Source organism: Diplotaxodon limnothrissa, linkage group LG10 (genome assembly GCF_057381915.1).
Source record: "Diplotaxodon limnothrissa isolate DT_005_m linkage group LG10, D_limnothrissa_male_GT1.1, whole genome shotgun sequence".
NCBI lineage: Eukaryota > Metazoa > Chordata > Actinopteri > Cichliformes > Cichlidae > Diplotaxodon > Diplotaxodon limnothrissa.
This window is the reverse complement of record NC_140605.1, coordinates 26,880,903-26,985,409: the sequence shown is the minus strand read 5'-3', so window position 1 is coordinate 26,985,409 and position 104,507 is coordinate 26,880,903. Positions and strand designations below refer to the sequence as shown.

The 104,507-nt window shown below is 40.5% G+C and overlaps 5 protein-coding genes and 2 non-coding genes across 8 annotated transcripts; 3 read left to right on the top strand and 4 right to left on the bottom strand.

The window, feature by feature from the left end:
* Window positions 1–7,772: 7,772 nt before the first annotated feature.
* Window positions 7,773–21,491, bottom strand: pgk1 (phosphoglycerate kinase 1). Its single transcript, XM_085364678.1, has 11 exons — window positions 21,321–21,491; window positions 17,010–17,060; window positions 16,513–16,668; window positions 16,132–16,276; window positions 13,356–13,459; window positions 13,082–13,201; window positions 11,321–11,435; window positions 9,642–9,821; window positions 9,383–9,560; window positions 8,588–8,686; window positions 7,773–8,487 (listed from the first exon to the last, which is right to left on the bottom strand). The coding sequence occupies exons 1-11, from the start codon at window positions 21,383–21,385 to the stop codon at window positions 8,447–8,449; spliced, it is 1,254 nt and encodes a 417-aa protein (XP_085220804.1). The 5' UTR covers window positions 21,386–21,491; the 3' UTR covers window positions 7,773–8,446.
* Window positions 21,492–23,485: 1,994 nt separating this feature from the next.
* cox7b (cytochrome c oxidase subunit 7B) lies at window positions 23,486–25,445 on the bottom strand. The gene is made up of 3 exons (XM_085364023.1): window positions 25,346–25,445; window positions 24,308–24,423; window positions 23,486–23,794 (listed from the first exon to the last, which is right to left on the bottom strand). Exons 1-3 carry the CDS (start codon window positions 25,380–25,382, stop codon window positions 23,717–23,719), a joined length of 231 nt encoding a protein of 76 aa, XP_085220149.1. The 5' UTR covers window positions 25,383–25,445; the 3' UTR covers window positions 23,486–23,716.
* Window positions 25,446–25,953: 508 nt separating this feature from the next.
* On the top strand, window positions 25,954–26,064 carry trnal-caa (transfer RNA leucine (anticodon CAA)). Its single transcript has 2 exons — window positions 25,954–25,991; window positions 26,019–26,064. It is a non-coding gene; the product is annotated as a tRNA-Leu (tRNA).
* A 1,543-nt stretch (window positions 26,065–27,607) lies between these two features.
* Window positions 27,608–32,464, bottom strand: pgrmc1 (progesterone receptor membrane component 1). Its single transcript, XM_085364022.1, has 3 exons — window positions 32,098–32,464; window positions 30,225–30,380; window positions 27,608–29,519 (listed from the first exon to the last, which is right to left on the bottom strand). The coding sequence occupies exons 1-3, from the start codon at window positions 32,390–32,392 to the stop codon at window positions 29,425–29,427; spliced, it is 546 nt and encodes a 181-aa protein (XP_085220148.1). The 5' UTR covers window positions 32,393–32,464; the 3' UTR covers window positions 27,608–29,424.
* A 1,235-nt stretch (window positions 32,465–33,699) lies between these two features.
* rab24 (RAB24, member RAS oncogene family) lies at window positions 33,700–48,670 on the top strand. 2 transcript variants are annotated; one of them, XM_085364677.1, is made up of 9 exons: window positions 33,700–34,110; window positions 34,821–35,020; window positions 36,562–36,630; window positions 37,780–37,858; window positions 40,946–41,013; window positions 41,713–41,812; window positions 42,640–42,690; window positions 45,557–45,616; window positions 46,770–48,670. In XM_085364677.1, exons 2-9 carry the CDS (start codon window positions 34,904–34,906, stop codon window positions 46,835–46,837), a joined length of 612 nt encoding a protein of 203 aa, XP_085220803.1. In that variant the 5' UTR covers window positions 33,700–34,110; window positions 34,821–34,903; the 3' UTR covers window positions 46,838–48,670. The 2 variants fall into 2 exon arrangements, with proteins under 2 accessions (XP_085220803.1, XP_085220802.1); XM_085364676.1 differs by having other exon boundaries at window positions 46,767–48,670.
* Window positions 48,671–50,914: 2,244 nt separating this feature from the next.
* nsd1b (nuclear receptor binding SET domain protein 1b) lies at window positions 50,915–83,364 on the bottom strand. The gene is made up of 24 exons (XM_085364675.1): window positions 83,256–83,364; window positions 81,376–82,280; window positions 76,621–76,765; window positions 74,217–74,389; window positions 71,023–74,029; window positions 68,612–68,724; window positions 68,231–68,486; window positions 64,647–64,747; window positions 60,552–60,594; window positions 59,422–59,666; window positions 59,202–59,339; window positions 58,735–58,858; window positions 57,770–57,970; window positions 57,506–57,685; window positions 55,915–56,071; window positions 55,621–55,826; window positions 55,423–55,535; window positions 55,132–55,278; window positions 54,570–54,692; window positions 54,361–54,477; window positions 52,368–52,509; window positions 52,161–52,267; window positions 51,877–52,078; window positions 50,915–51,691 (listed from the first exon to the last, which is right to left on the bottom strand). Exons 2-24 carry the CDS (start codon window positions 82,261–82,263, stop codon window positions 51,003–51,005), a joined length of 7,617 nt encoding a protein of 2,538 aa, XP_085220801.1. The 5' UTR covers window positions 82,264–82,280; window positions 83,256–83,364; the 3' UTR covers window positions 50,915–51,002.
* Window positions 83,365–99,692: 16,328 nt separating this feature from the next.
* On the top strand, window positions 99,693–99,766 carry trnav-uac (transfer RNA valine (anticodon UAC)). The gene has a single exon. It is a non-coding gene; the product is annotated as a tRNA-Val (tRNA).
* Window positions 99,767–104,507: the final 4,741 nt, after the last annotated feature.

Below are 104,507 nucleotides of genomic sequence, written 5' to 3'. Positions count from 1 at the left end.
TTCTTGTTATCCCACAAAATAAGATGAAGTCCAGGTCCCAGCTACATCAACTACAGCGTTTCACTGCCTTTCTTTATCACTGCAGCCCCTTCATGAGTTCATGGCAGAGTTTTAGTAGCTACATCATCCTATCTGTATGCACATTTGTAGAGGCTTTGGCTACATGCTACTAATGTTACACACTTTCAAGAGACCAGCTACATCAACATTAAGGAGCTGCAGCAGTCTTTAGTGGAAAAATATAAACTAAATCTATTTTTTTAATATCCCAAAATGACTATGACCTTAGGTGTATGTTGTTTGTCTTATTATGTGGCAATAGACACATAATAAGACAAGCCAATCATATTACCCATTTTACATTAGCTTGTTTAAATGCTAACATACTGACACTAACGCAAGTTTGTTACACTCAGTTAACAACACTCACACAAAAATAATACTACAACCATCTTAACTAACTCATTGACTAACTAATTTGAAAACAGTTAATGTTAGCTAATTTATGTTTCTCTTTAATGTTAGCCGATATGTCAGCACACACACACACACACACACACACACACACACACACACACACACACACACACACACACACACACACACACAAAACAAAACAAAACAAAACAAAAATATTAGTAATTAGTAATATAATATAATTTATATATATTATATTAATATAATTTGCTTTGCTGTGAAGCAAAGCAAATGATTCACATCATTTTCAAACTCCTCAAATCTTTTATTGAGTGTATATATTCACTCAGGGATTTGATTAGGACTGAGATCTAGCTGTGGAGGCTCTTTGAGTATAGTGAACTCATTGTCGTGTTCAAGAAACCAGGTTTATGATGATTTGAGCTTTGAGAAATGGTGCATTTTCCTGCTGTAAGCAGCCACTAGACGACGGGTAAACTGTGCTCATAAAGGGATGGACATGATCAGCAAGAATACTCAGGTAGGCTGTTGCGTTTACATGATGCTTAGTTTATACTAGGGGGCCAAGAGAATATCCCCCACACCATTATACCACCAGAAGCCTAAACGTAGGATAGATCCATGCTTTTATGTTGTTTATGCCAAATTCTGACCCTAACATCCAAATGTCACGGCAGATATCGAGAATCATCAGACCGAAAAAAAATCATCACACCATCTTCTGTAGTCCAATTTTGGTGATGCGTGCAAATAGTAGCTTCAGTTTCCTGTTCTTAGCTGACAGGAGTAGCACTTGATGAGGCCTGTTGCTGCTGCAGCCCATCCTCTTTGAATTCGAAAGAAAAAGAAGCACACTGATTCACAGGAGGTCTTCGCGTCTCCTAATATTAGTAAACATCGGTTTTGTGTAACACTTACCATGATTGCTTAAAACCTACGGAGCCCCTCTGATGACATGGTCCAAAAAATAAATAAGTAGTCCACAATTGTTCAGGGACTCTAGGTCACTCAGATCCCTGACAATTTTAGGCTGGGAATGAGCTACAAATGCATTTTGAAAAGCCTGGCACTGCAAGGAACCATTATTCCAGAGAGACATTTAAACAGGATATTGAGAGCCCAGTTGCTTTGCAGACGTAAATACGACCCGGACGCTGGGATAGATTTTATTGTCAACCAACTGCAAGGGCCTGGGAAGGATCACAGTCAAGTGTTTCGTTCCCACAAATTAGCATTTCGTGGGCACGTTACACCTATTTCGTGCCCACGAAGTAGTATTTTGTGGCCACAATTTATTTATTTTTTTGGACCATGTCATCAGAGGGGCTCCGTAAAAACCAGTCATTGTAGTGTCTCACATTAGGCCAATAATAGTAGACCTGTGCTACATTTGTCCAGCTAGGCAACACATATTTCTGCATAAGAGATACATGAGACACCCTTTAAATAAGCAAATTTCATGTTTAAAACATGGAAATGCAGCCAAAATGGACCATACAATGGCCTCAGTGAACACATCAGCACATAAGTAGAGATGAGGAAACTCAATCACATTAGATATTAATATTACTATGAGTAAATTATATATATTATATATTCTGTTACATGGTTTAAAGAATACAATGTGATAATCACACATGAGAACGCTGTTTCCAGTTATACAAATTTATTTTATTTCACTATTAAAGAAACCAATTATGTGAATAAAAGCTCACCACAAGAACATCTCCCAACCCAGTCTTACAAAGTTGCAGTTACAATAAAAAACTGTTGGTGAGCTAAAAAACAATCCTGGTGCTGATGCTTGTCATTGAACGTTTTGGACAGAGCTCTTGATTGAAATGCCTACCGTTGTGTGTAGGCATTTCGGTCCAGATGTTATGGAGTTCAGTTCAGCTAAGATGTATTTCTAAAGCACCGGATCGCAAAAATAGCCGCTTCTCGGCTGTTTATATTGTAAGGTAAAGACCATACAATATAAGAGAGAAAACCCCCCAACAATCAGATGATCCCCTGTGAGCAAACCCTTGATGACAGTGTCTGTGAAGGTTATCAGTCATCAAGGCCATAGTAGTCTAAGGAGCTTGGAAAGAAAAGCGCCTGGACTTCTTTAAGTTAAAGAAGTCCAGGCGCTTTTCTCCAAGCTCCTTAGACTTGGTGACGGTGGGAAAGAAAAACTCCCTTTTAACAGGAAGAAACTTTCGGCAGAACCAGGCTCAGTGAGGGGCGGCCATCTGCCTCGACCGGTTGGGGGGGGGGCACAGCTGTTATAACCCCTGACGCAGCATAGCTTCTAATTCTGAAAGATACGTAGATACCTTAAACCTGCACTCTATGCAGGACACCAAGCGATGACACGACTTGCAGTACTATAGGAGTCTATGCAGAAACAGTTTTCTCTCTTGAATCTCTGTAATTTTTTTGCTACTGAGTGTCTGGGTGCAGTCACTCATTTTGGGCCAATTAAATCAAATGAACTTCCATTGTCTAAGTTATAGCCCTATTGAACTTGCGTTAACCAGCTTTAATAGGGAGGGCCAAAGTCGTAGTTGTGCTAAATTTCCTCGAATTCTCCTCGGAGATTTTCGAGTAGCTTCCTTTGTTCTTGAAAGTTCTTTTCCATTTGTCTCATCGCTTCCCGTCCATTCCACATCTTTTTGGTAAGGTCACTAACCGTATTTTCTAAGGCCTTATTTTGTTGTTTGAGTATGTCAACTTGGACATCGTAGTTGTTTATCAGATTGTTATGTGCTTCCTGTGAAACTTTGGGAGTCTGAGCTTGGGTTTGCAACGCCATGTCTTCTGTTTTCAAGGCTTCCTGTAAATCATACAGATTTTTCTTGACCTCTTCAAGCTCTCTTTTCATTTCCTCAAATTCATGGCACAACAACTCCTTTTCTCTGTTGGTCACGTTAAAATCATGTTGGGAGTCTTTCTCAGTGGCTTTGGAGATCCGTGATTCTCCTTTCACACCCTCATCGTGTGGTTTCAGTTCTTTTTGAGAATCACCACTCCTTTTGGAAAGCTCCTGGAGGTCCTGTTCAAGAAGTTCGTTATGCCGCCTCAATATGTCAATTTCATGTGCAAAGCATTGGCGTTCCAGGGTCTGTCTGAGCTGTTCACTGTCCGTTGTTTTGTTTTCCTCATTCATGATCCTTTTTCTTTCTTCACTCTCTTGTAACTCTTTAAAGGCTGTGTTTGCCTGATGGAGCTCAGTTTTAACAGCCTGTATTTCCTGTTGCATGTCATCTTTTTCCTTTTCAAAGTCCCTTTTCAGCTCACACATGCGTTTTACCGTCACATCATTTTCCTCTCTTAAAGACTGGTTGTCCTTTTCCATGTCTCCCACTTTTATAACCAAGCCTGTCTTGCTGCTTTGCAACTCTCTGATTTCTGCCTCCATTTCCTGCATCACCTCTTTCTGTTGCTGGATCTCTTTGGTTTTGGAGCTGTTTAAATCCTTTAGAATTTGGTTCCAATATTCCAGCTCTTGAATTTTGAAGTGAATTGTTTCATTCTCTAGTTGCAGGTCTCTTTTCCTCTTGTTTTTAGAGAACCCACTTCGTTTGAAGAGAACTTCAATGTTTTTTTGGAGAATCTTGTTCTCATTTATGAGCTCTCTTTTTTGCTCCTTAAGGTCGGCGTTCTCGACTTTAAGGTCACGTATGGTAGAGTTTTGTTGTTTGAGAGTTTTATTCTCATTTTTCAGCTCTTTGATTTGCTGTTGAAGTTTTTCGTTCTCGGCTCTCATGTTGCATGCAACAGGATTTGACAGACTCATATTTCAAATTGAAGTTGATGCTAAATCTCTGTACCAACTAAAAGATTTTTTAAAAATACGGTCAACTGTGTCAGAAACGGAAGTTTCGAGTAGTTTAAGTGTTTTCCTGCCTAGTGAATTCTTCCACTATCTTTGAAAGACTGACAAGAGTGAGAACCTCTCCCCTATTTATAGGTTTTCGTGTGCTGATGTCATAAAGAAGACCAGAGATCAAAGGGATTCTGCCACTAAAAGTTATTCCACGCAATAATTTGCATTCATAACAGTTTCAAACGAAAGCTCAGCAACACTGACGTCAAGTAACATCAACCAGATGACGTGAGCAGGGCATTTTGGGGAACCCAGAGTGTTTCCAGCTGATTAAATACCATAAAAGACGTAATTATTTTAACGCCATATAAGTAGTAGCACTTATATGGCGTTGGACGTCTTTATTTGCATACTCACCCAGTATAACCACAAGACCAAAATACTGCCATATATAACATGTCTAACTTTTCTGGCTGATAACATCACAGGAGCACTAACAGAAAATGGCCCACTGAGGATGCTTATAGGTTCCAGAGTCCTGTGAACGTCTAATTGGCTGCCTCACTATATTACTTCACACAGCTTTCAACCAACAGTAAATGTGGTGCCATATTACTGACTACCTGGGGCATTTGCTTTATACAGTAACAGCCAACATGTTACAGCAGCTGCTTGGAAATCTCAAGCACTCAGATATATGATTTAAATGCAACAGAGGAACAAAGAGCACGGTGAAAAAGTCTTGTGCTACCTTTCATTTCTTTATATTTTGTCAGGAAAATGGGAAATAAGTGTCACAACTGATGAAGACCATCAGAAAGCCTGGAAAACTATTGCTTAAGACCACTTTCAAAAATAAGAAATGTGGCTCCTTGGAAAAAAATATATATAAGCGTGGCTTAAGACTTTTCCACAGTACGGTGACTGTGAAAACATTCATTTAAAGGCCTGCTTTCAGCTGTGCTTAAGCAGAGCTGCCCAGGTTTTAGTTGACCTCACAGCCCAGTTTGTCAGTGGTGCTAGTTTCAGTCATTATGCAAATGTGTCAATGGTCTGGACGTGTTTTCATCATTAACCACTTATGCACATGTTTTACAGATGAGGCAGATTACGTAAATCAAGATGTTGAAAGAAGCATCGGTGAGAAGATGTGACCATCCTGGACAGCTCTGCAAGTTATCTGGTGGAAAACTGAAGCTGAAAACTGCTACTTTAAAAAAAGATTCTCATGTCTGTCTGACTGATGTGCAAATAACATGCACAGATGCTTTTGGACACTGAAAGTGAAAACCAAGTCTGCCACCTGGTGGTGAAATAAATCAATTTAAATATAGTGTAAACAAATTTGTGTTTTGCTTTTTTTAAAATCTTTGATAAAAACCTTTTTCTTAAAAAAAAAAGGTTTCCATTTTTTAATCCAGTCTGTATACGTAAAAAAAAATGAGTGATAAAAATGATAAAAAAAAAACATGATCATAGGCTATTATTTGCTTTTTCTGCTCATATTCTAGAATTTTTTCAAATTTATGACACTGATCCCTGTGAAAAAAGTATAATGTATTACAGAGGAAGTAGACTTTATTAAATTATATACATGCAATAATTTATAGTTGTGGTCAGAAGTTTACATACTCTCATCATGGGCATGAAGGTCATGGTATTTTGGGGCTTTCAATGATTTCTCTGAACTGATCTTTTTCCAGGGTGGAATGATTGTACAACATCTTTAATGACTTTAGAAAACTGGGTGCACAAGTTTGAATCTATTTTGGATTTTCTCTAATCCGGCTCAAGTATATACATACACTTCCACTAATCTTTGGTTAAATACCCATTGGTAAGCTTCTGGAATACATTTCCTGGATATTTGATTACTCTTCTTGGCAGTATTGGTAGAGTTCATTTAAACTGATTGGTTTCCTGGCACAGGCACGGACCTGACGTTTAAGCACAGTCCACAAATTTCCAATAGGGCTGAAGTCGGGGCTTTGGGAAGGCCATCCCAGAAGCTTTGTTAGCCTGCTCTATCCTATTCTGAAATCAGTTCTCATGTGTGTTTGGGATCATTGTCCTGCTGGAACACAAGTTTGAGTTTTTTTTAAATATTTGAGTATATGTATATATTTCAGTTTGTATGTATACTTCTGACTCTGTGTGGAATAAAGAAAATCCAAAAGATTAACATGTATGCTGTACAATCTGGAAAAAGATCAAAGACATTCCCATGACATTTATGCCCATTTATGATCATTGTGTGTAAACTTCTCACCAAAACTATATGTGCAACAAAAACACAAAGGATTGATTCCAAGTATGTCTCTCTCTGTAGTAATTAACTTATTTTATTGTTAATAAAATAAAGTTATTTGATTAACTTATTTTTGGTTTTATTTTTGTTTTGCAAGTTCGCAACAGTGTTTCAGTTTTACTTTGTTTTTTTTAAACATTTTGGTTCCATTTAATGACATTTTTCAAACCTATTTTTAGTCATTATAATAACCGTGGTGTTCAAGTACATTATGTTTACACAGTGATTCTATGCGGTAAATAATAAAGCCAGAGAGGTTTTTCTTCTTAACAAAGCCAGAGTCATGTAAATCATTTCATCTTTAATGGATTGTTTTGACATGTTGGTGAAAGTCTTCATTAATAACTTCCGAGTCAACGGCTTCTTAGTCCTCGGTGGGTTCAGGCTCTGTGTCAGATTAGCTGATTATAAAGTCATAAATTCAGGCTCATGCATCATCTCACACAGTTATTCTTAAATTTGAAAACAAAAATAAGAAGCCTCTAAAGTGGCTCTTTGATTAAATAAAAGAAAACATGACTATGGGTCAAACACAATAGTACAGGATTGTGGCTCTCAAACCTCCAGCCCAACCACATGGGAGCATCACCTGTTCACTGTGATGCACAACATCCAATCAAAATTACATCATAAAGAGACATTTGTTGTCAATCCTGGTACGACTTGTTTGATCCAGAATTTGAGCCCCTATTACTCTCATGATAGTTTGTATGCCGACTCAAGTCTACTATTTATGGTTAATAAGGGTAACCTTTAAAAGTCATGAGCTACTCATAATATAGGTAGACCAGCAGAAGACCACAAAAATGTGTCTCACCATCAGGATTTGAACCCTGACACTGAAGTCAGGCATGCCACCGAGATTTGGAGACATTATGAAGGATCAACACTAAATACAGAGACTCTTTGCATACATTTTATCAATAGAAGTCCATGCAAGTTTGAATGCTTATATTTGAGCTTTACTAGATAATGGAAACATGGAAAACAAAACAATAATAGCTCTGCTAACTTATTCAGTTTTAAAAGTTCACAAAATAATTATTTTAATTTTTCACCCCGTTTTTTTTTTTACCTTTGTTCACCAAAAAGTTAAATAACTTTGTTTCCTTTCCTGGTAGTGCAGATAACCCAGAATAAGCTTTATCGCGTCATCAGTTTCACCAGTAAATGGCTGCATTTCTATGACAGTAACACCTTCAAAGGAGGAGTCGTTCACAGCAGAGTTTTTAACACAGAGACAGTTTTATTAGCCTGAACAGATCAGCCGAGACATCTGTCTGAAGCCGCTCGAAACCAGCAACCACCACAGAGGACAGACGACCAGAGCAAACATTAGTGCCAACAGACAAAATGTAACACACCAAGTTACCATTTCTCTCATACATTTTAATATATATACTTTGCATGTATATACACTCAGGGTGGTGCAGTGACGTTCCCAGGGAGGCAAAAGTGACGCAGCAAAACATTTACACACACGAGCCACTGAGGAAGTTTACAGTGAAGCAGAAGTTGCTGTTTGAACCCAGATTCAGTCATTGCAGAGGCCGTTTGTGTTTCAGCAGAAAGAAACGACTTCCACCTCGATGAGGTTGATCTTTTTTGTCCTAACCGTTAAGTAAAGGCTCCTACTTTCAGCAGAGTGGCTTTGAGAAGCATGTCGAAGTAAGGCAGGGCGCTCTACTCAGTAATGACAGCAGGTGTGAGGTAACGTTTTCCTCCTCTGAGTCACAACTTCAAAAACAAAGACTGAACATGAAACGGCTGCAGGGTAAAGATGGGATTTGTCTTATTTCACTTCTGGGGATGTTCTGGGAGTAAACAGGAGTCTGGCTGTGTAGCTAACCACCTCTCGTACACACACTCGCTCTCCAGTTGATGAAGGTTTAAGCGTTACTCAGGGCGTCCACACCTGGCAGGACTTTACCTGAGGACACAAAGAGCAGATGCTCAGTCAGGCTCAACATGTTAAAAACAGTGTTTTCTATTCTGTGAGTGAACATGGGGCAGCTTCTCCCATCACACACCCTCCAGCAGCTCCAGGCTGGCTCCGCCTCCCGTGCTGACATGGCTAACTTTGTCTTCTGTGTTCCACTTGGCGCAGCAAGTAGCGGTGTCACCCCCACCTGAACAAACACACGTGAACGATTTAAAGGTACAAAAACACCATTAAATTATACTTTTACTTGCTCTTTGTGCACATTCCACACATTTATGTTTTGTTTTTTTTTTGTTCACCCAATCAAACAGCCTCATCATTTAATCTCGCTGTAAACCCCCTCATAACATTTACGATCACTGAATGTTATTAAGAAGGTGACATGGCTGCAGTAAAACCATCATAAATGACTCATTTTTGGACTAACTGCACATGTGGTGCTACTGTTTGTACAGCAAACAAACCAGATGTAAGAACACACCTCATTATGAAAGATCTGCTTTTATCTGACAGTTTAAAAGGTGCAGAGAGACAGGAAACAAAGCTTTTCTCCTCAGCTTTGCATACTCAAACATTTTGTTTATTACGATTTGTCAGTAGTAAAAGAACAAGATCTTAAAAAAAAAAAAAAATAAATAAAAAATATGGAACTGAACCTGAATGATTAAAAAAAAAGAAAAAAAAAAGTCCGAACTGTAAAGCTGCACTATAAGTAAACGTAATGTTCTTGAATGCAGCACGAGTCCCTGTGTGTCTCCAGTAAACACTTGTGTCCCATAAACCAGACTACAAATAAATCACAGTAAAATCTCCTTGTGATGAGCGAGGGATGAAACTGAGTGAAACTAAGGAACACGCTCCCCATTCGTCTCCTCTTTCTTACCGATGATTGTGATGCAGCCAGATTTGGTCACCTCGACCACTTTGTCCATCAGGTTCTTCGTCCCTTTAGCGAAGTTGTCCCACTCGAACACACCGACCGGACCGTTCCACACGATCTGCTTGGCCCTGCCGACCGCCTCTGCGTAGGCCTTAGAGCTCTCGGGTCCACAGTCCAGACCCTGCAGAGGAGGAAAGAATGCTTAACCTTTCTTCATAGTCCATTAAGTAGTTTTAATTTAAAATAACTTGTCCTTTCTCACCATCCAGCCGGCGGGGATGCCAGCAGCAACTGTTGCAGTACCGGTGGCGGCATGTTCGTCGAACTTGTCAGCAGTGACGAAGTCGACGGGCAGCGTGATCTTGACTTTGTTCTTCTCAGCTTTGGCCATCAGGTCTTTGACGATGCCGGCGCCCTCCTCGTCATACAGGGAGGTACCGATCTGACAGGAGCAGGAGGACGGGAGAAAAGATTTGTGACTTACATGAAACCAGCAAAGACACAATTAAAAACAAGTAAATCTGAGGAACTATATACGAAGAGTATTCAGAATGGGGACACATTGAACACTTTTGAACATCCTAAGTTTTGCATCTAAAACTTTATATTCAGCTATACATTTTAAGATTTACCGTAAACTTCCATGACTATTACTTTAAAAAATAAATTAATATACAGCCCTCTGAAATCTGATGTTTCTTTATGATACAGACAGGACTGCAAGAAGAAAAAACATTTACTCAAATCTGCAGACATTTATCACTGCATGATTCATATTTTGGGTTTTCTTCTATACGAGTCTCAAAGAGGTTTTGTGTTCAAGTCCTACTTAATGTTTGGAAGTTGCACCGAAGCTACCCCACGAGATGAAAACTGTCGAGTTAAGCTGATGCTGAAACTTATTTTACTTCACACCCTTCATGTGTTGAGCAAGTTTGTGTCATTTCTAGTGGAGACGCTCAGTGCCATTTAAAGGGAAGTGACAACAGCTTTCTGATATCTTGCAGCCTCAGATGGATCAAGATCATTTAGGAATGTACACAACACAACATTTACCGCTCAAACAGGAACAGTAGGAGGATGCCCGTTTCACAGGGCAGATTTGCCCATTGTGGTGCAAAATAACCTCACCTTTTTGTAGTTTCCAAGTATACTAAATCTAAAAAGTTATGCAATGTCACAAATGACTGGGATAAGAATTTTATAGCTGCACCTGTAACTGTTTGCATTGAGGCACAAATCACAATAAGTAACGGCCTGTCATTTTTAAGAGCTCCAGCTTCTTTCACCTCACACCCACTCTGTCTTCATACCTCTGCTCTTGCCTCATAGTTCAACTGTGAGCTTAGTGAGATTAGGAATCTTTTTGCCCAGGCAGGCAGCAACTTATCACTATTATTGGGTTTGTGGTAGCTATTCATTTCATAAACTGGGCAAATAAAACCAGGAGGAGGAAACTGAATAAAATCTGCTTGTCAAGAAGTCAAATTTAGGTCACAATCGTGACTTTCGGTCTCTGCAGTGATGCAAACAAAACTGTTTCACAAGACCGTTTCGTCACTACAAAAGTCCAAGTGTGAGCTCCATTAGAAGGAGAAATTTTATTTTATTAATCTACCTGAGGCTGAACACTGAGGTTAAAACATGAATACTCATGGAAAACTAAGAAACATATCCACTCAAGACTCAAAAAGCATCACTGTTTTAACTTAATAGTGTGTTGTATGCGATGTTTTTTTAACCGAGTCGTCTTTTTTGGGAAGTTCATCCAGCACAAGGGGAGCAAGTGTAAATGCAAACTATGTACAGCTAAACAATGTGCTGAAGCTCAAAGCTTTCTGAGGCACAGAGCAGGCGACCTCCATCAGGTGAAGTCATTTGAGCCACCATTTTTAACGGTTTGATTTTCGAATTGCTTTGGCGACGCATCCTCCTCCTCACCTCCATGTTGTTGAGGACTTTGAGGAAGGTGAAAGCCATGCCACCCCCGATGATCATCTCATCAACCTTATCCAACATGTTGTTGATCAGCTGGATCTTATCTTTCACCTTTGCTCTAAAACAGAGAAAACACGTCAGGACAGACAAACAGTGACAATCCTGAAATTCACTCATCTGTACATACAGGAGCTAAAAACTGGTTTATTTTATTAGTTAAGATGTCATAGCCAAATTTTATCCTTAGATTTTCTCTCTTTATCAAAACTGCACAGTCTTTCGCCGCAGGGCATCTGGTGAACCCACTGCCTCCTAATGCAAAGTTCTGTGAGTCAATAATTCAATTAAGTCTTTGATTATATAAGATTAGGCATTTCAAGCAAAAATATTCACTGGCTCTCTGTGAGGGCCTCCTCCTCTTCCTTTATGCTTTAAGGGTTTCATGTAGGCTTCGTGACAGCTGCTGTAGTCTTTGGCTTTGAATGAAACTCTTCTTTGTAAAGTAGCATCTAGTTACACTGAGACAAACTTTAGTAATTCAAAGTCTTTTAGCAGTGCATTATTTCTCCATTATTGTTAAATATTGGCTCATGGAGCTGCTTAGATATTATATTGTATTGCATCCCACCACACAGAACAGTGCAGGAAAACCATTAATGACAAGAAATGGTTGAATAATCTGGTTTTTTGTTGTTGTTTTTTTTATTCCAATATTCGAACACAACCTTCTGTCATTATACCAAACCCTTATCAATAGATCTGCACTGTTATTACATTTCAACTGTAGTTATTAAAAAGAATTATGTCAGTGAAATCAGAAAGCGAAGCTGCTAATCGATTTATCTGCACCTCTGTACCATTAACCTCACCGCTGATGACTTTGAGCTGCAGAAAAGTCTGCAGTCTCCTATTGCAGGTGTAATGTTGTAAGTCAGGGGTTTAACAACAGCAGTCGACGCAGATCATTTACACACTAATGGTCAGCATCCTCACAGAGGAGCTGATTGGCTGCAGCAGTCGACGCCGACTGCCAGCAATTGTTGCACAATGTACTCTGGCATGTTGCCACATCTGGCTGGCAGCAGACCAAGCAAGTTAAGGGTTATGAAACCACGGCAGGACAGAGGTACAAAGCTACAGGAAACAGTGCCACAGTCTCACTAAAACTGTTGATCAAGTCATTATTCCTGAGAAGCAGCTCTTATTCTCACTGTATAGAAGCAATTTCTATACAATTAAATAGAAATACATTCTAATGGTTACCTTATACAAGACTTTGACACGATTAGCAACTGTTAGAAAATAAAGTTGTTTATTTTGGAAGTCCTCACTTAATGATGGAAACTGTAGTTTTACTTCTGTGCACAGAAGGTTAGTGGGCAGTTTTCTTTCTGAGCATAATTTGCAGACACATGATAAAAGGTTTAAAACATACATAAAATTTTGCTTGTTGACCACCAAATATTTGTGACCATAAATCAGGGGTTAGAGTATAAATCAAAATCAACTTAAATCTTAATCCTGGATCTGCCTGCTCACTGAGCCTTGAATAAAGCAGTGCACAGTGACACCACAGACAATATAATGAGCTTTTCCTCTATTCCTGGCTGGACACCCTGTGACCCTTCCTAAAGAACTGAGCAGAAGAAAATAATGTCTAAAGTGGACACAAATCAGAACTAGTGACCATGCTCTGCGTAGTTTTTTTTTATATTGTCCAGCCAACATTTTCAAACTTCATCTGTTAAAAAGAGATGTTCTCACCCTCCGAGGATAGCCAGGAAGGGCCTCTGAGGTTTTTCCAGAGCCATGGCGAAGTAGTCGAGCTCCTTCTTCATGAGGAAACCAGCTGCCTTCTGAGGCAGATTCACTCCCACCATGGAGCTAACAGCGACAAGGATGAAGAAGTTACAAACTACTGAATTATACCATTTAATTAAACTAATCGAATTGAAACTTCTCAAAGACCATCTGCTTTGAGACCACAGATTTCACCTAGTGATCATCACTGTATCCACCTGACCTGCGTGGCGCTCACCTGTGGGCTCTGTGAGCCGTCCCAAAGGCATCGTTGACGTAAACGTCTCCCAGTTTGGACAGAGACGCTCTGAAGAAATCAATCTGCTCCTGGGTTGCCTTCGTCTGGAAAGACAAGAGAAGACAAACACCATTTGTTAAGGCTGCAAAGTGCAAAAGCAAGAGTTCATTTTACTTCAACAAGACTGTTGGCCTAAATTCAGGGACTCGTTTAAGTCCTGTGAACTGATGCTGCATGTCTCATCATCCTGATCTCAAAGCAGTTTTTCCTTGTTTCAGCTCCAATCCAGTTCCACTGTCCACATACAAATAAAAGCTAATCTACCTGCCACCAATGAGCAGAGGGCAACACCTACATACCCAAATATCTTCAAGCTCAACTCCGTTTTGTGTCCAGGTATAATCGGACTGCTGTCAATATGAACTCAGTTTATCCATCAGGATTCAGTCAGTACATTGTGGGTCAGGTTTCTGATGCACTTTAACAGGGAAAGGTCACAACTGTGAGACTGTAGGCAGAGTAAAGGTCAAGAGAGCTCTTTAGGGGTCGACCAAATGCCAGGGAGCCCAGGTCACTTCTTTCCAAGGGACAGGTTTCAGGCTTTAAACTTTTACCCCCCTCCAAAGAGTATGAGCTTCAGAAACCAACAGAAGTTAGCAATTTTTGTAAAATAATTGAATAGCTGCAGATTAGTTTTCCATTACTTGACCAGACTAACTACTTGCTTCAGGCCAAAAAATAAACTGGGTAAAACTAAATATGGATCTTCCCCCATAGTTCGACACAGTGATGCTTTTAATAGCCAGACCTCCAAGCTGAAATAACCCTGATGAACTTCTGTGAAAGTTCATCAGTGAAATGTCACAGCTACAGAAAACACTTTACAGTTTCACAGGCCGAGTCCTCCTCCTGGCGACAAACCGATCCTTGTGTAAAAAGCAGTGGAGCGCCCATTTAAGTGAGAAAGTGAGACCATTTCATGTTTTTATAATGAGCTAAAAATAAAGAGACCGTGGTGTATACACTACAGCGGTACAGTAGAAACCAACCAGCATACCAATGAGGCCTCACAGGACAGGAAAAGCCCACAGACCTTCAAGATAAATGTCAACAGGTCAAAAGTGGTGCTCGGCCACGGCTCAGACCGATGCTCATTTCAGACAGCGTCTGTCTGCGAGTTTGAATATGCTACATTATTTATGCCTCAGCATAAAGGAGGAGATTAGGGAGTGCGACCAGGCATTCTCTAACCAGACTATTTATCCCAGAGATGGGAAATTGCTCCTACAGCAGCCTTACTAAACCACACCATAAATGGCTTATGAGTAGACGAATATGAATCTCAATAAAAACACAAATGACCAAATTTATCTTAAATAGGTAAATGAAAGCCTATTATTGTGTGTGTTGCATCATTAGGGCTTTTTAGAAAAGCTGGTTTTAGAAAAGTTTAGTCACATTTTCACAGTTAGTTTATTCTACGAACATAGTGCGGTTAACAGTGTGCTACAAAACAGTCTCTGCACCAGCACTGTGATGTCAGATGGTGATGCAGCAATTTCAGGAGAAGCTGCAGCTGGAGTGACTGAGTCTTCCTCCATGTGACCGAGCATAAAGAAAATCTGCTGAACCGACAAGGTGTTGGCCATTTTTCTGCTTCACTTTGCATCTTTTTAGGTCTTATTGAAAGTGTGTAAAATATAGAACACTTTTTTTAAACTATAAAAAGACACCTTTGTCTGAGGCCTGGGTCATATTTTCAAATACAATTTTGCCTTCCAGTGATTCATCCATCCATTCGCTTCCGCTTATCCTTTTCAGGGTCGCGGGGGGCGCTGGAGCCTATCCCAGCTGTCATAGGACGAAAGGCGGGGTACACCCTGGACAGGTCGCTAGTCTGTCGCAGGGCTAACACACAGGGACAGACAACCATTCACACTCACATTCCTTCGAACATTCACACCTAGTGACGATTTGGATTATCCAATTAACCTATCCCCACAAGCTGCATGTCTTTGGACGGTGGGAGGAAGCCGGAGTACCCGGAGGGAACCCACGCAAACACGGGGAGAACATGCAAACTCCACACAGAAAGACCCCGGCCTGATGGTGGAATTGAACTCAGGACCTTCTTGCTGTGAGGCAACAGTGCTAACCACCGTGCTGCCCGATTCCAGTGATTATGTTGACAAAATGATTGGGCCACATTCCCTTTCGCACTGACGCTCTCATTCTCCGTGTCTTTTGTGCTCGAAAATTCAACTGCAGCATGTTCGTGGATAGAGCCTGGTCTGTCCTCCGTGTACGGCTTGGTTGCCAAATAACAACTTGCTCAGTTACATTTGTGATGCAGCAAATTGCCATGTGATGCAAATAGAGAAAAACCAATTTGGCCAAACTACATTATTTCAATCTCTGAAAAATTCACTTCAGTGTGTTGTGAGAGGTTAATGTTCAACTTCTTTTAGATGGAGGCAAAAAGAAAAAAGTAGAGGACTGGAAGTAAAGAGACAAACTGTAGGACTACATGCAAGTTCTGAAAATAACAGGAACTTGATTGCAGCTGTAAGTTATCGTGCTCTTCTTCACACCGATGGCAGTTCAGAGACTAAATATTCAATTTTCTAATATGACTGTAGTCTTAGATGACAGACCAATATTCTGTCTTTAGGAAAACTGACACACACACAAAAAAACAAAACAAAAACTGAAGCCCAAACCACACATAACGCTGCCGAGTCTAACCACTGTTAACACTCAAACCTCAGAAGCTCACCTTGTTCCCAGAGGGGTCCTTCCCTTTGCCCTCCTCGGCAACGTGGAAGCGGAGGTTCTCCAGCAGGATGACGGATCCAGAGGTGGGGTCAGCACAGGCAGCTTCCACCTTAGGGCCCACACAGTCCTTCAGGAAGGTGACGTCCCTACAGTCACAGAATTAGTGAGTGTGATTATGATTGGTTCTTAGAGCAAATCTTCTCTTCTTTAGTGTATAGATAGACAGATATATACATTTTAAACGAAACAAATCTGCCTTTGCTAGAAGCAACCAAAAATAGCGTTAATATCTTTCTTACTAATACCAGAATATTTCAACCATAACAAGGACACCACCTCTGCCCTTGTTAACAAACACCACTTATTCAGGCCATCATCTCACCTCCCTAGGAGGGTCTTGAGCTCTGCGGCGACGGGCTCCAGGGAGTATTTCTCAGGCATGGCGTTTCCGTCAGGACGGCCCAGGTGACTCATCAGCACCACAGACTTGGCTCCATGATCCAGGCAGTGCTGGATGCTGGGGACGGCTGCCTTGATCCTGAAGGCACCACACAAGTGAACAGGAGTGTTTAGAAAAAAAGAATCAAGTCACACTTACTCAAACTTAATATTAATGTTCTTGCTTTTAGGAATGTTACATTCTTCCCTTTTCTGTTAAAAGACTACAGTTACGTTTGTCAAAAATCAAGGCCAGTGAGATCTTGACATCGATGTATGGAGTTTTAACAGAATTAAAGCATGCTAGGAAACTACATATTTTTTCAGTTTTCATTTCCGAGGAAGGCTCTCAGCAAATCTAAATCTGCTACTCCTCTTCTAGAAATCCCAGCTGCTTAACACATAACAGACTGAAAAGATTCAGAATAAGATAGACGCTACCTCTGGTTGTTTGTGATCGCCTTGTCCTTCATTGGAACGTTGAAGTCGACTCTGAAAGAGAAGAAACATTTCACATCAGAAAATAAAACCAGGATGCTACAAAGTGCTACAAAATTTTAGGGAATTTGGCAAGACTTTAAGACAGGGGTGTGGAACTCTAGGCCTCAAGGGCCAGTGTTCTGCAGGTTTTAAATATCACCCTGGGTCAATACACCTGAATCAAATGATTACTTCAAGACATATTGAGTGGGTAATTTAGTCATTTCAATCAGCTGGGTTGGATCAAGGACACATCTAAAACCTGCAGGACACCGGCCCTAGAGGCCTGGCGTTCCCCCACCCCTGCTTTAAGACTATACCCCTTACCCATTTGTTAGAAACCAGATGTAACTGGCAGCTGAGACAGGAGGTCTTGATTTAAATCTTGCACCATTTTTAGCTCAGTGTTTGGTCCCTTCTCCTTCCTCTATTGACTCCTGGAGTCAGCTATACACAGCTCGAGTCCCCTGATGCCAAGCAGTCAATACCATTAGCTGAGAAGCTTTCCTCTAAAATGACTTTTAGCACGCTTTATTTTTATTTCCTATGTAGAGAGGAACATACGTTTTAACCTTCAAGGTTTTAACCTTGAATCCCCCCAAAAATCATCAGGACAGTAATAAAAATTTTTTTACTCATGCATGAAATTGGTCGACTTTGTTTTGTTTTTAAAGGTGGGGAAAAAAAAAAAAAGCCCATTTTGAGCCAGGAACTGAAACCGTTTTCCTTTTCATAGATGCACACTGGCAGCTTAGAGTACACGCCGTGTCCCTCGTACTCCAGCCGGTTACATAACTGCCTCTCCTTTCCCTCCCTCTGGGGAACTGATGCTCTGAGATGTGATCAGCCTGCACGCACTCTGTACCTGCCGTCATTGTTACAGCAATCCACTGTCTTAGTCTGAAAGCCATCAGTCAGCAATTCAGAGGCTCAACAGTAGGGCTGAACGATATATCGCATTTGCGATAATATCGCGACATGATCAAGTGCAATTTTCTAACCGCAAAGGCTGCGATTATACTGCGATTATATTATACAATTCATGGGCTGCATCCTCCTGAGGCCGCATTTGTAGACCGATTACGTCACAGCGACGCGCCGAAGGCTGTCCAAATTACTACCATATCCCAGAATTCATAGCGCGGCCCAGCCAAACTCCAGTTTCCAGCAATGGCGGCCGCTACTAAGTTTTAAAATTACTCATACTAATCTTTCTGGGTCACAAAATAAACTTTTAACATATTTTCAGGCGAGAAAGTAGTTGTGTAAACATCAAATATCTGCTCGGTTTATCAAGATATCCCATATTTGCAAAAGTGCTTCGACGTTTTCAGAGGCGTCTGCTACCCACCAGCTCGACAGCTAGCCGGGAGCTCGAGGGTTACTGATGCGGCCGAGAACGGCACAACTCCCGGCACATCATTTTCAGATCACCGCGGAGTTTCGCTGCTCGGGTTAAACGTAATATATAAGTCACTTAGAAAACCTAAAAATGTTATTGTTGGGCTTTTTTCAGTGTTTTGTTTGTTCGTGAGTAAATCGGTTTGGCTGAGATTAAAGTTATTAGATTAGATAAAATAAAACTTTATTAATCCCCCGGGTGGGTTCCTCCTTGGTTTTCACACAGCTGACTAAACGTCAAACAGAAAACTTATTAAACAGAAGTATGAGACAGTCGAGAATTTACACCAGTGTCTGGTTATATTTTAGATAGCAAGAAGCAGACGGCCGAGTTTATTAAACTCCACCGAGACAGCGGTGACGCTAATCAGAACTAGCCTTCTGATTAGCTAATCAGAAGGCTAGACCGTCCAATTTCACGCCTTTAAACTTTAAAGGCGTGTTTGTGTGTGTGTTTATACAATTGCTATTATGTTTGCACTTTATGTGTAATGTTACTGACTGCAGAGATCAGTAAGATGTGTGTATTTTTTATTTATTAGTTTTATTTATTTAATATTATTTTTTAATTGAATGACTGTCTAGTAGTTCACAGATGTCGAAAAACTGAGTGTGGTAAAGCCACTGATTTTTTTTATGTATATTTCTGCAATCTGCACATTGTACTGACTTTCATTTTAATGTTTACACCAGGGTTCCTTGTCAGCACTTTATGCTCAGATGTTTGTAAGCTAAAAATAAACTATTGTGTATGTTCAAATATACTGTTGTGATTGAAGAAGTTAAATAAAAATGTCAGTCATCAATTCATGCATCACCTCATGTCATCATAACAGAGGTCTGTCTTCCAGGAAAGAACAGTTTAAAATTAATGTAATATAGTATTGGCCATACTATATGATGTATTGCTTGTCTTTGTTTAATAATACAGAAGACAAATACCTTAAAAAATAATCGCATATCGCATCGCAATATTGGGGCAAAAAAAATCGCAATTAGATTATTTTCCATAATCGTTCAGCCCTACTCAACAGTAGGATCTTGTTCACAGGTGCCACTCATCCAAAAGCTGTGATAGTTTTCCGCTCTACTTCTGTAAATTTCTGCATTCCCCCCCTGTTGCTCTTGAATGCAGATCTTTATACAGTTTATAGCACAGTGGACTCTAAAGCTCTTTTAGCTGCTTTACAACTAGAAATAAGCTCAATGAAGGAGTTAACAGCAGCTCAGCAGCTGATTTTCATGGGAATTTTCAGTCACTTAAGACTTGGATTGCAGTAGACTTGAAGTCTACTGCAATCCATCAAGTAAAACTTTAAACCTTTTTTTTTAATGCTGTAAAGTTTGGTACATTAACATGTGAGGGTATTTCTCACTTTTGTACAGAGCCCCAAAAAGCACTAGTGTGTTTGACTCTCCATTTTTGCCTTCATCTTTCTGTTCGCTGGAATTTTGCAACCCTAAAACTGACATGTTTCATGCTGCTGCAGCAGGAGCCTACATGACAGAGGAAGCCAGCTGCAAGTCTCTGCTGAACACATTTCAATTCTGTCAGCCACTTCAGGTCTCTATAGCAACATAGAGCCCTTTCCCCTTTTCAATAAAGAGCCCCTCCCCCTTTTAAATTCAGGGCCAGCCTTGTTCAGTAAGGAAACACCGATTCACTGCCTCCATCTGAATCTGGGGGAAAAAAACCCACCACCACGTGTCATGCCACGACAGGCCCTGGGTGTGATCTGACGTAACCCATTGTCTAACTGTCTTAGACCGGCACAACATTCGCTCACATAACTCAACATGTGGTGAATTTTGACCTTTTAACACTCAGCAATACGGGTGAACCTTGTTCTAAGCCACCTGGTGTTGCATCACCAAACTGAGCGAACCAGCATGGCCCTCTGACATTTTCACACATGGTGTCAGTTTCAAAAGTGCCTTCAAGATCACTGGAGGGGGCTGCAGAAATATAAAGTGAATGACTGCCAAATTAGACTAATATAAATTTGACTTCAGTTGTGTCCAGTTAGGATGCAGGGCATCTTTTCTGCTAGAGAGATTTCACTGGAAGATGGGAATAATAATAAAATAAAACAAACAAATTGGACTGAATTGCCAGTGACCTAATCATTACCTGTTAAAGTGGATCAGTCGGCTGATTAATAAAGTCAGAGTCTTGTTTGATTCAGTTTTCAAGCAATTAAAGTGTTTCTTTGGCTCAACCTTCATATCCCAGCTCAAAAATCACTCAACTTTTTTGGGTTGTTTTGGGCCTCCTAAACTACTGAGAATGGATGTCAAAATGTGAATCTGGATATTTGCGATAGCTATTTTTTGCCGATTATCATTAACTATGAAATTAATAATCCCTTTCATAGATAACGCCAACAATTGCTAGTTTTCCCTCTATATATGAAATAGTTCCTGGTGCTGTCTGAATCATCACCTTTAAAATCTCCTTTGAGGCCTAAGCTGAAATCTGAAGACTTCAATAACATTCATCATCAATTTTCAGGTTTTTAAACTGACAAACTCATTATTATTAGAGGGATGCTGGTGTATTTTACAGGACTGACTCGGATGCCAGTGGTTCCATCCATCCATGCAGCATCTCCGCACAGGCACGTAACATGAAAGGAAAACGTGACAACCGACGAGTTCACTTCCTGTCGTCTGCCCGTCGGACTAAACCGACTCAGACACCATTTAGCCATCACTTTAATGCCCTCACATCACTGTGTGTGAGCACCAAACAGTCTGCCACCGCAGGAAGAACAAACACGACATTTTGGAGAAGCTCATCAATAATCTCATTTCCGATTAGCCGCTACGGTGCCAGCAGAAGCTAACTGCCAGGCGATAATTAACGCTCACCTCATAACGACCCGCTTCCCCTTGACGTCCACCTTGTCCAGGGTGAGTTTGTTAGACAGAGACATTTTGCTGAGTTTAGCTGCTTCTTTCGTGCACCTTCCTTTGCTGGATCTCCTCCGCCTCCTTCGGCTGTTGGTTAGCTACCGAATGACAGCGGTGACCTTAACGCAGCGGAGGAACACCACCGGGCAGGGCAAATCGCACACCCGCCGCTGCTGATTGGCTAATGCATTAGGAGAGCTTCCACGCTGATTGGATCGGTTTGCTGTTTATCTTCTGATGCTTCCTGATTACTGCATCAGCTGAACTTAGTGGATGTCATTCAACCCCCCCTCCCCTCCTGCATACTTTAGAAGATATAGCAAAGGCCAGGGACGGATCTACAGTCATGGCATTGGGTGGCATGTGCCGCCATATAATAGTCTTTTGTCACCCCAGTCAGTCAGTCATCTGCAAAACTAGGGTGGCACTAAGGGGGACAAGAAATTATTTTAGGGTTCCACATGCCACCCTATGCCACCCCTGTAGATCGGCCCCTGCCTATATGCTCTTTTTAAATTTTATTGATAGCCACTAAAACCATAATTATGATTAAAATAAACTATATATACTGATGCTTTTTTTCCTGAATACTGTCATCACGTTTAGTGCAGGAAAAAAATGGTAAAAACGTCATTTTCAAATGACAGCACAAAAAAAGGAAAAAAATGCTACCACGAAAAATGTACTGTGTCGACCAATAAAAAAATGATATGGCAGCACATGAGGTTTGTGTGACTAATGCGAGAGAGAGAGCGAGTTTTGAAATGTGAGAGATTTGTGAAGTTTAGCATTTTGTGGTGTAGTTAGTGTGTAGCATTGTCTAGTATAGTCAGTGTGTAGTGTAGTCATTGTTTGGTTTTGTGTGTTAAAAAAATTAGGGTACTATTGAATGTCAAAGTAGGCAATGCTGTCTCTAAGTGGAAAAAAGGAGGAGCAATACACCTCCCATTGTTAGACCTGCAGGTTTTAGGCCTGTGGTGTTCTCATGTAATGTAACAAACCTCATGTTACAATTTTATTTTTTCTATTAAAAAAAGAGTGTGATGCTTGAGTTAGATTTGTGTGTTAGACTATATTTAAATGAAATGTGTATACTTTGATGTATTTTAACCATATATAATACATATTACAGAAAGTAACAGCTGCATATGTGTAAAAAAAAAAACTAAGGACATTTCTCTAGATCTACCCCTGGCAAAAGCATCAAGGATATTATTTTTGCAAAAATAAGCACATGAAGGAAAAATATAATTAGGTTAATAATAAGGAAAGTAATATCTGTAAGGTAAAAACTGTCAATACCGATTAATACTTTTGAATAAATGAATGAAATTCATAATACATTTTAAAAACATACCAGTAACTAAAACTTAAGAAATCTTTTAACAGATTATTTAGATTCAGGGATAGCTTCTTTCCCAGAGCTATCACCGTAGTAAATAAGCACAAAAACAATTGAACCTATTCCATACCGTCACTGTCATTATATTATGCTGCTATTCATACTGTCATTATATTAATGCTGCTATCCTGTATATATTGTACATACTATTGTTTGAGTACTTACGATTGTTTTTTTTGTACTTTTTATATTTTACATTTATATTTATTATTGAAACTTGCACCAAGGGAGTGGCACTCCAATTTCGTTGTACTCTGTACAATGACAATAAAGGCTATTCTATTCTATTATTGTATACACATCCTTGGATGAATATATTTGATGTACTGAGTACATTAGTTAGAAAATGTGTCACCACTTTGCAAAGGTCCCAAAAGAGATAGCATCATGCTCTGGGGCTGGTACAGTGGTACTGGTACATTGAACACAAATGGATGGAATAATGAAGGATGACCTCCAAATTCTTCAACTTCATCTCAAGTCAACTACATGGGTTGGTACCAGTGAGTGTACTAAAAATCTGACTACATTGGTATTCAAAGCTTTCCAGGTTATTTTTGTTTTTCAGGCCTGTATTTCTCATGTAACAGTATTTCTCATGATCACACAAACCTTGTAATTTTAGATTACCATATTGCTCCCTTCAAATGTCTTAAGCCTCTGTTAAAAAGCCTAATAAAAACACACGGCAGGTAGTAAAATCTGTATTATTTAAATGTTTTAATGCCCTTCAGCAACTCACTTTTCCTCAGTTCAAAACAGTTCTGTCTGATATCAAGCCAACTAATAACTTTATTCAAACAGATGGAGTCAGTAGAATCACACTTAATTTATTTGGACAAAGAAACATGTTGGAATAAACAAGAGCATTTGCTGTCTGAACACGCAGATATTTTATTCATCTGTACAAACAGAAGGGTTGGATGGAAGGTAGCTCTGTCATGGCACCTCTTCACTCCTCTCTCCACGGTTTGGGCTGGATCTTCCCGACAGGTGACAGATTCCAGGTGATGCCAGTCGAAGTTAGCACCTGAAGCAAGAGAAGTCAAATTTATTTTTTCAGAATTGCCCGGTGAAAATGAGAAAACAGACAAGTTTGGAAATATGAAACCAATTTTTAAAAAACTGAAAAATTTGCATATCAGTGGAAAATGCGAATGTGAAGTATCAAACTTTGTTTTTAATTACTTTTTACTTTTGCCATTTAATAAAAACACCAATACAGAAAACATGGTTATTCTGTAGAATTTCATTTTGAAACAAACGTCTCAATACAGTAGGGAGTCTATATTCAGTCCCCAAAACCTTGGCAATTGCTTTATTTAAATCATTTATTCTGTTTTAAACTGAATTAAACCAAAGTATAGTTTTAACAAATGTGATCTCAGTATCGACCAAACTAACCGCAATGTTTTTTGTTATCTTTAAAAATAGATTATTCCTCCTCCCCCCACACCAAACATCCAACCACACTGACTATATTATCAATGTTAAGGTCTGTTCAGGTCATGCTCATAACTGAATGTGATGCGATCAAACTTACGTATCCCCACACGGCTGTGCAGAAGATGGCTCCACTGACCAACACACCGGCACCGTACTTTGAGTGGAAATTCTGGGGGAGGTTGGATCCATGCCTCACCTGCCGCATGGCCTGGCCTACATGACAAGAAGAAACAGTCCTCATGTTAATGACTGAGCTGTCAGAATGAAAAGAGATGATATACAGAAACTACTGAAAACAATCAATGAAAAAAAAAAGGGAACAAAATCAATCAGTAACAGAAACTAATGATAAAAACAAAACAAATCTAAACAAACATCTTTTTGTTTAATTTTTTTTACTTCATCTTATTATTGATGTATATGTAGAGGTATTCATGGAGCGCTTCTATTTTCTATCTAAACTATGTGTTTTTGTGTATTTTTACAGTTGTCCCCTTTCATAACATACACAGTAACTCATTTTTAAAGTGGGGTTTAAAGAAACCAATACATGCTTAAAATAAGCACGTACATTCTGCTCTCCTGTAATAAATAGTATTTGTGAGTACAATTCGCTGTATTAAATGTTAAGCTCAATACTTCCACAATCAATTTCGCTTTCTGCTAGCCTCTTTTAGAAGGGCAAGTCAAGAGATTTACTAATCTTATTTGCCCTTGCAGTATCGCACTCTCACATCAGACGGGTACATTCGCGTACTTTCAAAAATGAATGCATACTAGGATAAATACTCGATAAAGAAATGAGCATTGCAAGTGTGTTAGCCTGTCACGTCTTCGAGTTACGCAGGTCAGAGGGTCGGACAACGACATGTTTATTGAATAAGGAGCACTTTAAAACGACTACCTAATAATGACTCTCACTTACGGGATATAACTCTGGTTATTAAATTAATCGGGAAAACAGCTTTTTAAGATTTCCTCCTTCAGTGGTGCTAAGGTTAGCCTGTCTGCATGCTGACTGCGGTCACCGGCCCATCAAACTGTCATTCTCCAGGTCAACTAGTATTAAACAGCACACCGATCTAAAAACGCAACCATTTAGGGCGAGTTTATATGAAAATAACTGCTTTCTTACCGCTAATGTTCACTGCAGCTTTACCAAACCGGTACATGTTGCCTAGCCTGATGTCTTCAGATACCCTTGAAGCACGGAAGTGTAATATGGCCGCCGCACGTAGACAAAGCGGAAGTTATGCTGCGTTCATGTTCAATAGTAAAATAGTCCCCGCCAATGTACTTGAGTAAGTCATTCAACCTTCCATAAAAAGGCTCTGGTCTCCGCTAGCAAACGAGCTGTTCTCGTGACGATGTTTTTCAATTTTCACATCAACCTACTATATTAAAACCTGTGGAATTAATGCTGATGCTTAGTTATGTCAAATTAAACGGATATCCGCTAAAGATAATATAAATGACTTCATATTTATCCCACTCTTCTCTATTCCCTGAACGCAGCATCATCACGAGTCTTAAAACGAGCATGCGCAGATAAAGTCTTAACATTAAAAGTGAATACAGAAGATAAATACGCACTTTAAGCTGAGATAAAGTTGTAAAATACGCTCACATAACTGGCAGTTGCTTTTGTTAAGAAATATAACGACATATATTACAATCGAATCAAATCATAGGCTACACAGTGTTAGGGTTAAGACCCCTACTAACAACATCGTTGAGCACCGTGTCAGGATGGCCGAGTGGTCTAAGGCGCCAGACTCAAGGATAATCTCCTTCCGCAGAGACGGGACTTCTGGTCTCCGAATGGAGGCGTGGGTTCGAATCCCACTTCTGACACATAACTTTTTTGGTTAAAATCGATGATACAAAATGATTAGGGTAGGCTGAGTAGGTTATTAGTTAATTTCTACAAATTAGTTTAGAACTAATTAACAAGTTTACCAGCTCAAACATTTATGCTAATGTTCTGAGCTTTCTGCACAAGTACTCACTCTGCATTTTGTAGGAATCGTGTGTTTGTCAGGCACAATCCAGGACTTTTTAAAATCAGAGTGCTTTTCAGATGTAAATGAAGTGTAGAAAACTGTTGCAGAAAACACTGATCCACGTAGATTTTCCTGTACAACTATTACAGAGAATGGTCCAGAAACAGAGAAACTACCCAGTGAGTTCTCAGGGTGAAAATATCTTGTTGATGTAAGAGGTCAGATGAGAATAGCCAGGCTCCTATGAGCTGATAGGAAGGTAACAGAAACTCAAATTCAAATTCAAAGTGTTTATTGTCAGTACAGAAGAAATAGCATTCTCTGTGCAATGACACTCTTCCTTTGCTGTCCATTCACAAATGCCAAGTTAGGTAAGGGGTAAAAGAACAAAAATACAATTAAATAAAATTAAATAAATAAAAAGATAAAATACGGATAAAAAAATAATAAAAAAGATAAATAATTACAAATAAGTAAGCAAAGAAAAGTGTGGTATGCAGATGTTGATGTCACTCTGTATATTTTATTTTATTTATTGTTTACTCTATTTAATTTGTAAAATATGTGTACACACACACACACACACACACACACACACACACATAGAAAAATATTTAGTATACACATCCAGAAATGCATATACTATTATATATTGTACATATATTTATTAGTTTCAGATGTAGCCATTCTTGTATTTTGCTTGTTTACATTATTGTATTTTGCACAACTCTGTTGCTTGTGAAGCTCGCACACAAGAATTTCACTCACATGTGCTGTACCAATGTACCTGCACATGTGATGTGACAATAAAGGTGATTTGATTTGATTTGATTAGATGGATGTACAAAGGAGCTTAATGTGCAAAGCAACCTGATGTGCAAAATTGCAGTTGAGGTAGGTCAGCTGTTCAGGAGTCTGATAGCAGTGGGGAAAAAGGAGTTGTTGAGTCGGGATGTTCTAGATTTCACACTTCTGAACCTTCATCTCGAGGGCAGTCCATAGCAGTAGTGCTGCTGTTCTTCCTCATGTCCACTATTATCTCCTTTGTCTTATCAGTGTTGAAGGCAAGGTTGTTGTCCTCACACCATGACACGACTCGTTATAACCGCGGTATGCAGAAGAGCATCTCTGAGCACACAACACACTGAAACTTAAACCAGATGGGCTACATCAGGAAAAGACCACACTGGGTGCCACTCCTGTCAGAAGAGCTTGCGTGGATTCGGCAAATAGGAGACTGGAAAAACATCACATGGTCTAATGGGTCTTAATTTGTGCTGAGCCATTCAGATGGTAGGGTCGGAATTGGGCATAAACATAAAGGCATGTAAACATGTTCAATAAAAATCTAAATATAGATATAGAAAGACACAAGACAGTCAAGTCTTCATATTGTAGTTTTTTTATTTAAATCAAAACATCATTTCAGGATTATAACAGTATGACTGTATGATGAATAATATATATACGCATACCAGGAATGTCAACATATTGGATGTTTTGTTTGTTTTAAATGGAAGTTACATAGAAGAAAACATTTTTCTACAGTCAGAAACAACTCCTGAGTTACAAATGAACTCACGTCTGAAGGCTTGAAAACGCTTCAAAGTTTAGCTGTTACGTCCATGACAGCTGATCTGAGGGTTGGTTTTGGTCTCTCTGTCATCATGGATTTAGTGTTAAAATCAAGGTAAACAGAATAAATGGGGGGAAATAATTTCCAAATGTTTGTTCGTTTAAAGGAGCACCACGGTGACCGCACTTACCATTACGCATTTTTTCTAATTCATTTACTGACAAGGTTTTTACATGTCTACTGCTTTTACAGGTCAAAAAGCAAATTGAGAATGAAAAGAGCAGCAAATCCTTTGTCTGGGATGTTGAATCCAGATGCTAAAATGCTTAACTGCTGTTCTGTGGTAAGATCGCAGGAGACAGCAGAGGGAGAGAGAAGATGGCCTTTCCATGCAGAGGAAACACATCAACCTGCACTGTCACAGTAGTATTATAAAGCTACTTTCAGCTGTTCCCTCCTGAAAGATACCCTTAAAGAACCCCAAAGGGATCTGTGTCTCTTCTTGGAGTCAAACCAGGGATCTTTCACTTGTTAATAGTGACTATGGAGACATTGATATAAGATCAATCAAATATGTTAAAGGTTCCCACCAAATCCCCTCAAAATCAGCTCATTTTTGGGACAGATTTAGTGTATTTAATTATGCCATGCAAAATTTGACCTTTATACTTGGAATATTTTTTTCCAGCTACAGGAACTGTTAGGAGTAAGCCGAAGGGTAGGGATAACAGACCTATGGTACATCATCATCCTCTTACAGTTTGAACATGCATGCAGGTACAAATCTTCAGAGATCATCAGTACAACAGGCCTGATGTGAAAGTTAGATGTAGTTTGTAAGGAAAATGTACTTACTCTTATAATTAAAGTGACAATGGACGAGTTTTAGATTTAACTTATCATGTTAGGAACTGCACAATGTAGCGGCTACAGAACAATGACACCAGCAGTGTTTAGACTACCTCCTTTAAGGCCTTGATTTAATGACGCAAGTCTGTGTCAAGGGCAGTGTATTATTATTTCCTGTGATTTATGTCATCTTACAGCAATGGATTTTCTTATCACACAGGCCCAAAGACTCAAATGTACAACTAACCCCTATGAGCCAAAGGTTCAGACTTTACACTGCTCAGTTTCAGACAGTTTTTTCTACTTTTGGGTCTCTGTGAGGTCACAGAGAGGGGATGTCAGCAATATGGTTATCTCAGGCACAGAACTCTGCCTGGTGTTTCTGATGGGCAGCCAATCATAACCAAAAATCGCTTCCTGAGACCCTACAGCGAAACCTGGCAACCATCAAGATGAGCTGATCACCTTTTTCAGCACCACATAACTACCAGGAGCTCAACAAAACGCTGGGATTGGTTGGTGGATCAGTGTTTGAGAGATTACAGTAACAGCTCTAAACAATTAAAGAACTCTACATTAGAAAGCTGCATTTCTAACCGTTAATGCCTTCAGACGAGATTAATAAAGATAAACTGAATTCAGTCATTGTATACAAGCCGAGATTGGTCCAAAAGTAGTGGTAGATGGTCAGAAGGTGGAGGAGTTTTCCAGCGACCCTATTAGGGTTATCAAATTACCAATATACATTAAGGCATCTTGTTCCCCCTTGTGGTCACGGTTCATGTTTTAGTTCGCCTTCTTGTTTTTTCCTTCCTCGTCATCGGTGTACTCCGTCGGCTCCTCTCCTGGCTTCAGAAGCTTGCCGATGTAGTCGTACTTCACTGAAACGTAGAACAAAAATCTAATTTAAAAAAAGAAAAAGAAAAAAGACCCGAAGGGAAAACAGCCAAGGTCTGCACGTTGCGATCTGCAGCTGTCTCACTTTATTAATGTGACCTCACACCAAGGCCACCTGCGTGAGGTGGCCATGAAACTCATCCAGAGCCGCCTCAAGTTACTCTTTTTCTCATTTTCTTATGAAAATCAAACATTTTATCACTGCAATTTTGTTTAAGCTCATACAAGCAGTGACATTCTCTGATCGCTCTCTCTCTGTGCTTCTGGGCTGTTTCAGGAAAAAGCCCTGAACACATAAATGGCAGAGATGGCCAAAATCTCTTCCTTTTTCACCTGCATGGTTCCAACAGGTTTTTGCAAATTTGCACTATGAGCATGATGGGAAACAATCTTAAAGCAATCCAGTTGTAATCTGATATCCTTTTAATCTGATAACAGGCTACTGACAGTGAGGAAAATAAATATTTGTGGCTAAAGGGTAAAGGGAGATAATGGATTAAGAGCTGGCAAATCAAACTGCCCGACATACTTGTTGACTGAAACCCTGGTTGATCTAAGTACAGGCTTTATTTTACTATAAATGCTTAGTAAATTATAAAATACACAAGAATTGTAAAACATTTTTAAATTTTTTTCTGTGGCATTTTTGGACCCTAATAACCTGACAGTGTGCTTTATCTTCCACTCACTGGTGAACTGAGACTCCCAATCAGAAAGGCTCTCCTTTTGCATGGAGTTCAGGTCCGACAGGTCATCGTGTTCATCTTTCAGGCCCTCCTTATCCAGGCAGAAGGTTGCCAGACCTCTGGATGCATCTCTGCCTGCAAACACTCCGTACGGTCCATCTGCAAGGTGAGGAAGACATACGATCAGATGATCGTGCATGGGAAAATATCTTGAATATTTGTCTTTAAACCACAGAGCGCGCTGAGGAAAAATCTGACGTTAAAGAAAGGTTATTTCAAATACAGATAATGATACATTTTCCCCAAAACCCCCCCAAAGATGTGGTTCATATCATTGAGGGTGTTTAAAACTCCTAACGAATGCTGTCTTATCCCAGAGTATACTGAACTAGGTGAGTGACCACCTGCCTCAGTTTGGATTTATTTAAAAGATATAACAAAAAGATCAGCATATAGAGTTAATCAGCCTTATTTGCCCCCCCAACAGCAAACAACAGCCAGTCCTAAGGTTTTCCTCGAGAGCTGCCAAAGCTTTTTCAACTTGAGGGCAAATTTTAATATAAGTGATCCAAACTCCTGAAATGAGACAAACCGTGGAATTTAGGCTACAGGGCAGGGTGTGGAATGCACTAAGAAAATCTGCGTGACAGATGACTATCATGTTGTCCAGAGGTTACACGCAACAGAGGTTACATTCTTAGATAAGACAAAACCCGAGAGTGCTCACTCTGTGCCCGTTTCCACAGAAGTGAAAAGTCACAGAGAAAATTGACTGTGTCCAGGAAATCATATCATCCACATCCAGATACTTCCCTAACTAATTTACTTACCTAATTTTTAAATTTTGTGTTTTCACGGCCTCAGACTTTTCTTTAGATTTTTGGCCATTTGCTAAACATATTTTTGGCTTTTATTAATTAAATGGAACTTAAAAAAAACTTGTTAAAGATGACAGTCCTGGTGGTTTTCACTCTTTCATTTCATCCTCTTAGAAAGTGGTTTTCAGAAATGGGAATGTGCAGCTTAAGTGATTTTGTTTGGTTTAAACGTATTGTTGTCCATTTTCTGTAAAGCTATCATCAGAAACAACTGCTATATCTGTGTCCAAAGCGTTGTGTATTGCATTGATGAGACATCAAGTGAAACTGAACCAGGGCTGGGTTGTACTTTTGTGTAATAACAGTTTGTACCATAAGATGGTGCAGTGAGTTTTAGATCAATTCTGCTTAGTCACTACAAAAAAAACATAGTCAAATTAATTCAAAGTAGTCCAAATGTAAAGCTATAAAAAAGAACAATCTAGATAACAGCTATTAAGACATTAACTACATGTTAACAGCACATTCAGACCAATCAGAGAGTCTATCTACTTTGTGTCAAGCTCTGAAGGCACCAATATTTTGACTCCTATATTATGTCCTCCATCCGCACAGTACATACTGTTGTGCTTTTACTATATTACCTGGATGCCCCGGGGCTCATATAAAACCCTGAATGGTCCCTACTGCAGTTTTAAACCCCTAATAGACTGGACTCTTCTATGGACAGAAGAAGCATCGGGTATGTTTTAAACATTGCAGGGATCAAGCCCTTTTTCTAAGGAGAACTCAACGTCTTCATAGACGATCTCTGGCTCCAAGGCCACCGCAGCCCCTCTGTTATGAAACGGGATCTCAGTTAAACAACTAAAGGGGGTGTGGCGCCAGCTCCAAGACACAGAAGTCAACTAAAAGTTGTGCCAAGCAGCAACAGTTTGTTTTTTTTTTGCATTTAGCGATAGTAACTAAACTAAAACCCACGCTAAACTAACTGCCGTTGGTTTTGTTCGTGGCACGAGGACACCACAGTTAGTAACCACTGCACGCGCGAACGTTACCTGGTCCGTAGAACTTCTTCCCTCTGGTCACGTCAAACACTTTTCCGTTGATGGCCATGAGGATCCGCGGGTTCTGCAGCCCATCGTAGGGCTTCAGCTCCGCAAGCGTAAAATCTCTCTTCTTCATTTTGGGCAGTGGTTTGTCCTCCTCGCTGAGCTCCGGTGGTTTGTCCCCGCGGAAGATTTTGTACAAAAGGAAAAAGCAGAGACTGAGCAGGGTCAGATTCAGCGGAGAAGTGAAGATCTCCTGAAAAATTCCACCAGAAGTTAACTCGCTAGTCTCTGCTTCGGCCATGTTGTCGTCTCTTTCCCCTGAACAGTGTGTGCTGGGTGGGATTGGTGGAGCCTGACCTCACACTACTCAACGGCTTAGGGCCGAGCCAGCGCTTGTGATCCCTGGACCAATCACAGTTCTCTCTCACCCTTACAGTCCGCTGTTTGGACCAATCAACGTCTTCTAAGTGCCTCCATAGATATCGTACTTTGTCCATGTAACAATCATCTGTGGAGGCCAAAAAAAGTCTAAAAAGCGCCAAAAACAACAAGGAAGTTACGGTGCGACATGAAACCACCACTAAAAGAAGATATAAAAGACTACAAACAGTTATGTAATATAACAAACAAATTAAACAAAACAACACATAAAATAAATACAGAGATGCAAATTTATACAAATGCTTCTTAATTCCTTTGTGTTCATTTTGGATGTTTTTGACTGCATCTTGTCTTTTTTGTGTATGTGGTCTTTGTTTTCTTCATTTGGTCCCCGAATTAAATTAATGTCCTTGGTCCTGTGGTGGATATCGTCAATAATTATATTGATAACTTTACACAAAAAACTAACAATAATTCTGTTTTAGAAATGATTAATATGATAAGTCTTTAATTAGTTCCAAAACAGAATAAATACATAATAAATAAGTAAATAAAGATATATTTCTAAAAAAAAAGAAAAAAAAAGAGTAAATGTAAACAAAAACAGGCTTAAAATGTTTAGAAGGTCCCAGCACAACTACATAATGGCTACATATTCCTATTAAAAGAGATAAAAATGACCACCACAACAAAGTTATGTTATTATAAGTCAAACACAAACAAATGAAACAAAGCAACACACATAAAACAAACACAGAGACGCAAAATGACAGAAAAGCGCTTCTTTGGACTCGGTGTGAAAGTGTTTTTGGTTGTTTTATGTCTTTTTGTGACTCTCTGTTACTTTTGAATAAAAATGTTTTTATAAAATAAAGTTTAAAAAAGTGGATCATTTTCTTGTGCCTGGTGGTCTCATTCAATAATTAATGCTTGAGATAAATATATCCATGAATTAATTGTATAATATGCTAAATCAATACATATTATTATTATGTGTGCAACTTGTAATCTTGTATTCTTCTAGATTTAAGTCTCTTTTTTTTAACTTCTGGGTGATTTTCTGATGAGATTAAGGTGCACACAGGCAGACTGAATTAAATAATAACAGTAAAAAGCTGTGGTTGTGGTAGGGTCATTTGTGGCTTTCAACATCCGTCGATTGTGTCATAGAACTCGGTCCACTTCCTCTTGGAAACCGCCTCTCTCCGGTATTTGGTTCCCACCCACCCAAACAAAGCTCAGCTGGCGATTTTTTTCCTCACAGAGACGATACTTAGCTTCGTGTCTGCCCCAGCGGCAGTAACCTGAACCTGTTTTCAGAGGACTGGATTCCTGATAACCAGAAACCATGACCAGTTGGCTCCCGTGTGTCCCGGTAACACGCTCAGCTGACTGAAGGCTTGTTTATAATTTCACTCATTGCGCAACAATAATAACGTTAACCGAGCTAACCGCCAGCGCTACCAGTACTAACACCACCCGGCTCTGCGAGGCTGGGAGCAGAGATGAAGAGCGAGCCGACGGCTGCTGTGTCCACTTTAAAGCGGATTTGATAGACGGGGCTCAGCCTTGGTTTTGGTTCCTGCTGGGAGGAGATCTGATGCTACGAGAGATTTGTTGAGTCAAGCTAGCTACCCGGTGAGTTTTGATGTTTTTATATGTAGCCTAGCCCAACTCGGGAGCCCTGAAACCCTGTAAAGATAATGCTCGGCCGTGTTTGAGCAAGTAAGCTAGCTGGATCATTTCTAGCTTCATGCAAGGTAGTAAAACCACATCTTTGCTTTTTTTTTTATTAAGAGAAAATAAAAGAAAGAGACTTTAGTAAAACTCTAATTAAAGCTAACTCTATATCTCAGGAATAGAAACACACCTAGTAAGACTTTCCTTTTAAATTCAGGTTATCTTAAAATAATATAGTAAAGTACATAGTGTATAAATATTTAATCTACGTTATGATAATTAGTGGTTATTTTCAATGACAAGTGCAGCAGTTATGCAGTAGTAGCTATAAATTTAAAGGAAATAATTCGTGTTTTATGTTGTTAGTCAGATTAAACTAGAAATTAAGGCTACAATTGTACCTTTTTCTTTACCACTTTTATGTAGGTTTTTGAGGGTTGGGTCTTACTGCTGCAGTTTTGTTTCACTTTCATCTTTGAAAAAATAAGAAAAGAAATGCATCCAGAGATTCAAATCGTAAAAAAATGATTGTGAGATTCCCTGTGAAGTAACTATGGTGTTAACAGACTCTTACAGAACGGGTGAGGATTTAAGTTGGTAATTTCTCATTGTTTCCAGTGCATGATTTATAAAGTTCAGTCTCTAACTCGTGTATTTTCTCTTTTCAGCTGCCTTATAAATCAACTCCCCTCTGCTCTCCCTTGTTTGCTGTGCCGTGGTCTCTTCTCTGGCTTTTCCAGACGCCGTCGTTATGACCGCAATGCGTGTGGACGTCAAAGTGGTGATGCTAGGAAAAGAGAGCGTGGGGAAGACTAGTCTGGTGGAGAGATATGTTCACCATCGCTTCTTGGTGGGCCCGTACCAGAATGTGAGTGTCAGCTGCTCCACTTCAATTTTCCATGTTGGTCTGCTGCCTCCATGAAGGGCTTCAGTTTTAACTTTAGCCCAAGGGAGGCTGTGGTAACAGAAGATCAAGTCTGTGATTGTTTCAATGCGTCAAAGCTCTGACAGGAAGTAGGGTTGCAGTAATGTTTTAGTACATTTCTGCAAGCTAATGCTGCATTTTCCATAAATAATAACAGTATAGTAAACATTCTATATATACCACCTTTGCAAAGGGCTTTGACAAACAGACAAACACAGACCAATCAATGGCAGATCTAAACATTAAAGTTGGACAAAAAATGTAAACTTATACATGTATAAGAAAAGAATAAAGGGAGCCTAGAAGGCAAAAGTATAAGGTAAGACATCAAGTAAAAGAGAGTTCTAAGAGGTGGTTACCCACTCTGCAAGCCTAATCTCCTCAGGTAGGTAATTCCAAAGTAGGCACCTTCAGATGTAGGTCTGGAACAACCAGGAGGCCCCACCTAAGGATTTAAGGCTCACTCATTTCTGCAGCTGTAGGCCTATGAGGCAGACATCCTCAATTCTATCTTGTAAAGGAAGCTGCTCTGTTGATGACTTTCTCCATGTGAGAGTGTGAAAGTATTGGTTTTATCCTCACAGTGTTGACCTCCCTCGTTCTCACTTAATAGTTTATTTATTCTCGATTCCTCGAGCTTAGGTGTGGGCAATGCAACAGGCTTTTAACAAAGTGAGCCATCTTCACCTATGAGCCTTATTTTAAAGTGATTCCAATTAAATATGACTGCATCATAAATTGTTTTCTTAGACCCAACAGGATTAATGGCACTTGTTTTATATCTTGGACCACTTCTAATTGCACCATGTGACAATACTGTGAGGTGCAGAAAGTTTGATGATCCAATTAATCATCTCAAATAATCAAGTATTTTTCCCACCATGGTTCGTTTATTCCAGCTAGGTGTCACACCCGTTTTATACAAGTCATTAGCCTCTTTAAAGCCGCAGGAGTTAACCCAAAATGCTTTCTGGTTTAGGCAAACCTGTTAGCCTTCCAAGTCTCCAAAAACACAAACACTAAAATAGAAGACGTAAGTAAACACACATCATGTTTAAAATCTACAAATGGAAACAAAAAACAATTAACGTCAAAATGATAAAAATAGCTTTTAATGGTATTCAAAGTGCATATTTAGGATTTTCTGGAAAATCTAGATATTGCTTACATTTCCTACAACACTCATGTAGAAAACACCTGTGGATCTTTACTTAAAGCTCCTCCATCAAGCCATCTCTCTTCCTTTCCTCTGTCCTCCAGATGGATTTTAGGAGACACGAAGTCTTTCAGTATGACGCAATGAGATTGATTTCTGTGTCAAAACCTGCGTACATTTCGAGGAGGCACAAATTAGAGAAATGAGAAAAGCTTTAAGAAAAAACGAAATCCACATATCATCTGACAAATATCAATCTAACATGGCTGAAAGCAGTCATATCATATGTTTGCAGTGTCTAACCCCACTGCTTCTCTCTTTCTGACAGACCATCGGTGCTGCTTTTGTTGCCAAGCCAATCCAGGTGGGAGAGAAAGTGATTACTCTTGGAATATGGGTGAGTTAGAGGCTGCCTAAAATGCACGTGCTTTGTGATAGTCAGTCGTTTCACATTTGATCCCTTTCTTGCAGTTCAATGAGCTGATGGAAGATTCATAAACCCAAAAAGGAATTTTGTATATTTCCCTTTTTTTTTTTTCCTTTTTTCAAAATTTCCTCTGTTTGAAGACCGGAAAATAGCCATGAGTAAGAGCAAAGCCAGTCCGATGTCATTTGTCCTGCTGAAGTTGCTACTTTATGCTGTTAAAAGGTTCATACTAACAGTAACTCTGTCTATTTTTTCCAAACCCAACTACCCACTGCACTCATGGTGTCACAGCTTCAAAGTTATTGGAACCAAGAGAACTAATATTGCTAAGCTTTGCTATGTCACAACCAAAACTTCCTCAACACAATAAAACTTTATGTACCATATTTATTCCAATAAACGGTCCAGAATTTTCCTTTTTGTGCACCATCAGCCAAGCTGACTGGTCTCCACCCCATGTTGTGCTTTTGTCCCTACAGGCCTTTGTGTTGTTTGTGTTGATCACATTTCCAAAGACCTAGCTTTTAACTGACTACCTGGTTTCTGTTTTAGGAAATAACCAAAACAACAGCCTCTTTATATCTTTAATACCGGTATAATCATACTTAAATTACTACCTAACTGAAGGTTGATGATTCTGAATTTTCCTTTCAGAATAGATTAATGTCATCAGCATGTACCCAGTATTAATGTATCTTAACTTTAATTTAAATTAGTCGATGTTAGTGCCAGTTAGAAGAACTCTCTGCATAGCTTGTCCTGACTCAACCTGCTAAAGGATTAAAAGTCCGAAGCTAAACAAATGGTTTCCCTGTGTGAATGTGGAAACTATGTAAAAATGATGGCGTGTGTGTGGGTGGATGCAAGTAGTTATTAATGAAAGTAGTTTTTATCATATCTCATATAAATGGTAATAAGAATAGAGGTAAAAAAAAATACATAATATTAATTTGACCTGTAAAATTTTGGAACCACAGCCTGTTGCGGCATAAAGATAAAGCATTTGAGCTGTTTATGATAGCTTTAAACAAAAAGTTAAGGCTTCTCTCCTGATCATTTCATCACTGTTTAGGTTCCAGTTCCAGTTAGTTCATCTCTTCTCTTGTGTTTCCCACTCAGGACACAGCTGGATCAGAGCGTTACGAAGCCATGAGCAGAATCTACTACAGAGGAGCTCGAGCCGCCATCGTCTGCTATGGTAAATCTATACTTTTACAGTGAAGAGGAGATATTCCTACGTTAATAACTTCACTGGATACTCACCCTGACCTCCTGTCAAAATCAGCTGATATTTGTTGTGTGTGTTGAAAGTTGGTGCTTCTTAATTATCCTTGTTTTTCCACTGTTTTTGGTGCCTTGTAACTTAAACTTAGCCTAAATACATGAGTTAGCACAATAATTTGTTTAGGGCTGAAAAACACATTTAAGAGCAATTTTACAACCACTTCAGTGTTGCAACAAAATCGCGTTTGTTAAGCAGCTTTGAGTATCAGTATCAAGAATGTCAGGTTGGCCGGTGTGCAAATTAGCACAGTGTTGCTGATAATTATGACGCGCATATCTGGTTTATAAAGATGATGGTGTTCACTCACTTTCAGTCACAGCCAGGTTGAATTTCATGATACGTTCTTTTAATAGGTGAGTCGTGACTGTTAATGTGTTACAAGGGGACCACAAGAACTGTGACAAGTCAGCTTGGCCTGCGTTTCTTTTCTTAGTTTCAGATTTTGTTTTCCCACCCTCATTTGGGCGACTGTAGCTCAGGGGGGTTGGGAAGCGCATCTGTAACCGGAAGGTCGCCGGTTCGATCCCCGGGCTCTCTGTCCTGGTCGTTGTGTCCTTCGGCAAGACACTTTACCCTACCGCCTACTGGTGTTGGCCAGAGGGGTCGATGGCGCGATATGGCAGCCTCGCTTCTTTCAGTCTGCCCCAGGGCAGCTGTGGCTACAACCGTAGCTTGCCTCCACCAGTGTGTGAATGTGAGAGTGAATGAATAGTGGCATTGTAAAGCGCTTTGGGTGCCTTGAAAAGCGCTATATAAATCCAATCCATTATTATTATTATTATTATTATTATTATTATTATTATTATTATTATTATAAATTCTGAAGTTATGAGGGTCAAAACGAAAGTGTGGGTCGGCTTCAGTACCAGTTCTGCTCGGTGCTACCACAGCTCACTCGAGGCAGCAGTTTCCATTTCATAAATGAGACGTCCTGCCCATCACTGCACTCTGTAAAACAGTCAGGAGAATCCTTCAAAGGCAGGTACACTGACTCGACCTGGTGATGATTTCAGCAGGTGACGTGTAAATCAAACTGGTGTTGTGATGTCCGGTTTGAGCTGTTGTGTAGAAAAATGTTTCAGCATGTTGTGGGCATTTTAATCCGACTTTAAATAATCATGTTACAGATTACAAGATTACAGCTACCAATGCTTTGGGCTGTTTCAACTGTGCACATATGACAGTGCTGTGGAAAATTTGAAACCGGTTCTCAAGCAGCACCGGTTTTCAATTCCAGTCTGTAATCTCTGTATATCTTCCTATTCAGTATCATTTATTGTGACAGAAAGGTCCCATTTCCATCTATCTAAGGTCTTGGAAAAACCACAGGTGGCAACAACGGCTATCATTTTAGGCATTTGAAACCACAGCTTTCTGATAGAAGATATGTACGGTTGTGCTTTGCAATCTATAATATCAAATTTGTCAATGGCAAAAGAAATTGAGTTTAGGGATACAATATTTCTCAATCCTTTTAAACGGCAGTAATGCATTATCAGTTTTTTTTTTCTTTCAGTGTATTTCATTTCCTAGAATCGGCATCAAGGAATCCTGGCTTAAGTGTTAAGAAGCAAACTAGTTGGTGTGGTGTTGGCCTCTAACCAAAGAGCCACTGTCCAGTCCTGAACTGCTTTCAGATCTGTGTCTTTTTTCCACATTGGGGAACTTTGTAAAAATAGTCGGTGGATAGTCATTTCCCAGCAGATTAGTCACACTGCTGTGATGTTTAGTTTAACATCTTTCTTCTTTAACTTCCTCCTTCTTAAGTTGGATTGTATTTCACCTTATAGCCTAATCTTTCAGCATATTTAATCAATTATATTATCAAACAAATAATGGACAGACTGGCTGTTAGTTTTAATGTGTGACGAATATGGGGTGCCTGCTCTGTATGGATTGGTGAGTGTGAGTGTGTGTGTGTTAGGGCTGCCACAAACGATTATTTTGATAGTCGACTAGTCACCGATTATTTTTGCGATTAGTCGACTAATCAGATCATCATCCATTAGACGTAAAACTACAGCTTATTGCACCAGCAGCATCTGCTCTTATATAACTATCATTAGCTTACAGCTTTAAGTGTTTAAGGTCTGTGCTAACTAAAAATAAAGACAAGATGATAGTTTATTAAATTTTAATGAAGTTTTCAGATTGTTTCGGTGGAGTTTAATAAACTCCTTGCTATCTAAAATATAACAGGACACCAGAGTATATTCTGGAGCATCTCACACTTCTGATAATCAGCTGTCTGCTTGACGTTTATTCAGCTGTGTAAAAACTATAACTTTAATCTCAGACAAACTGATTTACTCAGGAACAAATAAAATACTAAAAAAAAAAAAAGCCAAACAATAACATTTTAAGTTATCTAAGTGACTCATATATATTCAACCTGAGACAGCGGTGGGTTTGAAAACGATTTGCGGGGAGTCCGGTGTTCTCACGGCTCTAGTGAGCCTCGCCCCCGGCTCGCTAACGAGCTAGTGGGTAACAGACGTCTCTGAAAACGTCGGAGCGCTTTTGAAAATATGTGGTGTCCTGATAAACTGAGCAGATATTTGAGGTTTACACAGCTACATTCTCGCCTGAAAATATGTTAAACGTTTATTTTGTGACCCAGAAAGAATAATAAGAGTAACATTAAAACTAACTAGCTGCCGCCATTGTTGGAAACTGCGCTGGGCCGCGCTATGAATTCTGGGACACAGCTGCTTCTTCTTCTTCTTCTTCGGGGTTTAACGGTAGCTGACATCCTTGTACATGCAATGCTGCCATCTTCTGTTTCAGTCCGTTATTACACTCTTAAATCCTGCCACTTATTCCTGCGTCTTTTGTGATCTTACAAAGCTTCAAACGACGCGTCGACTATTAAATCAGTCGTCGACGATTTTGATAGTCGACGTAATCGTGACTAGTCGACTAATCGTGGCAGCCCTAGTGTGTGTGTCTAGACAAGGATGTTGAATACTGAAAAGTCTGCTGTATATTTTTGGCTTTCAGATCTGACTGACAGCAGCAGCTTCCAGCGAGCTCGCTTCTGGGTCAAAGAGCTGCAAAACTACGAGGAGGTAAGATGGTTTCTTTCATTGAAATGATTGCACGTCATTTGATATGTGATTTTTTTTTTTTTTTTTTTTTTTTTTCTTCTTCACACGCCCAACAGTCATCTTAATATGGAAGCTCAAAAGGGTTTTGGGGGCATTCAGTTTTACACCATAAGTAAAGTTAGCAAATTGCGTTTATACAATAGCCGATTTATACAATAAAATTATATTATGATGGTGTAACTCTGCTAGTTGGCTGTGTTGGTTGCTAAATTGGGGTTTCAGTGTAATTGCCTCTGAGGTAATCCGGCCTCCATTTTGTAAAGCAGTCAGTTTATATGCATCTGTTAGGATAATGAAGCACTGAAAAAACACTGTCTCATTCTGAACTCTATTTCAGTCCTTTACACAGCTGAAAGTACCATATATTTAAAGCAGGCAATATCTAATCAAATAAGACTCAGCTTGATGGATGTGATCAGATGGTTCAGTTTGTAGTAAAAAAAATATAAGAGTTCAGTCCACAACCTTATGGAAGATTGTTTTTATTTTATTTGATTGTTTTATTGATCCAGATAAATGTATGTGTTATTACTATCTGTGGCCGCACAGTCTGCTGTCAGCGAGGTTTACTTGAAGCTGAAGTCCCACATTGGATTTCTGAAATTTCCATCATGTCAGTTATGGACATTGTGTTTTATTCTGGTGTGTTGTGCACTGCAGCACTGTAAGATCTACCTGTGTGGCACCAAGAGCGACCTGATCCAGGAAGACCGGAGTCTTCGCAAAATCGACTACCACGACGCTCAGGACTTTGCTGAAGGTGAGCCCAGTGGAGTGTAGACATGCAGAAAGATTACGCTGTAACATGTTTTCTTTCTGAGACGGTGGCCTGGTCAGAAGTGAATTAACATCAGTATGCTTAACAGTATGCATTACTTATGAAAACAGTTGAGCAATAGTCTTGTGGTTTCTTTCAGGTTACTGATTTCTGATTTTCGAAATTTTCAAATTCCTAAAGTTGAGGCATTCATAATTTTCTAAAATGTAAACATAAATACATAAAACATGGAAGAATAAAAAAACCTAGTTTGGTTGTTTATTGATATAAAGCTAGTCAACTTTGTCTTTTATATGTGAACAAATTTACAGACGATCACAGACAGTTTCAGTTGTATCCACAGTGTCACTTAAAAATACCCTGAGTGTTTAGTACATGAGTCATTTTCCTTACTTTATATACTGTAAATATGTGTTTGAACTCTATAAATGCTCTTCAGCTGTGGAAAAATGATTTATAGTTGATTCCTTGAATGTTTCTGATATTTTCTTGTCTTTTTCTTGAAAATTGTATCCGAGACAGCTTTAAGAGACCAGTCAGATGTGTTGACAAAGTTGATCATTTAACCTTAGAAACAGGATTTTCCACGTGCGCTGTCATGTTTGAAACTGGGGGAAAGACTGTGTACTGAAGAGCTTGTGAACACTCTGGATGTTGTTAAAAGGATGTTAAGAAATCTCTAACTTCTGTCTGCTTTCTCTGTGTGATCAGCCCGAGTTGCAACACAAACACAATTTCTCTTCACTTACATAAGTTTGTCCTTCAGACTGACTGATGTTTAACCTGAATGTTCTGGTTAATATTCACAGAGATTGGTGCACAGCACTTTGAGACCTCCAGTAAAACGGGGAATAATGTAGGTGAGTTCGACCTCGAGTCACCGGAAGACTTCATGTAACACAGGTTGTTGGCTCTGACCGCAGCCTCATTCATTCATTCGTGGTTTTGATGAGTGAGGAAGTGAGCTGTAGCATTAAAAATATGGGTATGTTTTCGTTAACATGCAGGATGATCAGAGGATGGTCAGAACACAGCATGGCAGATACAAGTTGGCTCCTCATAAAAGACGCTTGAAGCTGCTGCAGATACCCACTCAGTTTTGGATTAAATGTATTCTTAGCAGTGTTGTATGTGCAAATGAAAGCCTTTCAGTTTTTGATTGGAAACATTTCAAGAGTATCAAAACTGTTGCTCTTTGGCAGCTTTTCTGTCTGTAAAAATGCAACACAGGGGTCAAACTTAGACACATTTCTTCACAAAAACAGGAGGCAGAAGGAAGGTTACACAGGGTGACCGCTTAAGATCTGAGTAGTGCATCATGAGGTTTTCGAATTGGTGTGTGTAGCCAGAATCAAACAGGGACAAACTGACATGACAAAATCCACCAAAATGGCATAAAAAGTAGGTTACTGATTCACCCAAGTCCACCTTTTATTTGTGTTTACCCAAGAGAATCTCTGCATATTTTCACACCCTTCTTCAAACAAAACAGCTGACATGAACTGGACAAATGTTATTTTTAAGTTACTTATTAGCACATAGTTTTAATATGTACTGATAAATTTTGTGCACTTAAAGAGTGTTTCTCTTTTTTTATGCGAGTGTGATCAAAGAGTGTTACCATAATTTTCCGCTAATCACAGCCAGACATATTTAATTTACTTCCTGACAAGAGAAAATATTTAATCTAGCATACCCAGGCTTCTACCTTTCTACCTATAAAACCCGGAGAGCAGTCAAATGGTGGAAGTGGAAGCTAAATTGGCTAGTCATTCATATGTATATTAGGTCGTTACCTAGGAATTCTGGAGGGAGGGGAGTGGGGGTGAGTGATTGAGGGGGTGGGGGAGCTGCTAAAAGCTGTGAACTTCCTTTTGTGTTTCATCTTGATGCATTCTCAATCATCCAGGGAAATAAATCTCCAAAAGTCACCAACTTGGAGTGTTTCAGTTTGCCATCTTAGGGAGAAATCAACACACATGGGTGTATGTCCTTTGTTGCTGAGATTTATTGATAAAAACAGTACAAAAAACCAACCATTTGTACACATATTTACAAATGGCCTGCTGAGTGGTGCATGGAGCATGTTCATTGGTTCATGGACCTCCCTGAACTAATGGCATTTATTGCAATTGTCATCTTGCGGGGGGTTAACAGGGTTCCATCTCTAAATGACTGCTGGTCAGCAAACCTGGGAAACCCACAGATAATTGGAACTATGGCACGAAACCGCTTCCAAGACATCATGCAACACCTACGCTTTGATGACAAGTCCACCCGCAGTGATCGAGCAAAGACTGACAAGTTCGCTGCAATTTCCAGTGTGTGGGGATCATTTGTCACCAACTGCATCACGTGCTACAACCCTGGTCTACATATCACCGTTGATGAACAGCTTTTCCCATCAAAGACTCGGTGCTGTTTCCTGCAGTATATTGCAAGTAAACCGGACAAGTTTGGGATCAAGTTTTGGGTGGCCTGCGACCTAAAATCCAAGTACATTTGCAATGTCTTCCCATATCTTGGCAAGGACCCCAATCGTCCCACTGGGGAGAGACTTTCTGAAAATGTAGTAATGAGGCTGATGGAACCATTCCTAGACAAGGGCAGAAATGTTACCACGGACAATTTCTTCACATCGCTTTCACTTACGCAAAAACTTCTTGGACGGAAAACCACCATCCTCGGCACAGTCAACAAGATTCGCAGGGAAATTCCTCAATCCACTAGACAGACAGATCGCAATGAATTCACCACTCAGGTATGTTGCAGGTCTTTTGTGGTTCTATGTTTATGTGTTTCATTGTGTGTAAAAGGGCTATGGAAATAACAATTTATCTTATTTCTTAGGTGTTTTCAACCTCTGCTGCCACGCTGACGGCGTATGCGGCCAAACGGAAGAAGACAGTCTATATTCTTAGCAGCATGCACAGCGTGGTTCAGACTGATAACACTACCAAAAGGAAGCCAAACACTGTCACCCTTTACAACAAAACAAAGTGTGGCGTGGATGTGATGGACCAGATGGTTCGGGAGTACACTGTCCGCAAAGGAACACGGCGCTGGCCAGTTGCCGTGAAAATGTTGAAATGTACTCACTCACTTTTTATCATTATTTGTAAATATGTGTACAAATGGTTGGTTTTTTGTACTGTTTTCATCAATAAATGTCAGCAACAAAGGACATACAAAGGACATGTGTTGATTTCTCCCTAAGATGGCAAACTGAAACACTCCACTCCCCCACCCCCTCAATCACTCACCCCCACTCCCCTCCCTCCAGAATTCCTAGGTAACGACCTAATATACATATGAATGACTCCAGCATTTGACTGACTGCTCTCCGGCTTTTAAAGGTAGAAACGCAAAATGATGACTCCGCGGGGGTCTAAGGTAGAAAACCAAAATGACTGCTCTCCGGGGGTCTAAGTGTTAATGAATGGATTAATTAATTGGTAGATTATTGCCAGTATTCTAGTGTGAGGCCATGGCTGAATCTGATGATTAAAGTCTAATTAGAACAAGAGCGTTGTCTCCTTTGTGGCTTTTAGCATTCTCTCGCTGGATGCAGGTTTTGGAGCATCCCTTATCAGCCTGCTTACACTAAAAGAAGCTATTGCGTGCTGTACACCAGGTTTTAGGAATGTGAGTTGGCTTGTTTTTGTTGGCCATGACAGATACGAACTGATGGAAACTGACAGGCCTCATTCTTCCTCTGCTTTCCAGATGAGTTATTCCAGAAAGTTGCAGAGGATTACAACAGCACTGCTTTCCAGTATATGACAGGTAAGCGTGTCGTTCATGTACACAGATTGTTTTTGTTATCTTTATATCAATTCATGTGGCAAGGGTAATGGAAATTTGTTTGAAGTTATGTTATCCGTAGCAGAATTTACTGCAGAACTTTCAGGAAAATCTAATTTTTTAAAGTTAAAGGTTTAGCATCTGTGCAGAAAATATTAAAAATGTTACACATCCACAAACGTGTTTGAATTAAAGAAAAGCATGGAAGTAACAAAGGATTACAAATAAAAGCCCTTGACTTTTATTTAATGACTTTATATTTAATTTACTTTATTGCAATTTGTTGTTACTCCATCAAAATCAATAGTTCATCTATATTATGATGTTAAACTAGCATACAGTTATATGGAATACAAGTCAACATACTTTATATCTAAAGATTTTTTTCTAGTAGTATTAAAACAAATACTTTTTAAAATAAAAAAATAAGAAACCAAGTTATAACATTTCACAAACAAAATTCATGGATTTAAAAAAAAAACTTTTTTGCACAGAAATTAATAAAAATCCTTTCAGAATATGTAATAAATAAACAATGCTGAGACCAATTGTTCTTTTTTTTTTTTTTTTTTTTTTTTGGGTCCAAGAATTTCTGTTTGGTAAATGTATAGCTGAGATTTAGACACTACAGTATTAGTGCTCAGATGGGATGGTGCATGAGGGATCACATTTTGGGCTTTTAAATAGTATTAATCCAAAATAAAAAAGCAGAAATTAACTGTGACACAAGTGATATGAAGTAGCCATTCATACTTAGAAAATATCAGTGGTCCCAGAAATGATCCCTGAGGAACACCATCATAAAATGGAGTAAGTTACAAATTACTGACCTATAATATAGTAGACGCGGGACCTTATAGAAAAGTTTAGACTTTGGAGAAATATATCTATTATCTTTGTTGCTAAAATTTTGGGGAAAAAAGACCAGTACCAGTCTTTTAGATGTGAATATAAAGTTAGAGCTTTCAGCTAATTAACTTAAATGGGAAATGGGTGAAACAGGTTTCCTTAGGTTTGGCAGGACTTTCTCTAATCTATACAAACTATCAAAATGTAAAAGCAATATGCAATGTGTTTATCTCCTGGAAATGATCTCAAACTAATTTAAAGTCCTATCACTTTTGTTTCATAGCAGAGGAAACGGGCGTCGACTTAGGCCAGAAGAAGGACTCTTATTTCTACTCCTGTTGTCACAACAACTGATGCTGAGGAGCAGGACAGGAAGTGTTTGCATTCCCTCAGCTGGAGTCAAACCTGGAAATGCTGGAAAGCTGTAACTCATCTATGAATGTGGTACCAAATCACAAAAAGGAAAATCAAACAAAACTCTTTATACTTTGTTGGATATGCTTCTTTTTTTCTTTTGTGCCATAATGAACTGAGAGCTGCAAGACTTTGGGGAAGAGGATCCTCAACTGCTGGGTGGTGAGGGACTTAAAGACCACCACGCCCACTTTTTTCACCAAGTTATTCATATTTATCACCATATCAACTTGTGACTTTCCTGCAGCCCACAGGGCGATAAGCCTCCCCAAGTTCAGTGTTAAACAATCAGAAGCAACACTGTGGTTGGACAACAGCCTGCAGTGGTAAGGGTGTGGGATCCTCACTGAAGCCAGACTGAAAGAGAACTCGATTGATGCTGTGTGTTTTAGCGGTTGCTGTGTTTTGGGAGGGGGAGTTGTTTGTTTGCAAATGCTGATTTTGTTTACCTCCAACTGTATTTAACATTGTTGTGGAAACACATCTGTCAGTCCTGCTCATGTTCAGTGGAGGCTACACAGATGGAGAAGCCAGCTAGGATGAAGTGTGTCAGAAAACTACTTGTGTTCCTGCTCTTAATTAAAGCCGGGGTAGGCAACATGACCCATAATAACCTTTCAAGAGGGCGCTAGACTCATGCAACTCCTCTACGCTCTGATTTTAGGCTTTAAAAGAAATCAATCAGTTAAGTTTAAAAAAAAAAAAAGAAAAAGCCTGAGTAAGAATTCATATGTGGTAGCTTATTGGGTTTTGCAGAAGAATTTTTACCCAGAAGAGTAGGGTTTGAATCCTGTGTGGAGACCAAACTAAGCTCATGCTTCAGGATGAAGGTTGTAGATTCTGGCACAATCTTGGTTTGTCTTTTCTAGTTTTCTACCCGCTGCATTTTTAAGTGAAATACTTGAAAAACTGGCAAAACACACGACATTTTTCTTTATAGAGGCCTTTACAGTAACAGTACATCTTTTGCCATGTGTCAGCCACGAAAGCGCCGTACGCTGCCACTACTCAGACTTGTTGTGCATTTGTCCTAGTTGCCACTCAAGGTAGTGCACCAACACCCACAAAACCCCCCAAAAACTGTGGCCCAAAAAGCATAATTCCCAAAGACAAAATAATTTAAATAATAATGCCTGAATTGGGTGTAAATTTCCCCCCCCCAAAAAAATCTAGTATGAAGTCCAATTGCTGTGTCCAACACAGCAAGAACACTAAATGCTGCTAAAACAGATCTGTTTTGCATCATAAGCTACAATTTCTGTAAAAATGTCCGAAAAATAAGCTGGTTTTAAGGAGGTGACTAACAACACGCCCACATATCTGTAATTAAATTGCATGGCCTGAGCTGCCTAAAAGAACATTTTTAGGGAATGTTACTTTTCTACAAATAATCTACTGTTTTTCTAAGTTTGAATGCATCTCTCAAAGAAAGAAATATATCTGACAGATTTCTAGCAGGAAAAATCTTGGAATGTTCAAATGATTTCAGGAAGAAGCTCTTCTGCAGAAGGACGATCAGCGAAAAGCCTCGTGGGCTAACATTGTAATGTCCCACAAACATTTAAAGCTATATTTAAGATTCGAGTCACTAATTTATTGCCTTTTAAGTTGTACTGCGCAATGGACTTGTAGGTTGCTGCTTTGATGTGTTGATGTTCAATATTGATGCAAATATTTTTTAAAAAACAACTGATGTCCACATCTGTTCTGAAAAATAAAAGGCTCATTCCAAGAATGTTTCAGAACGCAGATAGATTGTAAGTTTGAATTGATCCACAGTATTTTGCTTGTGTGTAATATTTGGCAAAGACTGACAAAAATACTGTATATGCGCAATTTTGGCATTGGATTGCATATCAGCATAAATCTTTGCACGTTTGCCTACAGAAGTGAATTCGAGGAATACTAAAAACCTTTTTGATTCAGGTTGGTATGTTTGGCTTTTTATCCCACACTTACAGCCCACTTTAGTGGATCGGACCAGTGAAACTCCTTTTTCTTGATATAAATAAGTTTTAACTACACACTTAATCCATGACATATTTTAGTATTAGAAAAATAAGTGCAATTTCAAAAGCATAAAAAAATGCTGCAATGAAGGAAATCTGTCACCATGACTCTTTGGGCATAAATTGTAAGAAATAAATGGAAAATAATGGAAAAAGTTGTAACTTATTGCCCAGACTGTCCTGTCGTTATAAAAAAGAAAATTTTGATAATTCACAAAATATCATATTAAAAAAAAATATATTTCTATATATCTATAGTAGTGAAAACATACTAATTTGGATCCTTGACTTGTGTGATTTATTTTAATTAAATAATAATGTGGTATAATGTAATTATTTTAAAAATTGACATTATTGGCTTTAAAAAGCATCCAAGTATCTCACAGATCTCTTTTCAGATTTATAATTATTAATCTCAAAACAAAAAAAAAGATACGAGCCACAAGATGCTTATTTCATGTCTTCTTATATATTTATATAGCAGTTGTTTTGACAGGTCAGTGGTTGAGATCTAACATAATTACACTGGAATGAGACATTTCTTGTTGGGCAACTGTAAAAAGGCATTAGTAGGGAAACTTGGCTCTCACAGGGGCGACATTGTTCCTTAAAAATATCTCCAAAGAAATACACTCTAAGGCATTGGCAGATAACACACAGACAATATTAAGCTTGAAGACAGAGCGAAATGTGGCAAGAACACATACCCAAGTGCAAGCGTGGTGACAGGAGTCCGCCGTTTCAAACGTTTTTGCTCCCTCCGAAAGACTTTTGTTTCCCCGAGAAGTGCGGGGGTCAAGAACGAGGGAGGAGGGCATCGACCCCGCCGCTCTCCCTCCCTCCCTCGTCACCGTTTGTGCGTCACAGACCAGCGAATAAATAATGACTACAGAGCACAGCACACACACTGGAGCCAACTGAGTGCTACCTTTTCTTTCCGACTGCAAGGGCAAGGCTGAGCGTTCATTTCGCGTTGCACACCATTAGTTGTTGGACGACGTGAGCCTGCAGTCCAACAACAGTGGAGCTGAATGTCCCAGGATGGCACGAAATCTTTCACACTTTAACTTTCAAACAGTTAATCTTTTTTTTTTGGCATGAAATGTTCGAATCTAGAGTCTATTTGTAGCTGCAAACCAAATCTACATGTATTAAAAAACAGTTGATTCCATTATACTGCATTTTGTTTTTCCCAACAACACCAGGAAAGACAAAGTTGGCATGGTTAAGACTACTCCAGGCAGCCTGTCATATCTTCACTGGTAGTCCTGGATCTTGAAGCACCAACTAATTGATGTGAGTCATCATGAAGAACTGGAAATGGAGAGGAGAGTGGATTTAATATAAGCAACAATTAATATTCCCAGGATATGGAGTCCTGCGTGTACGTTGACTCGGGCCTTTGTGGCAGGTGTTGCCAGCATCGTGCGTCCCGACAACTGGACCACAAGGGCGAGTTGGTTGTGGTGGTTCAACAGTGTTCAGATTAGAAAGAAAAGCTTTAAAAAGGACACAGAGAACTTCAGCTAGTTTAATTCTAGACAAATACAACGTTTTTCTGACACGGCCTCAAACTGCACGGATGTAAACATAATCCCGATTTAACTCAGTAGAAGTCACAAACCGAGCCCAGCTGTGACTCTCTTTTCTAGCATAAAACATCTGCCTCTAACCGCACAAAGCTTCATAGGACACCTGACCTACACCTCCAACAAACATGTGAGAAAACAAAACAAAAAAAGATGAAATGTGTTTCCAAGTCTCATGATTGATGTCCCGGGTCCGGATAGTTTTTGTGCACTCGTAGCAGGTGTGTAGATGGAGGTAGGGAGTGATTACCAGGGTAAAACTACATGTAATGCAAGCATAAATAAACTGCAAAATTGTTGGATGTGTGTCAGTGTATACATAAATTATATTATATTATATTTTTTATTTATAAACCTCACAATTTGTTTATTTTTTTAAATGTAGTTTTCTCCTAAAAGCCCCTCCATACATCCAACTGAATACTGAACATTAACAGTGACTGTAACTGAGTAACCTCCATGTGCTTCCTCACTGTAGTGACTCTGTAAATAATGATCCTCTGTGCGTCACTCCTCTTCTTCATCCTCCTCCTCCTCTTCTTCTTCTTCATCTTTGAGCTCCAGGTATTCGACCCCCTCCTCCTCCATTACCGTCTCTCTGTCGTCTTCACTAGTGTCTGATTTATGCCTCTCTGCATCACCCTCTTCCAACAGCTCCTCCTCCTCCTCCTCTTCTTCAGCCAACAGGTCTTCCTCCAAGACATCCCTCTCCTCCTCATATGAGGAGATGGGCGAGTAGTGGGGGAGGTCGAACACGTGCGGGCTGCTGGGAGCATCAGAACTACTGGGAGGAGGCGACGTTGCAGGAGCTGCGACGGGAATAGTGATAGGTACTGGGATGGAAAAAGCAGGAAAGGACTCTGACGCGCACATGCCGGCACCGGTGCTTACGTCCCAGGCCCTCCTGGCAGTCGGGTTAACGTTGCAGGTAGTGTTAGTAGCAGAGGAGGGAATGACCGCCATGCCCAGCCCTGAGGTGAGGGCTGTGGGTTCGGGTGTGTACTCTCGGATCTCGCCTGCTTCTAGCGGTTCCCCGCAGGGGTCATGGGCACTACAGGACAGCTTGCCGTCCAGTTTGGAGATGAAGAGCAGGCCGTCACGGTGCTGGCAGCAGTAGGAACTGACGCACAGTTCGCAGAAGGACGCAGCCTCCTTACTGCATATGTCACACTGGTGCCACGGACATTCCCACCGACCTACAACAAATGCAAGAACATTAAGGAATCTTTATTTCACTGAGGACCACAACAACATTTCCACCAGCTGTAATAAACATTTGGTGGCATAGATCTGTTTTGGGACCATCCTACATTTTATTTTCATAAAAACTGGGTGATATTGTGTGGATTAGAGAAAATCCTAAATAAATTAAGTCACTGACCTGCAGGCCTCTTGGTGAGGTTCAGGCAGTCTGCATGGTAAACCTTGGGACATCCAGGTTTTTTACATGACACCATCTGTCCTCCGTCTCCGCAGATGAAACACTCGTCCTCCCTTTCTTTGGTCAACACCACCTTTTTCTTCCTCTTGCCGTGACCTCTCCTCTTCAGCTTGCGATCTTTATCATCAGGCGGGGGGTTGTTCTGGTTCAGAGAGCAGAGGAGTAGGTTATTCCCAAACAAACACAGGTGGTTATTAATTTTTGTGGCGTGTCCCTCCTCTCACCTTTGGCCTGAGGCCTAAGAAGCCGCTGCAGTTTGATGCTCCACATTTACACACTGTCTTCCTGTTGCCCAAACACTCCAGGTTGTAGTTGAAGGTGAGCTCTGTGCCTGAAAGGATAAACACAAATGAGTGAGAGTGGCTTGCTGGCATCACCAAACATCAAGATAGAAACAACTTCTATCTTCTGATCTGTAAGAGGCGGCGAACCTGCGGCAATGTCGATGAGAGCGAACAGTCCCACCCGGGTGTCACCGTTCACCGTCCACTTCTGCGTCTCACAGTTTGGCTGACAGCTGTGGTTCATGAAGCGTGCCTCGTTCCCCTTCGGCCCAGCATCAATGATCCGATCCTAAAACACAAAGTCATCCAACAAGAAATTAAATTAAACTTAATTACTGTATAGGTCTCTAATTTGAAGTTGTAGCTATAACCTGTACTCAAACACAGGTCTGGCCATGAAATTTCCAAAGTGCCAAGAAAGCATCTACTGCTGGTAACAAGGTTAAAACTACCAAACACACGATTCTGTTAGAAGTGCATTCATACCTATCAGGAGGTATTGATTGAAAAAAAGAGACGGCAGGAAACAAGAGATGTAGGAAAGCCATTCATGTTCAGAGGCTTTACTCCAAAGCTGTTCTGTGTAAGTGAATAATTTTAGATCTTAATTAGATTTAATCTAACCATGTGGCAGTTTGCTACTGTTTTTTTTTCTTAAACCATAATTTGGACTGCTTTAAACACTCTTCTGTGTTCCCTGTTAAGGCTCAAGTCCTTGGTTAATGTTGATGCACTTGTTATTTCTCCTCAGAACTACATTGACCACTTTATCCTCTATACTCGCTCAAAAAGAAAAACGACACTACCAGTTACTAGACAAAGTTGGGGAGGCCACTAACTGAGCTCTGACCCAATGTGACTGGGGCCTTATTCACTTGATCCAACATGGCCACCATGATTGTCACACATTCATAATAACTGACAAGTTAATGTCATGTAGTAAGCGGCCACGTAGCTGCAAAACCTCAGTTAGTGCATTCTGTAGTCTTGAATAGGGTTGCTCTTGAGGTTAGCAGCGTTTTCACAGTTATAGTTCATTTACTCTGGTCCAAATCAGTTAATGGTAGGGCTTTTCGATATAATGATATGTATCGGATGACGTCTAATGTTTCATTTTACGCTATCATTTGTTTCGTGGTGTCGCAAAATAAACTGTTTATGGCAATATTTTTTCATCGTTTTGATGGTCACTGTAGTGGCTATATTATTTTCTTAAAGTTCTCTCTTTCTCTTATATTTAATATAACCACACTACAGACAGACAAGCGCTTGTTTTAATGCCTTGTCGTTAGCAACAAGGTAACAGCATCACGTGTCCGCTTGTTTATTTTCCACATAAACCTTTCACAATAAAGCTCAAGATCCTGTTGAGACTTTTCAAAATAAACTGAATCATATGAAAGACGATGCAGAGTGTTTTCCGATGAAAAGCAACATAGAGCCGTCAGGTGCTAAAAAAAATAAACCTTAGACTCAAACGCAGCACGCTGTGTAATAAATACTCACAAAGAAAACGGCGGCTGTTACAACTTATGTCTAAAAATGTATAGTTTCATGCATCGGTTACAACACTCGACTCCAGGTACATGACGCCCAGCTGGAAACACTTCCCGCAAGTCGAGCTGCGCGAGATTCACAGAATTTACAGAAAATGTTAAATTTTTGTGATTTATATCGTTATCGGACGATAGATGTCTTATATCGGGATATGAGATTTTGGTCATATCGCACAGCCCTAGTTAATGGGTTTGTAAACTTGAAGTATTTTCCTGTGGTTTGGTTTCTTTCCACTTAGTTATTAGGGAAGATATGATGAAACGATAATTTACATTTGACAGCTGGTTGCCAGCCCATACAGACCTTTGTACATCGAAGTTACCCTGTTGCATCCCAGAATGCAAAATATATGTGGCTACGGGAAGATGTTAATTTAAACTTCCAACGTTCACCTGATAGTTGGTTGAGGTCTGATCACTTTCACACCATAAACGAATCGGTTAGGAACTGAATGAGACCTCCTCCTCCGAAGGGTCTTGGTGCAGTTGTTTTGCGATTAATGTGTACACACCTGCATAAGTGAACTGAACGTAACAGGCTAATGTGAAAACACCCTAAAAACACACGTGGCTCTGAGTCGTACCTTGTCAAGAGTTAACATGTAGAAGTTACAGATGTTGTTGTCCTGAGCGTGTCTGATCCTCGACCTGCACTCCTCCTCATCGATCACCTCCCCGACATACTCGCTCACAAACTGACCCTGAGAGAACAAACACATACGGGAAACGTGGATCATTCACTCCTGGCTTATGATGGGAATTCCAGCAGCAACAGCAGCAGCACTGCGGTTACCTTCTTAATGTCATGGACACAGCGGAGCCCCCAGCCTCGAGACAGCGTCCTAAAGATCTCTACTTGGCTGTACTGACGCTTGGTGAACGCCTGGTTGAGGCACCGCTCGGCCGCCGGGCAAACCTGCAAGTAAAGAAGCGGCCTCGGTCAGATACTCGACACCTGGCTGCAAAGTCCAGGGCAGGCAGCCGCTAAAGTTCCCGATTCAACTTTAGAAGATCTGGAGCAATACAACTATTACGTCTTAGCCCCACTAAACTCCAATTGGTCAAGCACAGCTATTGGTGGCAGCATAGTAGATTTTTAAACGCATTTCTTAACATCCTGAAAGTAGAAAATTTCACTAAATAACTAAAAACACTTAGATCATGCACCTTGTACAATAAAATTCTAGAAAAAAATGAAACCAAACTAACTGGATTAAAATACTTGTAGAAGCAGTCTGTATGATTTAATACACCTGTGGCCATCGAAGTGACTGGAACACCTGAATTCAATGATTTGGATCAGTCAGTGAATCCATCTGTAGCTGTGCATGAGCGTGATGAAGGTGTTTCGGTACCTGTGGATGGCATTCGTAGAGCAGCATGCGGTTGATACACTCGGAGTCCATCCCACATGGACTATCATCTGTCTTCTTGCAGTTACAGCGGGGGATCTCTGAGAGGTCGGCAGTGAAGATCTGAACCTTTCCTATTGGTCGATTAACCTGAATGAGTCAGAAAGGTGTGTATCACTCATCACCGAGCATTACAATCAAACCTCATTTTTTAAGTCAACTTATGAAGAAAGCTTTTTACAGTTTCTTTGTGATTTAAGCAGCTTGATTTCAAAGTAAAGGCACCTCCATTACCTTAATGTGTTTGTATGGAGGAGGCTTCCTGTCGTTCTTCCTGTCCTCTTGAAGCTGCCGAAGCTCCTTCTCTGCCTGCAGCTCACGGAACCGCACAGCCGCCTCCTCCAAAGCTGAGGAAGGACGTCAAAAGTCAGCGATCGCAAACACAAACCATGATATCAAACCGATCAAAGGACAAATTTTACTTTTGCCTACCTTTTTTGTAGGTCGCATCAACCCCTTTACCCATCTTTTCCTTGCTGTTGGCGTCCACGTCCATGTAAGGGAAGACTCTGGCCTGGTAGGTCCACAGGTAGTCGTTGGAGCCGAAGAAATGAACGGGGAACTCGCCGACATCGTGCCTCATTCTCTGGATGTTTTCTGGGATTGTTTTGGGATGGCTGACCTCTGCCGGCCACCACCTTATGGAGCAGAAAATGGGAGAATAAAGGATTTGATGACGTGCGTCTGACTTTTCAGATTTAAAAGACTCTGTGGGTCATAGCTGACCTGTAGCGCCCAACTTTGACCCATACAATGTCTTTATAGCGAGGCTTCTTCCCGGCCTTGCAGTCGTTGCAGTACCAGCTGCCTTTGGGCATCTCGATGTTCAGACACTCCCGATGAAATGCAGCAGGACAGGACTCACAGCAGAGTAGGCTGCCCCCTGGAGCACAGGAGGAGGGACAGCATTGCATTAACCTCTCATCAATGAATCATGAAGCCAGCCGTCTGACAGCTAAAGCTTGTCAGACGGCTGGTCTCACATTTAGTCCTATATGTACTCTGTATGTATACAGAGGAGTTTATGGTTGGCTCAATGACTTTAAGGTCCTGTTGCTGTAAAACAAGCCCAAATCATCACACTTCCACCATCAGCAGCTGGTATAAGATGTTCCAGCTGATTGGCTTGTTTCGTTTTTCGCATTACAGTCAAACATCTCCCCTTTGGTCTCATCTATCCAAAGGTCTTTATTCCAGTAGTCTTGTGGTTTGTTCAGATCCGACTTGTGCGAAAACTGAGCTGTAGTGCCATGTTCTTTCTCCTACAAACCTCTCAAAACAAGCCATACTTGTTCATTCTTTTTTTCAAATTGTACCATCAAGAACTTCAGGTGAGGCCTTGAGAGTCTGACATGCAGCTCTTGGGCTTTTTGCAGTTTTGCTAAACAACGTTGGGGTAAATTTGCTGGAATGTCCACTTCTGGGAAGTTTGGCAGCTGTGTTCAGTTTCTACTTGTGAATGATCGTTCTCACGGTAGAATGATGGTCTTTAAATTGTTTGGAAATCTACTTGTAACCCTTCCCAGACAGATAGGCAGTAACAACTGCTTCTCTAAGATCATTACTTGGCTTGGCTGCCACAGAGTCTGCGGGACTCTGGTGATTTTGTGGGAGTCCGTTGGACTCTGTGGCACTATCCCACTGGGTATAGTAAACAATGAGACACTGGAAAATACCAAATTTTCCAGAACACCTGCCAGAGCAGACCAAAACTGGAAACTTCCATTCCTAAAAAAGTGGGAGCTCCCAAGAGCCTTGGGTCTTTGATTATGTCCAAATGAGTCTATGGCCTAACCCTTTCTGGGTGCTTTATGTCTATTTTACTTCAATTTTGTCCATGTTTTTAAATGTATTAAAACTGTATTTCACTAAACGCTTTTCTGCCTGTTGAGGCTGCATCTCCAGTGGATTTTGCATGTTTTTGGACCAGTTTGAAAGTTTACCTTAGAGCAGAAATTTGGTCTTCAGCTCTAGCCTTTGAAACAACGATGATGATGAATTAAACAAAAATCTTAGTTCTTGTGGAAACAATAAAAGGTATTCTTAAGTTTTTCATACAGTAATTCTGGATTTTGGTTCAGTTTTTGTTAAATAAATAATGACAGTGACATATGCCACGTGTTGGTGATCGTAAAATACTTTGTGAGAACCAGATGATTTATTAATATCCTGACATAAAACCTTACCGGTACTTTATTTTCCACCTGACTGTAATTCGTAACCGTAAGGTGAAATAAAATATAAATCTGAGGTGAAGAAAACAGCTCAGCAACAAAACCAGTTTAGTCTGGTCTGGAGTTTCCTTTCGCATCTGTACCTTCAGTGCAGACGAAGCACCAGCTGACGTTCACGTGTTCGTGATTCTTGACGCCGCGGCGGGGGGTGAAATGGTTAGGACAGACAATGCTGTTGTTGGAGAGTACAACACTGCCCGCTGCCATACAAAGATCTGTAGCGTGATAGGCAACCGGGCAGCGCACGCAACGTACCAGCCGACCTGTAGACGTAAAGAGGAGAGTAAATGCCACGGCGCAAGACGGGTGATTACAGCGAAGGTGCGGTCTGAGCGTCCTCTGATTACCTTTAGAGATGTTGGAGCTGTTGGGATTAGCGATGAAGCAGGTGAGGCAAACGTGGATGGAGCAGCGGAAACCTCTGTTCACTGGTACGGTCGGGGCGTAGTTGGCGATGCACTCGCCATGATAAAACTTCCCGCACACAGGGATCATGCAGCGCCGCACATCCTCACCGCGCTTTTTACACACAAAGCAGGTGTGGAGTCCTGGACACAGGAAAAGTCACAGGTTTAAATGATCACCTAAAAAAATATATCTTCATATTAATTTAACAAAATGAAAACAGCAGATAATAAGTGGCCTCAATTCTCCCTCTAATCGCTTCCAGAATGCAATGAACACAAATGACTGGGAAAATATATATAAATAAAACTATAATTCCTAATAAAACTATGATTATTTTAACAATTCTTTTTAAATCTGTTTTTAATCGTGAACTATTTGTTTAAAACTTCCCATGCTAGACATGATTTCAATACTAAACATGTTTTTCCATTGTATGAACAAAAATAAATAAAATGGCAAACATGACAGGCATTTTTTTAAAAATTATTTTAAAAAAAATTATTTAATGATTGCTAAAACAGACTAAAAAGTCTTACAAACAGAAATAAAATTGAAACCAAAAATAAAGAAAAATTTTGAAAACTAAAAATAATAAATAAATAATAACAATAAATAAATTTGCGTAGTGGTCTATGTGTAGTGGTTTACATAGATTCCCAGTTTGATCCTGGGAGCAGACACAAAAAATAAAAAATAAAAGTCCACCCACTGCGGTGACCCGTTGTGGATTAAGGCAACATGGGGAGTGAAGAAAAATCCAAACGCTTGGATATTTCTTATGCTAGAACATCTTTAGACTTTACAGTCTGACCTTTTGTAGTGATTTTTACATTTGGAAAATTCACACATCAAGAATTAAATTATAGGCTCTACTGACATCAGGGAACAGCTGTTTAGTTTTTACCTGATTTGCACTCTGGACAGACAAACTTCCCCTTCGGTGCTTCGGCCAGAGATATGCAGGGCAGGTGGAAAGCGCCACAACACTGACCCTCACAGAGCAGCAGCTCCCCGGTCTTCTCACACACCTGAGCAGAGATCATAGCATAACTAGAATGACTCAGAGAGAGGGAACTTTACGTCTCATGTATGCATGGTTTGCGAGGTGGATATGAAGGCTTCAGAGTTTTTAGAGGAAAACATCTAATGTCTGCTAACTGTTGTTTAGATCTGACCATAAAGTAATGAACTGAACAGAAATGGAAGCTGTGATAAAATGTTTGAATACAGCAGCAGAGAAGTCGCTGTAGAGCTTCTTGTAAAGACACAAGTAGCGTTCTAATCTATCACTGCTAAAATGAAACCTTTTCTTATGGAGCTTCTGGACACATTTCTAGGGATCTTTTTGTCACTAAACTGCTGAAAGCTCACCTGACATATGTTCTCCTTCATGGAAGCCGGGCCTCCTCGGTCCCCTATGATCTTCCTCGTAGGTAAAAGTGAGTCGTCACACAGTGACAAGTCGTCCTTCATGGAGCAGAAACTGTTGTCCAGGCTGGATGGTTCACCCTGAGGAGACAAAGCAGGACTTTGCTGTTGCATAGCAACAATTTTAATTATTGCTGTACGTAAAAAAGTAAAGCTGACCAACCTCTGACTCTGCTCCGTCCTTTTTGATGTCCTCGGCTTTACCGTCGTCCGGTTGAGGATCGTCGACATCGGCTGGTGCCGTCTCCTCCTGTCCGGGTTCTGGCGAAGACTGCTCTGGAGCAGAAGGTGCAGGAGTGCTGGTCTGAACCAAAGGTGTGGGTGTACAGAGGTCAGAGGTCGTTGCCGGTGTGGACTCTGATGCTGGAAGTGGCTTACTCTTTGATTTTAGGGGTGGTGCTGAGCAGTCTATGAGGAAGAAAACCATATTTGAAACAGTAAGACAGAAAAACTAGCTTTTCAAGATTTTCAACTCATAACAACAAGGACTTCCTCTTAGCATCATATTAAATTACATTAACTGTGCAGATTAAATACGCTTGGCTGTAAATTCATCTGGACTCCTCAGAGCGTATTTTAGTTGGCTGCTTTCCCAAATTTAATTTACAAGGAAAAAAGAAAATCTGGTGACTTGGAATTTTTTTTTATGTTAACTTCTTCTTCTTCTGTGTCATAAAATGTTTGAAACCCACTGAACAAATAATGTAATTACACTTTATAGATTTAACATGTACACAATGATTATTTTATTTCATTTACAACATTTAATTACTTATTATATTTTCTCCTTTCTAAATCTGCTGCTTTTCCACTCATGTTTTGTTTGTTTTGTTTTCTAAGCCATCACTAACACTGACCTATGAGTCAGTCAAGCATAAATATACAAAACTCAAGGGATGATGTGTGTCGTGTCGACATATAACAGATAATTTAGTAAAGCACTAATTCTAAATTGTATTTCTGGACACTTTGTTACTAGCGGTCTGTCACAAAAACACTATTTGTTCTCATTTCTTTAATAAAAACTATGGAAAATACCAAAGATAACACAGACATAAAATTGTATTTTTACACTATTAATGTGATTCCCAAAGAGTTGAAAACTGGGCAAGTGGAGGAGAAGAAGAAAAAGTGGCAGATGAGTAAAAATCCTCTGATCAAGCATGTCTTTATAAGCCTGCCTCTAATACAGATATAGGCCTGCTACCTACTGTTAAGTTAAATAAAAGTAGTCCTGGATGAGATACCGCACACTACAGTGTAATTTAGAAGGCTTTACGAAAACTCACTGACCAGATTGAGGAGTTGGAGGTGGATTAGTCTTCAGTGTTTTGACCTGGAACAAAGAGGAACACTTTCAAAAATGACTGCAGTTAAACCAACATTGTTTTAGTCTATCAAACAAAAAAAAGTTTCTTTTTTTGCTTTGTTTGTAGCTCTTATCTGCAATTCTCAAAAGCATTTTAAGGCTAGAATCCTCCATCCATGCCCATCCATCCATCGTTTATTCCAGCCAGGTTGGAAAGGGCATCAGTCTGAGATGCCCACACCTCCTCCAGCTCTTCTCGGGGGACACAAAGATTCCAAGCCAGTGGAGAGACATAATCCCTCCAGCATGTAGGACAAGCCCAAAACACTTAATCTAGGAGATGTCCTGGAGGCATCCTAGTCACATGGCTGATCCAACTCAACTGGCTCATTTCGATGTGGAGGAATCAACAGCTGTACCCTGAGCCCCTCCTGAGTGATTGAGTCCTGTCTCTAAAGGTGAGCCCAGCCTCTCTTCAGAGCCTTTTCAACACTTGTATTTGTGATCTTAATCTGCTCTCGCTTCACCACAGAAAACTGGATTTATACACCAGTCCATCTGTTGATCTCCATCTCCGTCTTGTCTCACTTGTGAACAAGACCACGAGGGAGCTCTGAGAGAAACTTCAACCTCAAGTAGAGGCTCCACGCATCTCTTGCTGGGGAAACTGGGGGTGCTCATCTACACGATATCAGTTCTAAAGACATTCTTAGGAGTGATACACAGAGGATCAGGGAAGAACTACACGCTGTCAAAGTTTTATTTTGTTTTTGAAAGTCACTGACTTCTTTTCTTAGCTGAGATTGAATGTAAGGTGAGTGATGTTTAAAATAAAATATTTAAAAACAAATAAATTCAATTAAAAACAAACACTTTTAATCTTTAAAGGCACTTTTGGCTCTATAAAATTGTTTATCTGTTTGTTTGTTTTTTAACTACACAATAATCTGAAATAATCTGATCATCTCATAGTCTCAGCTTCATCTCCACAGCATAAATCCTTTACTTGTATTATTTATACTTGTGTTTGTTATTTATAACTCAAAGCAAAGCTTACATAAAATGAAATACACTTCATTATTTGAAAGCCCCAGACTTTAAGAAGCTCTTAACATAATGCGTGTTTAGATGCGCTTAACTAAACATCTTAACTAAACACGTGTGGGAGGATTAACCCTCCATCATCTCTTAAATGCTGGAATGACTGGAAACACTCAACCGGTGCTTATGTTTGTGACCGGAGGCCAATCAAACATCCCTACGTTGTTTTTATTGGACTGAAAAAGGATTCTAATGTTTCTAATGCCCGTGGTGCAGTGCTGTTTATTTAAGTAGCACAGTGCATCGGTCATGCATTTGCCTACATGCACATTGGTGTTTCTAAGGTTTTTTCAACACAGTGGCAAGTTTCTATTATTTGACTATAACTGAACATCAACTATGACCAAGCATCAGACTGAATTTAGGAAGGTAAAGACTTCTGTCTGACCATCAGATCATCAGTTCTTACATGCTGCTTACAACTCTCTCCACTTTGTATTATCAGAGATATCTCTCACAGCTCAGGTGGAGGCAGGATTGATCCAGAGGAGAAACTATTCCACCCTATAAACCTGAAATCTGCGCTACAGCTGACCTGAATGGTGTGCAGAAAAATCCTATACTCCAAACTGAGATTCAGGCCTCAGGACCTCACACAGTTCCCACCTATTTCTAACAAATGAGTTCACGGTTATAGTAAAGCATTCTCTCCTTCAGCCTCCTCTCATTTATCGTAACTGCCACACTGTTTTCAGAGAGAAAAACCTGTAAAATCCAAACTTACAACGATTCATTTTTGTTAGGGCTTTAAACGCTCCCTTGCACTCCCTCATCAGGTGCGCTTGTTTCTAAGTCACTAATCCATGCTGCTCACAATTATCGCAATAAACCGACTGCATCTTTGTGTATGAATTAGTGTTCATACACAAAGTGTTAGTGTTAGTAGATCACCCAAGGAACTTTCCATTCACACTGGTGCATTTTTGAAAATTTTCCTTATACTTATTTGCTTTACAGCTTGCAATAAAAACAATGTCTTGCTGGTGCAGGAGTGACTAAATCTGACCGTGGATAACATAATGAGAGCTTTGACCACTAATTTTGTCTTGGAGTCATGGAGTAACAGTTTTTAAATGATTATTTCTTTTATTAAGGAGAAAAAGTTATCCAAACCTGCTAAGTCCTGTGTGAAAAAGTAATAACCCGTAACAAGTGGTTGTGCCACTCTTGGCAGCAAGAACTACTTTGTAAAGTACTTTGTGATAACTATCAATCAGTCTTTCAGATCACTGTGGAGTTTTGGTCCACTCTTCTTTGCAGAATTTTAATTCCAATTCCATGAATGGTCTGTTTAAGGTCAGGCCAAAGTATCTCAATCGGATAAAAGTCTGAACTCACTCAGGTACTCCAAAACCTTCATTTTATTTCTTTTTTGGCCATTCAGAGGATTTCTTGCTGCCATGTTTTGGATCATCCTCCTGTATAATAAGAGTACTTTTAATGAGTCATAAGCTTTTATGTTCCGTTTAGTCAGCAGTGGTTTTCTGTGTCTCTTGAACTCTCCCATTGATGCCATTTTTACCCAGTCTCTTTCTTATATTTGCATAAGATCTTTGACCTTAACCCTTTAAGACCTACCATAGAACCAAGTCTGCCAGAGCTTACTTTATATTTTAACATGTTGTAGAGCCATTTTTGGGAGCATTTCAAGTTGCTATACATCAATACAACTGTTATAGCCCATATTTTAATAATATGTATGCATTAAGTCCATAGTAACTACATTAATTGCAAAAAAGTGCAATAAACTACAAAAAAATTGAAAATCTTTTTGTTTTTTGTTTTTTACATATATTTCTACTTGGAGAAATTTAAGAGGTTTATCCCTCAAAATTTTAAATACAAAAAAGTTGCAAAAAATAGTTTACAACAACAGGAAATTTATTTTGAGTGTCTTCATAGTTTTATTTTTGAGATACAGCAATTTTTATATACTGCAGGAAAAACGAAAAAACAATCCTATGATGCAAATTTGCAAAGAAAACAGCATGTGTATCAAAATAAACTATTTCCAGCAGTGCAATTCGAGTTCTAAGCATCCCAGAAACTATTCAGAAAAGCATAAAGTCAAACATGACTTCTAAAAACACCAGTATAGGCTTTTAAGGCTTACAAGTAAAAAACTACATTTTCCACGAAAATGACGTCACTTCCGATTTCGGGCAGGAAATAGCGTACATGCGATCGTTCGCGCTGACGTCTGTTTCAATGTGGGAAGTGTTACGAACAGCTGATCGGATCGGCAAAGCGTGTTTCTGGAATATTATGTTTTTGTTCCTGCAAGAGCTTTTTATGCAATATTTGCAAAGCTATATGTGGAAGTAAACCGTGACCTAGGACAAGCTGATGGCATAAGATGTAAGTACAACTCCTCCGGTTTCATATGCAAAAAAAATTATTGCGCTAGTTCCGGTTCTACAGGGATTTAAAAATAGGCAAAACGGAGCGTGCCCGCTCCGACCGGCTTTAAAGGGTTAACTGAGCCAAGTTAGTCCCGCAGTTCGTTAGATGATGTTCCAGGTTCTTTTGTGACATCCGTGGGGAGTCATTAGTGTCTTGGTAGACCACCTCCGGGAAGGTTCATTACTGTTCCAAGTTTCCTTCATCTGTGGCTCTCACTGTGGTTTGCCAGAGTCCCAAAGCCTCGGAAATATCTCTGTAATCCTTTCCAGACTGACAAATGTCAATCTTTGTCTAATATTAAAATCTGTTTGATGATCTGAAACATTTAAGTATGACAAATGTGCAAATACTTTTTCATGGCACTGTACTACTGATACTATAGGAGGAAACTAAGATTTTCTTTCTAATTATAATTGCTAACTCAGTAAAATCTAATCTGATGTAATGCTTTTATGAAGGTAAATGGATTTTTTTGCGCTAAATAAAATGTACAGCTCTATCTTATAAGCTGGCACATCACAGTACAAATACATTACACCAAACGAATAAATGTACACTCATTAAACATGCTGTACCTTCTTCTTGAGGCCTGTTGATGCCTCGGCCTCCAGGCAGTATTCCAGGATCTTCTGAGTGGGTTTTCTTTTGCGCTTCTTCTCCAGCACAGGAGCGCTTCCTGGAAAAACAAGTGTCACAGCCAGATTAGCATTAACCATCACAAGTTTTCAACACACCCGTAAATCAAAGTTTTATGTGGCTTTAGAAAATTTTTAAGTCCATGTGTGGAAACACTGACAGCCTGCATTAGACTTTGTTTGCTCCGTCACACATTTGTAGGAGCAGTGGATACAAACCAAATAACATAAGTGATGATAAAAACTGACTATTATCAGCCTGCTACAAAACAGAAAGTGACTGGTTCTCTGTGGAATACTCTCAAGGTTTTTCCTACATTAAAAAGCCATTTGCAGCAGCTATGTGTGGCTCAGGAGGTAGGTTAGGTCATCAGTGGTTTATTCCCCTGGTCTGCATGAACCCACATTTCTTCTGACTGTATCTATGTGTGCTCGACAGGAAGTGCTTAAAATACTTGTGTATGTGTAAATATGTGAATAACTAGTGCTTTATTAATAATAACTGATAGTTTACAGTAATGAGATCACTGGCACAAGAATAAAGCTTAATACAATATTTACTCTTCATTTGGTTAAAGCTCCTGTTTAACCAGTCATCTTAAGCTGGTCTCATTTTACAGTGTTACTGACAGTATTTACTTTAAGCACTTAACTTACTGCACGCTGAACTGTAACCTGTTAAAACAAAACACAAACTTCATTCTTACAAATTCTTGGGAATTCCTGTCATGTTCCAGTTCTTGTAGAGCTGGGCGATATGAGATTTTTTCATATCACGATATGTTTTTTTCATTTCAGGCGATAACGATATCTATCACGATATAAGCCAAATAACTATATTTGTAAGATTTAAATGTGCCGTTGCTCACAAGTAAAATGTGAAATAATCAGCAGCTTGTTTTTATTTAAATATTTATTTCCCATAATAAGTTCAACAGGGTAGATGTACTCAAGGAACATGAGACTTTTTCAGATAAATAAAGGCAAATATTGCAAACTACACAAAAGGCAGCCGCTAAAGCGTTTAAGTTTCAAAATAGAACAAATGAAACAGACTAAATTGTCAATTCCACTTAGAAACAAAATATTAATTCTAAAAATAAATCTTAGTTTGTTTTACAGAAGAACAGACAAAACTGACTAACTTTTGTCAATATCAAATAAACTGAGAACTAAAAGGAAATTCTCAATCTCTCCTTGTTGTATAGCTTAGCTTTTCAAACAGTTTTAACAGTTACTTTAGTCTGACAAAAGCCGAATGACGAATTAGCGCTTCCAGTCAGAGACTGAGGCTACGTCCACACGTACACGGGTATTTTTGAAAACGGAGATTTTCCGTTTTCGTTTTAAAAAATAATCCCGTCCACACATAAAGGCAGAAATGAAGGAAAACGCTGCTATGAACATGCCAAAGCAGCAGGTGGCGCTAGATTCCTAACCGTGCAGAAATGTTGGCCAATCAGAAGTCTAGAAGCCTCGGTGGGAAAAAGTTAACAAAGCTGCGGCATAGAAGCAGAACAGAGTCGTATGTGTGGACGGACAGTAACTGTGTGTATATGTAAGCATTTAAACACTGCAGAGAGTAGAATTAACAGTAACAGTATTGTAGAAATTCATTTCACCGAAACAATAACGTGGCGCAGTGTGACGCATGCACCAGTTTATTGTATTTCCAGACTTGCTTTCGGCACAATTTACAGTGCACGCTACTCTGTTTTTTGTCAGACTTGAAATAGCCGAAATACCTTCACACTACGGAACTTCTATGGCTCTTCCGTTCGACAATCTCTCCGGCGTTGGAACCATCATCTGTTTTCTCTTCGGTCACGCTCGGTTGATTTTTCTAGTCGGCACACTCATTTCCTCCATTACCCGCTGGCTGCTTCCCAAACAAACACACGTGCGGCTTGGCACTTGTGCTGTACGTAACAAGTCACGCGACGTGACGCTGCGGCTGTGATTGGTTCGGCTCTGCGCTACTTAGTTTGGATTGGCTGACCTTTTTTTAATTTTTTTTATTTTAAGAGGACAAGAGCGGCGAGGTCTATCGCGATAGCTTAATTTCTCTATCGAGTAAAAGTTATATCGCGATACATATCGTTATCGTTCTATCGCCCAGCTCTAAGTTCTTGTATCATTTCTGTTTGCCTTTCTTTAAGTGCAGTTGTGCTTACAGGTTTATTACTGCTTATCAGCGGCATGAATGTCGCGGTAATTTTGGGCTTTGAATTTATTTTTAATTTTCTTTAATCCACACAGGGTCAAATATATAAATACGTCTCCACTAATATTTGTTTAAGTCCACAAATTTTCAACATGGTTGAGGGCGGGACTTTCAGAAGGCTATTCCAGAAGCCTAATGTTAGCCTTCTTTATCCATTTAAAACCAGTTTTTATGTGTGTTTGGGTTTATTGTCCTGTTGGAACACCAAACTGTGTCCAAGTGTGTTCAAGCGTCTAGCTGTTGATGGTGAAGACGAAGTCCTCCTCCTTCATTATTCCATCCACTTTGTGCAATGTACTACAGGCAGCAAAATCGCCCCAGAGCACAATGATACCGCCACCATGCATGCACCAGTTGGTACTGTGTTCTTATGTGGTTTGACAGCTCCACATTTAATCCTCCATACATGCCTCTTGTCTAGAGGCCAAACAGCTCAATCTTTGTCTTTGACCTTTAAACTGTCCTCCAAAAAGCATTTGGCTTGTTCACCTGGGCAACTGCAAATTTCAGTTGAGCTTGAAGGCGTTGATTTTGGAGCACGGTCTTCTTTCTTGATCGGCATCCTCTCACTCCGTGTCGATGTAAAACTGGCTTCACTGTGAACAGCGACACTGGTGTTCCACCAGTTGCCAGTTCACAGCAGCCTTGAGCCTTTGATGGTTCCTAGGTTGTTCCTGAACGTCCTAACCAACTTCCTCTCATCTGAGGCTGACAGTTTGACAAGGTCTAGCAGAAGATCCAAAGTGGTGACTTAACCAAATAAGGTGTACTTATGTACAATTGTTTGAACTGATGATGGAATCTGCAGTTGTTTTGAAAGGACTCCAATAGATCTCCACAGCTTCTATAAATCTACAATTATCCTTCTTACAGCTTCACTGAGTTCCTAGGACTTTTCTGTCTGATGTCAAACATTTATTTTTATGCTGGCAAATAGAAACTACCATTTGAAGGCAATCATGACCACTAATGAGAAGTTTAAAAGCCTTGCCCTTATCAAGTGAAAGAACCTTTTAACTTGTAGAACCTTCAGCAGCACTTATTAAAAGAGTTCATGTATAAGTTGACCCTGTGTGAAAGGTATGAGTACTGAAATGGCAGAGGAGCACGTCGATACCCGTGCCTATGGCCACAACGCTGTCTACAACACATCTGCATATTTCTGGTCATGGTTCAGGCTTCTTAGCGCCAATGCAGGAAAATCTTAAAGTTAACCGTATAATATTTCAACCACAGTCTACACAGAGACTTGACCTGAACTTGTGTCCTCAGAAAGAAAAGCACACAAACATAGTCCTACCATTGTCTTTGACGATGCTTTCTGGTAGCGAAGGTTCTGCTTCAGGAGGAGGGGTTAACGTGTCGATGGAAAGAACAGGTGCATCTTGTGAAGGTGTGTTTTCAGTGCAGGGAATTTGTAGGTCAGAGGGCGTCGTTGCACAGATTTCCTCAGGGGGTGGTGTCTGTATTTCGGGAAGTAAGTTCAAGGATGGCTGGACTTGCATGCTCTTGTCACACTCCGAGGGTTCAGATATGGAGGTAATGGGTTGAGAGGCCTGAGAGAGCAGATTGCATGAGTTGTGTGAAGCAGTATAAAGTTACACTGGCTGGTTAATACTAAACTGTTATGCTCATATAATAATGTGTACTTACAAAAGAGCTTACTTTGTGTGATTTTTACCTTTCCAATCAACTGGAGAGGCTTTCTCGTTTTCTTCCTCACGGAGAAAATCTGGTCGTACTCTTCAGTCCATTCAATCATCCTCTTGCTTGGTTTTCTTATTCGTTTATGTGCTAAGGGGACAAATTTTATTTTATTTTTAAAAAGATTATAGATATACATTTATTTTTGACCTATTTAGCCCTTTGACAGCATCAGTATTTGTTAGTGCTGTCAGCGTTAATGTCGTTAACGGATCACCTCGTGTGTGTGGCTGGACTGCGCTAACACGTTAACGAGCTAACCGCGCTAATGCATTGACGCCGTGCAGCCCCACGCACGGGGCGATTCGCGCTAACTCACTAACGGAGATTTGCCGTGTTAATGCGGTTATGGTGTCAACGTCATTTTAACGACATTAACACTGAGAGCACTAGTATTTGTACAACTGGTAGACTAACTATGTTAGTAGTCTACCCATTACATGAGCAGAAACAGACTGCTATTTTTTTTTTTTTAATTCCTCAATGGCAAGTCAGAATTCAGAACTGAACATAACAGTTTAAAGTACTGTTACTTTTATACCTGCAGTTTAATGTGCACACAGATTTACACCTGTGGTTAAAGGATTTACTATTCAGAAACACAGATTTTTCATTTCATACACATTATTGTATAAACTAGGGTTGGGGAAAAATAAAACAACAGATGCAGAAAAGCATCACGATATTTTGCGTGATGATACTGTACCATTACAGGGACACAAAAGAGGCGTAAGTATTTTCAAATACTTCACTCTTCAGTGAAGTATTTGAAAATCCCCTATGTGTAAATGGAGTTAACAAAAGCTAGGGGGGCAAGGCACTACAGCAGGGAGGGCAGTTGCCCTCCCTTGTCTCCCCCTCTGTAGACTCGCCCCTGCTGGGAATACTACGAACAAGAGGGCTCATCACATGCAGATAATGTTAGCCGACCAAACTTGTGAATTGGCTCAACCTAAAAAAAAAAAATCAACCAAGACTCAGCTTGACAAAACAACCCCCTAATTCAGTGAAAGCTAATGGCTCAGTTGTGCAAGTAAAAATAGGACAGCATGTATCCATGTATCATAACAAATAACCAAATAAATAAGATTATCATCTCCAGCTGCCTGATAATTGTACTGATTTTTTTTTAATTGAAATTTTTTCATATTCTGTGACTAATTGCAACTAGTGGCGACTAAATGGTTGTCCCAGCGTTAAGGCTGTTGCACACCAATGGCCACTTCTAATCACAAGGCGATTGCACAGGTTGCCCGATGGGAGGCAACTTTTCTGCAAACAGTCACAATCCAATTTGGACTGACTCACCACCTACTTTATAAAAGCAGACACATTGCCAACATGTTGCCATCAGTCTGAAGGAGTCTTTCCCAATCAGCACAACTTGAGGGGACTCAAATGAACTGGATGTATTCTGATTATTGCTGAGAACAAATGTAATAAACAGAAATTCCTACCTATGTAGTCCGTGACAGATGTGTGATTTATCACAATTAATTGTTGTATTATCAGAAACCGTCTGCATGTAATTGCCTCACACACTGATATCAGTCTGACTCTGTCTCATGGCAACATTTATGGCAGGTTTTAGTTACAGTGTTGTTTTACTTGACGTAATCGTATTGTATAAAACTGATATTGGCCACGTTTAGCAATTTGCAGTTGAAAATGGCTGAAGTATTTATTTTTTAAGGAGGTATTTGCCAGAGTGCTTAATATTTAATCTAAACAGAATGAGGTACTTCTGTAATTGAGTAATCAAAGGGTAACGAGTACACACGGTTATGAAGCTAATCCGATCGACACAACCTTTACAACAACAACCCCCACAAACAAACAAAAAAAACAGCAAAGACATGACAAACATCATCTATATTTTGGTTATTTGCATTGAGGATTTTAGTGATTAGCCGGTTTATCTGTACTGGCATTTATAACAACGAATAAAACAAAATTCTAAAAAATAAACAAGAGATGGAGAAATGGCCTCTAAACATGGTGTGACTGTCATTAATTGTCATTAATCAAAATTAACGCTGATGATGTAGCCTTCAACTGGCTGAAATTATCCTTATGTTTCTGCTACTAAGCCAAGATGGCAACCACTGAGGGAGAGAAGAGTTCAGGGTTTTACTCTTAACCTTTTGACCATTCTGCTTGTTCTAGCAGTTTATGTAAACACACTAATATGAATGCATTTATACACTTGAAAAAGCCGGTGCTAGTGTGGGAGCACTTGAGACACACAAAAACCTCTTTAAAAACAATTGCTTTTAGCTCTCCCTTGCCTCCCTGGCTTCTATTCAGTTTTTCTCATTATCTTTCTTCTACATTACACCCATCAGCTTAGTTTCTCCGTGGGGGGCCTCTACACTAAATTCTCCTTACCTGTCGGATCCTTGTCACCTTCTCCAGTGTTGTGCGTCAAGCTCGCCTTCTTCTTAGTGCAGTCCACAAGCCCATTAGGCTTTTCCAAAGACAGTGCAATGTCACGACCCTTCTGCTCCAAAGGCACCATGATCTGTAGATTCTCCTTTACTCTGCTCCAACTGTCCTCCTCGGTCACCACAACTGCTCCTTCACCACCTCCAGGCTGCTCCCATATGCCCGGCATTTTTGATGAGCAATCCTCTGTTGATGAAGAGTCCTTTGCTGGCATGGACGACATTCCTGACTCAAGTCCTGGGAAACCAGGCCCAGACCTGGCGCGACGACAAGGCACTTTGCGATTGGCTTTCTTTTTCCACCTGGATGAGCTACCCCGTCTGTTGTAGGGCCTCTTGGACATCTGATACGGACCTTCCTCATTATGTGCGACTATGGTTTTATCTGGACTTGAGTTTGAGATGCTATGAACAAAATCTAATTGTTGATCTTGTCCTGCAGGCGTAGCCTCCCCTGGCATCACTAAAGGCTCTTCCTTAACATGTGCACTTGGTGGCCCAATCTCCAGTTCTAAGGGCGCACCGTCTCGCTCTCTAGTGTCATGCAAGTCCTTCAGCATCATAAGGAAGGTGCTAAACTTGTAGTTGGTGTCCGGCTTGAAAGAAACTGGTTTACCATTGCTTTCCTTTGTCAGGGACTGAAAAGAGACCTCTTCAACATTTTTAAAGGCATTTATAAAAGCAAATGGCGAAGACGGTGAATGCGATAACCATGCATCTGAGGAGCAATCCTCCTTCTTTGCCTTTGCTTTAGAAGTAAGAGGTATAAAGTCCATCGGTGGAGTTGAGGGAATTGAGAGGTCTTCATCTTCACTCTTAACATCTGTGTCATAGTCATTGGAATCAGAAAAAATCAAATGGGGGCTGCTACAACTGGAAAAACTGTCAGGCGCATACTCAACACTGTCATTAGAATGTGATTTTGGAGATTTTTTACTAGTGCAAAAGTCCGATTTGGCCTTGGGACTGCAGCTCAGGTCCTCAGATTTTCTAAAATTATTCAAGGGTTGTTTCTGTTCAGCCTCCTTTTTGACTTTTTCACGCTTTTTTTCCTCAGCCTCTTGCATGGCCTTCAGCGCTCTAGTCATCAGCCGACTGCTGGCCGGGAGGTGGGCAGGCTGCTCTTGCATGACTTTATTCACTTCATCTAGGCCACGCTTTAATTTATAGGCCACTTTCTTGGTTTTCTCAGAGGAAGGACGTCCTGGAAAATAAGCTCTTCTACATGCTAACCTTGCACGCTGGTGAGAAGGTGGAACGGTCGTTCTATGTGATGTGACAGATGTGGTTGCTTGGTCTGGTCTGACCAGTTGTTCAGAAGACTTGCTTGTTACATTAGAGTCAGGTGTCTTTTTACCTTCAAACTGATCTGACTGGTTCGAGGATGAATAACTCACAGTACTCAGACTTCCATTTGAAACTGGTATTCCCTCTGTTTCTGGGCTACCAAACTCCTCAGTGGAAACATTTGAGGTCATGATATTCTCATGTGATGATTCTGATGAGAAATTAACCATACTTGACTTGCCGCGTGCTTTTAATTTCTTAACTGAGACTTTTATTTTGGAGGCGACTACCTCGTCTTTTGAGGCTCTTCCCTGACCATCCATCCAGTTTGATTGTTTGGATGACAATGTAGTCATGTTAGTATCCGATCTTCTCTCTTTCTTTGTGCTTCCAGGTTGGTCTTTGGAATGAATAGTTGTATTGGAGTTTGAGATCTTCTTATCTTTTATGTCCTTGCGTATTAATTTGACAAAGGGTAGCCTACATTTAGAGACCAGACTCGTTTGAGTTTCTAGCCACCCTAATGGGTCCGTAGTTTTATCTTGTAAACAGGATGCTGAAGCATTTTTGCTCTCTTTTTCCTCCTCAGCAATGTTTTCAGTTGTATAATGTTTTTTAGTAGATGTCGCATCAGAATGTTCAGTTTGACTGACAATCTTTGCACTCTCTGAAAACCTGGATAGATCACTCAAATTATCTTTCACGGTGGCCTCTAAGGACTTCTTAATGTCTGAAAGACTTAACTGGCCACATGTGCCACTGATGGTATCCACTGAACTGGCAAATGACTTTCTACCCTTTGAACAACCACTATCCTCAGAGTCTAGAGACTTCTGCTCACCCACACCACCAGCTGTACCAAAGTGCCCATTAGCAGCAACAGTGTTTTTACACTTTAGATTTCCTGACTGTTCAGGAGGCAGATTCGTTTCAGTGGTCTTCTGCTTGTCCGACAATCCTGACTGCTCGTTGGCGGCGGCACTGACAGAGGAGGAGGCACAAGAAGCTGGTGTCTTTTTACTAATAACAGATGAGCTCTTTTTCTTACAGGGGACCTTACTGAAGAGACTGCGGTCTGGCATTGGACTGGTTGTTTTAGGTCGCCTGTCTTTGCTCGATTTGCTAAACCAAAGACCACTTTGAATCTCAGGCTGCTTCTTTACCTCTTTGACAACCACAACAGACGGCTGAGTTGGAACTAGCTTAGGCTGACGTTCAAGTGCTTTAGGACACAAAATTTTAGGGACTGACTCAAGGTCAGAGTACGGGCACTCCTCACTGTCTCTATCCGATTTGTCAGGACTATTATTCAATGTCTTTTTAGAGTGTTTACTTTTTGTATCCTTTGATGCTTCATTCTGTTTCTTCTTTCCAGAAGATTTCTTTAAAGTGCTTGGCTTTGTTGGAGTTGTAACAGGGGGTGTAATTACTGGGGATGGAATGGATCCATTGGTTATGTGTGACGTCTCAGTATGGGTGGAGACAGATGAAGTGACAGGAAGAAAGTTTTGATGGGTCTTATTCTCTCTTTCCAGTGGGGAAGCATCATGGAAGGCATCAGCTATGGACAAAGACACGGAAGACGCCATTTTGGGTCTCTCAGGAAGAATGGATTCAGCTTCTGCCACACTGGACTTCCAGGATTCCTTAAACCGCTTAGCAATCTAGAGAAAGATAAGCAAAGACTCCTCAATCTTTGCGCATATTTCAGCTTACAGAAATAACCTGTTTGGCCTTAGCAAGTCTTTTATTTCTGGACGTGCAAGCTTTCCTTTGTTATCTACCAGGAAGGTTCTTTTTTTAACTCAAGGCATGCAAGTGTTGTCCTGCTATTAATAAAATGGTATTTACGGTGTATTTGCTGTTCTGCTCCCTTTGTTTCCCCCTCCGCCGTAGTAGGAGGAGCTGTTCAAATTCAAAGCCTCCATGGAAAGTATGAGTTGATTTTTCCTCCACCCAAACCAGCTCCTGGGGCTCCCCAAACGTCCTGACATGGTAGAGCCGACAGGGCCGGTCGCTAGGCTCTGAGACAACAACAAAAATTACTCTCAGTCCAGTCAGATCAGTGCATCACCTGAAGAAAAGGGAACTTGAAAATATAAGAAGACAGCAGTCTTAACAACCCATAACTGATGGAAATACATGATGTCTTTATGTCAGAACTATGAGCATGACATATTGCTAAATGACCACAATGCTATCAACTGAAAAAAAATGGCTCTATATGGAACTTCTTCTTTGTGGGAAAGGAAAGTACCATATATGCTGCAGATTATGGAGGTACTGTAAAATTAAAAGAAAATGTGCAACAGGCGCAGCAGGAGGCCCGCTGTGACTTTAGAATCATAAAAACACTCCAAGAACCATTAAAAAAAATTCAATAATCATGCTTTTTTTCTTTGTTTTTTTTGTTTTTATTCCCTTAAGACATAGGACACCTACATAGGTTTTTAATTTATATCTTTAATGTTAGGCACATTATGTTTACGTGAAATGAAACGCGCCAAATAAATAAAAAAACTCATTGTAATTTGCTATAAATGAGCAATTTGAAATGTTATTGTTACTGTTTGTGAATAACAATTCTTTGTATACAAAGACTAATGTGCGGCTAACACATAGCCAACATAATCATTTAGGTTCTCAATATATGACAGCTTTTAAGAAAGCTGCATACAATCATAGTTCATCATTGATAAAATGGTGAAAGGTGAAGAAAAACTAGCCAATGATAACATAGTGTAGAAAAGGACTGTCATCCGTCACTTAAGATAACATTTGGCAGCAGGATCCATATGAGCGTCCCAAAAGTGAGAGCATGCACTTGGCACAATGATAGCTTCTTTAATTATTTGTAAACCAATTATTCCAGACACAGAATTACAGTAAGGGACAGTAAGGACATAACAGAATAAGACAATATCCCTAAACCCTCAGGCAGTCATCACTCGATACATAGTCGCATAGCCGTCGAATTCATTCCTGAACTTTATAATGTCAGATATCTTTATTTTACTGTAAGTAAACACAGCAGTTGCTTTTATTCACCAATTATTATTGCCGCTTGAATGCCTCTGATATGGAAACGGGTAGCCTAGTAACTCTGAAAACACATTTTATGAAACTGTACAGAACTACACACATACATACAATTGTCTTTTCATGTCAGAGAGCATGAATTTGAGAGTAATCTTTTAAGTGTACTTCATGTGAAAAACACATATTTTGTCCAGAGAAAGCAGGAAGGCATCATCCTGGCATCACATAAGGAGATAATGTTCTGTGTACATCCATCAATTTTCTTCCACTTCACCAATTCAGGGTCGTGGCTGTAGCTGCAGCCTAACCCGCTTGTCACTAGGAAAGAGTCGGGATATACCCTGGACAGGCTGCCAGTTTGTTATAGGACTAATGGCCAATTTATGCTCACCACATTGGTCACTTTGAACAGTAACGTCAGCATATCTCCAACCCATTTACATCACCACTTGTTACAGTTTACTCCCGAACGATAAGTGTCGCCACTCAGCCAAAATCCCCACATCAGTGCTGGTTTATGAGGAGAAGTCACGACATTTTCCCCCCTTTTCATCTCTATTTAATCTGGGAACGTCTGAGCTCCTGCACTGATATCTGATTCAAGTGGCAGTAATAACAGACATGACAGCAGCGGCGCCAGTTGATGTGACGTCACTTTTGTCGTCATTGTGAGAACGGCGGGCATAAACAGGCCATATAACAGAGAGACAATCATTCACAGTCACATTCACCAGTTAACCTACCGTGTATGACTGGGGAACCTAGCTAAACTGTGTTTAGAAACCATTAAAACATAAACCAGTATAATTGTTCTGTAAAGAACACCACCTGCAGATTTGGGCTTTCACTATTTATTAAGGGTATTATTGTTCAGGCTTTACAGAAGTGGCAAAGTTTTCTCCTGAAGCACATAGTTGCAGTGTAGCCAAATTACCACACCTCATAATTTTCTCCCAAAATCCCCACACTCACTGCAACCTGTACTTTAAGTTGGCAACCCCAGTATAAGAAGTTAAAATAATCAAATATATCTCAAACAGCCTCAACGTCAGGCTGTGTATGTGCTGTTAATCACCGTTAATTGACTCACGGATTCATTCTGTAACCACCAGCTGAAGTTAAGAGACCAAACCATTGCACAGAACAATTAAAAGCTACTCATTTACCAAGCACCGGCTTGGGTTATCACAGTAAGTCAACAATGTTCCAGGCCCACCTTTCGCTCTGTGATAGACTCCTTGTACGGGGTCAACAATCACCTCGCAGGGCCACCATGGTCTCCGGCTGAACTTTGCCCAAACGACTTCACCCTCAACAAACTTCACAGGTGGCAAAGACTTTTTCTTGAGGCTGCTCTGAGGCTGACAACAGAAAAATGAAGAGGGAAATATAAGTAAAAGAATTATTTTCACTTAACAGAACAGTACAGAAGATATAACAGACAAGAGCAAAGATAAAATATGACTTTGTGTAAGTGTACAAATATTTCACACAAACAGATATGAAAAGGATTTACTATCATTTTATATTTTAACCAAAAGTTTCAGTTTCACGGCCTCCAAAAACCTTTTCTGTGGTCTAATTTTAACTTGTCATCATGCCCAGTTCAAACCGTGACACAAACCTCAGCATGGAAACACCAAAACCCAGTACCAATTGTAGCTGCTGGATTGTTTGTGTAAATGTAACCAGGCTGAACTTGGAGATACATGAGCAGGCCTGAATTATGACTGGCATGTAGCAGGCCTGACCAGAGGGCTGACATTGGGAGCTGCTATGATTTAACCCTGTGTAAAAATAAAGGGTCATTGCATCTCAAGTCATCAATTTTTTTGAATTTTTTCTGCTTAATCAGCTCTGATTTTTCTTGAAAATGTCACAGTTTGAAATTTAGACATAATTTAGCTTATATAAAACATGTATTTTTTATAAATAGATATAATTTTTTTACAATCTGAGTCCACGTTTGAACATGAATATATAAGAAATTATTAAAGATTAAAGCCTGAAATGTTCACTGCCCTTCTCTTATCACAAAATTAAATCAGTATCTGCAGTTTGGGACAGGTGCACTAAAAAAGCTCTCAGTATAAGCTAGTTGAAATAAAAAGAAAGTAAAAAAAAATAAAATAAATGGACTTCTGCAAAGTCCCATATTTGAAAACACACTAACTTCACTTTGCAAAAGACAATTTCTGCATTGTATATAGTTACATTTCACAATAATGCAAAACATAATGTAGAATACTATTTAACATGATTTTCTTTATCACAAAAATTAAACAAAATGCTATTATCATTCAACCTTTTATGCTGGATTGAGCAAATATCACAAGTTGTACCACAAAATTAAAAACATGAGCATATTTCTCATTTTTTAGACCTACTGCCCCGGATGAGTCTAATGATTCAGGTTAAGCCTAAAATATACCGAGAGGCATTCAAAATGCAACAAGCACCAATGCAAATCTTTTTATAAATAAAAATAACCACAACAAAATAATTCGGGGTAATAAAAATGAGATTAGTGCCTCATTTCACGTGAGTGTCTTGTAAGGCCAAGACGCCGTGTCCACATTGCATGATCAGTAGTCCGATACAAGCCTAACACTTTAATGCTACGACTGCTACGGGAGACTGCAAGACCTGTAATATAACTATATTAAATTTTACGTTTCTGCTTCCATCTACTGATTTTTGTTTTTCTGATACAACTTTTCATATCTTACTCAATTCAAAATGAGTGTTGAATGAAAAAGTTATTTTCTTCATTTCTGTGACCAAGAATTTCACTTTAAAAAGTATTCTACGCATTTTATTTTGGATTATTGTGAAATAAAATGATATAGCATTCAGAAATTGTCACTAGTTGTATTTTGCAATGTTTGCAAAGTTGTTTTTTTATTAGTCTGTGCTCACATATGAGACTTTATAGGATGTATGGCTATAAAGTCTCATAAAGCTTTATGGGCTCCAGAGAGAGCTGTGTGACCAGAAAAGCTGTTAGCACTGGAGACAAGCTCACTTAAGGTGTCAATCTAAAAGCCTGGGTGTTAGTTCTCAACCTTTTTCTGGCATGACATACTTTAGACTAAGAGAGAAAAACAAAAAACAAAAAAATCACTGAAAATGAAAAAGAATCGAATTTCTTGTCATATTTCCCTCCCCTGGTCATCCCCATCCATCCGGCCGTGGCGCTACACCTCACAGTGTGAGAATCACTGCAGCGGGTGATAGTAGGAACAGCAAATGCAGATTTTACGCTATAGATCACAGATTTCTTGGCCAGCAAAAACAAACTACTGGCATTTGAATAAAGCTGACAGGCAGCCTGTCTTTTGCCATCATTCTGCAGTCCAACTGTGACCTGATTTTAAGCTGCATGCAGCATGAGTTTGAACAACAGGGAATAGTGAAAGTAATACTTGGTTACCTGGTGGAGATAACCAACCACACTGTGGTCATTGTGGCTGTTCTTGTTTTATTACTCCCTGCAATATTTCAAAACACATCCATCCATTTTCTGCAAGTTATCTGGGACATCAGTATGAGCTGAGATGCTCAGCCCTCTCTGTGCCCAGCCACAGTCTCCAACCAGGGTGACACAGAGATGTTCCCAGACCAGCCAAGAGATGTAATCTCTGTGTCCTGGGCCTGCCTTGAGGCTTCCTCCCATTAGGACATGACTGGAACGCCTCACCTAGAAGGTGTCCAGAAGGGATCCTCGTCAGCTACCCAAGCCACTGCTGCAGATTGTTGGCTCTTCTCCTAAATGACTGAACTCCCTACCCTATCTTTAAGGTTAAGCCCAGACATTGTTTGGAGGAAACTCATTCCCATCACTTGAATCCGGGATCTCAGCCTTCCGGTCATTACCCTGACCTGATGGGCGTAAATAAGGGTAGGAACGACAACTGACCAGTAAATGAACAGCATTGCTTTCACACTCAGCTCTCTCTTCACCACCGCAGATGGATATGGCATCTCAATTTCAAAATACTCCAATGTTTCTTCTGAAATGCAGAAAGTGACCACTTTAAAAGCTCAACTCATTGACATCATGTGTTTTTTAACCGTTAAATGCTTTTAATTTGAAGCTGAAGGATTTGGCTTGGCTTAAATTAGCATGAACTCAATATGGCATTTTTTGTTTATTTGTTTTTGTTGACACCTAGTTCACATCGCTGCAAATATATAAAATATGGGAATAGCTTCAGAGGCTCAATAACCACTGCTACTTAAATGAAAACCCCTAAGATTGTCACTTTACTAAAAGGTTAAGATACCATAACTACAACTAGCCAAATATTTTATTAGTTAAATAACCATCCAACATGTCTGACACAGTTTCACAGGGGTAAAGCCAGGACATGAGAGCTAAGCCTACTGATAACAGCTAGCCCAGCTCTGTCCAAAGTAGCCTTTTAATCCTTTTACCAGCACTTCTAAAGGTAACAACACATGATGTACTATATAATTTATTTAATTCAAATACCTCCTTTGAGTTGAGGAAAACTCTTTAAACTACAGGAAACTAAACTGAATTTTTCACGAACACGGCTTTCCTGTGAGGCTGCCATCAATGTCCCATCATGTCTACAAACAAAAAGCTTTTATGGGTTTTTAAGACATTCTGATAGGTCACTGTAGGAATTAAATAACATTTTATTTATAAAGCACCAAATGACAACAATAGCTGTTTTCGTGGTGCTTTATACTCTAAAGGTAAAGATGCTAGAATAACAGAGAGAAAACACCAAAAGTCAGACAACCCCCTATCAGCAGGCACTTGGCGACAGTGGGAAGAAAAAACTCCCTTATAGCAGGAAGGAACCTCCTTGAATGACGCCTGCATTTCATTTAGATGCTTCAGTTTCAGGGTCCAGATGCTGGTTGATGGTCAGACGGTGCCTTCAAATGGATTTTGTGGTCATGCTTTTGAACTTGTGCATGTGAAAGGATGGTATGGACTTTGTTTGTATCCTACTTTAAATATACTGTACTGAGTGAAAACATCCGCTGTGTTGTATTTATATCGATTGTTATGTGAGCCTATCGGTGTCCTAAAGAAGGCAGCCCACAGAGGCTTTCCATCATAAAAACATGTAAAACAGTGCAAACAGTAAAGTTAATATTAATATGAATATGAAATTTGACATTTTGTCATAGATTTTAGGATAACTGGTACCTACAGTCAATCGTGTGCTTTATAGGATGGTTATAATGGTACCGGGGATTTAGTGGGTTAACTGTGGACTATTTATTCAGTGTTTGTTTAGCACTTTGGAAATATGCATCGTAGAAGTATGTAAAATTCACACTGATACTGATGAGTACAACTGGACTGCTGAGATGGTAAAGGCAACTTCTTAGAAAGGTTCTGCAGTTTTAAGGAGTATTTTAAAATCGGATTTGTAAAAGAACTGTCACTTTTTACTATAAATCGCAACAAAAACTAAATAAGAGCTTTTGAGTAATTTGCCTCCATAGCCTTTGTTGTGTGTCCTCTGCTACAGCTCAAACTGCAGGCCCTGTAGCTAAGCATGCCGTCAGTAAGCCATCGGCACCGCTGGCATCATATTTCACCCTCCACGCCCTCCCTTCAGTTCTGCCCTCAGCTTGAACACCTATGGCGGAGGTGAAAATTATCCTTTGCTGCTTTTTAAAAACAGACAGCTGCGGTTTGTTAAAGGCAGGGCAACAGCCGTGGAGCTGTGCGTTTGTCTGCATCAGGCCAGCATTTAAAATAACCAGTGATTTGTTATGACAGGTTACAAGCAGTGAGCCACTGCATGTCATGGTCAAGGTTTGTGTGTGGAAAAAGTTTTGTAATCCAGCTCCGGAGAAAGTATTTCCCAGCCAGGTGAATGCCAGCAATCCTTTGGCTAGACCCAAAAGCCGTTGCTACTTCTAAAAACCTCTGAACTGCTGCTGTTTCATGACGAGATAACTTAGAAGGGGAAAAACTTGCCATTGAATGCCTTGAGGGGCTATCGTCAAATAGCAGTAACTCGGTGTCGCTGTCCCACTCGTCCTCTGAGCCATCCCAGTATCTCCTGCGCTGACCGGAGGACTGGGAGCGGGTGACGACTTTGGCTGTCGTCAGAGAAGAGTCTTTGGAGTGCAAGTTTACGTCTCCGGAGGCGGACTGAAGTACATTCCCCACCTTCTCCCGTTTCTCCTGAATGCCACTGAGAGGTGGCACGGTCCTCCGCTCCATGTCATTGTCGTCATCCTCAAACAAAGAGGATTCAAAGTGGAGTAAGTTGTTCGCAAAGGGACTGTTACTGTCGAGGGAGAAGGCCGGACTGGGTGGGCCGGAGAAACAGTTTTCTGTCTTTTTCTCCGAAGTGACAGAATCAGTATAATTAGGCGCCGGTGTGTCTCTACTTCCCGTCTGGACCTCAGGTTGTTTCTTTTTGGAAGCAATGTTAACAACGGTTGCCTCTCGGCTTGTAACCTGGGTTCCAGAGTGATCCCTGCCAGTGCAATCAGCCCAGGAGTCCCTCTCCATATTCTCCCTATTCTTCTTATGTGTCCCCCACTCCCATCCCCTCTCTGGCTCCCGCAGCGGCAAGACCAGGTCAGGCTGGCTCACCATGGTGGTGAGATGCTGGAGCCTCCTGAGAGGACTGTACGAAGATGAGGAGGAGGATGAGGAGGAGTGGTCCCTTTGCGTCGTGAACCCATAGATAGAGGAAGCATGTTTGAGTGAGGAGGTGCCTCCTGACATGGTTAGCCCAAGCCTGTGATCCTGGCGTCTGGAGGGGCAGGAGAGGACGGTGAGGTCACACCCAGGGGTCAAAGGGCAGCTGGTCTGATGACTCTCCCTTCCTGGGCCTGTGTAAGGCCCACTCATGCTGGCATGACTCCTCCCTGAAACATGAAGACAAAATAATCAATGAAGGGCCTTCTTTCATTAAATGGAAAACCAAAACATAAAGACTTTGGGAGATGCCTTGTACATTAAAATCCATTCTGATTCTTCAAGGCTGTTATTTTCTTTGATTTATTTGTGACATTTTTTAAAATTTTGTTTCGGCACATCTTTCAGTCACTTAAACGTCTTAAGAGCTTATCTGAAGTTATCCCAAGCAGTAATGAGTAATGAGATATTTGGAAAAAAAAAAGTGGCAGAGAAAGGGCACAGCTCACAGAGGCGAGATCCGCAAAAGACAACACAGCCTGCCTTCCCGTGGTGTCAAAATTTGGGAAAAAAAAACAAAAAAAACGTAAACAGACTCACTGACGACGGGAAGGTCGAAATAATAACGTGTCATTGTAAGAGGGGATTCTGCGCAAACACCGCCGTCGAGCTGCAAAATCCTTTTAGGAATGTTATCGCGATATGATGAAAATGACATCAAGCGCGATAAGGTCAGCCTGTAAACTCGCACGCATGGCTACAGTATCAATAAACCCGGTGACATTATCACATCCCGTCGTGTTGGGGGGAAAAATAATTAATAAAAAAGAAAATCAAGCCCGCGTTCACGCGCCGGCGCTGAAAACGCGAATTAAAATGGACCCGTTCGTGCGCGTGCCCAAAAGGCGTGTGCGCGTTTGCATCTACATATATCTGTGTGTTTTTGTATGTCTGTGTGCAGCTGCATGAGTGTGTGTGTGTGTGTGTCGTGTCGTTCGCTGCTCTCCAGTGGCTCAGTGAATGCACGAGAGACAAGACACATACATACATAACATGCGAAGACCACGACACACACAAGTTCACGAACACACACACTCACACACACTTCCACGGGCTTCCCTCCGACAGATGCAGGCTATGTGCATCAAACAGCAAAATCACGCAGAAAACGCCACATGACACGGGATGTGTCGCGAGAATCTTACCATTCCACTGTCGGCCAGCGCAAAAATGACCCCCGCCCCGCTCATTTTGGCGTTTAAATGTGTCAATTTCCAATTTTTTGAAAGCGGATGAGGAGAGTCCCAGCGGCAATACTACTAGGCCTGGATCCTGTGAAACGTACTCACTCTCTACCCCCCCTCCACAGCCTCCCTCCACCTCCTCCTCCTCCCTCCTCCTCTCAACATGCGCTAAAAAGCCTGGTCCAGCGGCCCCCGGAATAGAAATTCAGGCGTGTTGTGCTCCTCCAGCGACACTCCCCCTTTGCTTTGTTATAACTACAACTTTATAATCCCCCCTCACCTCCTCAGTCTATGGATGTTTGCTCTGTTGCATGGTTATTTCCTGCCCGCAGACTCTGCCTTGCCCCTTGAAAGTCAGTATCTCTACTGTGCGCACTGCCAGTCGTCACCACTGCCTCCCTCCCCAGCCGGTCCAAAGCATGGAGCACAGAAGGGGGCCGTAAATTTCTCCTTAATAAAAAAGATATATAAAAAGACACAAAGAGAGGAGAAAAATCTGAGCTGTCAGCCATCAAAAAACCCCATAACAAAACAAAACAAAAAAATGCACCGGACGACCACGCGACACCTTCAGAAAAAATCGCCCCGCCCCTCTTCTTAATTACAAGCATCAATTATTAACCCAAAGCGGGCTGCCTTCATCAATGACATGCCATATGCCAAACTTGTGCCAACAACTGACATCTTCTTCATCACCACCACCACCACAACCCCCGCATGTGAGGGCAAGCTCACATGCTCCTGGAGATAAGACGAGTAGTAATAAAAATAAATAAATCAACAAAAATGGCCACCACCACGTCTGAGAGGCTGTGAAATGGTGCAGCAGTCTACCCGGAAAAACAGAAGGGTTTCCTTTCCTGAGACGAGTTGCTGTGTAGTCTCTCTGGCTGCACACCCGGTCCCTTCAAAATGGAGTCCTCCAGCCTGAGAGGAGGGAAAAAAAACAGGCCACAAAGTGTTAATATATGTTCGATATAAAGTTCACCCAGTCACGGAGAAACTGAACCACAAAGCGCACCTCTGCCGTGCTCTGATGGGGTTTCTGCAGGCTGCTTTGGGTCTTGTCACGGCAGTAACATTTTCTGTAACATGTTGTGCCTCCCAAAGTCACTGTCTTATGAGCGTTTCTGCCACGACAGGAGGGGGACTGAGGCTCTCTTATCCTCTGGTGTGTGTGTGTGTGTGCCAAACGTACGTCTTGACAGCAAAAACCACAACATTTAATGGCACTTTAACCGTCGACCGTGCTGCTTTGCTTCCAGTTTTTCTTTTTGTGTGCACGTCTGAAGGGAAGGCTTTTCTTCTCTGTCACACGGAGGGGTTGAGAGCTGAAAACAACTGCAGCTCACTCGGCCGGGGAGACATACGAGATTTCTGCCGTGGTGTGTTTGTTTTTTATGGCTGAGGAAATCTCCAGATTTGAAGATTTGTGGGAGGATGTGTGACTGGGGACACGGAGGATGGTCGGGGGATTGTTTCAGGTGTAAACGAAAAAATACCCCCCAACCACAAAGACACACACACACATACACACACCTCTCCACAGTCACCGGGTGGCGATGTGAGAAACGGCATTTACAACCGACATGCCGCAAAAAAGCACTCGCAACCCCTCCTCTGTCAAAAAAACATTGGGTGGGTCAACTATTGATGTTAAATAAATACACCCTTTAGTCCGATAAGATCATTTCTGAGCCAGCAGAACAAAGAAGAGTCAGATTAATGTACGCTTTCTGCCGTCACACACACTTGGTGTGAGCTCCTCTTTCCGTTTGAGAGGGAGGGGGAAACCCGGACGATTTAGGATGCGTTTTGCTTTTCTGCCTCGATCTTGGCAGGAGTGGTCTGCTGAGAAAGAAAAACAGACTTGTAGAGACAGACAGGAGAAAGGCGAGGGGAGAGACGGGCAAAAAGGACAGGGCCTGCTAAGGGGTTTGCGCAGTGCAGAATAGCGCCGCGGATCGGCACGGTCGCGCAACTCCCGGCGAGCCGCTGTTGGCGTCACTCAACTCGGTTTCACGGTCAGTCTCCGCTTCCCGGACTTTCCACCGCTGCATCATTGCAGGTTCAGGTGCTTTATGAGTCAGAGCTTCCGTTTGCAAATGATTTAAAGTGTGAAAAAGTTGTCAATACTCATTTAACACACCCATGAACTCAGTAGATGCAAGACGTGGAAAAACGATTCAGTGATTCAAAAAGACTGGAATTAATATACGCACAGTTACAGTTCATTGAAATTGAATCATCAGAAGGATTTTGTGCTTCTGTTATTTTGTCCATCTTAAATGAGAAAAACTATTTCATTAGTCTCAGTCCTGCATTTCTATTTTTATCTTATTGTATATTTTTATTCTATTTTATTCTACTGTATATAGTATATTATTTTATTCTATTCTGTACAGCTGTGTACTGTATTTATTCTTATTGTATTCTAATTTTTGCGTCATAACTTTTGCACTGTCCACTTCCTGCTGTGACAAAACAAATTTCCCACGTGTGGGACTAATAAAGGTTATCTTATCTTATCTTATCTTATTTAAAATGTTCTGTGATTATTTTTGACAAGTTATATTAGTGCTAAATGTTGCTAACCTGTAGCCAATTTCACAACTGTAAAGCACTACATAATATTTTACGATTACGATGTCACAATACAGTATGGTTTGGTCTGTTTGTGCTGTATATATTATGATGAATTAGAGGAATTAGCACATTTTTGTGGATTCCACGCACTGCTGAGATCCTCCTCCACTGTCGTTTTAGTCTGTTGTTAAGTGGTTGCTGGGCAACTCGATGGCATTACGAAGTAACAATGCGTACGTCAGCTTTTGTGGATATAGATTAGATGCCTCTCTCGTGAAATTAAAATGCTACTCTGCTTTTATAAGATGTTGTGGGTGCATAAACTCATACACGATTGGTAGTTGGTTGCTAGGCAATGCAATAACGCTACAATATGTGATATGGTAGATGAGAACCTTTAGTAGATGTACTTCGATGTATCTGTGTCCCAAGTTTGTTTGCTTAACTCATGATCATGTAGGAGGAGGTGAACACTATTAGCAGACATAGATGTCATGTATTATATATGATAGTGAGATTATCAAACAAAACATAAACTAAACTACAAATTAGACAAATTTTAAACAGCAACTTACTAGTAAGATATACTTCTTGTTTTTATCCCAAAGGGGAATTCCTATGGCAGCTATGACACCACTGTGGTGTCCGTAGCTGCCATTTAATCATTATTTTGATTTGCTTATATGAAGAGGGAGTAAAATATTTGTTTGTTTGGCTGATTTTACACGCCTCTGTCATTATATCCTCACACTACCTTCCTTGAGGGTATTCCAGAGAGTTAGAGAGAGATGAGAACCAATTTAATACAAAAGCCTGTTATCAAACAGTTACTAGATGACACAGTTACACAGAAATATTTTCTGTGTGCTCTGTGTTATGTTGATAGAAAAATCTATCAACATAGCAATATGTGAATGACATGAAAACAGAGTCCTTCCAGGTTTTTGGAGTTAATCCTGGAGAAGCAAATGACAAACACAGTGATCGACAGGTGCATATTATCCTCTAATGGATATTACTAGGAGAATAGCCTGATAAATAAAGTTCTAAAAGGTTCACATGTTCTCTAGGAGGGGATTCATATTACATAAAGGTAGAACAAATTATATGGAACTATAATCATTAACTGGGGGGTTGCCCGTTCTGCTGCCAGGGAGAAAAAAAAGTAGAAAAAAAAGTAAATAAAATAAATGAATTAAGAATGGTCAACAGTTAGATAAGTAGGTTACAAAGGTACAAGTACCACTGAGATCAAGTAAAGTCAGCTCTTGTGGGGGTAATGAATACGATCCACTTGTTCCAAATTTGGAACAATTTGATTTCTTAACTGATATGTCAGTTTTTCCATTCTAAATATCTCTAAAGCCCAAACCAGTCATCCAGGGTAGGCTGAACTGGGCTTAACATCTTCTTGTAACTGTTTTCTTACTTGCCACCAAGAGTAGTTGCACCAACTTAATCTCACTCCTACGTTCCAGAAAAGGCACCAGACCCATGTATAGAACCTTAAAATCTAGAGGTATTTGAGCGTTAAAGACTGCGCTTAAGGAGGCCTGGACACCCATCCAGAAATCTTTTAACCTGGGACGGTCCCAAAAGACATGGAAATGATTAGCAACAGTCAAGCCACATTGTCTCCAGCATGGCATATGAGCGCCTTTATATCTCTCTTGATATGGTGTCTTGAAGTATCTAATAATATTCTTCCAGCCGTGTTCTCTCCAGCTCATGGAGCAGGATGTACACGGAAAAATTATATAATCATTTAAAGTCAATTGATGTAAACTCTCTGGCTACCTCATTTGGTGCACCAGTTTGAATGTGAATATCTAATCAGCCATTAATATGGCAGAAGGTCAGAACATTTAAAAATGTAGACATAGTCAGGATGACCTCCTGACATTCAAATAGAGCTAAAAAAAAATAAAGACGAAAGGTGATTTGATTGATTTTGAATGTCACATGGTTGTTGGTGCTAAATGGAATGGTCTACTGGGATTTTCCCACACAATCATCTGTAGGGCTTACAGAGAACGGATCAGCAGTTGTCTGGATGAAAATGCTTTCTTGATGCCAGAGTTCAGATGAGAATGGTCAGACTCCCTTAAGCTGAAGGCAAAGAAGACAACAGTAACTCAAATAACCACTTGTTACAAACACAGGTTTGCAGAAGAGCATCTCTGAACACAACACAATCGAACCTTGAAGCAGACAGGGTGCAGCTGCAAAAGGCCACACTGGATGCCTCTGCTGTCAGCTAAAAACAGGAAACCGAGGCTACAATTCAAACAGACTCATCAATGATGATGCAAACATTTTCTTGGGTCGTTTTATGTTTTTAAGTACCAGCTGAGCATCATTTAAACACCACAACCTACAACCTACTAGAGCACCTTTCAGATGGGGTGGAGCAGGAGATCCAAGTTATGGATGTGCAGCCAACAAATCTGCAACAACTGTGTGATGCTGGACCAAAATCTCTTATGAATATTAAAACTTGTTGAATCTATGCCATTAGAAATTAGGACAACTCTGAAGGGAAAAGAAGGTCTTACGGCATACTAGCAATGTGTGTCTAATATAGTAGTCAGTGAGAATAAGTCCAACATTTACTGGTCTCCACCACCTTCTTAATAAAAACTAAATGCTAGTTTCAGACTTTGTGTGTCTGCTGGTTGGTGAGTTATCAAAAGTACAGCTTTAGTAGTTCATTCTCTGAAAACAAACCACAAAAACTAGTGCTAGATATGAGTGCAATGAGCGGGAACTATAAAAACGGTATACACGTAATTAAGATACACTGTTAAGAATCAAACCGATGGGTCTGCACATTTGTCAACCCTATGAGTTCTTATCTGTGCCATGATATGGTTTCCCTTTGAACTTCTCTTCTTGTTTTTTTCATTTGATTGACTGTTAGACTTTCCCTTCACTTTTTTCCCCTATTAAACGTATCATCTCTTATGTAAAGGATTTGCAGTTCATCATGCATCAACCAGAGTGGGTGCTTCTCCTGCAGAGCACCACGAGGTTTTCGAGTTTCACTATACATGCAGATTAATAGTGATGAGCAATTTAGTGTGTTACAGATATTTATTTTCCCTGCCTTCACATGACTCAGCTGAAAGACTCTGTGGTTTCTGTTCTGCTAATAAAAGAGTTCACACAGTCATCGCAGTTTTTTCCAAACACGTCAGCTGACCCGAATGAGCTTCTTTAGGTTTAATGGGTTTCACCTGCTTTTAACTTCTTTCAGTATTGGTCTTGAATTCTGAAGCTCAAGGAACAGAACTTAAACCGGTATACAAGCTGGATAGATTTGTATGGGGAGTGATGCTCATAATTGACTTTTTCTTTTTTTTATTTAATACGTATAAAATAACAGATATTCTTGTCCACGCTGATAGCATCTGAAACCCCAACCTGACTCCTTTACTTTTTGTTTTGATACTTTTGTACTTGTGCCAGTATTGGCTGATTAAACTTAGCCAGGCTTGCTTTTCACCTCGCTGGCAGTCGTTGGCAGATACAGACATCTTACTTTTCACAAGGAAAAGTTAGATGTCTGTATCAGGAGCATTTTGTCTGCCTATCTCCACTCTCTTCATTCGGTTTGGTGGATTTTTTTCTGCTCTCAACTGGGATCTGCAATCGAAGTTTCAGGATATGAGGCTCATGAAGTAATTGTTGATAAATTGTGTGTTTACAATAAAACAAATGCCCTTCCTTTCCTTTTTTTTCCTGCAGGGCTGAGCACAGGACTTTGTTCTTCCTGTACAGCAGAGGGAGAAATCTCTGTATTTCCCCCTCTTCCTCCCTCCTTTTTTTTTTGCTGACATTACTGCCTGCATACTCTGACAGCTGACGGGGTGGGCTGCAAAGGGAGGCTGTCCTCTGCCAATGTTGGGCCTCTGGGAAGATCAAAAATAAGTTTTTTAATGCATACTTTAGTATCAAAGTCTGGGACGAAATTACTAAATACATACAATGTGGTGCAGAAGCATTTAGTCCCTCCCTCTTATTATTATAAGACAACATATTATTATTTTTGCATATTTGTTACATGTTTCAGATCCTCAACCAAACTTTAATAATAGATGGCCCACTCTTTTTTTGCAGAATTATTTTAATTCAGCAGCGCTGGAGGGTTTTCGAGCCTGATTAAGGTCATACCCAAGCATTACAATCTGATTTAAGTCCAGACTTTGACCAGGCCACTCCACTTGAAAACCTTCATTTTGTTGTTTTTTTTTCTTTCAGTCATTCAGAGGTGGACTTAGTGGTGTGTTTTGGATCACTGTCCTGCTACATAACCCAAGTCAGCTTGAGCTTCAGAGCACAGTAATAGCCGGACATTCTCCTGGAGGATTTTCTGGTAGATCTGGTTGATCAATAACCGCAAGTCGTCCAGTTCTTGAATCAGCAAAGGAGCCCCAGGCGATCAAACTACCACCACCATGATTCAGTGTTGTTATGATCGTTTTATGAAAGGTCGTGCTAGTTGTACACCAGATGTAATGGGACTTAACCCTTACTAAAAGTTCAGCTTTTATCTCATCAGTCCGCAGAAAATTTTCCCAAAAGTCTTGAGGAACATCAAGATCTTTTTTGCAAATGTGAGATGAGCCTTTGTGTTCTTTTTGATAAGCAGTGGTTTCCTCCTTTTCCTCCTTGAACTCTGATTCAAGGATGCCATCTCATCCTTGAATCATCAACTCTGACCTTAACTGAGGAAAGCAAGGCCTGCAGTACTTTAGATGTTGCTCTGGGGTCTTTTGTGACCTCCTGAATGAAACATTGGAGTAATTTTGGTAGGCTGGACACTTCTGGGAAGATTCAGAACTGTTCCAGGTTTTCTCCATTTGTAGATAATGGCTCTCACTGCGGTTCATTGGAATCCCGAAATCTTAGAACTGGCTTCGTAACCCTTCCCAGACTGATAGATGTCAGTGACTTTATTTCTCGACTGGTCTTAAGTTGTTGTGTCCCTCTTTGAACTCTTGTAGCGATCTTTACTTTATCAGACAGGCTCTATTTAATTTTAAGTGATCAGGTCTGGCAGTAATCAGGCTGATCAAATCCCCCTTTACATGCATCACACTGATTGTACAAGACTTTGCACAAGATAAATTCCTCTATTTTTTTAGTGCTTTTTGATTAGGGAACATATTTGCACTCCTTCTGGGAGTGGAAATTAATTTCCAGGTTCTGGACATTTATCTCCAGGGAACCTAGTGGAATATTTATAAGCTCCTTCTCATCTCCAGAAAGTTTATCTACATAGTTGGATCAAAGTTTCTCCAACTAGCGTTACTCTTTGATACTGGAAATTTAACACCCTGCCACATGATAGATTAGATGCTAGTATAAAAGAAAATGATGAGAGGATCTGGTCAGTCTTTTCAGAATATCTCCCTTCAGATTTGGAAAACTTGCTCCTAACAGGGAAGAATTTTGCTGAATGGAAGTTCTCAGTAATAACACACAACTTGATGGCTGCTGACCTGCTTACCAGGGTACTGCTTACCCTGAAAAGAAAGACATGTAGTAGATTGGGATGTATGGGGCAGCTAACATACCCCTTTATTTTTTTATTGGAATTTTTAAATTACATGTGGACTTAAAAGTAACTTTTCATTTTCAATAAATATGAATCAATAATTTTGTGCTCCAAACTTTAGATTGTATTTGATGATATTTGTTGAGCTGTTTGAAATTTTTGAAATTACCTGCCAATTATGAATGTTATTCCATTTACACTGACTCATGGTTTGACATGCTAGCCAGAGCCCTCAGATGCTGAAGTCTGGCAACAACTTTATTGACATCAGCAGCATGAACACATCATGGTGATATCGAAAAAAAAGGATACATTGAGGTTGTAAGAACCTGTGGGATGACATCATTTTATTATTTTATAAAACTTTTTTTATTTATTTAACAGATTTGATTACTCATTAACTGATGGTGCTGGAAAACGGTTCCAGTCCACTTTAACCCCTGGCTTTATCCATAGTCGGTGCATAAGAGATGGAAGGTGAAGGAAAACCATGAATTCTTCTTAATAGCCAGTAGGGGGTGACTTATTTAGATGCAAGTTAGATTGTATAGAAGTTTATGGGAAAACATCCTTTTGCTAACTTAATTTATGACTTTTCTTGATGAGTTTATGGCCTCATTCTTGAGTTTCAAGTCTCATTAAATGGTACTGGATGATGATTTTTTAGATTACTGTCAAGATTAGAGTAAAAAAGGATACATTGTTAGAGTAAGCTTGTCCTGTGAGAAGTTACAACAGGCAGCAGTGTTCTTGGTGTTTCAGTCAGACCTAGTGGCAGAGAGCCAGTTAGAAACACTGGAGCATCTCCCTGTGGCCTGCTTTGAACAGTCAAATTAAACAGTGATATCGCAGGTCAACAGCAGTGAGTTCTCAGAGTCCATGCACCAAACATCCATCAAGCATGGACTCTGAGCATAGTCTCACCACTGCATAGTCTCGCTACGAGGCATTCTAAAGAGACACAAAGATGTGTGTATGCAGCCGTTATCTCGCAGGAAGTCATGCAATGTCTTCCTGCTTTTCTACCCGTAACGTCTAGTGACCTGGACAATCAGGACAAAGGCTGTTACCACAGAGGCAGTTAAAGGATGAAAAATAAGTCACAGCCTGGCACCGTTACAGTTGAGTTTACCATCTGTAAGTAAGATTTTGGCAAAAAGTGACAAAAGACATAATAAACAAAGATACATTTTAGTTGCCTACTGTGGTTGTGTCCATCTCATACGTACTCTATGGCTGGAGCAGAGAAACAGAAGCTCGGTATAGACCTGAGCAAACTGCAGTGTTAGCCTGTAGCTGAAATGAGTTGGATTTGGCCCCGAGAACCTACCAAGCATAGAAGTGAAAAATGTCAGCTTCCCAATAAAGGTCATAAACATTAACATATGCCCATCACTTCTTTTAGACAAAAACAAACACCCAAAATTATTATATGGGATGCAATAAATAGTATTATAGATATCAGTTTAAATAAAGCATTATTATTACATTATAATTAAATACAATTTTATTTGTTTGATCAGTGTTATAGATAAAATATTATAATAAAGTTTGGTTCTGCGAAAGCCAAATGCAAAGAAATGAAGAGTGATTCAGGATTTTTGGACAGTACTCTACTAATGTTTTTAGAGAATAAAAGTGGATGCTGTGATCTCGACAAGTACATTCATTAACCTGGAACAACATCTTTCCACAGACTCATACAACACAAATGTCATCCATGTCCACGTCGATCAAATTTGTCACTAAAAGGTTTTTATACAAAATATTACAAAAATCAAAGACAGAAATCCCACAATCTTACTGACTGCTTCAACTTAAAAGTATAGGAGTGTATTCACAATACTGAATATGTGCGTGTGTGTGTGTATGTGTGTGCACACACATGCACCTTTGTGCTTGCTATAAGAATTATTCATATTTTCCTAACAAGCATCACATTATCATATCATACATGTTTTTAATTATCACCTCAGAACACATTTCTTTATAATCATTAAAACAAACCAAACAAAAAGTGTAAAGACTTCAGAAATCCACCAGGGGGCAGCAAAACAGCGCCCAGTGTTGACGGATCCAACACTCAGAGCTCACACAGTTTCACCAACGCAGAAAAGAGGTCTTAAGTGACTAAAGCGACTAAACAGTGTCAGATCCCGGATGAGATCATGACTATATGAGCAACTTTTACCTGTGCACAAAGTAAGGCCAAACCAACCAACCCAATCTCTGTTTAATGTTTGCTATATCTCCTTAGGTTTTGAACTATACAAATGTTTTAACCCTTCCTGCCCGCTTTATATCAGTTACACACAAACCTTTATGTAAAATGTAATACTTAACACACAAAATTTAGTTGCTTTAAAATTACGTTTGTGCATTTAATTAACTGCGTGTTTCACAGTTAGCCCACAAAAGTATATTGTTATTTAATACCATTTATTCTGCCTGTGTTCAATCGCCACCGGAACCTTTTCGTTATGGATACTTTTTATTCAAATAATTCCTTCAGTAGTTGTTACAAAGTTGTTACTGACATACAGAGCACACAAGGATACAGACATAAACAAGCAAGTCAGGAAAATCAGACTATGTACCAATCTGTAATAATATTTTATCATTGAAAAAGCAATTTTTATGACAGGATTCAGATGCCCCCCCTTTATAAAGGAGAGAAATAAATTACAAATTACATAACATTAGATTCCTGTAAAACACACACACACACACACACACACACACACACACACACACACACACACACACACACACACACACACACACACACACACAGAGCAAAGCCTCTTGATTTCAAATATGAGATTTTAGTGAACTGACTGAGCGAAAGAGAGAGATACGGAGGCCCACGACTGTCTCCCTCCCGGAACTGTGTGTGTGTGTGTTTCTTCCTGTTGTTTCAGATTCCACTTCACTCCCCCACTGCTGCCAATCCATGACCTCTGACCCCAGCTGAACCCAGCTGTCAGCTGTCCTGGCCTGCATGGGACTATCTATCTCATGGATCTAATAAGAAGGTTAGATGTGGCTCCACCACTCAGCCTGGCTGCTAATTTGTCCCAGGGGTCAAGGAAAACGGCTGTGGGCAGGTCACTGACAGAAAGCAGATCTCTGTTTCTTTTAGACAAGTGCTCACAGAAACATACGATCCTCTTGCCACATTAACGCGGAGCAGAGTGTAATAAAAGGTTACACCAATCAGCACCTGCTTAAGATCACTTAGGCGTCCTTAGTCCAGCCATAGCAGCTCTGAAGGTGTAATGCGGGGCTGTACCATCCTTTATTGGACCCTCCACAGCCCAGATGTCTGTGATAGGATGTGTTTTCCTGCTAAAAGAGGCCACCTGTTTCAATGTAAGGGTGTATGTGACCTACACCAACACAAGGTGGGAACATGAAAAAAATCTCCTGTTCAAGACTTAAAAAAAATCACATTATGGAGCACTGATATCAAAATAATACCATAATCCAAAGTTTCCCATAGTGCATCCTGCTGCCATCACCTAACATCAGACATGACCGTTAATCATGAGACCAGGCCACCTTCATCTGTCACATGCTCACTGGTCATTCATTTAGTGGCAGGATATGTCGTGGTTCCACAGTGTTGTGGGTATCACGTTGTTGTGTCCACACATACTATTGCATTTGTTCTGTAGATGCATTTACCAGAAGCGCTAGAGGGCGCTAGTGAGTATGTTGTTCTGGTTGTGGTTTTGAAGAAGAAAAAAAGAAAAATAAAGAAAGGAGTCAACTCCGGTAATCCTCTGTTCCTACCTGCGTGTGTGTGTAATGCTTGCTGAACTAACACCACACAACAAGTGGCGACGAGAGTAGTGGTGATTAAGTTATGGCTCTGCTCTCTTTGCAACCCCCGGCTGTGTTCCTGGATTGCCCGGGCGAACCGAAAATTCCATTTGCTGCGTGGAAAAAGTTGTTCGATAACTACTTGCTGGCGATCGGGGGTAATGACTTTGCTACGGAGAGGAAGAGGGCCCTGCTCATTCACTGCTTGGGAACGGAGGGACAACGAATCTACAGCGCCTTACCACTCGCTACGGATGATTACGAGGGATCCGTAAAGGCTTTGGAAACGTACTTTCATCCTAAAGTCAATGTTGTCGCCGAGAGATACCGTTTCAGGCAACGAGCCCAAGCTGTCGGTGAGTCTACAGATCACTACGTTGCAGCACTGCGTGAGCTCGTGAAACAATGTAAGTTCGGGGCTATGGAGAATGAAATGTTGCGGGATCAACTTGTAGAGAAGACAAATAATGCTCGTATACGTGAAAGACTGCTAATGGAGGAGGATTTGACGCTCGATCGAGCTTTGGAAATTGCTAGGCGTACAGAGGCTGCAATAGCTGATGCAAAGGCCATTGCTGTCGGTGAAACAAAGCCTGTTGCCGCTGTTCAAGTACAAAAGAAGATGCGCAAGCCAAAATACAAAGCAGCTAAAAAAACGGATACAGCTCCGACGTGCTACCGTTGTGGTTCAGCTGATCACAAAGCCAATGATAAATCCTGCCCCGCAAAAGACTGCAAATGTAATACGTGTGGGAAAATCGGACATTTTTCGAGAGTGTGTAAATCTTCTCATAAGCTTGTTAATGAAGTGACTGTTCCTGAAATGTGTGTTTTAACTGTTGACAATTGTGTCAGTGGTGATCCGGCTAAATTGATGTGCACTGTTGCTGTCACTGTACCAAATACTGCACAGGCATGCACTGTTAAGCTACTAGTAGACACAGGGTCTGGTGTTTCCATACTGCCTGAACATGTTTACAGCACAAATTTTGGCTCAGTTAAGTTAAGTAATCCAGCTGTTCAGCTTATTACATATTCAAAAGAGAAACTGGATGTATTAGGGTGTCTTAGAGCTGACATTACTTACAATGGCAAGAGTGCCTCCACAGATCTCTACATTGTGAGAACAGGAACACCCATACTGGGAATGGACTTGGTGACTGCCCTCCAGCTACACATAAAAGGGGGACAATTAGTTCTTGACAGTCCCATGGTCTGTGCTGCACTCCAGCAAACCTCGGCTCTGCCCACTCAATGTAAACAGGAATGTGAGTCTCCAGTTGCATTCGGATGTGCAAAGGACTTTGTACATAAAGTGAAGGTGCGACCTGAAGTGAAGCCAATACAGCAGAAACTTCGACGCTTACCCCTGTCAGTCCGTGATGCTGTTTCCGCAGAACTCAAGAACCTTGAGGAACATGGCATCATAGAGAAAATTGATGCATCTGAATGGGTCTCCCCGATTGTAGTCACTAGAAGGAAGACTGGTGGCATACGCATGTGCGTTGATTTGAGAGAACCTAACAAAGCGGTGGTCGCTGACAGTCATCCCTTGCCACTGATAGAGGACATACTGTCTGAGCTGCGTGGGGCTGTCATGTTCTCCACCCTGGATCTAAAATCCGCCTACCATCAGCTGAAACTACATGAAGAGAGTAGAGGGCTCACTGCTTTCATTACACATGAAGGACTGTACCAGTACTGCAGAGTTCCCTATGGGTTGAGTTCAGCACCTGCAGCCTTCCAAAAGATGATGACACAAATCCTACGCGGCCAGAAATGGGTGCAATGCTACCTTGATGATGTCATCATATACGGAACGTCAGAAGCTGAACATGAGGCCAACTTGCGTGCTGTGTTACACAGAATCAACAATGCAGGACTGAAACTCAATGTTGACAAATGTCAACTCCGTCAAACTACTCTGAGCTTTTTGGGTCAAAAGATCGGTCCAGAAGGTCTGCTGCCAGATGACTCTCATGTCACTGCCATCCTGCATGCTCCGCCCCCTACTGATCCTGCAACCCTGCGCTCATTTCTTGGCTTGAGTGCATGGTACAGCAAGTTTGTGCCAAATTACGCGACTGTTGTTGAACCTATGAGAGCTCTTCTGCGTAAGGACTGTTCATTCCACTGGAACGAAGCAGCTCAAGCAGCGTTTGATCAAGTCAAGCGGTTAATCGTGCACAGCCCTGCCCTGGTGATGTTCGACCCCAGTAAGCCAACCATAGTCTCAACAGATGCCTCAGACTACGGTGTAGGTGCTGTTTTGACTCAACTTGACGGTAATGATGCAGAACATACTGTTGCATTTGCATCTCGCAGCTTGTCTGATGCAGAGAGGAAATACTCAATCGTTGAGAAGGAAGCTCTAGCTTGCGTCTGGGCTGCTGAAAAATGGCGCACATGGCTCTGGGGCAGAAAATTCCTCCTACGAACAGATCACCAAGCACTTACAACACTGCTGACTACTAAGGGCAATAACAGAGCTGGTCTACGCATAGCCAGATGGTCAGCTCGCCTGTTGGAGTTTGATTATGAAGTGGAATATAGAACTGGGTCACTGAACCATGTTGCTGATTGTCTTTCTAGGCTTCCACTTTCCGAGACAGACATGGCATGTGCAGAGGATGTGGAGTCAGTTGCAGCCATCCTCACTGATCTGAGTGCTGTGTCTGAGGATGACTTCCAGTCAGGGTGCAAAGACTGTCCAGTGTTCACAAAGCTCCGTGTGCAGATACAGAAAGGCTGGCCTGCTAGGAAGACATCACTGGATCCTGGCTTACAGCCGTACTTCCCAATCCGCCATGAACTCGCGGTCTTGAACGAGTGCATCATCAGAGGTACACATCGATTGCTAGTGCCTGAGTCGTTGCAGAAAAAACTCACTGATATAGCTCATGAAACTCACCAAGGCATCGTCCGTACCAAACAACGCCTGAGGGAAATGTACTGGTGGCCCAAAATGGATTGTCATATAGAGACACTGATAAAGAACTGTGCAACGTGCAGACAGAATGACAAGTCCGCTGTCACCCATGATGCTCCACTCCAACCCATTCCTTTACCAGCTGCTGCTTGGGAAAAGGTGTCTGTGGACATCATAGGCCCTTTTGAAATAGCCCCTTCTGACTGTAGATTTGCTATCACATTGGTAGACTACTTTAGCAAGTGGCCTGAAGTAGCTTTTGCTCCCCGAGCTGATGCAGCTACTATCATTCAATTCCTTTCTGTAGTTTTCTCTCGTGAAGGGAATCCAAAGACACTGATAAGTGACAATGGCTCTCAATTTCTCTCTGCTGAGTTCACTGACTTCCTGAAAAGCAGGGGAATCCAACACCTGAGATCCTCAGTGTATTACCCAAGAGCTAATGGGGAAGTTGAGAGATTCAATAGATGCATTAAAGACTGCCTACAGACTGCCTCGATTCAAGGACAACCCTGGAAATCGTTCCTGAGAACTTACCTGATGGACTACAGAGCAACCCCTCATTCAACAACTGGAGTTTCCCCTTCAGAACTGCTCCATGGACGACGAATGAGAACAAAGTTACAGGTAATGGATATGCCTGTTCCTCAGACAGAGAGGCATACCATGTGCGAAAGAGTTAAGAATAAGCAAATGAAAATGAAAGAATACACTGATGCTCGCAGACACGCCAAACCATCCAACTTTCAGCCTGGTGACAAGGTACGGGTTAGGAAGCCGTGGAAGGTAAAGAAAGGCGAGTTAAAGTTTTCCAAACCAAGGACTGTCATGACAAGGAAAGGACCAAACACTTATTTGCTGGATGATGGACGGACCTGGAACGCCTCACACTTATCGGCTCTGTCAGAGCTGAACGCAGGTACTGATTCTGACACAACAATGGACTGTCATAAACCAGGAACTGATCTAGCATCTAACTCTGAGTCTGATAGTAGGCTTAGGCCCACCAGGATGAGGAACCCACCTTGCTGGACCCAAGACTTTGTCATGGGAAAGTGAATGTTACTGAGTAATGTGAAATATGTTAAAAGTGTATTAGGTGACATACATCAGAATGATGAAGTCAGGTTCACATAAGAAATCCTTGTTCAAAGGGGGAGATGTTGTGTCCACACATACTATTGCATTTGTTCTGTAGATGCATTTACCAGAAGCGCTAGAGGGCACTAGTGAGTATGTTGTTCTGGTTGTGGTTTTGAAGAAGAAAAAAAGAAAAATAAAGAAAGGAGTCAACTCCGGTAATCCTCTGTTCCTACCTGCGTGTGTGTGTAATGCTTGCTGAACTAACACCACACAACACACGTCTGCTTTATATGTGACAATTATTTGCTGTCTGATTATATGTTAAGACATATATGTTTCATGAAGTTTCCAAACCCACTCGTCTAAAGTGCAAGTTGGTGGTAAAGCCCAGCACTGTGTCTACACAAAGGCGTGAGGTTTCCATAGTGTAGTGGTCATCACGTCTGCTTTACACGCAGAAGGTCCTGGGTTCAATCCCCAGTGGAACCAGTGTTTTAGACAATACCAAATGGTGTATCTTTGACCTAGTACCACTGACAATCTGTTCCCTGTACATCTTCTCCAGTCCAAAATATTGGTTTGTTCTAAACATTAAAAACACAAGCTTTGTATCCAAAACTACACACAAATCGACGCTCATCTATTTAGGCGTTTAGGACTTTAGGACTCTATTTAGGCATCCAGTCTTTGTTTACTTCATTGGTGGATATGTATATTGGATGGAAAGGATTGTTCCTCGAGGATGTGTAATGTGCTTACACATTAATTAAAAAACAAGGACCTCAAGTGTTATTCAATACGACCAAACCACCTTTAAATTATGTGTATTGAGCCATGTACAGATTTTTAAAGCCATTCATTCAGTGATTTGTCAGCTGTAGTGGTTCCATAGTGTTGTGGTCGTCACGTCTGATTTACCGTACACGTAGGAGGTCCTGGGTTCACTCTCCAGTGGAACCATGCTGTTTCAGATGTCTGCCACATAATAAGTGCATCCATAAAGTTTAAAGTGGGAGTTTGCCCAACCAGTCTACATGTGTTTTGTGGACTTAGAGAAGGCATTTGACCGTGTCCCTCGGGGTGTCCTGTGGGAGGTGCTATGGGAGTATGGGGTGTCTGGCCCATTGCTACGGGCCATTCGATCCCTATACAACCGTTGCAAGAGCTTGGTTCGCATTACCGGCAATAAGTTTGACTCGTTCCCGGTGGGTGATGGGCTCCGCCAGGGCTGCCCTTTGTAATCCGATTCATTCCCCAGTGAACCACTATGTGCTTCAATTCTTGGAGTTTTAGTATTTTCCAAAGATGACCAACAATCTTTGGTTGACTTCACTTGAACTCTTTAATCAAAATCACTTGAAACAATTGACTCAGCCCACCAACTACGTACGAAAATGTTGGCAGCTGGCCTTTTCCCCCACAGAGACTTTTATAGGACACAAAGTTAGCAGTTGGCGTGCCCACGTCCAGATGCCTTCCTAACCGCTCAGCACAGACTATGCTCTTATTTATTTATTTATTTATTTATTTATTAACACATTTCACTGTGTGTTGTACTTGTATGACTATGCATGTGACAAATAAAGAATCTTGAATCTTGAAAGTCTTTCAGCAACCACGGCCATCGCCCCCTGGTGACCATTAAAAGATTGCAGGGTTAAAACTCAGTGAGCACTAATTAAAACAGTGTCTGTAACATGTTTGATGATGACCCCAGATGAAAGCCATAAACTAATATGTGTTAACTAAATAACAAAAGCCATTGTCTATACTACATACTGCATGTAAGTACATCCTCACAGTTGCCAATTTTTTCCCTGAAAAAAAAAAGAGCAGAAAATGTCCTTTGAGGTTGACTTTGATGTTTCGTAATTTCTTTTCTCCCATTGTTTTTATTGTCTCCCAAGCATTTAACGCCTGTTACAAGCACCAATTAATAGGTAGATAAAACAAATTTTTACACTTTCAAAATGATAAATTATCTGCACAACCTTTATGTAAACATCCCAAACAGCAACACACATTGAGGACAAATTGAGGACACCACACCAGAGGAAACATTTCTTTTTAAAGAATGAAAACTGTCAGAAAGCTCAGCACCTGGAGTTGAGTCAGTGCTAACCAACAGCCCCAGATGCTGAATCATCTTTTCACCACAGATATGGACACCAGCCCAGAAGGGTCACCCTTCAAGTCCATCACAGGCTCTCCATCAACGAGGGAACCATATGGAGTTTTTCTCCTGCTGCACATGTTGACACAGTCGAGGTAATGAGTCTCTGTCGATCGTTCCAACACCTCCCCACGGACTCACAAACACGCACAGCTGATGGATGAACTGCAGTGACCAGATGAGCCGTCCAGCAGAAAACATTAGTGGACTCTTGTTTCCTGGTGTCCTAAAATGAAATTCTGAAGAGACAGCTTATGTTTTCAGTACTCTTAAATATCATAATTAGATGTTTTAACTTTATATAGCTGGGATTTACATGCATTAAAAGTCCGCTATCGATATCAATAGCACATACACACAAAATTAGTGGCTCAGGAAATTGAGCAGAGCGACTCGTGATGGGTCAATAAAATGATCTATGCACAGTATAAAAGGACTATGAAAAGATTAAAACAGGAATAAACAAGCCCAGAAATGATGCTACATAAATGCATTTTAGAAACCACAGAGCATTTTCTATATGAATCGAAGATATACTGTATTCAGTATATCTAGGTATGTTTCTTAAATTCTTATTTATGTTACACTTTGGGAAGGCTAACCAAATAAACAGATGACACATTGAATAAACTCAGCTAATAGTTTATTAAGTACCACTTAAGTGCTTGTTGGTGCAAATATCTAGTCAGCCAATCCTATAGAAGCAACACAGGGGATTTAAGCAAGTAGACACGATGAGGAAAACCTGCTGAAGTTGAAACTGAGCATCAGAATGGGGAAAAAAGGGGAATTAGGTGACTATTAATGTCTGCAGTATTTCATAAACTGCTGAAATAATAGGACCCCCCCCCCCCCCCCCCCCCACACACACACACACACACACACACAATCATTTCGAGGAGTTTTTATAGAAGGGTCTAAAAATATTCCGTGAACTGCAGTACCTAATCAAGTGGCTTGTGAGTGTCCGCTGCATGTGCTTTTGGGAATGTTTTGTGGTTGTAACGGCAGCTGTTCTCCACAAAGGGGAGGCAACAGCATCTCTTTCAGAAGAACAAACGGCATGTTTTATTTCTTAAACTTAATTGTGCTCTTTATGATGTGAAAAACACGGCACTGTCATTCCAGTCAGCCCGCTATTTTGTAAAATTCAGGCCAAATATTGTCAGAAAAATATGAGGAGAAAGTCACTTCAAAACAAAAAACAGGAAAAGCCATGAGCTAATGTTGCCAAATCCCGACTCACTGGGATGTTTTGAAATCTTACACTAAATATCCTCTCTACTCTCATCAAAACTCATTACCTCTCCTCATATACATAATCCTCATTAATCCTACTTGTACTCATGAACAACGTGTGAAAAAAAAAGAAAAAAAAACTCTTTGAAATGAGAGTCCGCTTCATTCCAGCTTTGGTGCCGCCAGACAAAAATATCTCAGGAGACCATTAAAAAATGTCAAATTCAATTATGCCTTTCTCTCTTTTGGGACACACACACACACACACACACACACACACACACACACACACACACACACACACACACACACACACACACACACACACACACACACACACACACTTATGTAAAAACTGAATGAAAAGAAGAGGAAGTCCTGAGGGCTTTGAAAGCATGATTGGGAGAAAGCCCTTGTGCTGGTTAGAATAGAAAAGGTGAATAACAGCTCCTGGTAGCCGGCAGCCAGCACAAAGTGGAGTGGAGAGCTTCATTCTCCTTGCCAGAGAGGGAGACCCCTCACGGGGGGTGGGTGAGGGCCCAGAGGGCCCTCAGCAGACCGGGACCTATGCTTAATGAGAAATTCCTGGGGATTTAGAGGGGCGCAGAGGTCTTCATTTTCTCACTGCGCCCACCGTCCCCCGGTAGCCGGGTGGTGAGGTTTCTCTTTCAGCCCTGAAACGTCCCCAGAGGAAGGGAGAATCCCCCCATTCAACACGAGCAGGGCCTGCCTGCCTGCCTGCCTCCTGGATTATGTATATGAGATGTGGGTTGCAAGATCACAACCTGCCACCTCCTGCACACTGCAAAAAATGTCAAGTCATTTAAAAGCTGCACCTGCCCCCATAAGCAGCATCCCGTCTCCGCTAATTAAGATGCTGTATTCACAGTAATGATTGTGAGGCAGGAACAGCAGCGGATGAAATTCCACACACAATAAGTCTAGAAAAAAAAAACACAAGGCATGAGCCAACATTTACATTTAATCCTCCAGGCCAAGATAGCAAGATAGTTATTTTCAAGCATGCAAGTTTTTCTAAATGATATATTTTTCCAGGTACATGTTTGGGATGGTGATTTAAAACAATGAAAATCATCCTATACTGAAGAAGCGGTACAGACAGCAATTGAGTTTAGACACTTTGACAATGATGTCACTTTTCAGCCTCAAAGCAGGAGTGGGGGAGGGGGCATACAGTCTTCCATACGGCAGTAGTTTTATAATAAAACCACTGAATACAATTTTAATTACAGTAACCAAATTGAAAAATTCAACATCCCACAGGAAAACAGTGAAACTCATAGACACACTGTATTATTTCAAGAAAAACAATATTTTACACCTGAGGCACAGCTTCATGACAAACAGTGTAGCCATTGTGTTGCAGTAGTCTCACAAGTTTGCAGATAGCTTGCAAAAGCGGCGCTTCTTAAATCTCTAATGATCCTGGGAAAGGTGTAGCTCTGCGGAAGCATTATGACCTTGTTGTGACAGCAGATAAAACTCCCTCCACAGCTCAGCATAGTGAAGCTTTGTTTGGGAATAAATCTGTGTGGACTGTTTTCAAGTTCTTTATTAATTAGCAGAAAATGAAACCAAAGCAGAAATGTCTCCAAAAAGGACACAGTCCCCCCGGACTCCAATGGTAAAATACCCAACGTAGTTACTGACAGGTGCAAAAAAATCATTTTGCTCTATGTAGGTAAGTATCCCAATTACTGTATAACCCACCGTTGTAAACTGTATTAACTAGTGGGAAGCATCACAGTGGATAAACTGCAGCAAACACAGTGAAAACAACAGAGTTATATTTGATGT

Excerpts from the sequence above, each read along its gene's own strand:
- pgk1 (XM_085364678.1), bottom strand. The coding sequence starts at position 21,385 with ATGTCTCTGTCTAACAAACTCACCCTGGACAAGGTGGACGTCAAGGGG. Across the intron at positions 13,460-16,131 it reads AGGACCCCTCTGGGAACAAG|ACGAAGGCAACCCAGGAGCA; the intron begins GTGAGCTTCTGA and ends TTGTCTTTCCAG. Across the intron at positions 13,202-13,355 it reads ACGGCTCACAGAGCCCACAG|CTCCATGGTGGGAGTGAATC; the intron begins GTGAGCGCCACG and ends TGTCGCTGTTAG.
- cox7b (XM_085364023.1), bottom strand. The coding sequence starts at position 25,382 with ATGTACCGGTTTGGTAAAGCTGCAGTGAACATTAGCG. Across the intron at positions 24,424-25,345 it reads AGCTGCAGTGAACATTAGCG|GCCAGGCCATGCGGCAGGTG; the intron begins GTAAGAAAGCAG and ends CTTGTCATGTAG. Across the intron at positions 23,795-24,307 it reads GCACAGCCGTGTGGGGATAC|GTGCTAACTTCGACTGGCAT; the intron begins GTAAGTTTGATC and ends CTCTTGCTTCAG.
- pgrmc1 (XM_085364022.1), bottom strand. The coding sequence starts at position 32,392 with ATGGCCGAAGCAGAGACTAGCGAGTTAACTTCTGGTGGAATTTTTCAG. Across the intron at positions 30,381-32,097 it reads GAAGAAGTTCTACGGACCAG|ATGGACCGTACGGAGTGTTT; the intron begins GTAACGTTCGCG and ends CTCACCTTGCAG. Across the intron at positions 29,520-30,224 it reads TTGGGAGTCTCAGTTCACCA|TGAAGTACGACTACATCGGC; the intron begins GTGAGTGGAAGA and ends TCTACGTTTCAG.
- rab24 (XM_085364676.1), top strand. The coding sequence starts at position 34,904 with ATGACCGCAATGCGTGTGGACGTCAAAGTGGTGATGCTAGGAAAAGAG. Across the intron at positions 37,859-40,945 it reads AGCCGCCATCGTCTGCTATG|ATCTGACTGACAGCAGCAGC; the intron begins GTAAATCTATAC and ends TTTGGCTTTCAG. Across the intron at positions 42,691-45,556 it reads TAAAACGGGGAATAATGTAG|ATGAGTTATTCCAGAAAGTT; the intron begins GTGAGTTCGACC and ends TCTGCTTTCCAG.
- nsd1b (XM_085364675.1), bottom strand. The coding sequence starts at position 82,263 with ATGAGTGGGCCTTACACAGGCCCAGGAAGGGAGAGTCATCAGACCAGC. Across the intron at positions 74,030-74,216 it reads AGCAGAACAGCAAATACACC|ATTGCTAAGCGGTTTAAGGA; the intron begins GTAAATACCATT and ends ATCTTTCTCTAG. Across the intron at positions 68,487-68,611 it reads CTCTCCAGTTGATTGGAAAG|GCCTCTCAACCCATTACCTC; the intron begins GTAAAAATCACA and ends CTGCTCTCTCAG.